The 144,179-nt window shown below is 44.8% G+C and overlaps 2 protein-coding genes across 3 annotated transcripts; one reads left to right on the forward strand and one right to left on the reverse strand.

The window, feature by feature from the left end:
* Positions 1-41,483: 41,483 nt before the first annotated feature.
* On the forward strand, positions 41,484-69,303 carry aldh3b1 (aldehyde dehydrogenase 3 family, member B1). 2 transcript variants are annotated; one of them, XM_084329582.1, is made up of 11 exons: positions 41,484-41,627; positions 43,134-43,194; positions 48,235-48,485; positions 53,363-53,473; positions 54,996-55,116; positions 57,984-58,069; positions 61,262-61,343; positions 62,983-63,375; positions 65,255-65,421; positions 66,055-66,154; positions 68,161-69,303. In XM_084329582.1, the coding sequence occupies exons 3-11, from the start codon at positions 48,324-48,326 to the stop codon at positions 68,358-68,360; spliced, it is 1,422 nt and encodes a 473-aa protein (XP_084185708.1). In that variant the 5' UTR covers positions 41,484-41,627; positions 43,134-43,194; positions 48,235-48,323; the 3' UTR covers positions 68,361-69,303. The 2 variants fall into 2 exon arrangements, with proteins under 2 accessions (XP_084185708.1, XP_084185707.1); XM_084329581.1 differs by lacking the exons at positions 41,484-41,627; positions 43,134-43,194 and adding an exon at positions 46,976-47,051.
* Positions 69,304-77,187: 7,884 nt separating this feature from the next.
* Positions 77,188-118,706, reverse strand: clpp (caseinolytic mitochondrial matrix peptidase proteolytic subunit). The gene is made up of 7 exons (XM_084329586.1): positions 118,654-118,706; positions 100,309-100,410; positions 97,949-98,020; positions 95,176-95,272; positions 82,883-83,070; positions 81,140-81,245; positions 77,188-79,072 (listed from the first exon to the last, which is right to left on the reverse strand). Exons 1-7 carry the CDS (start codon positions 118,663-118,665, stop codon positions 78,846-78,848), a joined length of 804 nt encoding a protein of 267 aa, XP_084185712.1. The 5' UTR covers positions 118,666-118,706; the 3' UTR covers positions 77,188-78,845.
* Positions 118,707-144,179: the final 25,473 nt, after the last annotated feature.

Raw genomic sequence — 144,179 nt, forward strand, 5'->3', positions numbered from 1 at the left:
CTACCTTGCCTATATTATTACCTACTATGCTAATAGGCACCCTTAGCTGCCAGAGTTGTACCCTTCCTGCTGACTTGTTGTACATAACTTGTAAGTTGCTTTTGTTAAAAGCATCAGCTAAATTACTAAATGTAAAAAGTGTTTCTGCAGAGCAATGAGGATGGAAACAGCTAGTAAAGGATCATCAATCTCAATGAAAGCCAGGCACTGCATCACAGTGGTGGTGACTGATACACATCCTGGAGACACAGCAGACGACATACGACAAAGTGTATGTGTACATGTAACACCATCCTTTCTGCAACACCTACACCAACATGTAACACCATCCTTTCTGCACCACCTACACCAACATGTAACACCATCCTCTCTGCACCACTCCCGCACGCGGAACTGTGGCGTGCACGGCTCACGGAATTCAGATCAAACAGGAGTCAAATAGGCGTTACAGATCAAATGTGAGGTCCAGCGATCGCATGCTTTACAATCCCGCCCCAAATTGAAACCGCTTAGGTGTAAAAAGGAATGTTTATGATCGAGCTGCCATTTTGTACACACGCATGTTTTTCACACACACATACGAGTCAAGGAGGGCGCTGGGACCACCCATCGGGAATGAGCGTATTGTGATTGGTGAGTCATTCTTTTCTGTGTTGATTGTGGGTGCAATTCTGAATGGCTTGTTTCAATAGGGACGGTTCTTGTCACAGCCAAACTGCAAAAACTGCAAAAAACAAAGTACATTCTTCACATTTTCTGTGAAAGTGAGACAACCCCTCATTGTGCAAATACAATGCAAAACACAGGAAAGGGCCATTTTGACATTAGGGGACCTTTAACACTTGCCCTCCCCTCCTTGTGTATATTTGGTAGGAGTGGCAACCTTTGACTGCCATTGTCTGACACCCACCCTTTCTTTTGCCTCAGTGTATTATCTGTAAAGCGGGAGCATGCGCAGTCGTTTAGGATTATTTCTGATGGTACAGGATGCCCTACAGAGCTGGCTGTGAGCAAATTTTACATTTTACTTAGTAAAGCAGCTTCTCTACAAATACAAGAGAGACCGTTACCCGGCTGGTCACTTTCAAGTGACAGAAGTATACCGTATTGGTCCGAATATAAGACAACCCACATTATAAGATAGCTTTTTCAAGACTCATGTTTGGAAAAATACTTTTTTGAAGAGCAAATCTTGTTTGGTCTGAGTGCTCAGTTACTTAATGCACCCACGCGGAGAAAGCTGGAGTTGAAGCAGGCCCAGGATGCAGGTGGAGTTGAAGCAGGCCCAGGATGCAGGTGGAGTTGAAGCAGGCCCAGGATGCAGGTGGAGTTGGAGAGAGAGAGAGAGAGAGGATGTTTTGCTGCCATCTTCCCTTCTTCAACCAGTACCTCAGAGAGAGAGCAGTCCAGGATGTCCTGTTCAACCCAGCACCTCCATCAAGGATCAGGGTTTGGGGGGGGGGGGTGCTATCTGCAGGCTATACTGGGCAGACGCATCATGTATTAGAAGGCAGTTTCTCATTTAATGCAAAATGAGAATGTTCCCAGTCTAATCATCAGTGAATGTGTTTTTCAGATGTGCTCACCTATAATGTGTTACTGCAAACAGCAATAATGTGATTATATAATATTTCTATTTGGATCATGGTACCACCATTTATAGACAGAAACATATCTAAATAATATAAATATAGTTTCTGTAGATTCTGCACAACATCAAGAATGAATATAGAAATTGATAGTGCAGTGGTGAGTAATGAATAAATACACATGAGACAACTAGACTGGCTGAAGAACTTTTAGAAAGGCTACTTGGAGCTTAAATAACCATGTACATCACAAAAAAGAGAACAGTGGAGCTTAAATAACCATATACATGACAAAAAAAAGAACAATGGAGATTAAATAACCATGTACATGACAAAAAAGAGAACAATGTAGCTTAAATAACCATGTACATGAGTTCTTGCGAGTGTTCTGCTCTATGGCAGGGGTTCCCAAACTTTTCAGGCCGGGGCCCAGAAAATAAGGCGTCAGAGAGCCGCGGCCCAATGCACATTGTCTGGCCGTTTTTTTTTTTTTTTTTTGCCAGGCGACCGATTTTTTAAAGGATAACTCCACTATTTTGGGAAATTAGCTTATTTAACATCTTCCCTGGAGTTAGACAAGAAGATGCATACCTTTTTTGTCTCTGTGCGTGCATTTTAGCTTTGGGAATAGATGCTCCGTTAGCATAGCTTAGCTTCATCACTGGAAGTGAGGCAGGACAGTAGCCTTACAGTGCCTTACAGTGTATTGCAAGGTCTGACATTGACCAAACTTGATATGCATGACCTTGGTGGGCTCTAGGTCAACTCCTGAAAAGGGGGTCAATGTCAGACCTTGCAATCAAAAGTTAGGGGCGCACTGAAATTATGGCAAGGGTTATTAGCCCCCTAACTTTTGATTGCAAAGTCTGACATTGACCCCCTTTTCAGGAGTTGACCTAGAGCCCACCAAGGTCATGCATATCAAGTTTGGTCAATGTCAGACCTTGCAATACACTGTAAGGCACTGTAAGGCTACTGTCCTGCCTCACTTCCAGTGATGAAGCTAAGCTATGCTAACGGAGCATCTATTCCCAAAGCTAAAATGCACGCACAGAGACAAAAAAGGTATGCATCTTCTTGTCTAACTCCAGGGAAGATGTTAAATAAGCTAATTTCCCAAAATAGTGGAGTTATCCTTTAAGCCAAATATCACTTCAATCCTATTAAGTTAGTTCAAGTTAGTTATTCATTTATATGTGCTATTTATGAGAGGGCTAACTTGTTGCAAAATAATAATGATAATAATAATAGCCTCATTAAAATACTATTGTTGCTTCGGTTGTTTTCAGTGTTGTATGTGCATAATCTGTTATTTAGTTTGAAATGTTCGTTGAAATAAGTAGATTTTTCGTTTTTGTTTATTTATTAAGTTAATATAAAACCATATAGTCACATTTTAGAATACAATAGAATATAATTTTAGAATACAACTAGAAACACTGTCCTGGCCTGCTTCTAAGTTCAGTGGCCTGACAAAAAAAATTTAAATAAAAAAATACTTTTTTTTTTTTTTTTTTAATCATCTCGCGGCCCATCCGTGGCTGCTCGCGGCCCACCTTTGGGTCGCGACCCCGACTTTGGGAACCACTGCTCTATGGGATATTACCTCGTTACTTATTGTAACCTTGAAAACTTTCGCTACATGCACCTTACACTTGTCCGGCCACACCCCTTTCCGCCTATGCATATAAGCGAGGGGTGTGACCGTACTTCCGCCTTCCCGAGTCTTGACCTTCATTCGGAAGACAATCGGGTCCTCAGTGAGTGAGAGCAGAACGCTCGCAAGAACTCATGTAACTAGGGTTATAGGATAACCTTCGTTACATTTCGTTCCTTGCTTACGTTCTGCTCTATGGGACACAGGACCGGAGCCCGACAAATGCACCCGCTGAGGTCCCCTTACAACCATCAGAACATCGGGGAGGGTCCGGGCCCCCCCACTCTTCCTAGTGAGGGGTGGGGGGGGCGACAGGATACCGAATGTGCGAAAAAGGGGACAACACCCGAAAAACGCACAAGGTGAGTAGACCGCGGGACAGACCCGCGACCAACCCACCACGCGCTACCAGGGAAACGTACACGAAGCATAAGCTTGTGTTACCGCTCCCACACCTCGTTGGGTCAGGGTTATTAAACCCTGACGCTGCCCGTGAGGAACCCCGACCCCGCGGAGGAGGTCCCAGCCCCATGGACCACTCAAAGGCAGGGCCGCCGCCGAGTCCAGGAACCAGGACCTGACAGAAGGGACCTGGTGAGGTCAACGAGGCAGTGGCATCGAGACCTCTCCAGGTGTTTACTCGTGACACCACCCTTTACACCGCCAGCACATCGGACAGGACACAACAGGTGAAGGCCCTTCTCCACCTGGCACGCTCTGTGAGGAGGCTCTCTCTCCGGGGAGGAGGCTCTGAAAACTCTCTGAGGAGGAGGCTCTGAAAAACTCCCTGAGGGGGAGGCCCCGAAAAACTCCCTGAGGAGGCTCTGAAACTCCCTGAGGAGGAGGCTCCGAAGCTCTCTGAGGAGGCTCTCCCCCATAATCCTGTGGAGTCAGCTAGCATACCGGGGAGACAACCACTACAAAAGAGGAGGTTGATCCCTTAACCCAGGCCGACAGGTAACAAGAACAAAGCTCGACCTGTGCCCGGAGGACTGTGAACTACACAGGAGCGCCTAGAGGGGCTGACTGTAAAAACAGTACCCCGACGGCCCACCCGCCTACCGGGGGGGGGTTGGGGAGGGTGTTCGGCATGCCGTGCACAATGTCACAATCTCGTGGGGTAATAATCTCGCGGGGTCGGGGCCAGTAAACCGACCCTGCCACGAACCCTGACCCCGCCAGCAATCTCGCAGGGTCGGGGTTCAGAGAAAGAGTTTGACACAATTGGCAGATGTCATAAAACATGCAGGGCATACTCTCGTGGGGCCGAACCCGGACTCTGCCAGAGAGTTGACTCCGGGGAGACAACCACCCCAAAAACAGAAAGGTTATATATATAACGCATTAAGGTGTTTCAGGTCTAAAATGGGTTAACCCAGGCCGACAGGTAACAAGAGCAAGGCTCGACCTGCACCTGGAGGACCGGGAACTACACAGGAGCGCTTAGAGGGGCTGACTGATAATAAACAGCACCCCGATGCCCCCCCCCCCCCCCCCGCTAGGCTCGTAAAACCCGAGAACGGTGGCGAGCGAATTCTTTAATTTTTTTTAAAGTGGTGTATACAGACACTACGCCACCCGACCGCCCGTTTGGCGGGCGAATTCTAATAAGAAAGAGCCCCCAACTCATCGTCTCTCCCCCCTATTTGGGTAAACCGGGGAAGACCGGTCCTCGCAAGGACACTGACACAGGGTTTATATACAGAGCCTGGGAAAAAACCGTCCGTCACAAATTCCGCTCTCACGAGAGAGGAAGACGCCAGGTTCATCCCGTAGAGACCTCTCATTCGACTGCCATGCAGACCCCAACTCACGGGCATACCTCTCGGGCCAATAAGAAAACTCGAGCCCAGTGATGTCGTTATGGCAGGGGATGGAGGGAAGGGGGCCCACAGACGGTGTAGGCTCAGTCCCACGCCCATCACCTCCTGCCACGGGACACGCCCCATCATATGGGGGTCCCCGGGGCTCTAACACACTCTGAGGAGGAGTCTCTCTCACTGAGGGGGAGACTCTGAAACTCTCTGAGGAGTCTCCCTGCGCTCATAATGCCACAATAATAATTGACAAATGTCATAACCTCCCAGAGGAGGGATCTGACATAACTGACACAAGCAGTGCTAGCCCTGCGATGCCCACAAAAGGAAAAAACAGGGATCGAAATTAACTTTTTGACTCACCGGCCAGTGGCGGGTAGATGGGAAGAATCTACCCGCCAAGCAGATTTCTTACCTGCCAACTTTTTTTTGATTACATTTTTTTTTTTATTATTTTATATAAATTTTTCTTTTTTTTTAATAAAATATATATATTATATAATCATACTTGTAGTTGTATTATCTGCGAGACATCGCCACCTCGCTGTCTGCAAACAGCTCCACTGTCTGTGTGTATACTCTAGTGGCCTCCAGCTCCAGCAAGGATTCTCCGGCGCTACAGCTGGACCCTAAACTCTTACATTCAGCATGAAAGGATTCTCCTACCCTGCACCTGGACCCTAGTCAGCAGCGCTGCAGCCCTCATGCGATGTAACTGGACACTTGCAGTTGTTTATGTCGGGAGCTATCAGAAGCTAGCCAGCTGGATAACGTTACACAATGCCTCATGTATTAAACTAAAAGTGAATAGTTGACTGGGTCATTTTGTAACAGTAGCTAACATCAGCTCACGGAGGTCTCTCTGACTAGAGTAGACTAACATCAGTCACGGTGACTGTGTGTTTACATGCAGCATACAGAAACAGGTAGGGGAGGTTTAGGAGCAGCAATGCGCTCAGACAGCGAGTGAGAACTCCGCTCAGAATTGGATCATGATTTTCGGTTTTCACTTGACCATTTGATTGGCTGCCACACGGCGGTCAGTCCTCTAAGTGGGAGGCGCCAAACGAAAAAACTGCCCGCAAATGGCGGGCGGCGCTCTCTAGTTTCGGTCCCTGAAAAAACATACGCCCCACGGCTTCATTTCACAAGATAGACAATTGCCTACTTGACATGAACAGTTACAGAATAACCCTCGTTATATACCGTTTCAGGTGCACGTTCAAACATATTTGAGTGACATCGCTGCATGTTTGTTTTAACCAAAAAACGACCCGGGTAGTGACATGTCGGGCTGCCTACGCTTCCCCACAGGAATAGTAACGCAGCCCAACGCCAGAGGGGGAACAGAGCTCTTAATTTCGCATCGCGTACGAGCAGGAAATGCCAATGCCTGCTCGACGCTACAGATGCCGAGGGCGCCAGCCCCAACCGGACAGAGTGGAATCCCACATACGTGCGTCACCACGCTGATCGTACAGGGGAACCCTAGTGATGGGAGCGCTCGTTTTACGCTACCTGCTCACCACACACACCGTCAGAATTTCACCAATGGATATAACACACCCAACGGAATGGTTTATATCCCCCCGCCATATTTTACCTTACCACATAGAGTGAAGACATATACGAGGCGAAAAGAGGAGCCATGTGCTGATTGCTTTGAAAAGCCAACACAAAATAGCAAGTCACCAATCGTGAATTCAGGGTCTACGCTTGTTCAGGCACAGACAAAATACATAGTGAAAAGATCACATGTTTGTTCCAACAAAACTCGCACTCACAGAGGGACTTTTATTTCAAACGTAGCATTTTTGGGGGGGGGGGGGGGGTAGGTGAAAAACAGGAGAGCGGGGAAGATGTGTAGAGGGAGGGGAGACACAGTCAAGGTCTAATCCCTCGCCCGCCACCTCCATTGCCTGCTTGACGCTGATGGGAGCGCTTGTTTTACGCCACCTCCTCGTCACACGCACAGTCAGAACTTCACCAAATTGATATAACATATCCAAGGAGTGGTTTATATCCCCCCCCCAACCAACCTCACGTAAAGTGAAGAGACATACGAGGTGAACAGGAGAGTGTCTCCAGCCGTGTGTTGGCCATATGCACGTGTCATCGCTTAGAAAAACCACAGCACGAAGCTAGCTACCAACCGTGAGCCCTAGGTCCATGTTTGTCTAAAAACTTGACCACACAAGCACCAGCGGCTCCATTCACAAGCAAGAATTGCCCCGTAACACTCATACTCTACGTTCGAGGCATACACAAACACGTTCAGTGAAATGTTTACATGCTGCTTCAATAAAAACCCGCCCCTCCTAAGACGGTCTTTTTATCGAAGGAAACGTAGTTGTTTTAGGGGGGGAATATGGGGGTTTAGGTTAGAGGAAGAGAGAGGTGAAGGAAAAAGGGGGGGATACAGCCTCTCAGGCCTAGCCCCGCTCCCCTTACCTGCTGCTGGGCGTGGCGCATTCTCCTCGAGGTGCGCTCCAACTGCCGCCTCTCTCTCCGTGTTTACGTCTCGCGTCTCTCGCCATTTGGGGTCGGGGCTCTAATTGAACCCTGACTTCGCCAGCGAGGCATCAAAGATGAAACCGCCGCCCCCTCCATGCAACACTCTGGGATGTGATGGTAGGAGGCGCAAGGCCCTCTCTGGCACCAGCATTTCCGCAGAACCGAAGGGGCTTGAACCCCGCGTCCGGGTACTCTTCCTCCTTCTACCGACCACCCGCCCTGCTCGCTCACCAGGAGCAAGCAGGCGGAGAGCTTGTGCCGCAATCGTCTGCCATCAGAGAGACCGCGCCCGTGTCGGGGGTCCGTTTGATGGAGACGCCGGAGCTACCTCGATGGCCTTCAGGCGGCACTACACTCTGCGCTGTTTGCCACCGGGGGTTGGGAGGAGGGAGCGCTGATGGAGCCCTAAGAAGGGCTTCTCGAGTCTTGGTGGTGATGCCATCTCGAAGAAACAGCAACAAGAAAACTATAAGCTAAATTTCCACTGTCTAAAGTGCGCTTGTAGCAAAACCTTCCTAATGAAAATATGAGGGAAGGCGGAAGTATGGTCACACCCCTCGTTTATATGCATAGGCGGAAAGGGGCGTGGCTGGACAAGTGTAAGGTGCATGTAGCAAACGTTTTCAAGGTTACAATAAGTAACGAGGTAATATCCCATAGAGCAGAACGTAAGCAAGGAACGAAATGTAACTATGTAGCTTAAATAACCATGTTCAATCAATAGAAAATGCACACATGAGCAGTGGGTCACAGGATGAACATGTATTACATGCAGTGCAAATATGGACCCACTGGCACAATTATTTGAAAAGTTAGCACAATGGGAGGCATTAGAACAAATTAAATAACCTATTGTGACTATCAATTATTGTGTAAACAAATGATTGACTTTATATGCATTGATAGAAGATGGGCTCTGGTCTCATTAATTTATATTGGTTTTTCAATGAGTTTCGATTGCACTGCAGCAAAGGGCAATAGAGGGGCCTCAGTGGCTTCCTAGGGTATTTTATAGGAAGAGGGATATGAGCCGCGAAAATAAATAGGAAGTGATCTTGGTTTGACCCTAAGCATGGCAAATCTGTTGCTCAATCAAATAAGCCTCCTCTACTTTTACTGGTATAAGCAATTTTATTTTACTCTACCATTCATTTGAGTCCCAGGCCTGCTTATTTTCCCAGAGCTGGTGGTGACGGACGTAGCCAGGGAGCTCCACGCCTCGGTTCCTCTCCATCTCTGGCTTCACTGCCAAACTCCAGTCCACCCCCACCGAGTACAGCACTCAGGTGTCTGAGTGGCTTTGCATTGTGCGATAGGTGGACAGTTTTTGATGGCTTCAAACATGGCGTCAGCACACCAACATTATGGGACGGACCATTCTCCGGAATCAGGTAAGAAGATAGATACCAAGATTCAAGAGGTTTATTCATCACATACATACACAAGACATATAGTGAAATGAAGGTGGTCATGCCATGCATCTATAACTCAGGAAATATTCCAAATGATTTCCTAAAATCAATGTTCATTCTGATCCCAAAGACCGGAAGAGCCACAGAATGCAACAATTACAGGACTCAGGATTAATTTGATATCTCATCATCAAAAGTACTCCTGAAAATCATCAAGAACAGAATATAACCCATAATTGAACATCAGCTCTCGGATAGCCAAATGGGTTTTCGCAAAGGAAACGGAACAAGAGATGCAATCTGCCAACTCAGAATCATTGGTGAAAAATCGATAGACCAACAGAAGAAGCTGTATATTTGCTTCATCGATTTCACGAAGGCCTTCGACAGAGTTGAACATAAAACATTGATGAGAACAATGGAAGAATTCAAAATACCAGTTTCTGACCGAAGAATAATTGCCAACTTATACTGGAGGCAGAAGGCTAATGTTAGAATAGGAAAGGAGAAATCAAGAGACTTCCCGGTGGAGAAGGGTGTAAGACAAGGATGCATCTTGTCCCCTGTACTCTTTAATATGTACAGTGAATCACTGATGAAAAAAGGTCTGAGAGGAGGGAAAGGAGTAAACATCACCAATATAAGATACGCTGATGACACTGCTATAGTCTGTAACTGTCAAGAAGATCTACAGGACATGATGAATAAGCTGAATGTCGAATACAAAAACTATGGAATGTTGCTAAACACAAAGAAAACTAACGTAATGATCATTGAAAAAACACCAGGAACTGTTTGTAAAATACAGGTGGATGGAGAAAAACTTGAACAAGTGAAGGAGTACATGTACCTTGGAAGATGGATCAGTGAAGGTGGAAGAGCTAATATGGACATTAAGAGAAGAACCGGAATTGCAAAGGGCGCATTCTGGAACCATAAGGAATTATTGAGATGAAACATAAGTTGGAAAACGAAGACCTGGGCCCTCATTCATCAACGTGACGTAGAAAATGTTCTATTTCCACACGTAAGCACAGAATTTAGAATGTGTGTACGCACAGAAATATTGGGATTTATCAACCGTGCGTACGTACACAGGTCCTATGCTCCTCCGTGTTGATAAATACCTCTTTGTTCTACCGTCAATGCTCGTGCATGATTATCCATATATGGTAATGAAACACCCCCCTTGGGATGTGAAATAATGGACTGACCCGAGCGGAACTCTGAGAAACTCCACGGGAGATTGTTCACTGAGGCGCTGCCGAACCAAGAAGACACAACGCGTGTTATGGGATAAATAAAAGGCGGACTTGTACACGGTGATGTCAGATATCAACGGCTCCCTAAGACCATTGCTGCAATTCTGCCTGGACAGCTCAAAACACTAATAAAGACCATGCTGGAATATGACTGCCTTTTCCCGTTTTGTTTGATTAATACCCAGGGATTAAAGTTCTCCTCAATTTTATTCCAAATCGCGACGGATTTTCCGTCAATTTTCTACCTGCTGCATATGATTTCTAGAGGCATACAATCTATTTTGATGTCAGTATTGGGTAGCATATAAACAATAATACGAGAGCATATACAAGAACAATGAATCTCACTGCCATGTATGATGTAGCCTATACGCCATGTGTAGCCTGCCTATATGTGATCAATACAAACTTGAACTTGAATTCCATCATGTCTGTGTGCGGGTCACTGCGGGAACTCACAAGGCTGTTGTCACAATGTAAATAAGAATGTGCACTGAAAAGTTACAGTATGTAGTTGGTTGATTATTTGTATGACAGTCAGTAAACCCTTGCAAAAAGTATCCGTTTTATTTAATGAATTGAAAACATGCAGCATGCCTTTCCTCCCGGCATGCAGCAACAACATGTATCAGGCAAATGCGCATCGCAACATTGACTGAGTGGAATCCCTTTCTATTCACATAACTGCATTTGTGATGGAGCTTTGACAGCTACAGTAACAGTCTATTGCTCGATCCATCTCCAATATCACGATGGACCGTGCCGGTGGCAAAGACCCGAGGGTGGAGAGGACTTGAATGAATTCCATCATCATATTTATATGTTGTGTCTGTCCACTATGTTTGTTACTTTGTTATTCCCCCCCCCCCCTATCTATGTAAAGCGACCTTGGGTCTCTTGAAAGGCGCTATATAAAATGAAGCTATTATTATTATTATTATTATTATTATTATTGTTATTATTATTATTATTATCACATCTGTGCGGGAGCTCACAAATAGACTGTTAGTCTCAGTGAAGTTTCAACGGAGGTCATCTATTCTAACCAACAAATTGAAGTAGAAAGCATTTCGTGACCAATCTTATTTGGAAACATGACACACAAAATAATTCGCTTTTTATTTGAAACAATATTTAATCGCGTTTGGAGGTTGGTGTTCTGCGTCTGCCCCCCCGTGCCAAACAAGCAGGCCAACCTCTTGTTCGCGTGTGAGCCCGTTATAATTACACTACTGTCGCTATTTTACAATGAACTATAATGAATTACGGGTCATACAGAAGTTGAACACGCCAGTGTTGAAACTAATGCACGGAAGCTTATTTCCGCGTTGAAACTAATGCATGAATTGAGCAGCGCATATGCCGTAGTAACGATATTCTACCACTGGGCGTCAGCTAAGCATGCTCAGAGCTGTGCGTACACATAAGCACGAAGTCAAGTTCAAGTTGAAATTGATGAATCCCACACTTTGCCCAGAAATGGTCGTACGCACAGGTTAAGCACATATCTGTGCGTAAGTCACGTTGATGAATGAGGGCCCAGGATTTTGGAAACGTATGTTATGTCAGTCTTTTCATACGGAGCAGAAGCATGGACGCTGAATGAAGAGGCAAAGAGGATGATAGACTCTTTTGAAATGTGGATGCTGAGTGTTACAAAGGATCAGATTAAACCGAATATATATATTTATTGATTGATATATATTGCATAGTATTTGTATATCGTTTGATATCCCTTGTATATTCCTTGTACATATACACGGAATATCCCTTTAGCCTAGTACAGACCATAATATTTCATTCTCCTATTGGACAGCGGTCCACAGGCGCCAGGGCCATGCCTCCAGAGTCAGGTTCGAGGCCACCGTCAAGACATGTCTGTACATGCCCGGCCTTGCCCAGGGATACGAGACAGAAATGAGGTTGGCACTAGATTGTTCGCCGTGCATATAAATATGGCGCAGGTGAATACAGAAGTAGAGTTACCCAATAAGTTGAAGCCTCACCCACGATACTCCGTGCGGTGAAGTATGGCCTGTTTGGCCCCAAATAGAGCATTGAGACCGCGTGCGAATTAATAACTGAATTGTCAGAGTTTGGCGCTATACCGTCGAGTGCGACATATTTCTATTAAGTCAGTAATAGTCTATTTGTGTATAGTGTATCGTGCGGCTAAAGTTCTACAGTGACCAGCATCACCAACGCTTCCTCGTATCAGCTAGAGTGCTTATCCAGGCTGGGCTGCTTTCATGGCGCTTTCACCCGAGGAGACCTAGACGAGAACCGTGTGGACATGTACACTGGATTAATCTACCCGACGACTACATAGCCCTTTGCGGCTGGATTATATTTGTTTTGGTCCTGTGATTTATGGAGCGGAGAATCGCCGACGCCTACACGTGTGGGATTTACCCTGTGAATGATCTGTCAGGACACAGCCATGAGCGGTCGCAAATTCCTGAGCTCCCGGAGCCCTCGTCAATACAGCAAACAAAAGAGATTTTGCGCACATTTTCTCCTCGTTATGTTTTGGATAACGGATTCGTACCTCTACTCAACGATGAAGCATAACCAGACAGAAGAGGAGAGAAGAGCAAAAATAGAAAAGGAGGTACACAGCGACTTTTATTTCCAAAACGGCACGGAGCACAAGCACCTGGCCGTGGGGACAGCGACCGTTCACGCAACATTAACGGCCAATCCTGAAAGAAAGAACAGACCCCCGAATGGCAGAATGGACCGAAAGACCTTTTTGTCCCTTATCCTGCTACTCTCGGGAGACATTCATCTAAACCCAGGCCCGGTCTTGACCAGAACTCAGGCGAGAAGACTTGGTCTGGCAGCGCAAGAAGCGAGGGAGGTTACCATCGCGACCAATATCAACAACTCAACCTGTGGCTACATCCACTGCGCGGACGGCAACTCTTCCCAAATGACGCCGCAGCAGACGAGCACACGTGAGGCAGAGACGAGAGGAGGTGAACCGAGGGTCGAAACCATGACGACCATCCCGACGCGGGATTTAAACATCTCGACGCCCGATAGCCGGCTAGCCAGCGGAGCTAACGGCGAAAACATCCAGGAACAAAGGACTCTGGACCGAGTCCTTTGTTGTACCAGCACGGCGCGGGTCCCGACCCCCCCCTCCCCCCTTCCCACCCACGTCAACAAAGCCCCCCCAACCGGCAACCCCACGGACAAATCGCCTGATAAACTAGCCAACCTAGCCAGGCTGGCTATGTTTACCAGCCCAGGAGAACAAAAGGTTGCCGCCAGAAAAGACAGGACAAAGGACTCCCCCTCCCCACACACCAACACACAGACCTCACGGAGACAACAACAAAGCCCCCCCCCTCCCTCCCCCACAGCAGCACCAGAAGACCATTACCTGGAACTCGAAGACATCAATAACACAGCTAATAAAAACGGACTACACATCTTTCACCTTAATGTAAACAGCATTAAGCATAAGCTGGACGAATTAAGAAACCTGTTTATGAGCGGTAAGGTAGACATAATATGCTTTACTGAAACTAAACTTGATCCATCTGTAACAGACCCTGAAATAGAAATAGAGAACTATACTATAGTCCGTAATGACAGAAACCAGTATGGAGGTGGTGTTTGTATGTACATACATAAGGACACCAAATTCATTACCCGTACTGACCTTCATCATGAGACAATTGAAACCGTATGGGTGGAAATTTTATTTGAAAGGGCAAAATCTGTTCTAGTCGGCACAATATACAGACCGCCAGATCAAACTGGCTTTTATGATACTCTGGATGTGTGCTTAGCTGGAGCTGAGGATGCGGAAAAAATTCTTATTGGGGATTGGAACACGGATATGCAACAAAAAAATGCACCCGTCTTCAAATCCTTCAATAGGTTTTGTGATCTGCACGGCCTCAGCCAACTAATCACCCAACCCACAAGGATATGTGAATCAACTCAGACTACCATTGACCTCATACTGACCTCTGACAAGTCCAAGATCTCCAGTAAAGGGGTTATAGCATGCGGGTTAAGTGATCATTACATGATATTCTGTACCCGCAAAAAGCTAAAACTAAAGGCTGGCTGTCACAAAACAGTCACATCTAGAGACCTCAAAACCTACTCTAGCGAGGCCTTTAACCTTGAACTGGAGAGTCTGGACTGGTCAGATGAACTCAATGGTACACTGGTTGAAGAAACTTGGCTTGGCTTCAAAACCAAATTTTCATCAATACTAAACAAAATGGCCCCCCTAAGAACCACCAGGGTAAAAAATCGCGCTGAGCCATGGATGCACACTGAAATACTGACCGCTATGAAAGCCAGAGACAAAAAATGCTCTGAGTTTCGTAAAAGTCAGTCAAAGCTTACCAAAAGCACGAGCAGTGAACTCCAAGACCACGTGACTGAACTCAAACTAGAAAGAAACAGACTAAGAAATTACGTAAACTCCATGATCAAAACTGCTAAAAAAAATTTCATCAATGACAAAACCGAGGAAAACAAAAATAAACCACGTGAACTTTGGAAATTACTCAACAATCAACTAGGCTGCAGTAAAAAACTCAAAACCAGGTTCTCAAACATAAACATAAAGACGGACAACACGCTCATCACAGACAAGCTGGATGTAGCCAATTACTTAAACACTTTCTTCACAAACATAGCCACAACACTGGTAAACAAACTACCCTCCCACTCAGGGCAGTATGGGGTAGAACACATAGTAGCATACTACATGAACCTAGGCGTCCACAAAGACGACTTCAAACTGGAAATAGTAACTACAGATGAGGTACTCAAAAAACTGAGCGCCCTCCAACCAAACAAGGCCACTGGCCATGACAACATCCCCTCCAAATTCCTCAGAGACTCAGCAGCAGCCATCACCCCAGTCATCACACACATAATAAACCTCTCCATAAAACAGGGACACGTCCCCAAGGACTTCAAAATTGCGAGAGTAACACCCCTGCACAAAAAGGGCAGCAAATTAGACCCGGGTAACTACCGCCCTGTTTCTATCCTTACATCCATCTCGAAAGTCATGGAAAAAATAGTATACGAACAGATCGAAAAGTACCTCGCGGAAAAAAATCTAATCTACGAATTCCAATCTGGCTTCAGAACATCCCACTCCACTGACACATGCCTTCTCTACTTGAACGACCACATCAAACAAGAGGTGGACGCGGGCAAATACTGCGGCATGGTCATGCTGGACCTACAAAAGGCCTTCGACACTGTCAATCACACCATTCTGATTGACAAGCTAAAAGCAATTGGTTTTGATAGTTTATCAGTGAGCTGGATACAATCCTACCTGGAGGGGAGGGAACAGATGGTGGAAGTAAACGGTACCCTATCCCCCCCCCTCACAGTGAGCTGTGGTGTTCCACAAGGAAGCATACTAGGACCGCTACTATTCCTAATTTATGCAAATGACATGTCGTCAGCTTGTGACTGCAACTTGTTCCTGTTTGCGGACGACTCAGCCCTGCTGGTCTCTGACAAGAACAAGTTACAGGTTGAAAAATCCCTCAGCTCGGAACTAAGCAAAATCTGCATATGGCTCGCCGACAACAAACTATCATTACACATGGGCAAAACAGAGTCCATTCTCTTCGGTTCAAATAACAAACTCAGCAAGACCGACGGCTTCTCGGTTACAGTGGGTGACAATATTATCACAAGGAAAGATGAAATTACCTACCTGGGTTCCATCCTAGAGGCTAATCTTTCCTGTGACAAAATGGCATCCAATGTAATAAAAAAAGTCAACCAACGAACGCGATTCTTGTACCGGATCTCCTCTCTGGTAAACAAGAATACCCTGAAGACTCTAGCAGGAGCACTCATTCAAGGGTACTACGACTATGCTTGCACCTCATGGTACCAAAGCACCTCAAAGGCACTAAAAAACAAATTACAAACATCTCAAAACAAGCTAGTCAGACTACTACTTGACCTGACTCCTAGAACCCATCTCACCCCTGCCCACTTTGACAACCTAGGATGGCTTAGAGTAGACGACAGAGTACAGCAACTTGCAATGGGCCTGGTCTACAAGATACACTACGCGACCAAGGTACCCATGTACATGTCAAAATACTTCCCAAAGGTCAGTGAATACCACGATCACAACACCAGAGGGAGCTCCACAAATCATGTAAAACCCAGATTCGGCTCAAACAAGGGACTAAACACGTTTCGCAATTATGCCACATCAATGTGGAACGCCCTGCCTAAAGCTGTAAAGGAATGTGAATCACTACCCACCTTCAAAAACACTCTCAAAAAACACCTACGTGAGACTGCAATTCGAAACTGGCCCCTACAAATGTCCTAACCTAGTTGTACAGTAAATGACCAAGTAAGGCTTTGTCAATATTCCAATGTACAGTGTAAAATGTGTGTGTGTCCCCTACCCAACCCCCCCCCCCCCCCCCCCCACCTCCAATGTACAGCCCTCACCCAACCCACCCAACCCCACCCCACCAACCTCCTCCAATGTACAGTTTCTACGCCAAATGTATATACACTCCTTTTCTGGACACTTTTGTATCACAAACAGTACTGTATTTGCAAATCTGATATGTCATAAATGTATAGATGTAGCAGTACTGTCTATCTGTATGTCATGTATGTCATATATGTTATGATGAATTGAAAATGGGGGACCCTGATGTAAACAAGACGAAAGTCTTTCTCTGGTCTGCATCCCCTTAACAATTGTATGTATTGAGATGTACTGTACTGTACCCATTCTGCAATCTGTTAATAAACTTTTCAATCAATCAATCAAGGAGCCACGTCGAGTCTGCGCCTCAGAGAGCCTGAGGCCGGCTAGCTTTCTTCACTGTGGAGCTACAGTCTACGGAGAACAGCTGTATTCGTCTGTGGATCAAGAGACTATTGCACCGTCTCCTGTACTTGGAGTCTCCTTAGTCATCGTTGACCAGACTCTCTACTACCGACAGATCCTCTACCCCTGCTGGCTTACAACCGGGGGGACCCTTCCAGTATCTCCCGCTATATATTACTAGTGTACCATATATATAATTCCCTAAGATTCAGGTTGTATAATTACCTCCTGCGTAACCAGAGAATGGACATTCATTATTGATTTGCCTACGCACATTCCTTTGCCTTATAAGCGCATCCAAAGTAAAATAGAGAAGTATATTATGTACCTTTTGCTGCAATAAATACTTAATTACCACTTTGTGTGGAACCGATTCATTGTGGGAAGTGTTCATCATATTTATATATCATGTACTGTGTGGCCAGTAATTAAAGTACATAAAGCGGTAGTGGTTTAATGATACCATACTTATCAATACAGTCAGGGAATTGTACCCCTCAGTTACACTGAGGAAGATGCTGAAGATAACATGGAAGGATAAGATCAAGAATTAGGAGGGCGGCTACGTGGCGTAGTGGGCAAGGCGCACGCCACGAAATCTGGAGACGCTGGGCTTGCCTGTTCGAGCCCAGCGCTCCACATTTGCTTTCAGTTTAGCTGGTCGTCCGTACTAATACACATTGGCCGTATTAGGGGGTGGGAAACTGATGGGTGGGGATCGGGCGTTGTGGACAGCGACTCCTACAGGTCGGTTGGTGCGCCTGCGCAGTAGAATCAGGAAGTGTCGGGGGCAGCGTGAGCCTCCCACGCGTTACTCCTCGCCACTGAGAGATCGAGCTGCGCAGGTGAAAAGATGCGACTGCTGTTACCTCAAGTACCGGAGGGGACTTGTGCTATGTATGACTTAGTCCACATTGCAGCCGGCTTGTGGGAGGCAAGAAACAGCGTTAGTGACAGGGGAGGGTTGAATTGGATGATACGAAATTGGGATGGGAGAAAATATAGAAAATGGGAGAAAAAGTGGATCAAAAAAAAAAGATCAAGAATTAGGAGGTACTGAGAAGAGCGGGTATGCAAGGAGGACAGCTGCTGGAGAGGTTAAAAAATAGAAAGATGGAGTTGTGTGGGCATGTTCTGAGAGGATCCAGCGGGGAGATGTTCAAGAAGGTGGTGATGGGGAAGGTGGATGGAAAGAGAGGGAGTGGAAGACCAAGAAGAGGCTGGGTAGACGACGTCTGTGATTGGAGTGGAGTGAGAGGCGGAGTCACGGAGTTGGAGAGAAGAAGTGGGGACAGAATGGGTTGGAGAGTGATAGGCAACCTTCGGAACGAAGAAGCCACCTGATGATGATGTACAAAAAATACAAATAATAATAATAGATTCCAATTCCCTCTCTGTGCGCTCAGTAGAAAGCTATCCGGCTGCAAGCTATCCTAGCTTAGCACAAATGAATGGATGAATGAATGAAATAAGCGGATACAGACCACTAGCCTCTCCCAGAGTTTTAAGCTAGCTATGCTAGCTGGTCCGTATCCGCTTCCATTAATTTGTGCTAAGCTAGGCTACTGAGCACACAGAGAGGAAATTGGTATCTATCTTCTTGTCTGACTATAGAAGACGTTAGGTGCATTTCCCATAATGTTGCCGTGTTCCTTTAATACAGTCCCCCATTAAATCATTCTAAATCCAACATATCCTACTTTATTTATAACCATACATCTGTGCCTGTTTGTTTCTTCTTTTCCTTTGAGCCCCTGACCCTTCCGGGAGAGATAGGGTGACCAGGTGTCCCCCTTTTGGTTGTACTGTCCCACCATTTGACCAAATGTCCCGCGTCCCTCATATTGAGAGGATGTCCCTCTTTTCGAAGCCAAAAAAAACATGCGTCTAAAAGCCCCTCCCTACAGACAGTAAACGTAGCAACCCGCCTCTTGTCCACACACATTGCTCTGATTGGTTATAGTACTTTAGCGTGCTGCTTGCCTGCTTGTGACGTGACTGAGACTGAGTCGTGACGCTACCTCATATCGCAAATCTGATTGGTCAAAAAAAAAAAAAAAAACATTACAAGCGAACTAGTTCAAGATGGAAAGCAGTAAAAAGAAACGGACCTGCAGTTACAACCAAGACTGGCAAACGACACATGACTGGGTGAGGCAGATGGCAGGCAATCCGCAGCAGGCTTTCTGTGTTTTGTGTCATAGTTCGTTTTCAATTGCGCATGGAGGAGAATACAACTTGAAGCGCCACAGTGGACGTGAGTCTCACTTGAAAGTGGCTCACCAAAAAGAAACATCCAGATCTATGGATACGTTTCTTTTTAAACCAAACAATGATAGCCAGACGGACAAGGTCACTGCAGCTGAGATAACAAGTGTCTATCACACAGTACAATTGATTGATTGATTGAAAACTTTATTAACAGATTGCAGAATGGGTACAATACAGTACAGCTCAATACACACAATTGTTAAGGGGATGCAGACCAGAGAAAGACTTTCGTCTTGTTTCCACCAGGGTCCCCCATTTTCAATTCATCAGGACATATATGACATACATGACATACAGATAGTCAGTACTGCTACATCTATACATTTATGACATACCAGATTTGCAAATACAGTACTGTTTGTGATACAGAAGGAGTCAAGAAAAGGGAGTATATACATTTGACGTAGAAACTGTACATTGGAGGAGGTTGGGTGGGGGGGGTTGGGTACACTGGGATATTGACAACCATACTGGGTAATTTACATTGGAGGTGGTTGGGGGGGGGGGGGGGGGGGGGCACACTGTATAAACAAGCAAAACTGTACATTGAGGGGGGGGAGACTCTGTACAAACAAACAAAATTGTACATTGGACTATTGACAAAACCATACTAGGTAAATGACTGTACATTGGAGGGGGTTGGGTTAGGATATTTACAGGGGCCAGTGTTGAATTGCAGTCTCCCGTAGGTGTCTCTTGAGAGAGGTTTTGAAAGTGGGTAGTGATCCACATTCCTTTACAGCTTTGGGTAGGGCGTTCCACATTGATGTGGCATAATTGCGAAACGTGTTTAGTCCCTTATTTGAGCCGAATCTGGGTTTAACATGATTTGTGGAGCTCCCTCTGGTGTTGTGATCGTGGTATTCACTGACCTTTGGGAAGTATTTTGCCATGTACATGGGTACCTTGGTCGTGTAGTGTATCTTGTAGACCAGGCCCATTGCAAGTTGCTGTACTCTGTCATCTACTCTAAGCCATCCTAGGTTGTCAAAGTGGGCAGGGGTGAGGTGGGTTCTAGGAGTAAGGTCAAGCAGTAGTCTGACCAGTTTGTTTTGAGATGTTTGTAATTTTGTTTTTAGCGCCTTTGAGGTGCTTTGGTACCATGAGGTGCAAGCATAGTCGTAGTACCCCTGAATGAGTGCTCCTGCCAGAGTCTTCAGGGTATTCTTGTTTACCAGAGAGGAGATCCGGTACAAGAATCGAGTTCGTTGGTTGACTTTTTTTATTACATTGGATGCCATTTTGTCACAGGAGAGATTAGCCTCTAGGATGGAACCCAGGTAGGTAATTTCATCTTTCCTTGTGACAATATTGTCACCCACTGTAACTGAGAAGCCGTCGGTCTTGCTGAGTTTGTTATTTGAACCGAAGAGAATGGACTCTGTTTTGCCCATGTGTAATGATAGTTTGTTATCAGCGAGCCATATGCAGATTCTGCCTAGTTCCGAGCTGAGGGTTTTTTCAACCTGTAACTTGTTCTTGTCAGAGACCAGCAGGGCTGAGTCGTCCGCAAACAGGAACAAGTTGCAGTCACAAGCTGACGACATGTCATTTGCATAAATTAGGAACAGTAGCGGTCCTAGTATGCTTCCTTGTGGAACACCACAGCTCACTGTGAGAGGGGGGGATAGGGTACCGTTTACCTCCACCATCTGTTCCCTCCCCTCAAGGTAGGATTGCATCCAGCTCACTGATAGACTATCAAAACCAATTGCTTTTAGCTTGTCAATCAGAATAGAGTGATTGACCGTGTCAAAGGCCTTTTGTAGGTCCAGCATGACCATGCCGCAGTATTTGCCTGCGTCCACCTCTTGTTTGATGTGGTCATTCAAATAGAGAAGGCATGTGTCAGTGGAGTGGGATGTTCTGAAGCCAGATTGGAATTCGTAGATTAGATTTTTTTCCGCTAGGTACTTTTCGACCTGTTCGTAGACTATTTTTTCCATGACTTTCGAGATGGAGGTGAGAATAGAAACAGGGCGGTAGTTGCCTGGGTCTAATTTGCTGCCCTTTTTGTGCAGAGGGGTCACCCTCGCAATTTTGAAGTCCTTGGGGACGTGTCCCTGTTTTATGGAGAGGTTTATTATGTGTGTGATGATTGGGGTGATGGCGGCTGCTGAGTCTCTGAGGAATTTGGAGGGGATGTTGTCATGGCCAGTGGCCTTGTTAGGTTGGAGGGCGCTCAGTTTATTGAGTACCTCATCTGTTGTTACCATTTCCAGCTTGAAGTCGTCCTTGCGGACCCCTAGGTTTTTGTAGTAAGCTACTATGTGTTCTACCCCATAAAGCCCTGAGTGGGAGGGTAGTTTGTTTACCAGTGTTGTGGCTATGTTTGTGAAGAAAATGTTTAAGTAATTGGCTACATCCAGCTTGTCTGTGATGAGCGTGTTGTCCGTTTTTATGTTTATGTTTGAGAATCTGGTTTTAAGTTTTTTACTGCATCCTAGTTGATTATTGAGTAATTTCCAAAGTTCACGTGGTTTGTTTTTGTTTTCCTCAGTTTTGTCATTGATGAAATTCTTTTTTGCAGTTTTGATCATGGAGTTTACGTCGTTTCTTAGTCTGTTTCTTTCTAGTTTGAGTTCAGTCACGTGGGCTTGGAGTTCACTGCTCGTGCTTTTAGTAAGCTTTGACTGATTTTTACGAAACTCAGAGCATTTTTTGTCTCTGGTTTTCATAGCGGCCAGTATTTCGGAGTGCATCCACGGCTCAGCGCGATTTTTTACCCTGGTGGTTCTTAGGGGGGCCATGTCGTTTAGTATTGTTGAGAATTTGGTTTTGAAACCAAGCCATGTTTCTTCAACCAGTGTACCATTGAGTTCATCTGACCAGTCCAGGCTCTCCAGTTCAAGGTTAAAGGCCTCGCTAGAGTAGGTTTTAAGGTCTCTAGATGTGACTGTTTTGTGGCAGCCAGCCTTTTGTTTTAGTTTTTTGCGGGTACAGAATATCATATAATGATCACTTAACCCGCATGCTATAACCCCTTTCTTGGAGATCTTGGACTTGTCGGAGGTCAGAATGAGGTCAATGGTAGTCTGAGTTGATTCACATACACGTGTGGGTTGGGTGATTAGCTGGCTGAGGCCGTGCAGATCACAAAACCTACTGAATGACATACAGGTCAGCCGACTGTGGTAACCTTTAACCTTTGATTTAAATCTATTCGGTGAAGACCATGGCAGTTATTCTAATATAGAAACACAATTTATTTGTATTATTATTTTTGTATTATACTACACTGTTTTCCCTTGTTCTGTGTTAACAGGGAATATCAAACACAAGACATTCCTGTCAAGTGATGACGTTTGAATATTTAAAACAGATGTTAGGTGGTATTTAATTTGTATTTATTTTGATTTAACCTTTAACCTTTGATTTAAATCTATTCAGTGAAGACCATGGCAGTTATTCTAATAACATTTTTACATTATCTATCTGTCCCACTTTGTCCCACCAAAATCGTACTGTTGTCCCACTTTGTCCCACCAAAATCTTACTGTTGTCCCACTTTTGGACTTTTTGCATCTGGTCACCCTAGGGAGAGATCACTCACAGCAGGGAACATGATCTCATAGGATGACCTTGTTTGTACTTATTAGCGTTTTATCTTGTCATGCTATTGAGAGTGGACCTAGACCCATGACAGGAAATTACAGTTGTATATCTATTATTGTGTCTGTGACGGGGTCCTTTTTCTCCCTCGTCCAAACTCACACAAATGATGGCGTAGTCGGAATCAAAGGTGTTGAGGTTGCTTTTATTGCCGGCCATCCACGGTGCAGATGTGACATTTCCAAAACAATGACATAATCAAAATAACAAAAATACTATACTACCTGCAGTCTATCAGATGTGTTCCACAATGGGCGGCTAGGTGGTGCAGTGGGCAAGGCGCTCACCACCAATGCAGGAGACGCTGGGTTCGAGCCCAGCTCTCCGCATTGCTATCAGCTTGGCTGGTCGTTCATACTAATACAATTGGCAGTATTAGGGGTTGGGAAGCTGATGGGTGGGGATCGGACGTTGTGGACAGCGACTCCTACAGGTTGGTTGGTGCGCCTGCGCAGCAGAATCAGGAAGCAACGGGGGCGGCGTGCCCTCCAAACGCAGACCCTCGACGCTGAGAGATCGCGCTGTGCAGGTGAAAAGATGCGACTGCTGCTTCCTCGAGTACCGGAGGGGACACGTGATGTAAGGCTTAGTCCACATTGCAGTCGGCTTGTGGGAGGCATGGCCTAACAATGTTCGAGACAGGGGAGGGTAGAATTGGACGATACGAAATTGGGATGGGAGAAAAATAGAAAATGGGAGAAAAAGTAGATAAAAAAAAATAAAGATGTGTTCCACAATAACGTCATCATCATGACAGACAACACTTACTGTGTGGCGCTTCCCTAGTTACCCATTTTGCAACCGTTATCTGGTGAAGCCCCACACAGAGACAAACAGACTAACAAACACTCACGGCGCTTCCCTCAGTCACCTTCATCGTAACTGATGCAGGGCAAGAACACCAAACCTTGGGCACGCAGCCCTCATGAACACCTGGACTCCTCCCCGTCCACAGGTGCCACACATAATTAATTAACATTACTAAACAGGTGCTACACATCAATTGATTTGCCGTTTCCTACACACATTATATCTAAACAACCTCCAACACAATACCCTCACAACAACCCAATAAATAAATATATATACACAACCCAATAAAAATATATGTATGAATGGATATATGAATGTATGGTAATATGTATGAATGCATGTACGATAAGATTAATGAATATGTATGCATGTTTGATTATACATATGAATGTATATGATGAGTGAATGTATGTATGTATGATAAGATGAATAGGTGTATATGATAATGTCTGAAGGTATATGATAATATGAAATTAATGAAGGGGGAGGGGGGGGGTTGCAGTTCTCAGTCCAATCAGATTTTAGTCCAATGATGAATGTTTGGTGTGTGTATGTGTGCGTGGGTGCTGCTCGGAGTCAGTGACGGAGCCGCTCTGTCACAGTGTCATTTGCAGAATTGTATAACTTCACACATACATGCATTCCTGCTGGATGACAAAATCATCAGGAGGATGATGATGATGATGATGATGGTGGTGGTGGTGGTGGTGGTGGTGGTGGTGATAGTTATGATGATGATGATGATCTGACCGTAACAATTATGCTCAGGTCGTCCAGTTGGAAATACTTGGGTGATCGGAGAGAGTTTTTACATGGCTCAGGAGGTAGAGCTGTTGTCTGGTCATCGGATGGTTCCAGGTTAGATTCCAGCTCCTCCTGGCAGCATGTCGAAGAGTCCTTGAGCAAGACACTTAACCCCTAACTGCTCCCGATGAGTAGGTTGGCACCTTGCATGGTTTCCTCTGCCATCTGTGTGAATGTGAGGCATAAGTTGTAAAGCACTTTGGATAAAAGCTGCTATATACTGTAACTGTAGTCCATTTGACGAATTTGACTATTTGCAGCCATTTGGTTCTTTCAAAATGTAGACCTTCACCCATTACTTCTCCAACGCGTGGTGATGGAGACGGGGAGTGGGTCGGGCAAGGATCCAGGTGGGGGCGCTTGGCACAGGGCAGAGAAACGGGAGGGTGGAGGCGGCTGGGGGGGTGGGGTCAGACAGGCAGACGCTCCCAGGGAGCCCGCTGGGCATGGTGCCCTGCCTCCCCGTCGCCAGCCCCTTGGCACTGGCACGCTGTGTGACTCCCGTCCTGGCAACAGCGTCACAAATTCAGGGCCGGCTGCCACAGGATTCCCAGCCAATCAAGGCGTACGCAGTGCCAGATCACACCAGAGACGGCCAATAGAGAGGCTGGGTGAAGCTCCGTCTCATCCCTCCCAGATGTGAATTCCTTCAAACCCACAAGGTACACAAACGTGCAGCTCCCACTCATAGACACAGTGTGCAGGCACAAGCATGCACGCACACACACGCATACACACACAGACACACATACATACGCACATGCACACACACAAACACACATGCAGGCACACATGCACACACATACACGCAAAGATAGACAGAGTAAGAAGCATTTTGTATAAAAGTATTCTGTACTTCTGTATGACAACTATTAAAGAAACTTGAAACTTGAGAGGGTGAGTGCGAGACGAAGACAAATAGACTCCACACACGCACGCACACACACGCACGCACGCACACACGCACGCACACACACACACACACACACACACACACACACACACACACACACACACACACTATGTCTTCTGTGTCATGTGGCAGTCTCTGTTTGTGTTGTCATGGGGACCTGTCCATTGAATTGTGCCATCTAATATTTCCAGTTGATTTCAGACCTGTGAGCATCTGCATACAGACCAGTGCCCATTGCTACACATGACTAGCCTTTCACATGGGAACTAGCTGGGATAGCTACGGCTAATATTCAACAACGGAGCCATGGCGCTCTCTAGTGGATAATGTTAGTAACACATGGGATGTAAAAGGTTAAAATGTTTTTATTTTTTGTGATTTTGTTTCACAACAACCACGGTGAAAGTAAAACATGAAATGTTATTAGCTTTATTCTACTCCCTGAATGCAAAATAATGAGAGGGTGCATTCGCAACACGATTTATTAAAAGTGAAAAGTTCTGTTTCATTCATTCATTTATTTGCATGATTGCTTATTAATGACATGAACTGGAAAAGCTGCGAGACTACCCTAGTTTGACAAATCAAAAGAAGGCAAACTGCTCACATCAAATACAATACAGCACTGTAAAACTGAGAAAACACAAACAAGCAAGAACAAACAAGAACAATTACAATACAAGCATATGTAGCATCCTGAATATTCTGCTAAGTATTCAGAAGTGCTGACTAACTTGTTACTTCCCCTGTGTGTGTATAAAGTGTGATAAACAGTGTTCCTTTTGATATCTCGCCCGGACTACTAATGATGCAAGGTGCTCCTCTTTCTCTGGCTTCGATATGGATCACTAACATGACATTGAAGCATCTTTCTCCCTTTCTGGAGTGGTCCTATATAGTGGGATCAGTTGCGGTTGCCAGCAGGGGGCAGTGGTGGCAGTGGTGGCAGGTGGAGCGGAGGAGAGAGAAGCAATGAGCAAGAGATGATTACCTGGAGGGTGGAACACAAGGAAGTTCTCTTTGACAGTGAACTCGGACATGAGCGGTCGCAACGGGCGTGTGCTCTGGAAGAGCCCCGTTGGAAGAGCCCCGTTGGAGAGTGACGGGTGATAGAGAGTACTTGCTAGATAACGTGTTATCCTAGAAGTACAAGCGATAGTGAAGTGTGTGAGTAAGCGATACGGAAAGAAGAACCAACGTTCATAGATAACGTGTTATAGTAGCAGTGTGTGCGGTGTATTAGCATGCTGCTAACGGCTATAGTGACTCAAGTATACTACCAGGCGAGCGTCGCTGAAGACCGGTGGTGCATACAGCCACGTTGCGTTAGTAGTACAGACGATAGCAGGAGGGTTCACTAAGACCCACAGTTTAGCTGTATTTAAGGTAGCCAAACAGTTTAGAGCGCGCCAGCCCAGTCAACAGCCCGCAGTGGACGTCTCATCGACGCCGCAGAGGACACCTCTCCCCACCAGCAGAGGTCGCCACAACACAGCACGCTCCTCCAGTTTCACCACTGCCCATGCTGTCTACCCCAGCCAGCTGGCTGTGCTCGCGGGATCGCCCGACGCCATCTTGTCACCCGGACGAGAGGTGATGAGAGTGGGTCCGCCATCTTGGCTAAGTACAACGGTACCTCGTGTGCCCACAACAGTATCCTTTCGAGCGAATGCTAACGACCAGTGTCTAGGGGTACCCCAAACATTATAAGCCGGCTTTAGTGTAGGTTTTATTTGGTAACGTGGGCCCACATGTAAATGATTTCTTTTGTATTTGTGCATCACTGTGACGTTCTTGAATTCCCATTTAACTACTTACCATGTTCTTCCCCTAATCCAAGCGGGGTTTACTATTAATGTATTGAGCACGAGGTGCCTATGTTGGGAATAGTGTTCCCCTATAATACAAGTGAGAGCACCCGGTGCCGTATATGAATACATGCCATATGAACCACATAAAGTACAACTTGTAACTGATAATTGACCAGGCTTATATAAAGTAGAAGTAAATGTGAGCACGGTGTGAGCGTCTATTTCTGATCATATGCTAACCCTGTTGACCGGGTAAATACTTGTGACTGTGGTATATTTATTTAACCCTTCCACCCCATTCGCAGCATATTCATTGAGGGTCTATACAGGTGGTCAAGGAAGGGTACTGCTTAAAGGGAAGCCCAATATAACTATTGAACTGACAGTCACCGGGTGTGGGAGGGCTAACAGAGGTACTGGGGGAAGTGAGAGTGTGTGGGGAGCTACTGCTGACCGCCTTGGAAGGCGAGGAAGACCAGAGTACCACCCCCCAGGTTAGTAAACCCTGGGCCCCATCCGCTCCTGCTGCCCGCCCTCCAGAACGACGTTCCGGGCCCAAAGACGGGGGTGCAGATAGATTAAACTCTACTGTATCCTGCTACCAGGTGGCTGTGTATAACTACTCCCATAAGCAGGGATAATCCACACTTCTACATTTGGCGTCACGAACAGGATCAACATCCTACTCCACTTCCTTGACACAGACCAGGAGAGAGCAGAAGGAGGGGGCTGAGACCATGGAGGAATTGACCGCACAGGTGAAGGCCCTGGCAGACAAAGCCCACTGGCAAGCAGGCCTCCTGGACCGACAGGCGCTGGCCCTGGAAAAGACCCAAGCCACCCTCAACAGGGAGGGCCGTGAATCCCGTCCGCCCCCCTCGCAGACCGTGTATGTCCAGCGGGACCGAAAATGCAGCGAGTTTGGAGGCCCATTTCCGGATCAGCAGAGTGCCCGGCGACGAACAGGCGGAGTTCGTACAGCAGCACTTAAAGGGCGAGGCTAGGTGGACGGTGCGCTTCGTCCTGGAAGGAACCGCCCCAGAGCCAGACGCCCTGTTTCGCTTGCTGCAGGAGATGTACGGAGACAAGACCCCAGTCAGTGTCCGCCTGGGAGAGTTCCGGCAATCAGACGGTGAGACCGTGCGGGAGTTCGCATACGACCTACAGGAGCGGATGCGGCGCATTCAGGGCAGAGACCCCGGACAGGTCACCGATCCTGCAGCCCGGCTGCAGGAGCCGTTCGTGCTCGGCCTGAGGGACGAGATGCTGAGACGGGAGATGAGAAAGCATGTGAGAGATGACGGGGGACGGACGTTTATCGACCTGATGATGGAGGCGATAAACAGTCACGGCCCCCATACCGTACTCGCCAGTCGTCACAGGATGGATGGTGACCCAGAAGAGGAACCGCGGGTACGACTGGGCGGAGTTGCGGCGGCTTCAGGCGGACGGCCCCGAGCTGGAACCAGTGTGGCGGGCAGTGACCCGGGGGATCCAGCCCTCTAAGACCCTGTTCGATCGGCAACGGGAGCGGAGAGAGGAAAGCAGAGAGCTCGGAGGTGGCAGCGAGGCCGCCGAAACGCATCAACCACGGCAGACCGCTGAAGACGCGGAGAGCCCGTCCAGCCCGGCCGCCGAAGTGTTCGCGGCGGACAAGAAGGTCATCGCAACCAAAATCTTGGGGACAGTCAGATGGTTCAACGTCAGAAACAGATATGGTTTCATCCACAGGAATGACAAGAAGGAGGACGTGTTTGTACACCAGACGGCCATCAGGAAGGATGACCCAAGGAGATACCTTCGCAGCGTGGGGTATGGAGAAACTGTGGAGTTTGATGTGGTTGAAGGGGAGAAGGGAGCGGAGGCGGCCAACGTCACCGACCCAGCAGGCGTTCCCGTCCCGGGGAGCAAGAACGCCGCCGACCGGAACCGCTACAGGTGCTATCCCCGCAGGAGGGGCCCACCCCGCGATGGAGAATACCCTGAGGACTACCAGAGAGGTCCAGATCAGGGCGGCAAACCAAGGAGAGAGCCTGACAGGAGAGAGCCTGACAGGAGAGGGCCTGAAAAGAGAGAGCCCAAAAGGAGAGAGCCTGAGAAGAGAGAGCCTGACAGGAGAGAGCCTGACCGGAGAGGGCATGAAAAGAGAGAGCCCGAAAGGAGAGGGCCTAAAAGGAGAGAGCCCGAAAGGAGAGGGCCTGAAAAGAGAGAGCCCGAAAGGAGAGGGCCTGAAAAGAGAGAGCCCGAAAGGAGAGAGCCTGAGAAGAGAGAGCCTGACAGGAGAGAGCTTGACAGCAGAGAGCGAGACAGGAGACGCGACAGGTCCCGGAGTGGAGACCGAGACCGCGGGAAAGACAAACCCAGGAGACAGAACTATTACAGAGGCTTCCGACCAAGGGGTTCCCCCCGTCCCAGACTGGTGCGAGACAGGGAGGAAAACAAGGGGAACAGGTCGGAAGGAGGTCAAGGAGGCGAGGACGGCCCGGACCAGGGTCCTCGTCGGCGCCGCTACCGCCGCAACTTCAACTACCGCCGCAGACGCCCACCGGCCGGCGGCAAGCCGGGCCCAGAGGGCGGCGATGGAAACGTCAAGGGGACGTCAGTGTTGAAAGAGGGGGCCCCGAAAGGACCGTGCATAGAGATCGGAGCCAGAATCGCTCGTTCCCGGCCTCCAACCCGGAAGAGCGGACGAGGGCTCCCCAGAGGATCCCGATGTGATCGCGGAGCTCATCCGAATCAGACGTGGGGGGTGCCTTCGTTTACCCTCGAGAACCGCACCCTAGGGTGTGTAACCCACCCAGGGCCCGCGGGTCGTCGCTGAAGCAGCGCCGAACGAGGGAGGAGAGGTAGAGTTGGTCCCCTCAGGAGAGGACAGCGAGGACGGCGAAGACAGGGGCGAGGAGGGCGCCGCTGGCGGCCCATCAGAGGAACAATGTGTACAATTAATGAAACAATGTGTGAAACTGTTGGTCTAAGGACCGTTTTCATGTGATTAAACTGGTTTCATTGAAGTAACTTGCAGAGGACTTGGCAAGTTTAAAGTGGGGGGAAATGTAGCATCCTGAATATTCTGCTAAGTATTCAGAAGTGCTGACTAACTTGTTACTTCCCCTGTGTGTGTATAAAGTGTGATAAACAGTGTTCCTTTTGATATCTCGCCCGGACTACTAATGATGCGAGGTGCTCCTCTTTCTCTGGCTTCGATATGGATCACTAACATGACATTGAAGCATCTTTCTCCCTTTCTGGAGTGGTCCTATAGTGGGATCAGTTGCGGTTGCCAGCAGGGGGCAGTGGTGGCAGTGGTGGCAGGTGGAGCGGAGGAGAGAGAAGCAACGAGCAAGAGATGATTACCTGGAGGGCGGAACACAAGGAAGTTCTCTTTGACAGTGAACTCGGACATGAGCGGTCGCAACGGGCGTGTGCTCTGGAAGAGCCCCGTTGGAAGAGTCCCGTTGAAGAGCCCCGTTGGAGAGCGACGGGTGATAGAGAGTACTTGCTAGATATCGTGTTATCCTAGAAGTACAAGCGATAGTGAAGTGTGTGAGTAAGCGATACGGAAAGAAGAACCAACGTCCATAGATAACGTGTTATAGTAGCAGTGTGTGCGGTGTATTAGCATGCTGCTAACGGCTATAGTGACTCAAGTATACTACCAGGCGAGCGTCGCTGAAGACCGGTGGTGCATACAGCCACGTTGCGTTAGTAGTACAGACGATAGCAGGAGGGTTCACTAAGACCCACAGTTTAGCTGTGTTTAAGGTAGCCAAACAGTTTAGAGCGCGCCAGCCCAGTCAACAGCCCGCAGTGGACGTCTCATCGACGCCGCAGAGGACACCTCTCCCCACCAGCAGAGGTCGCCACAACACAGCACGCTCCTCCAGTTTCACCACTGCCCATGCTGTCTACCCCAGCCCGCTGGCTGTGCTCGCGGGATCGCCCGACGCCATCTTGTCACCCGGACGAGAGGTGATGAGAGCAGGGATAGAAATATAAGTATGTTAAAACGTAATGAGAATGCATGAACTTAACTAAAGCTACATGGCCTCAAAAACGCTGTCTATGTTCAGCTCACACTCTGGTCCATTGGTGTCAGGGGGCTTCATCATTTTGTCTGTAAAGGTTGGGGGAAACACAAGGAAAAACGTTTGTGTAAAATGTACAAACGGGAAATGACAGATATCACACTACAGAATGTTTTTATTATTTGTATCGGATAATCCAATATGAAGCATAACTGCTATGAAACAAAAGAAAAAAGAAACAAAAACACGTAAAGGGGCACTTCACTAAAAAACAATGCTGATTTATTTTGCACATAATCTCACACACATCCAGAAACTCTGAATGAATGAATGAATGAATGAATGAATGAATTAATTAATTAATTCATTCATTAATGAATTAATGAATTAATTAATTCATTCATTCATTCATTCATTCATTCATTCATTCATTAATTCATTAATTCATTAATTAATTAAAACTTTATTTAACAGATTGCAGAATGGGTACAATACAGTACGGCTCAATACACACAATTGTTAAGGGATTGCAGACCAGAGAAAGACGTTTGTCTTGTTTACATCAGGGTCCCCTTGATGTACCGTTTTGCACACATTCATTTAGTTTCACAGTTATTTAGAGTAGATGAGGTTGAATATATATAATATAATAATAATATGGCCACCGGTGATGTCATCGGGGACCTTGAATCCATGTGCTGTGTTAAAGATTCAGAGATACAAGTACAATGGAATTCTTACTCTCTGTTTGCTCCACAGCATAAAGGAATAAAAAGCAACAATTAACAGAATAAAAGAGCAAGTATTCATACACAATAAACTGTCAGCGGTATGTGCAATAACATAAGTACAAATAAGTATAAGCAAATAAAAATAAGTCCACATTAGACAAGTTAGAGATAATTGCACATTATATTGATGCACAAGGGTGCGGTAAAGTGGCTAAGCATTGTAGCAGCATTTGAGCGGATTAACTGTTCATCCTGTGGGTAGAAACTGTTCTTGTACCGGTTTGTGTTTGTTCGTATGCTGCGGTACCGGCGACTGGATCACAGGGGGGGGGGAACAGCTGGTGTCACGGGTGGTTGTGGTCCTGGATGATGGACCTCTAACCTCAATATTAGTTACCAATGATCTCTGCCCTTAATTACCAAAATAACATTGGTTCTTCAATATTATTTGGTCATTTCACCACCCAGTCAAAGTACAGTGGATGCAAACAGTGATGCTTTGTCTCTAACATGATGTGGTCACCCTTCTCGTCCAGGTGGCCTATGTGTAGCACCCTGAAAATATGGCTATTATTCAGAAGTGCTGACTTGCCTTTTTATCTCCCCTGGTGCACCAAGGCATACTAACTAGTTTCCATTAATATTCCCTCGAACAATGACGCGGGCGCCTCCTTCTTCTACCGGCTGGAATATGGATTATAAACAGTATCACTGAATCATATTCTACCATCCAGTTTTCCCTGTGTGACTAGTTGGCGGTACCAGCAGGGGGCGGTGGCAGGCAGAGAGTGTACGAGAGAGAGACGGGAAAGGAAGCAAGCCAATGGAGAAGGAAGGTCCAGCAGAGGTCGCCATCACCCAGCACACGCTCTCAGCCAGCTACTGCCCTCTGCTCCAGCCCCGCTTGCTAGCGCCCGCGACGAGAGCGTTCGACGCCATCTTGCTACCTTGGTTGAGTACAATAGGGCGTCAATGCTCCGGATCTATTACACAGTACACAGTGTGGTGCGGCCTACGGGCGAAGCTAATGGTTGCTAACTACAGTTCATAGGGGAACCCCATCAACATTACATGCCGGCATTAGCATAGGACTTTTGTTCTGGTACAGTGGGCCCACAATTTTGATTTCCTTTGAGTGTGATAACGTGTTGGTTCTTTAATAATAATTCCCATTTAAGTAACCCTTTCCCTGTGGGGAGGTTACAGACCTGGTGCATCATAAGTAAAGCCTTGGAGAGGTATTAGTCTTGCCATATAATTAAAGCCTGATAGAGGTATTACACATGGTACTGACCCAGACGTGGGCGATGAGTCAAACACATTGAAGTATATTATCCCTGATACTAACCCAGAGGTGGGTGTATAATATACGTGTCTATAAGGTATTGAGTTACACACGGAGCCATAGTAGGACTTCAGTCCATTCGACCACTCCTATTAAATCATTGTAACTGAACAGTACAATTAATATAAAGACTTAAATGGGGTTCTGTGTGCGTGTCCATTCCTGTGCCCAGTATTAACTCTTTTGGTGTGGGTAACGTATTTATGATTAACCCCTTCCTACCCAACTCTTCCCTTTTCATTATAAGGTTTCTAGTGGTCATCAAGGGAGGGTACTGCTTGCGGGAGGAACGAATCTATTTAGGCATATCAGTCACTAGGTGTGGGAGGGTTAACGGAGGTAATCAGGGAAGTGAGAGCGAGTTGGGGAGTACTGCTGACCGCCCCGGAGAGGCGAGGAAGACCAGAGTACCAAACCAGGTTGGTAAATCCCGGGCCCCATTCACTCCCACTACCGGGCCCCAGGTTGACGCTCCAGGCCCAAAGACGAGGGTGCAGTCAGACGGAGCTCTACTGTGTCCAGCTACCTTGTGACTGCCAGCACCTGTTCCCACCAAGCAGGGATAATCCACCCTGCTACATTTGCAAAAAAGTCTAACATGGGAACTAGATTATGAAATTAAATGGGGACCGTCCCTTAGTATCGCAATCAGCAGAGACACTAAAACTGTCCTCTGAAACAGCCAGGGCATGACCCCCCCCCCCCCCCCCCCGTCCAGGGACAGAACTATTACCCCCGACCCCCAGGAACAGAACTACATTATTTTCAACTAGCCGCTATGCTTTGAATTATTATTATTTTGTGATCCAGTGTTTTTGATTAGCAGTTACATATGTTCATTGTTTTTGATTAGCAGTTATGTTCATTGTTTTTGATTAGCAGTTACATATGTTCATTGTTTTTGATTAGCAGTTATATATGTTCATTGTTTTTGATTAGCAGTTACATAATGTTCATTGTTTTTGATTAGCAGTTGTTCATTCATCACAGGGGCGACAGTGGCCCAGGAGGTAGAGCAGTCGTCTGGTAATCCAGAGGTTCCCGGTTCGATTCCCACTCGTCCCGGGCAGCGTGTCGAAGTGTCCTTGAGCAAGACACTTAACCCCTAACTGCTTCCGATGAGCAGGTTGGCACCTTGCATGGTTGCCTCTGTCATCGGTGTGTGAATGAATGGGTAAAAATGTGAGGAACAAATTGTAAAGCGCTTTGGATAAAAGCGCTATATAAATGCAGCCATTAACCATTAATTGTTTTTGATTAGCAGTTATATGTACATTGTTTTTGATTAACAGTTATATATAATTCTCAAGTTGAAATAATAATAATAATGGATTCAATTTGTACCGCACTTTATATTCGTGAGAATCTCAGAGTGCATAAAATAAAGATTGAATGAATGAATGAAAATTTGTATGCAAATATACATTTTACATTTACATTTAGTCATTTAGCTGACGCTTTTATCCAAAGCGACTTACAAGTTCTGTACGACAAGCCATCAGGAAGGGCACAACTCTATCAGCTGAGCAACAATGTTCATCAAAGTGTTGAGTGCTACAGTGTAGGTTAGTTTATTAGGACAAGTGCATGACAGTACGGTTAGTTAGGGTTAGATTTTTTTTTTTTTTTTGTTTGTTTTTTAATTCAGATAATGGTTGAAGAAGTGCGTCTTTAGTCGACGGCGAAAGATTGGACGTGATTCGGCTGTCCTAACTGGGGTGGGTAGTTCAGTGGGTAGTTCATATGCCAGATTATAGCCAGAAGCTTCCACCTGTAGTCCTTTAGCAAGTTGATGTTAACAAAGCAGACAAAATTACAAATGTACAAAAACGTCATAATTACAAGAACACACAATAGTACATGTACAAGTTACTAAACTGTGAGAGAGGTATATGCATGTTCACAAATACTGATTGAACTGTCCTCTGCAAGATCCTCATTTTGTTTGTTTTGGCGACATCTATAGGTGATAAGTGATCATTGGTTGCTGTTGCATTTTTGCACTGTATTTACATGCTTTCCATCTTGAAAATGCATGCTAACTATTGAGTTAGTGAAATCATTCCAACTAAACTGCTGTTGCTGCTGGTGACATAAAACGTACCACTTCCGGTGTGGCTAATCATTTTCCCAGCAATGTCCTACCAGACACCAGTATTTTTATTTATTTTTTGCCTTTATTTAACCAGGTTTGTCCCAATTGAGATCCAGGATCTCTTTTACAAGAGAGACCAATTGACTTAAGTGACTTTAATCAGCCATTTGGATACTTAAAGGTAGAAAAAGGTGTGCTGCGACCTCCAAAAGTTAAAGGATAACTCCACTATTTTGGGAAATTAGCTTATTTAACATCTTCCCTGGAGTTAGACAAGAAGATGCATACCTTTTTTGTCTCTGTGCGTGCATTTTAGCTTTGGGAATAGATGCTCTGTTAGCATAGCTTAGCTTCATCACTGGAAGTGAGGCAGGACAGTAGCCTTACAGTGCCTTACAGTGTATTGCAAGGTCTGACATTGACCAAACTTGATATGCATGACCTTGGTGGGCTCTAGGTCAACTCCTGAAAAGGGGGTCAATGTCAGACTTTGCAATCAAAAGTTAGGGGGCTAATAACCCTTGCCATAATTTCAGTGCGCCCCTAACTTTTGATTGCAAGGTCTGACATTGACCCCCTTTTCAGGAGTTGACCTAGAGCCCACCAAGGTCATGCATATCAAGTTTGGTCAATGTCAGACCTTGCAATACACTGTAAGGCACTGTAAGGCTACTGTCCTGCCTCACTTCCAGTGATGAAGCTAAGCTATGCTAACGGAGCATCTATTCCCAAAGCTAAAATGCACGCACAGAGACAAAAAAGGTATGCATCTTCTTGTCTAACTCCAGGGAAGATGTTAAATAAGCTAATTTCCCAAAATAGTGGAGTTATCCTTTAACTTCCAACAGCAAGATAAGTTGTGAGTATCTTGTTTGCTTCCAGTGTAAATAGTTTTGTGTGCTACATTCAGTTTGCATAGTATATAGTTATTGTAGTTTTGCTAGCGTGATCAAATGAAGACAGTAAAATAAAAGTGAATAGTCCCGCACACCATCTTCATTTACATTAAGTTTTAATAAACACAACGTTTCGGTTATCTGTACACTATTAAAGGCAAGTGACACTGCTTTTAGATCTGGTGACACGCAGGCCTACTGTTCAGCCAGGGCTAACCAGAGCTAATCAAGCAGCCTAGCCTAAGGACAGCCACAAGCGAAGGGTTGAAGAGCGATTCAACAACTCCGACCCCTGACATATGTGTCAGGGTCAGGGTATCCAGGCCATCACAGACTATAAACTCACCAACAACTCTCCCCCAACCACTGACGAGCTCAATAACTTTTATGCCGTTGTCCCAGCATGCTTTAAAACCAGTCCGTGCCGAAACACTCCTCTGCCTCGAGCCTTAATGACATTCCACTCACCCCCATTATCATGAAGTGCTTCGAGAGACTGGTTCTGGGTCACCTCAAATCTGGCCTTTCAGCCTCACTGGACAGTCACCAATTTGCCTACCGTGAGAACAGGTGCACAGAGGACGTATGTCCTCAGCACTACATTCCACCCTCTCCCACCTGGATGAGAGCAATAGCCATGTGAGAATGCTGTTCATCGACTTCAGCTCAGCATTCAACACCATCATCCCCTCCAAACTTCCACTAAAACCAATGACCTCAACATCAACCCCTCTGTCTACAACTGGATACTGTCAGGGCACAGTTCTCATGGGTCCCTTTTAACTCCAATTAAAGGCACCTGGATGGTTAATGTCCATATTGTTGCTGTCTCCTACCCTTCTAACCTCTCTCTCAGGGCCAACCTCCCTCCCTCAGGGCGAGATTCCCTCACTCCCTCTCTTGGGCGAGGCTTCCTGTTCTAGGCCTCTGCTATTGGGGCCTAGAAATAAAAAATAAAATACAATAATAAGAGAATAAAACAGAGGGAATAGAAATAATAATAAATAATAAAGACACCAAGACTTGGTCTGTAAAGCCTTTCACATTTCCTGCTCACGGTCCCAAAACGTCCCGCCTGTCTGTGGGAAAACAGTAATTGACTAGTACGGATGTACAGCCTCGGATATATAAAATAAAAGAGAATAAAAACATAAAAAGGGAATAAAAACATAGAGAAATAGTGCAATATAAAATAGTGCAATGTCAATCACAGAGAAATAGTGCAGTATAATAGTATAAAGTCAGTCAAATGCTTTGGTAAAGAGATGCTTTTTAAAAATGTCTAATGTATTAGCTTCCCTAATATTGTTGGGTAACGTGTTCCACAGTTTTGGGGCGTATAGTTTACAAAGGCTGCATCAACGATCTTCTTATTTAAATAGTTTTATAGATTTTTTAAGGTTAAACAACATTACATACATACATACATACATACATACATACATACATACATACATACATACATACATACATACATACATACATACATACATACATACATACATACATACATACATGACTACATATTACCACAAAATACATCAACAATACCTCAAATAAAAAAATATATAAAATAAATACAGTAAACCAAAACAAAAAAGAGAAGAAAAAAATATTTTTAAATTGCATCATTCTTATACAGGTTGTCACTTGCCATACAGAAATTGCCTATCTAATAAATCACAGTCCTATGCCTAAACATCCCCATCCGGCAATTAGATTAAAATAATCTAAAAATGGCTGCCAAACCTTGAAATATATCTGGGTAGAGCCCCTGGTGGAATATTTAAGTCTCTCAACTTTTAGGTGTGCCATCACATCTTCAACCCAGCGTCGATGTGATGGAGGAATGGCTGAATTCCAGTTAAGCAAAATAAGGCGTCTATAGAGGAGAAGGCCACAGCATGCGGGCGCATCACAGCCGTGGCAATATTCATGACATACCACGGCTTCTCGTGTATTATTGCTTAAATAATCAAGCAGTATCATATGGAGTGACATTGCAGAAATAGTTGTGCTTGCTGTGTCTTCCAATGGCCAAATACAACCTTAAAGGTCCCCTCCAGATTTTTTTTAAACCCCTAAGAAGTGTTTTATATTGAATAGCATGACTGTAACTGAGGGGTACAATTCCCTGACTGTATTGATAAGTATGGTATCATTAAACCACTACCGCTTTATGTACTTTAATTACTGGCCATACAGTACACGATATCTAAGTATGATGAACACTTTCCCACATATGAAATCAGGTCCACACAAAGGTAATAGTCAAATATTTAATATATAGCAAAAGGTACATATAATAATTACTTATTACATTTATGATTTGAATTGAATGCTCTTGTAAGGCAAATGAGTACTCGTATGCAAATCAACACTGAATGTCCAATCTCTGGTTACACAGGAAGCAAGTATACAACCTGGCTCTTAGGGGATTATAGCGATGGTCACTTAATGATTATAGCTGGATAATATACTGAAGGGGTCCCGCCAGTTGTAAGCCAGTAGGGGGGGTAGGAGAGCCGTCGGCTGTATCCCGTCTGGTCAACGATTTCCAGGGAGAATTCAGGTACAGAAAACAGTGCCCGTGGAACCTTGATCCACAGATGAATACACTTGGGCTCTCTTGTAGACGATAGCTGTAGCTGTCGCTGTCGGTCCACAACGAAGAAGAAGCGAGGCGACCTCAGTCTGGTCTGAGCGCCGTCTCACCTTGGCTCCTCTCGGGGTAAATCCAACACTCACCGGTGTTGGCGATTATCCGCTCCACAAATCAAAGCACCAAAGCAAATAGATATTCCATGCCGTATAGGGCTCAGCAGTCGTCGGGGTAGGTAATCCAATGTGCAGGTCCACTCGTCCTCGCCCAGAACTCCTCGGATAAAAGCACCACGCGTGGTCTGCCCAGCCTGGTTAAGACTCTAGATAACGCGAGGAAACGATGGGGGTGCTGCTCACTTTAGAACTCTAACCGAACGATGCACCATACATAATAGACTATTATTACTTAATAGAAATACGGTGCCAAACTCTGGCAATTCAGCTATTAATTCGCACGAGGTCTCACTGCTTATTCTAAGGCCAAACAGGCCGTACTACACTGCACGCGGTATCGTGGGGTGAGGCTTCACGTCTTGTTACTTAGTTGGGTAGAAGGGTAAAGGACTAAGAGGAATTCTACATTTCTTGCGCCATATTTATATGCACAGTGGACAAGTAGTGCCGCTCTGCTTTCGGTAGCCGTATTCCTGCGCGGAGCTGAGGCTAGTAAAGGCATGTCTCGTCGGTACCTTTGAACTTGAACGCCAGGGGCTTGTCCCTGGCGCCTGGTCCTTTTGTCCAATAAGAGAATGAACTATTATGGGCTGTAGTAGAATAAAGGGATATTCAGTGTATATGTACAAGGAATATACAAGGGATATCAAACGATATACAAATACTATTAAATATATATCCATAAATAAATATATATATTCGGTTTAATCTGATCCTTCACAACAATGACATTATGATTTGTTCCACCAAATGGTTAAATAAACTGATGAAAATGGTTTAGCAGGGACACACACAACTATTGATTGATTGATTGAAAACTTTATTAACAGATTGCAGAATGGGTACCGTACAGTACAGTACAGCTCAATACACACAATTGTTAAGGGGATGCAGACCAGAGAAAGACTTTCGTCTTGTTTACATCAGGGTAGGCTTGGGCGGTATGACTTTTTTCATACCGTTATACCTTGATTACCTAATACCCCGGTATACGGTATATGACGGTATGACTTTCATTATCATCGGGGGGGGGGGGGGGCAACCCGTGTTACCAAGTAAACAAATCACGGAGATGGCCAGTTCGCCCTCAGCCTAGTGCTAACGTTAAGCTCTCAGAATGGTAGCAGTTCGCCCGCAGCTCTAGTGCCAACGTTAAGCTCTCAGAATGGTAGCAGCTCGCCCGCAGCTCTAGTGCTAACGTTAAGCTCTCAGAATGGTAGCAGCTCGCCCGCAGCTCTAGTGCTAACGTTAAGCTCTCAGAATGGTAGCAGCTCGCCCGCAGCTCTAGTGCTAACGTTAAGCTCTCAGAATGGTAGCAGCTCGCCCGCAGCTCTAGTGCTAACGTTAAGCTCTCAGAATGGTAGCAGCTCACCCACAGCATCTAGTGCTAACGTTAAGCTCTCAGAACGGTAGCAGCTCGCCCGCAGCATCCTACACACAACAACACACTCTCGTTACCACAACGCTTTACGGTATTTTCACAGCACTGTCGCAACATTACCGTAAAGCGTGAACACTGTTGTGATCGTACACAACACTACAGTTAGCTCTCAGAATAGCCAGTTAGCCTGCAGCACCAGCAACGGTAAGCGTGTCTCATTTAATTTCACCCACTGAAGCGGGGTTCCCCTCCTCCTCCTCCTGTGTGTAGAAGACAACCAGCTCTGCATGGCTCGCTCCATTAGTGAGGACTGGTCTCGCCCTCTGCTGGCGCGTGTGTGCACTACAACAAAACTCCGTTTAGACGGTATTGATTTTCGGTATCTCTAAATACCCCAGTATACCGTAATACCGTCATACCGCCCAAGCCTACATCAGAGTCCCCCATTTTCAATTCATCATAACATATATGAATATGACATACATGACATACAGATAGACCCTACTGCTACATCTATACATTTATGACATACCAGATAGACCCTATGCTACATCTATACATTTATGACATACCAGATTTGCAAATACAGTACTGTTTGTGATACAAAAAGAGTCTAAAAAAAAATAGAGATATAGATTTGACGTAGAAACTGTACATTGGAGGAGGTTGGGTAGGTGGGGTGGGGGTGGGTGTGAGAGACAACTATGTCTCTGAGTCTCACAACACAGGGGCTCGCTAGTCGCTAATCCTTAAATTATTAATTAAGTTAATTAAGTTATAATCGAATGCAACATATGTCTGGTCAGTCGTCAGAGTGTACTCAGTGCTTTCTCTATTGACACATTCCAAGGCAAGTTTTTCACGTTCAACTTCAGCATAAAGAAGACCCACGCGTCCCCTCCCCAGCAGAGCACCCGGGCGTAACATAGTGATTAGGGAAACTACAAAAGCACCCGGGGGGGAAACACTCCCACCCCACCGACTTCCCAAACCAATCCAGTCTTCGGCGCCCGCTGCCAAAGAGGGGAACAAACAGGTGAGTACTTGTTTAAACCTATTACTTAGTAGACCTACCTCAACTCGTATAGCACTACTCAATTAAATAAACCAGCGCAATGTTTGTCTCTGAGAAAATACCTGTCAATAAATGTTTGAATCTTAAAGACCGGAGCGCTTATTGTTTCAGACGTTAACCACTGTTCTCAAGAAGGCGGCTGTAACAATTTGACATATTGATCACAACAATTGTGCAGGTTCCTTTCGTAAGGACCCGTGTTCACGTGGACGTCGTTTAGAAAACGCGTTCGTCGTCACACTTGGACGTCTGTTTTATAGGGTATAATAATATTTAAGGCATCGTTTACATTTTGAGTTGTAGGTTTGAATGTACATATAGTTAGCGTCATTCAATTTGGCGATATTTCCTGTCGCGATGTTTGCAAACTGTTGTCTATAAACAGAATTTCAGTAAAGCCTAACATATTATGTGTATCTGTTATTTTCAATTGTGTACGCTGTAGCCTGAATTGGTCCATAATCGCTGTGGGCATCACGTGCCAGCCCAGACCGCGGTATTATTTATGGATTAACATCGGAGGTTTGCATGCCAACACCCAGTAAACACACGTGATAATTCAACTTCTACCTACTTTTATTTAAGCATTTCCACTTGAAAGAACATTGTACCTTTATTCTACTTAATTTCAAAGCATACTGTACTTTCAACACTTGTCTGAACCCTGCAGTTACTTACTTTGAAGATGAAGGTTTTGCAAACAAAATAAACTATCTGTTTAGAGGGACACTCGGTATTGTCTATCATCTGTATGTCGTGTATGTCATATGTTATGATTAATTGAAAATGTGGGACCCTGATGTAAACAAGACTAAAGTCTTTCTCTGGTCTGCATCCCCTTAACAATTGTATGTATTGAACTGTACTGTACCCATTCTGCAATCTGTTAAAGTTTTCAATCAATTGTGTTACAAAATAAAATAAAAACGAATTCAGACGTAAGTGGCAGTGTTGTATGCAATTATGAATGCATGTCGATCATTATTTATTTCCTCATGAAGACTTATGTAGGTTAAAATCTTAAAGGGGCACTTCACCAAAAAACAATGCTGATTTATTTTTCACATAATTGCATGCACATCCCAAAACCGTATTGTGCACATTCATTAGACAATTATTGAGAGTAAATTAGTTTGAATATGGCCACCAGTGATGTCATTGGGGACATTTAATCCTTGTGGTGTTAATTACAGCACCATGACATTGTATTATAGGGACTGCCACCTTATTTAATTGAGCTGTAATTAATACAACACAGGGATTCAATGTCCCCCATGACATCACTGGTGGCCATATTCAAACTAATTTGCTCTCAATAACTGTCGAACAAAATTGAATGTGTGCAAAACTGAGTTTTTAGATGTATGTGCAAAACAAATGGTTGCATTTTTTCTTTTGGTGAAGTGGCCCTTTAATTTGAAAACTGTTTCCTTATTCCGGTCAAGTATCAGTGATGTGATTTTGTAGTCCTTTCATAGTGACGTCTTCGGTGGACCATTTGGCAGCTGATCCTTCACATCTCCTCCAGGTAAGACTTGTACTGGTAAAACTGGTGACATTTTTATTTGACTGTCTTAAGGTATAGTTACGATACAGTAAATATATTGCTTCAACTTAGTTAGCATAACTGTTTGCCATTGATCTAACAAACTAACTACGTTAGCTGGTCAGTGGCCATGTTTGTGTTTTGTATATACATTTTTAATTGTATTTATTTATCTGTGCAGCTGTGGTGGAAGACAGTGTATGATGGGGGGGGGGGGTGGAGGAGAAATTGGATTCCATGTTTGGAGTCTCCTGGACTAGAGCAGGGGTGGGGGTAGTTTATTGGGTGGAGGGTTATTCTGTGTTGAGGTGCAGGTGTGAGTCTGATGGGGGAATATGATCACCCTCTAGGGGCATATAGACCTAGAATCTAGATAGTTTTAAGACTCACCTGGTTCTGGACTTATTTTCACTATGGTCTTTTACACAAGAGTTTCTCAAGGTAGCAGGTTTATATGGTTCCACTTATTCTTTATTTATAATTTTTTTTGGCATTTTATTGGTTTATTTCGGATGGGCCCAGCAGAGAGGAAAGTTGGAAGGCGATATGAGGGGAAGACATGCAGCAAAGGTCTCCGGGTCCGGGAGTCGAACACGGGACGGCTGCGTTACAGTTGCGTTGTGCGCCACCGGTTCCACTTATTCAATTGCTCTGACATTTGACAGGAGCATAATTAAATGAGATCTGCATTTTTACATTTGCGGAAAAGGGGGGGAGGGGCATGGGTGGAAGATTGCAACTGATTCAAAACTACATCTGTCCAGGAAAGGGTTAATTGCATTTGAAGACCAGGTCTCGAGAGAACACTGCAGAGCTGATAGGATGACATTACGAAAATAGTGCCAAAATAAGACCTAATACACTATTGGAAATTATATACTCATGATTACCTGACTTGTTTGTTTGTAAATGTCATAGTTTGGGAATTATATACTCGTGATTACCTGACTTGTTTGTTTTTAAATGCCATAGTTTTTATGTTAAAGGCGCACTATGCAGTTTTGGAGGAGGGGATTCTGCAAAAGACATTACTGTAATTCTTAGAATTATTCTATCTTATGTTACCCTAAATTAAACCAAAACATTTTAGGCACTGAACTAAACATAAGCCTAAGTATGTTTAACAAAATTGCAGCCCCATACCTTTTGTAAATGACAGCGAGCAGTGTTCAAGGGATCCAATTTTCCTCTGAGGACAGAATAGTTTATTCAGTTATGAAAATATAACCGTAGAGATTATTCACTTTGACTCTCACAAAACTACATAGTGCACCTTTAATGTTTTATTGATGACTAAAATTAAAACAAAAATTGCTGTGATAACAGACAAATGTAAAGGGATGCCAACGTCGGAGCAATTGTGCTCTAGTGATTGGTCGAAGATTGGCGAGGCTCATCTTTTCTTATGGGTACTGTAGAAGTTTCCATGGAAACAATGGGCCATTTCAATGGGCCATTGTGTGAGGAAATGGGCTCAAAGGAATTTCGCCTCGCTCCTTTCTTCTGCCTGCTAATACCACAAACGATAATGGTACCAGCTAGGCTAGCAGGCTAGCGATGGCTCTAGAACGCCACTGTTGGTTGTAGTTGTTAGCCAAACGTTGGCTGCTCAGTGGTTGTGTTTAGCTAGTTTCACTAACCGCTAATCATTAGTAGTGTACATTACATTAGTTGATCACATTAGCGGCTTAATGTTGTTCACTTTAATTTGTAGTCTTACAGTTGGCCAGACTACACTACCAAGCCCAGTCTTGTGTCTTGTGTTTCTAGTGTCTCAGACACCTCGTCTGGTTTGCATACCAAGGTAATTAGAAAGACTGAAAGCTTGGCTATGTTGTGTATTGTAGTGATTTGTGGATAATGTTGTGGCTGTGCCTGATGTAGCCAATTCGGACGCAAGAGGTTCCCCCTTCAAATTAGATTAATTGAAAGACATGAAGCTGATTTTAGATTAGAATGTCAAGCCATCCAATTTTATGTGGACATAACCACAGCAAGTGAAGGACCACAAACTACATTAAAGGAGCACATCACCCAAAAATTACAATTTGTATATCAATTACTCGCCCTGCGATGCCTTGCATTTATGGAAGAAAAAAAATCCCTCCCAAGGTGAATGTAGAATCCAAAAAAACGTAGCTGTACTTGATAAATATGAAGTTACTGGAGATCGGGTTTAATGGCAACTATATGAAACATCAGTTGACAAACTCAAACGCATCTTTCAGTATAATCCAAGTGTCCTTTATCCAGTCATATGCTCAATACAAACTCATTCATTTTCGCTAAAAACTTGCCAATGAAAACATTTCTGGTTAAACAGTCCCACCAGCTTCAGTATACCTGAGCAAGCGCATTGCATTTGTACAATTGTAATCCGGCCTATACAAATGATGATAATCAAGTGCTCATTTACATATATTGTTTTTAGTGGGCAATGCATCAAGGACTGAACACTCCTCGGCATCTAAAATATAAGAACATAGAATGAGTACTTCATTTTTAGATTTAAATATCAAATATTCGTCTATTTGAGTAGAATTTTTAATGGAGGACCCTTTTTTACTTTGTGCATTAACAGAGTAACACGAGATGTTAAATAATAGAGTACATTACTTGCCCACCGTCATTGCTTTTTATCTAACATTTTTATAAAAATAAACTCATTTTGTTCATTTTTGCATATCAGTTAATCAAATAGAAGAGAAAAAACTCGTTGTAAAATACTAAGATCTGCAATGCCCTCAAGTATCGTTATTTAAAATAAGAAATTTATACATTTTGCTGCAATAAAAATGATTGCAGTGAGGTGAACAGACTGACATTACCTTATTCGAAAAATACAGTTGACAAAGGTTTCCGTTGGGAACATAATTTGCAGTTGGAAAAAGGTAATTTATTGCGATATTATAGTAACGTGATAATATTGTATCGTGGGGCTTTTGGTGACTCCCCACCCCTATGCACACTCGAACCCAAGTCTGCGCACACGGCAGAATCGCAGCACAGTAGCGGGAGCAGATTTCACTTCACGTGACGAGAGGGAGAAGACTAAAGACGATGCGACGGGTTACACAGTATTTCGGATTTAAACCCAGTGCTAATGGGGGAACCTGCAAACGATAACCAGGCCAATCTGTAAACTCTGTGTAGATTAGAAGTGTGTGTGTGTGAGAGCGGTTAGGTGGCCGAGCGGAGATTGCGTTCGTCACCAGCCCCGGAGCTGTGAGCTGGATTCGCCTGTTCGAATCCAGCTCACAGCTCCGGGGTTGTCACCAGCTTGGCTGGCCGTCTGCACTAATACAATTGGCTGTATTAGAGGGTGGGAGAAGCTGGCGGGGTGGGTCCGGGTCATTGTAAACAGCGACTCCTACAGTTCGGTCGGGGCGCCTGCTAAGCGCCGATAGGACGTGAGGGGGATAGTGTGGTCCTCCCACACGCTACGCCCTCTCGATGAGAATCCGCGCTGCCAGGTGAAAAGAATTGGCTGGACGTGTGTCGGAGGAAGCACGTGGTAGCCTCCACTCTCCCAGATGATCTGACTGTGGGGGGTAAAGCGCAGCGACCAGGAAGGGACTGGGAATTGGCATACGACTAACATTGGGATGGGAGAAAAATCGGAGGAAAATGGAGGGGGAAAAAGACCAAAAAAAAAAAAAAAAAATAAGTGTGTGTGTGTAGATTAGAAGTGTGTGTAGATTAGAAGTGTTGCCTCCAGATGCTGCTGCCTTCATCATACGCACACCTTCAAGCGCACCACCAGAGTGAGGCTGCCACAATGGGTCCTGCAGCAACCAAAGCTCCACTGGAGAGGAGAGGCACACGGCCGTCCATATCCGGTGCGTTCTGAGCCATGCACTGAGTTCCAAGACATCCTCCCCCACACGCCAGAGTTGCACGGCGGGCCACTTGTATGCCACTGTCTCTCCCCAACATCTGTCCCCCCCCCCATATGAAGTGAACTAACCGGTGCTACCATTTACTCTTATATCCCCTTAACCCTTTCACTGCCACAAGACAGAAAGTTAACCCTTTACTATCACACAACAGATGGGTCGCCGTTGGTTGTGTGGCAGTGAAAGGGTTAACCTGTGTATTGTCGCAGTGAAAGGGGTTAACCGTTTGGTAGTGTGGCAGTGAAGGGGTTAACATCATGAATATATAATATTATACTATTGTTCCCCCCGCTTTATAGTTGTGGAGCAAATCCCAAAGCGCTACATTGTAAAATAACTTAAAAGCTAGTACATTTTATTAAATTTTAATAATCGATTATGTTCTGGTACTGTATCAATGCTGAATTGTCCACATCGCGATGCATCTTAGAATCGAGAAATGTCCACACCCCTAATGTCAACTCTCATCTGTCCAACAAATGGATACTCCTTGTTGAAATTAATTGGAAACCGAAGTAGGACAGACGCAGCGGATCAATGTAGCCGGCTAGCCGCATATCATTAAAGTGAGTGCTATCTTGTAAAATGTCCGGTGTTACCGGTAACGCCAGTGTTATGAGTTTATTAACAGGTAGGTAAATGTCCTTGGTATACTGAAGGCCCCATTATTTTTGGTCAGGAACATGGACCTAGCTGTTTAAGGTATAGGCTAACACTTGTTTGTCTTTTCCATTTGCCAATATTGACCAATATACCTACATTTGAGAAAGAATGTAGTTTCATTCAAAATGCCGATAACTCAAGACTTAAGTCCAATCATCACAAAATGGATGTCGGGAAGAGGGTAAATGACTAGTTTCTGCAGAAGCTCAAATGGGCCCTTTTCGCAGCAGAGTGGCTATTTTGAAATGTCATTGCAGCATAAACACGGGTGTAATTAATAACATTAATTATGGACTGGTTCCATTTACGAGGGCCATGGCCCTGGTATTTTGCATGCAGTCTCACTGGAATGCCAGTGACTCAACTAAATAGAACGGGACCATAATTACTCTGGTGCAATATGAAGTATGTCCTGTCAAAAACCATCATTATCTCCTTGCGTGCTAAATTATGTGTCGGTCAGTTGGACAGGACAGCCACAGCCAGGTGCTCAACAGGTTGCGGACTGCCTTCCGCTCGGGTGTCACAGTACCGGAACCGTCAGTTGGACAGATGGACAGCCACAGCCAGGTGCTCGACAGGTTGCGGACTGCCTTCCGCTCGGGTGTCACAGTACCGGAACCGTTCCGTCGAGCCCAGCTCCAGAAGCTACTGTCACTTGTCAAAGACAATGAGCAGCTGATTATAGACGCTCTGCAGAAGGACCTGGCAAAGGTAGGAACGCACTGATGCTGTTGTCGCTGCTCATTAGGGCTGGGTTAAAAAACAAATCTATTTCCTGATTCTGAAATCGATCTTCATTTGAATGATCGATTCATAAAATCCCAAGATCGATCTTAAAAAAGATGACCAATTTAGTTGTTATGCCAATTCCCTTCCTGGTTGTTGCGTGCACTGTCGGTCTGGGGAGGTGTAGACAAGGGGTCGGTAATTAAGTTTGGCCTCGGGATAGGCACTTTCCATTGGTTCTCCCAGCCCACGTGACCATTTCTAGCATTTCCATTGGCTATAGTGACTCATAGATAATGATTGTGGAAATACAACAAATCTACGAAACTACTTACTGAGACATCACCCAGACGTGACGTATGCAAAAGCCAATGTTCCAATAAAAAGTACATTCATGTAACTGCTTGAGCGTACATTTTTAAAGGAACAACCAAATTCTTTGGGAAATTAGCTTATTTGCCATCTACCCTGGAGTTGGACAAGTAGATGCATACCCTTTTCTTCTCTGTGCATGCATTAGGCTTAGGGAACAGCCGCACCGTTAGCCTAGCTTAGCGTCATTCACTGGAAGTAGGTGTGCCAGAGTTCCCAACAGTCACGAAATACACTCCAAATACAACTCTAAACTTTCCTGTAAACATGTTGTGACTTTACCACATGGAGAAATACCGTTTTTCAAAAAACAACAGGGCTTATGAGGCGATGAAATCACTGCGCCCGTCCAGGCAGCAGTGGTTCGGCAAAAAATTGTTCGGAGTATAATCTGCTTAGAAAAAAATTTTCTATCATTATTATTTTTCCACGTGGTAAATACACGGGTCACAACATGTTTACAGGAACGTTTTGGAGTTGTATTTGGACTGTATTTCGTGACTGTTGGGAACTAGGCTACACTGGCACACCTACTTCCAGTGAATGACGCTAAGCTAGGCTAACAGTGCTGCTGTTCCCTAAGCCTAATGCATGTACAGAGAAGAAAATGGTATGTATCTGCTTTAATGTAAACATTGATATTTTTAACAATGCAACATGTTGGAGGGTTCCTTGAACCATTTACATTTTATAGCATTTATCGTTTTGGGAAATCTGTGGCGATACCCAGCCCTACTGCTGATGGTGAACTGATGCTGTTGTCACTACGGATGGTGATTCAGAGTACAAAACCTGAAGGGATGGCTTGGATTTTTGGGACATAAAAGTGGTACAGTATGAAATAATTGCTAGCAGTGTAATCTATGCAAAGCTATTGGCCGACTTACACGTTGTTCCAAGTGAGCCGGGCAGGATGGGGTCTATACTTTTACCAACAAACTTCCAGTTCTGCGATCTGATTGGCCACTGATGTTTCTGGTCATGTGACATGTGCGCCAATCGCGTGACGCCTGTTTCTGCGCTTATTTCCGCCTCTTAACAGCCTGCAAACTACCTAACGCCTTGGTTAAGGTTAGAGTTTGGAATCAGGGCTGGTGTTCTATCGCCCTGCTCTAAGACAAACTCTAACCTTAACCAACTTCGAAAGAGTGCCTAAGCTTAACCAGTGATAGAAACAGGCGTCACACGATTGGCGCAGATGTCACATGACCAGAAACGTCAGTGGCCAATCGGATCGTGGAAAAATGCAAGTTAGTTGGTAAAAGTATTGATGCGGTCTGGTCACAAACCATCCACAGCAGAATACATGCGCATTGGTATAAATGCATAGTAAATACATTCTTCTCTCAGACTAATGCAATATCTTTAATACACTGACCACCTTCAAGAAACAACATGGTTGCAAGATGAGGTCTGTGAGGAATATAAAAGGGCTGCTGTATTCTGTTGTGAATGGTTAAAGCTTTTGCATGTTGTGGTGCGTCTTACCCGACCCTGTGTGCCATCTGTCTGGAGTGGCCCAGCTCACTTGGAACTTTGATCCAAATCTAGCGGGAGACTTACTCCATCATCAGCCCTGTCCATCAAACCAATACTCATTGAAAAATAATTCGTAATTCAAAACGGACATAGACGGGACAGCCCTAGCGGATCAGTGTGGCCGGGCGCTACCGCTGAATCACAGATTCAATATGCAGTACATGGTTTCAGCACACATCTCGGCAAGGTTAATTGCATCGTACATGAGGTCACTTGAGCAACAACTATGTAACAACTATGCCCTGTAACAGAATCCACACCGCTAGTGACACCGAGCGGTAGGGATGGGTACCTATTTGAACCGATACGGTACCTTTTTTCGGTACTTTAGTCTAAAAGAAATGTATTTACCTACCTCAGTCGTAAAAAAAATATCAACTTCAAATAACTACTATTTTGACCGTTTTCGGCTTGCCATTGCTCCAACTGCTTTGTTGTTGAATCAAGTCAAATCCTAGGTAAGCATATATTGTGCTTGTGAACGCTGACATGAAAAGAAAAAAGGTACAATTTTTTTTTTTTTACTTTTTCGGTATCTCACTTGAATCGGTAGTACCGACGTGTTTCGGTACCTCAAAAGTACAGAATTCGGTACCCATCCCTACCGAGCGGCTCCCGCCTACCGCCGGTCAATGGTCTCGAACTACACACCCTCAAGACTGCATCTTCTGGCCGCCTCAGACCCACGCCTATCCAAGCTCCGGGGGGGGGGGGGGGGGGGGGGGGGGTCATCAAAGAGAAGCAGTCTATTCACGGTCCTCTCTCCACAATGGTTGAAAAAAAGAAAAAAAACGAAACCCGATCAATCTTTCACCGTCTACTAGAAATGCGCTTCAGTCAATATCTGAAATGAAAAACAAAACACTAACCTTCTTACGGTCTTCTATCATGCACTCTTCCTACTATACTATCATGTCTTTACTACTATGCACTCAACACTGCTGCACTCAAGTTTCAACACTGATGAACATTGTTACTCAGCTGAAAGTACAGAACTTGTAAGTCGCTTTGGATAAAAGCGTCAGCTAAATGACAATGTAAATGTAGTGACTGACTGGGTATTCTGTGGCAAAATAAGGTAAATCCATGATAAATCCTTTTCTGTTCATTTTGTGAATCCATTTCTTACAAATTGACTATGGGCACGGTACGCTTTTAAATAAAATGTCACATTACTGAATAGTGAAGCGACCATTAGTTGAGAATCCATTCAGAGAGATGAAACCTATTTATGTGTCAAACATGCAGACCATGAAGTTGCTTGGCCTACATTACTGAAATGTTGCACATGGCTTTCTTGAGATTGGATCACTACAACCATTTAATAGGAGTTTTGGATAGGACGCCATCTGAGCTCTCCGTTGGGTTCAGCGAACATCTTGATTAGAAGTCACGGGAGGAGAGGGCAAAATGGGCGTAGGATGATAGTGTTGTAGATAAAATAGTTTTTCTACAGGCTGACTAAGTCCAAAAAATTCACAAAGTGTTGGGAGGCTTAAAGTAAACCCTGTAAAATCCAAAGCTCTGCTTTAGCTCAATGAACACAGTCCACTAAGATGATGTGGAATGAATTGATGGAGAATGTAGAAATGTTGAACGTTAATGGAAGGCCAACAAACTTAATATCTCATTGGATATATATATATTCCAAGTACCAGAAAGCAGTAAAAGATTCAAGATCAAAATATATTTTGAATCTCAAATATATATATAAGGCCCTTCCTCCAGTTTAAATTATTCTACTTGTGGTGTTCATGTTATTATTCACCCAATGCTCGTGGGTCTGGTGGACTCTAAAATCTAAGCCATAACGATTCATGTAAATATTAAATACTTAACAGATGTTAACTCTCAATTGCAAGCAATCTAGACTGCATAATATGGTTAATATTCAATGAATATGTTTTCACATTAAATGATTCAAGGCCAATGAGTCTTGGGTAAAAAAAGAAATATATATATAAATTTCTTTTTTTGATCCCCTTTTTCTCCCATTTTTCTATATTTTCTCCCATCCCAATTTCGTATCATCCAATTCAACCCTCCCCTGTCACGAACGCTGTTTCTTGCCTCCCACAAGCCGGCTGCAATGTGGACTAAGTCATACATAGCACAAGTCCCCTCCGGTACTTGAGGTAACAGCAGTCGCATCTTTTCACCTGCGCAGCTCGATCTCTCAGTGGCGAGGAGTAACGCGTGGGAGGCTGCCCCCGACACTTCCTGATTCTACTGCGCAGGCGCACCAACCGACCTGTAGGAGTCGCTGTCCACAACGCCCGATCCCCACCCATCAGTTTCCCACCCCCTAATACGGCCAATGTGTATTGGTATGAACGACCAGCTAAACTGAAAGCAATGTGGAGCGCTGGGCTCGAACAGGCAAGCCCAGCGTCTCAAGTCATTCGTGGCGAGCGCCTTGCCCACTACGCCACGTAGCCGCCCGAAATATATATATAATTATGATTAATTTCTCTTTTGGTAAACATTGCGAAACGGTCCCACAGAGTTGAACGCCACAAGGGTTAAAAGGTGGATTAATGTAAACTCTTGTAGTCTTTATCATCCCATCTGATATTTTATATCGTTCCATCGTCCCACTTGATATTTGAAAAGTATTTTGTCTTTTGGGACAGTTTTTTTTTAATCATTATTTACAAGTTGCTCCTTGTCCCACTGGCTCATTCAGTTCTTGTTTCTAAACGCATCCTAGTCCAAACATAGATAAAACCCAGTTTGAGTCTAGTTCAAGGTTTATTCATCGCATTAAAGTACAGTGACCCTTGCTCCTAGTTATTATTGACCAATTTCCAAACCATCCTCTCAGATGTTCTATAAACGACACTCTCATTTGTGAAGTTATGTTTGTGCATAATGAGTAAACTGTTTGTATTGAGAAATTCATTTCAACACCCAGATTCTATTAATCATTCATTGTTCCATTTACCCATCAGCCCAAGTTTGAGACCATGCTGTCGGAGATTGACATGGTGTTAAATGAGGTGTACAACGCCATTTATAACGTGCGGACCTGGATGCAGCCGGAATACGCAAGCACAAACCTGGTAGGCCAAAGTTGTACATTTTCTTTTTTTGATCCACTTTTTCTCTATTTTCTTTCTATTTTTCTCCCATCCCAATTTCGCCTCGCCAAATCTCCCTTCAATTCTCCCCTCCCCTGTCTCGAACGTTGCTAGACTATGCCTCCCACTGGTCGGCTGCCTGTGAGGACCAAGCCTTGCATCACGTGTCTCCTCCGGTACACGAGGAGGCAGCTGTCATCTTTTCATCTGAACAGCGTGAGCTCTCAGTGGCAAGGAGTAACGCGAGGGAGGCTCACGCTGCCCCCGATGCTTCCTGATTCTGCTGTACAGGCGCACCAACCGACCTGTAGGAGTCGCTGTCCACAACGTCCAATCCCCACCCACCGGCTTTCCCACCCTCTAACACTGCCAATGGTGTTAGTATGACTGGCCAAGCCGGTAGCAACGGCGAGAGCTGGGCTCGATACCAGCATATCCTGCGTTAGTGGCGAGAGCCTTGCCCACTGCGCCACTCAGCCGCCCAAAGTTGTACATTTTCTTTAACTACTTTAATCTCCAACCTTGACCTCTCCCGGGTTTCCTTCTAGGCGATTTGCTCAATGCCAGTGAATAACGATGGATTTGTTGCCAAATGTATCGACTCAAATTGACCGCTTGCAACGTGTTTGACATCATGATCCACCTATCAAATAGTTTTTAGGCTCTACTTTCTCAGGCATCGGATCTCAGAAACCACACTGAGCAAGATGGGTTACCCAACAACGAAGGTTCAGAAAGTGGTATTTGATAGGAGCGGCTGGGTGCCGCAGCGGACGTTGCGCTCGTCACCAACGCAAGAGACACCGGGTTCGAATCCGGCTGTCAGCGTTGCCTCCGGCTTGGGCCGGCCGTCATACTAACTCAATTGGCAGAGTTAGCGGGTAGGAAGTCGAAGGGTGGTAATCTGGACGTTGTAAACAGCGACACCTACAGGTCGGTTGGGGCGCCTGCACAGCAGAGACAGGAAAATGGCGGTGGCAGTGTGAGCCTCCTACACGTTACTCCTCGCCAAATGAGAGTCCGCGCTGGCAGGTGAAAAGATGCGACTGGCTGCCTGCACGTGTATCGGAGGGGACATGTGACTGGCTTCTATCCTCCCTACAACTGGCCAGTGGGGGGCACATGCGAGCAACGTTCAAGACAGAGGGGAGAATTGGCACGGCTAAATTGGGATGGGAGAAAAATGGAAAAAATTGATACAAATAAATAAAAGTGGTATTTGATTGTAATGTTACAGTACTTCACTTGTGTTGCTACTGTACGACGCATGCTGTGCTGAGCACCTGGAGGGTGATTACTATAATTAATAATACAATTACTAAACTTAATTTCTTGTGGTAATAATTAGCCACGGCAGCCTTTTGTCTTGTAATTTGTTGGGGACGTCACGTGGCAACAGAAACTGAACGAGGAGGAAGTTGCAGACATTTCGCAAACTGGTCAGTTGACATGATGGTTGGTATTTCCATCGCAGTTAACGTTTCTCTCACCCACTTAATTTCAGGCCACCAAGCTAGACGACTGTTTCGTGAAGCGCGTCCCATTGGGTGTGGTTCTGATCATCGGTGCCTGGAACTACCCCCTCCAACTCGTCCTCATCCCCCTGGTGGCTGCCATTGCTGCTGGTAATCATTCAGCCTCTATTGTGTTAAGATTAGTCCAACTTAAACAAGTCAATGTAAAGGTAAAGTCTGTAGTGCCATCAAGAGACCTTTAGGCAAAATGGCCTGCTTGGTACTGCGTATTGTTTATATATACACAAGTGCAGTACCAAGGGGGCTCTTTTGCCTAGAGGTTGCCGTTTTACGGCATTGCATATACTACCTTTAGCCACAAATGCAATATTTGCATGCGTGTCTGGGTCGATTGTAAACATTTCGATACTGGCTGGTGAGGTGTCATTGCATCTTTTACACGCTGCACCTACAGTAGCATGTCTAGAAGAAGACACAGTTGCCGCTTCTGAAATCCCTCCGTACCTACACAATCAGAAGCTACTAGCTGTACTACCCACACTCTACGCTTTTAGCAGTAGGTTCACCCAGTAGGTAGAGATCGGTGCCTACTGTGCAGTAGGGAAAGTTGTGTTTTTGTCCCACCCCTTGTTATGGAAAATAGAATCACATTCCATGATGTTGGCATCAACGATGGCAATATGCAGCATCTAATTTGATGGGACGTTAAATAATTTTGATTAACAGACAAAAGTAAATGGTTAATTTACCGCATGGGGGTTTAAATTGGCTGTACTGTAGAGTAAGCCTGTGAAGCCACGCCTTTTTATTGTAATTTTTGGGAGTAAAGTATAACTCTACTTCCTGAAGGTAAGCATACTCTATAAGACCCAGAAGCGATTCTAAAGATTACTGAAGGCGAGGTAGTAGGTACCCAAGAAATGCCTTCTCAAACCATCAAAAATGTAAGAATACTGAAAATACCGTACATTCATCTGATTAGCACTACACCGTAGTACTCATTTATATATTTTATACCCAGTTTAATCACCTGCGTATTGTGTATTACTTTGCACTTTACGGTTACATTTACACTTTGGTTGGATGCCAAACTTCTATTTTCCTTGTACTGTACGTGTCCCGTATAATGAATTAAAAATAATAATCTGATCCCTAGAAAAGTTCCTCTACTATGTCTGAACACATGATTTAAACCGTTTTCTTACCTCAATATGGGGTCACCTACAAAGTGTTGGGGGAACCCTAGCTGGTTTACCCAACCTCTATGTTCAACCACATGGTATGAGATTGTGTGAAAATACCATAGACCAGAAAACTAATGCTCTCCAATTGGGCGCGATGTAATGTAAAGATGTGAAACTACTAGGGCTGTCTTAAATGCTTCGAAGCTTTGAACGTTCGATTCGATGGCACAAGCTTCGAACATTAAAAAAAAAATCGAAGTAAAAAAAAAAAACATAAATAATTTTTTTTTTTTTTCAAACGATTTTTTTTACTTCGATTTGTGTAGGTGTGTGTGTGAACTACCCATCCCAGTTAGGACAGCCGAATCCCGTCCAATCTTTCGCCGTCGACTAAAGACTCACTTCTTCAACCATTATCTGAAATGATAAAAAAAAAAAAAAAAAATCTAACCGTGACTAACCTTACTGTCATGCACTTGTCCTAATAAACTAACCTACACTGTAACACGCAACACTTTGATGAACATTGTTACTCAGCTGATAGAGTTGTACCCTTCTTGCTGTCTTGTCGTACAGAACTTGTAAGTCGCTTTGGATAAAAGCGTCAGCTAAATGACTAAATGTAAGTGTGTGTGTGTGTGTGTGTGTGCGCACACCTTGTAGAATTCCACACATAAGAAAGAAAGATACTGGGATGAATAAACAAAATGGGAAATAAAATGTAGAAATGCATGCAATACATAAATAAATATGAATCTCCATATATGAAATATAACATTTAGATAAGGTGCTACTGACATGTTTTGGTGAGTTCTTAGTTTTTTTGTGGAAGTTGCCCTTCTTAAAAATGCATGAACATTCACTGATAATTGGTCTGTAGTGGAGTCTACAAGGTCTACATTGCCGGACCATGTAGAATCCGGACCTTGTAGACTGACATAATTCTGTGCATAGTTTAGTCTACACAGACCATATTTCAAATAATCAAAATCTTACTTCATTCATCTTAAACATTCTTGATTTGGGGGATTGGTAGTTCCCATGAAATCTGAAGTTGTTCAAACGACAACAGCGATCCACCTTGAATTAAATCACACAGCCGAGTGAAACCTTGTTGGATGCGTCAGTCACGAAAGGGGCTACTTAATTAATTAATCTAACCCACTTTATTTATAGAGCACATTTAAAAACAACAACGTTTACGAAAGTGCTGTACAAGTCTCACAACATAAGATAAAAAAAAAAAAAAATAATATTAAAAAAAAAATATAAAAAAAAATATTTTTTTTATTTTATTTTTTCTAAGCTTCGAATTAAAATCGAAGCTCGGCCCCGAAGCTTCGATTGCCCAAAAAAGCTTCGAAGGTCAGCCCTAGAAACTACTTTGTTGGCTTTGTTACTGTATAACACTACCTTGGTCGCACTGATGGTGCAAAGTTGCAATATTCAGTCACGCCAAAATTAGGATTCCTATAAGTTTCCTAATTTAAGTTACCTGCTGCTCACTTAATTTTTGCATGGCCAGTCACCTGCAAATGCAATGACGTGTCATATTGCGTAGCTCAGTTGGAGGAAAAGCCATATGAAAACAGTGGGATTATAAACATTGCACTTTAGAATATTGCATCAACTGAATATTGCAATCATTACGTCGCCCAATTGACGAGCATTTGTCTTCTAGTCTAGGGTATTTTAGAAAGATAAATTAAATAATGGACAAATGAAAATACGGGCATGATCCAAAGTGAAATATAATGGACAAATTACTATGTGCCATTGACTCTTATTCATCTTTTCATGGATGTCATTGCCAACGTGACTGCCATCACACAGGAAACTGTGCCATCATCAAGCCATCTGAGGTCAGCCCTGCCACGGAGCTTCTACTGGCAGAGCTCGTTCCCAAGTACTTGTCTCAGGTAAGGCCAGGCGTCATTGCACTATCAGCTCTTCACACTAGTCAAGCCAGTCCTGTTAGAGCTGTGAAGGGGAACGATTGGAGCTGCTGCAGCATTTATTTTGTTCCCTTACCGTACAGATAGTGAAGCCATTCGAACAACCATGGTACCCGCCACAAAATAAATCTTTCAAAAAAGCCTAGACCCACATACCTCTTAAGTATAGCTCAGAATTATGGCTTTTCTACAGTCTGGAAGGGCATTTTTCACCCCTCCGTTTACAACGCAAACATTTACATTTGAACTGACCTGACGGCAGGCTGCAGGGATCTCTCCATGGTCCTGATAATATCTGTATACATGTGGACAAGGTGTCTAAATGACCTAGTGCAGAACTGGTACCTCTGAGGTAGATGAGGTGTCTCTCTGACTCTAAATGATCTAGTGCAGAACTGGTGCCTCTGAGGTAGATGAGGTGTCTGAGACTCTAAATGACCTAGTGCAGAACTGGTACCTCTTGAGGTAGATGAGGTGTCTGAGACTCTAAATGACCTAGTGCAGAACTGGTACCTCTTGAGGTAGATGAGGTGTCTGAGACTCTAAATGACCTAGTGCAGAACTGGTACCTCTGAGGTAGATGAGGTGTCTGAGACTCTAAATGACCTAGTGCAGAACTGGTGCCTCCGAGGTAGATGAGGTGCCTCTGAGACTCTAAATGACCTAGTGCAGAACTGGTGCCTCCGAGGTAGATGAGGTGTCTGACTCTAAATGACCTAGTGCAGAGCTGGTGCCTCCGAGGTAGATGAGGTGTCTGTGACTCTAAATGACCTAGTGCAGAACTGGTGCCTCCGAGGTAGATGAGGTGTCTGACTCTAAATGACCTAGTGCAGAACTGGTACCTCTGAGGTAGATGAGGTGTCTGAGACTCTAAATGACCTAGTGCAGAACTGGTGCCTCCGAGGTAGATGAGGTGCCTCTGTGACTCTAAATGACCTAGTGCAGAGCTGGTGCCTCCGAGGTAGATGAGGTGTCTGAGACTCTAAATGACCTAGTGCAGAACTGGTGCCTCCGAGGTAGATGAGGTGACTCTAAATGACCTAGTGCAGAGCTGGTGCCTCCGAGGTAGATGAGGTGTCTGAGACTCTAAATGACCTAGTGCAGAGCTGGTGCCTCCGAGGTAGATGAGGTGACTCTAAATGACCTAGTGCAGAACTGGTACCTCCGAGGTAGATGAGGTGCCTTCACTACATTGTGGAACAGTGGGTTTCTCTCATTCACTTTTAAATCGGCTGGTGTGAATAAATGTAACCATCCTCTGTACTGGTCTGAAATGTTTCTCTTTCAAAAACTAGTAAAAGTCCTCTCGTTGGAGTTGTCCAAAAGTAGCTGTGGCCTTGTCTTCACCGTTTCCACAACTCACTTTTAACGTTTTTTTTAACTTTCACTTTCGTTCTGGGTGCACTGCCTCCGATCAGAATGTTAACTGCGCAACTGATGGATATTTGGCATGAAGTAGGGTTGTGGTGTAGAATTTCCCATGACTAATAAGCTCATAACAACACTGGTGTTACTGGTGACACAAGGTAGAGCGCTTACTTTGACCTTTAATTGGGGATGCTCGATATTGGCTTTTATACCGATATTGTCCAACTCTTAATTTCCGATACCGATATATGCAGGGTCCCCCCCAAAAAACTGAATAATTTCAGGTAATTAACATTACATATGTCTTGTTGTGGAATTAACATAACATTGTGCATACTTTTGACAAAGGTTATAGAAATGTAAAAAAAAACTTTTTTGAATACCGATATTTTCCGATATCACATTTTCGGCCGATAATATCGGACATCCCTACCTTTTATGCAGCTACATTGATCCGCTGTGTCAGTCTACGTCTGTTTTTAATTATTTTTCAATGACTAGCCATTTGTTGGACAGACGGTTGACGTTAGGTTGGAATTTAAAGCAAACCAACCGACAGTAATGACTTCCATCAATTTCAGTTCTGAAAGATATGGCTTGTTTTCGTTGATTATGGCATAAGTACTATATAACTACAGTGCTATAACATCTCTTAATTCTGGCAAAGTGGTGTTTAGTATTTTAGACTATATATTAGACACATTTCACATGAATTATACTGTGGTAGGTGTAAAGATGGTTGACGGCTCAGGCTTATCTACGATGGGTCCGCTCTGGAGAGAGAATATGGGTTACAGGGGGCTGCTATGGTGACTAGATGGTAACCAGGGGCGAAGTCGCAACAATCGCCGTGGAAGGATTGAGACGAGGAGCCTAGTGCAGAGCGAGCCAAGGTCGGCATTCCTTAAGGGATGCCATGCTCATTAGGGAGAAGCCGGTAGAGTTCGAGTGAGTGTCAGATCTGAGCAGCGAGACGGAGCACAAGATGGTTGCCGTCAGCCAAAACAAATTCCTGGATGACTCCAAGGTCGAACTGAGAGCTGCTGGAGTCAAAGGCCCTCTTGGAGATAAGAGTGGCATGCGGCCCCCCCCACCCCCAGCCCCCCCCCCCCTCCTACGTGTATGGCCCAGCGCCTCACGTTGGTGATGGCAGCTAACTCGTATGCGTGCTGGAGGGGGGAGCCAAGGCCGTCTCGTCAACCCCCCCCCCGGGTGCTCCGCGCCAAACATGGCAGCGGTAATACGCATACTGTACGTCTGTCTCAAAGAGTCCTGCATGTATAACAAATGCGCATGTTGGTGAATTTATGACTGTGTGCCATTATTACTATCAATGTAATAATTGTGGAATATTAATGAGCTGTGTGTGCATGAACCAAGCATCCTTTGTGAAGCACTTTGGTTGACGAGCGTCATGTTTAAATGTGCTATATAAATAAATTTGATTGATAGTGTCCCTCAGTCGGAAATCATGTCTTGGTCATTACAATACACACCAATAGCTTTGTCCAATTCTTGAATAAAAATCTGTAGTGCGGGTCCTTGGCTGACTGTCAATATCAACTTATTTGCCCAATTTTATACAAATCTGGTTTTGGACAGACCTTGACAGCACGATACTCTTGACCCAGCCCTAGTATCGGCCTGATCTGATACCACCATGGATGGTTGAGCTTAGTCACCTCTTTATCTTGTGTTGGATCAGTCATGTCGATGCATGTTGTCAAACTGGATCTTAGAGTCAGAAGTGGCAACTCATTGAACCTTTTTGTTCATCTTCTGTTGCAGGACTGCTTTGTAGTTGTTCGTGGAGGACGAGAGGAGACCAAGAAACTCCTGGAGAATAGGTTCGACCACATCTTCTACACAGGTACAGTCACCTAGACAAAGTCTCGAGATGCGATTGCTGCGCAAAATATTTCAAATGCATTTGACTCTTTGATTTTATTAAAGTTGCATGCCTGTATTAATTGGCATAGGAAGTACAGCTGTGAATTTTAATCAACTTGCTTTTCTCCTAGCCACATGTCCCCTTTATGTACTGTACTTTTATGTACCTTATTTGACCATTTACCCTTCATGTACTGTACTTTTATGTACCTTATTTGACCATTTTGAGTACTGAAAATATTGTCAACGCGGGTAAAAAATGTCCACCTTATTTCTACATCAGTTGACAATGCAAGTAAAGAGTAGTCTTTGAATGCTTCGGGGGGGGGGGGGGGGGTACCGCTGCCCCCATTTGTAAAAGCTTTGGGTGTAGGGAAGACGGACTGCCACATCACCTAACTGCCCCCCCCTCTCATAGGCGGCGGGTGAGCTGGACATTAGGGTAGGCTATAGATCGGATGAAACTCGCGCGTAGCGCGCAACATTTTTCTTTTTTGCTTGCACGCAAACGGTGCTGTCCAGGTTCTGATGTCACACCCACATCTAGGCTACTACAGCGAGCCCCACTCATTTCATATAGTGCAAATTAATTGTTCAAATGAAGGCATCCAATATGATTAACCATTGTCTTACCTTAATGCAGCAAAAGTTTCGGATGCGCCTCATTGGGAAAGGCCGTTCACAAGTTGCGGTGCCGACGGCAATGAAGGAAACGTTTTCCATAATTTGGATCTCATCATGCTTTGAAAACAATGTACATAGTAGCTCTAAAAAGTTTCCACGGTTTGATTAACTCTGACTCAGTCTCATCATGCCCTCGTAGAGCAAGCCCTTGGCCTCAGGTGATCCAGTGTTATGCCCAGGCGGCATGTAACTTGGAATGGAGTTCCAGGTCTTGGCAGCTCTCACGGAGAGGGCTGATTTGCTAAATGTACTTGTCCTTAATGGAAATTAGTGTTGGGATGCGAATAGACGCCACCCGGTACAACAGTTCTGAACCCGAACGCGGAACTGCAAGTTTGTTGGTAAAAGACTACACGCGAACCTGGAGGTGAACAATCGGAAAGTGGGGGTGGGGCTAGACCTTGGAGGGTTTTGAAGACCAGACTGGCATTGGTTAGTTTGGTGATGCGGCGTGATTGGTTACTGCCCGCAGTCTGGAATGTTAAACGGCCACCACACCTACTGCCATTGACACCTTGGTTGGCCGACCCTTTGCGTATTGTCACCAACGGGCTGCAGCAGCCCACACGCACACAATATCGTAGCCTAGGCTGCCTATAATAATGCGCAGACTGGGTCGGCATAGCCTCCCCTGGCCTTATATACGCGCCGCCTATGCCCCCTCTTCTTCTCTCTTCCCCGTTAAATATTCCATCCCACTTATTTTTTTTCTAATTAGAGTATATACTCGACCACATCGTGCATAATTGTACAGCCCTGGCCTATTTTATTCTATAATTATGTTATATTGTACTTCTATTTAATTGTTAATATTTTATTTAATTCTACCTATTTTATTTTACCTTAATTGTCTGTCCATTAATGTCACGCCAAACGACTAATCAAATTCCTTGTATGTGTAAACTACTTGGCAATAAAGACCTTTCTGATTCTAGGGTCCCAGTTAGTGGCGCGCTCCATCCTACAAGCGGCCGCAGTGCACCTGACCCCGGTGACCCTCGAGCTGGGCGGCAAGTGTCCGTGCTTCATCTTCGGCGGGGTGGATATCCCTGCCGCCGCGCGCCGTCTGGTCTGGTCCAAGTTCTTCAACGTGGGCCAGAGCTGCGTGGCGCCCGACTACGTGTTGTGCTCGTTGGAAACCCGTGACGCTCTGATGCCAGAGATGCGCAAGGCCCTGGAGGAGTTCTACACCACGGAGCCACGGGCGTCTCCGGACCTGGGCCGCATCGTGTCCGACAGACACTGGACCCGCCTCACGGAGCTGCTGGGGAAGTCCAAGGGCAAAGTGGTGCTGGGAGGGGAGAGCCACAAGGAGGAGAAGTACATGGGTAGGTTAGGAGGAGGAGGGTGGTGATTGCTTGATATTGTGATCACAATTACTAATTACGATTTTAAGGGAGGTTTTCCAGGATCTTTGTGATTCCCGGGTTAGATTCCTGCAGTGTTCACGGGTGGGAAGCCAGTGGGGTATGAGACCTGGTCATTGCAATAGCGACTCCTTCCTAGTGTACGGTACTCCCTGTTCAGCAGGGAGGGCATCTGGGGGAGATGGCATGAACCTCTAGTCTCCACCCTCCCCAGGCCGACGGTAGAGCAGTGCAACAACCATGAGGGAATACACTTTGTATGCCACTCACGGCTTTTCTCGGGTTTACCCCCCCCCCCCCCCCCCCCGACCGTTGAATGCCACGTCACGAGTATTCTGTTTTTTAAAATTTTTAATTTATTAGCGTTCTGAAATCACATTGCATCAAGTGAGCCTACCGTTGGAGATCCAGGCCCCGCCGGCACTCGGATGTGAAAAAAAGCGCCCCTATCGTCTCCCAGATGGTAAATCACCCTTTTGGATTGGACTCAATGAAAGTGAATGGGAGAACGGATTTCTGACTCCACATTTGACTTCTCACTGATGTAACCGGGGTCTACCAGAGTTCATTCTGGAGCCTGGGTGCCACGGCGAATATGTGTTCTACTGTACACACGGTGGATCAATACAATTATCGATTTTTTCGAAAGGCGATCGGAAATTGGAATAAACCATTTGGATACCATCTGACCTCAGGTAAGGAATCTATGTTATCAGTCTTAGGATAATCAGAATCGTTTTCACGAATATATAAGCGTTTCTCCTATATGTGATATAGCTGTTTTGACTGTAAAAGCCATCAGGAAATAAGAGCAGCGATTATCAGCGCGCGGCACGAGCGTGCGTGCGCACACATATACTATCGATCATCTAGCGTTTATTTGAAAACGATTCATAAATAGGCCGACTAATGACAACGTTCTGGAATATTCCAGTAAAAGACGATTATCATAGAATGTGTTTTTTCCACAAACTAGTGATTTTCAAAATGCTATCAAACTGAAATGAAGCGATAAAAATACAATCTGCTTTGACAATGTTGACTGGAAAATGAGTCTTTGATAAGCGACTGGCAGATTAGACACATAGCCACAATTTAAAACATAGATTAGGCGATATTAACGTTAACATTGGAGCGGATTGTGGCATTCAAGGGGGTAAAAAGGAAAACACGGCTGGCAATCAAAGTGTTAATGACAATTGGGCATTTTCACCGTCATGTGAACTGATTTTACCTCTTGAGGCGAACATTGCCACAAACTATTCACACAGTGCACTCAGCAGGGATGCCTGTCATTCCTCCAACCATGTGAATGCCTCTGATTCCCTAGTGTACTTGGTGGTTACAATACTATTAGCCGAGTAGTGCATTGTGAAACTAGAAAAGCTTGATTTAGTGAGTAGAAAATAAAATGCTGTGCTTTTGCAATTGTCATATCGCCAGCCAAAATCTTAATCTCGATTAACAATACAATTAATTGTGCAGCCCTAGACAGAAGTGCTTTCGGTTGTATTTTTTATGACTGTGTTTTGACCCATGGTTGTTTTTCAAGACAAAAGGATAGTGTTGTCAGAGTGACGTATAGAGTGTATTACCTACCCCTCAGTATACATATATTTCATATACGCATATATATACAGCTCTTTAATGGCTCAGATTGAACATTTAATGCGAGAAGTCACAGGCTTTCACTCATGCATTCACCACATTATTTAATTGCAAATCGCAGTCTTTTTTCAGTTATATCATTGCACAGGCTAACATTGCGATTAGATTACTCGTGCAGCACTCAAATATAATAATTATCTTACCGACTCTCACCTCAAACTTGTCTATCCAGCCCCGACGGTGGTGTTCGACGTGGACGAAGACGACGCCCTGATGCAGGAGGAGATATTTGGGCCCATTCTACCCATGCTGACGGTGGAATCTTTGGAGGAAGGCATCGACTTCATGAACCGCAGGGAGAAACCGCTGGCCCTCTATGTCTTCTCAGACGATTCCTCCGTAAGAACCCTCCGTCCACTCCGGTGTCTCAGTTTCATAGCTGGCGGAAGGGGTCCAGTGAGGTTGGGTTCTTGTTGGTTAGAGCCTGTTTTCGGTTAGAGCACTCTCGTAGAAGGTCCGCTGTGTTGTCCTGCCACTTCGATTTTTTTGTGAAGTATCTGCAAACCACACTACGCTCAAGATGTACAGCGCTTGACTGGTGGATCAAATGGTACCAATAGCAAATTATTTCAGCTTGCTAGACAGGGATACCTTACAGCTGTATTTGGAGGGGGGTCTAGTTCACTGGGTAACCACCGAGCAGCTCTGGCAGCCAGAGTTCAGACCAGTCATTTTCAAATCAAATCAATTGTGATTTCCTTGCTGATGACAGAACGTCGATACAATCTTTTCATAACCAACGGTTTTTCAATATTTTGGAATTTGAAAGTGTTGTGATCCCAATCCTGCAAGTGTTGGAGATTGGTCCTGTGAAAACACCTGAATTGAATGTGAAATGGATTTTAAAATTGGCAAAAACGTATTTATGTTTTGGATTGTTCAACACTTTGAGTCAAAGGGGTAATGTGTGGTTGCACGTTACGTTTCCTTGCGTTGTTGTTTTTAAGACTCTTGATTGTTTTTATTTTTAAGGTGGTAACCCAAGTACTAGAAAAGACCAACAGCGGAGGTTTCTGCTCCAATGACGGCATTGTCCACATGACCCTCACCAGCCTCCCCTTCGGAGGAGTAGGTGAGTCTGACCTTAAGTTTGAGTTGCATGTTATCCATCTTTTGTGACTGAATTGACTTCCGTGAATCTGTGGAATATTTGAATTTATTATTTATTTTGCAAAGAAACCAGTCATTTTAATTAATTATGCTCATCTTATCGCATTTAAAGGAATACACCAACATTTATAGGAAATGCGCTTACAGTCTTCTCCGGAGTCGGACAAGAACATGGATACCAAATTTCCTCTGTGCGTAGAAAAGCTATCCAGCTGCAAGCTAGCCTAGCTTAGCACAAATCGGACCAGCTATCCTAGCTGTTGGCCAAAAACGCCTCTCCTGGAGTTTTAAGATGGGCTAGTGGCCCGTATCCGCTTCCATTAATTTGTACATAGCTTTCTACTGAACGCACAGAGGACATTTGGCATCTTTAGGGCTGCAATGATTAGTCGACATAATCGACAACGTCGATCATAAAAACTCGTCGACGCAGACTTTTTGCGTCGTTAATTATTTTTTTAAATTTTGCACTACCTATCTTTGAAAGTGGCTTCTCAGCTCTGATCCAGCTGAAGACAAAGCAGAAGAACAGATTGGAGTTGCTTTGTCTACCATCACCCCAGACTTTGAGACTCTTGTCAGGAGCAAACAACATCCCCAGTTATCCCATTAGTTCCCTGGGATGTTAAGCTAAGAAGTCTGCTAAGAAGGATAATTATTTATTATTATTATTTTATATCATTGTGTTTTTAGCCCTAGTTGCACTTTTGTTGCAACCCCAGTTATCCCATTAGTTCCCCCAAACTTACTGTCGGTCTGTTATGTTAAGCTAAGAAGTCTGCTAAGAGCCCGGAAAAGGAGCAGCGCCCACAGGAAGCAGAGATGGAGGGTGTGACAGAAATAATCGTTAGATTAGTCGACTAATTGACAGATTAGTCGACTACCAAAATAATCGTTAGTTGCAGCCCTAGGCATCTTGGTCTTCTCCGGAGTCGGACAAGAAGATAAGTGCATTTCCCATAATGGTAGCGTGTTTTAAGTGTCAAATCTCTCAAATGGAGACTGTTTTTAGCCTGGCATCGGCCCAACATCTAATGCCTGTATTGGCATCTGTGTCTCTACTTTCCATTGTACCCTTCTTTCTAAGATCAGTTGGAAAGAAAGGTACTCACACCCCCACCACCCTAGCTCCTCTTGATTTGTATGCACCACCCTAGCTCCTCTAGCTTTTCATGCACCACCCTAGCTTTTTATGCACCACCCTAGCTCCTCTAGCTTTTTATGCACCACCCTAGCTCCTCTAGCTTTTCATGCACCACCCTAGCTCCTCTAGCTTTTCATGCACCACCCTAGCTCCTCTAGCTTTTCATGCACCACCCTAGCTCCTCTAGCTTTTCATGCACCACCCTAGCTCCTCTAGCTTTTCATGCACCACCCTAGCTTTCTAGCTTTTCATGCACCACCCTAGCTCCTCTAGCTTTTCATGCACCACCCTAGCTACTCTAGCTTTTCATGCACCACCCTAACTAACCAGATTAGACTAAGGGTCTATCCCCTGACCAGGTGAGATCAGGGTAGGCTGAAAGAAGATTTAAACTTCGACAGACCAGGCCTGCGCCCCTGACAATGGCGGGTAATTTATTCCACAGGTATGGAGCGCGGTAGGCAAAGGCTCTGTGGCCAGCGGATTTCTTTTTTACCCTAGGAAAGGATGGGAGCCCCGCCAATGGAGGCCTTGCATGGAATGTTTGTGTAGTTCTTCCTCCCAACATGGCTGCCTGTAACTACTTTTTTTTAAAGACCAGTCCTAATTCTGTCCAGTGGTAGAGTAGATGATACACTGGAAAAGCATGATACTACTGTTCCACTGACTTGGTTACAGTAATAAGACACCAAATGATTAAATTGTCTTTTTATTTCTCATATGGCAACCTTGTATCTTCCAACATGGGAGGACAAACGGGCATTCTAAACATTCTTACTCGCGTCATGGCCCCGCCCTCCTCCTCCCTTCCTCCCTCCCTCCAGGGGCCAGTGGATTTGGCAGTTACCACGGGCGCTGGGGCTTCGAGACGCTGAGCCACCGGCGTGCCTGCATGCTGCGCGGCTGGGCCCTGGAGAAGATCAACGTGCTGCGCTACCCACCGTACCGGGAGGACAACCTGGCCTGGCTCCGCTGGAGCACCACAGCCAAGCGGAAAGCCTGGAGCAGCTGCTCCCTCATGTGACGGCAGCGACGGAGATGGTGGCCCTCCTGTGTCTTGTATGGGAGGAGTTTGCAGTACGTGTGGGTGTGTGTAATGGATCATGTTGGGGTGAACAAATCTTTTTTTAATGTCAAGATTTTGTGTGGATCATGTTATGGTGAACACCGGGGGTCACTGTGTTCACATCGCCATTATGGACTCCTTGATCGTTTCCCCTAACCTTCTGCTACACTGCTACCTTCCATAGCTTGCTAGCTGATTGTTTACCCCTCTTAGAATCCGTTTTTTTTAAACTAGTGTTTTATACTGAACTATATTTGTATGTGTCACTATTTTCATTGTGACTCTCGCTGACGTGTCACTTTTCGAGAAGGCGGTCTATGCTGCGTGCTTCTCTCCCCACTGGGCTATGCGTAGTGGCGGGATTGGTGGTGGTTCACACCGTCTCTGCATAACTCCTACTCCACTCATGCCAACTCGATGGAGCTCGATGGTGCCTCTGGTGGGATCGGCTTCCACAATATGCAAGTCTTAATTTCACATTCCTCATTGTTCCATATCCGTAAATAACGATAATTCATAATGGCAATCACTATTTGATAGATCTGTACAAATGAGGGGAGATTAGTAAGGATGTTTTTTATTATCTTTTTAAACGGGCCCAAATGAGAGAGCTGTCACCTTATTCCTTCTGCACATAGAGCCCTTCTGTGGTACACATGGGGTTAATAACGGCATTATATAAGGTTAAATGCGGTTTGTAATATTTTCTTAGGAGTGTTTTTGTTTTTCTCTTGAGTTGTTAAATCATTGCAGATAATTTTGTTTTTTTTGTATTCATTGTGGTGAAGACTAATTAAAAATATAATTGTCTGTTTTTAATGTGTTAAATTCCAATAAAGCATTGTATTTAAATGTACATTTGAAATTGTTAAATTCCAATAAAGCATTGTATTTAAATATGTTTGAAATTGTAATGGATTTTCTGTTTATTTCAAAAGTATCCATTTTTACATTATCCTTTGGTTCAGGAGAAATATTTCAATGCTTTTGAGAAATATTATTTCTTTGTTGAGGTTCGTTCTTAAAAGCAATATTTTATTTTGGCTCAACTAGAAAATAAGCCTGGGACACGACCAATATCTGTGCACAACACATAATTTACAAGGAAATTATACACAATGATAGCATTTTAAAGATTACTCTAAAAAATACACCACTACAATGGATTTTAAGAAAGTGCTTTAAGTGCAAACTTTCAGCTTTAATTTGTGGGTATTTACATCCAAATCAGGTGAACGGTGTAGGAATTACAATTTAACTGCAGCGTCCCACTTTTTAAGGGACTAAAAGTAATTGGACAATTGGCTGCTCAGCTGTTCCATGGCCAGGTGTGTTGTTCCATTATTTATAGTCTAGAGTTAATTTCAAGTTTTATTTGTCTCATATAAAGTAAAAGTGCATTACAGTGAAATACTTGGTTCATGTATGAGCCCCTGAGAATGTGCTTCATACAGTCAAAATAATAGTCCAAACGCTATACAAAATATATGCAACAATATTGCATTTGGAAACTTGCTGTCAACTCTCAATATGAGGTCCAAAGAACTCCATCAGCGATCAAGCGTTCAGGAAAAAAAAAAAAAAAACATCATTTGATTTGGCCACACCTTTTTTGTGATTAAATCTTTTTATAAAAAAGTCCTTCACATGAAAGACAAAATGCAATACAGTAATGAGACTTCACAGGACAATAACGGCAATAATAATGACTAATAGAAATGATAAAAAAAACAATATAAAATGATATGCCAGACATTACAAAAGACGTTTCTTCCCCCGATCCACTTCGCCGCTAGAGCATGGCCTTTACTTTGTCAGCTGCTGAGGCCCACAACTCAATGTTGGATTCCCTAACTCCATCCAAGATGTCCATATAAATTACATCCAAGAGTGTCGAACCCCAATTGATTGCTGTAACTCTCACTAGAATGAGTATTTTTTTGTCGTATGGAGGCCGGTAGTAGGGAGATATAATTTAGGATTAGTGTTGTTGCGGAAAGTGGAATTGTGAGGTTATATATGTCAGAAGGTTTAGTGGTTATGCACGGATTTCCAAAAACGAGCCACCGGTGGACATTCCCAGAACATGTGCATATAACTTCCTCAAACTGAACAGTGACAAGACTGAACTTCTCATCATTGGCACCAAAACCACCCTCACCAGATCCGGACCCATCACACTCACCATCAACGACTCTACCATCACCCCCTCCCCCCTAGTCCGCAACCTTGGTGTCCTCCTTGACCCCACCCTCTCATTTGACCCCCACGTCCGCTCAATCGTAAAAATATCCTACTTTCACCTCCGCAACATCGCAAAAATCTGTCACTGCCTCTCCCCCCCCCGCTGCTGAATCCCTCATTCACGCCTTCATCTCCTCCCGCCTGGACTACTGCAACTCCCTCCTCACTGGTATCACCTCCCGCTCCCTCCATAAACTGCAAATGGTCCAAAATTCAGCCGCCCGCCTCCTCACTAACACCCGGTCCCGCGAACACATCACTCCTGTCCTCCACTCCCTCCACTGGCTCCCGATCAAACACCGCATTAACTTTAAAACACTACTCCTCACCTTCAAAGCCCTCCACAGCCTGGCCCCCCCCTACCTGACTGATCTCCTTCTCCCCTACCGCCCCACCCGTTCCCTCCGGTCCTCCTCCACTGCCTCCCTCACTGTCCCGACATCCAAGCTTAAAAACTTCGGAGATCGGGCCTTCTCTCGCACTGCACCCCGACTCTGGAACTCCCTCCCCCAGTCCATCAGAGACTCCCCTACACTCTCCACCTTCAAAGCTTGCCTCAAAACCCACCTGTTCTCCCTTGCCTTCAACCCCCCCCACCCCTAAACCCCCCCCTCCCCTCCAACTTGATTGATGTCTGTCTCCAGTCTTTTTTTTGTGCTGTCAGGCTGTCTCCCCTGTTCCCCCCATGGTCTCATGTTCCTTTTGTTTTTGTTTCTTTGTTGTTTTTGTTTTTGTTTCTTTGCTTTTGTTTCTTTGTTTGTACTCCTGCTCCCGACTACTGTCAGCGACTTCGGGTTATTGAGAAGCGCTATATAAATTAAATGAATTATTATTATATAAGTGCCAGTGGTCCCCAGAGCGCACAGGGTGCACCGAGAGTCAGCCACCAAACCCATAGCACACAGTTTCCTAGGTGTAAGATGCGTCCTATATGAATATAATTCAAATGTATTTGTTGGTGATTAGGGTTACGGGAAGCCAATGTGACATTAATCCAGACATCATCCCAATGAAACTCAGGGTCCAGTTCTGGGATGTCCTCTCGCCGAACTATATCTAATGTGGATTTGAGTAGGACTAGGAGTGTATAGAAATCTGAAACAAAACCCCTTGAGGTTGTTCAGTCTGAGTTTAAAAAAGGTGTGGATGCAGCGGCTGAGCCCACGGAACCCCATGCGCCTTGAGCGCTGCCCTTATCTGTAAATAAAAGTAAAAGGATGCGCCGGCAAGGTCATACAAATCTCTTGGGCCTTGAAACGCACGAAGACCGGTTTCATCATAAACATCCCCCAGAGTGACAAGATGGCATCCAATGTAATCAAAAAAGTCAACCAACAAACAAGATTCTTGTACCGGATCTCCTCTCTGGTAAACAAGAATAACATGGTAAAACGTGGTTGAATGCCGGCACCCACTTCAATGATAACGTTGTGAACGCATAATCTCTGTCTTAAATTATGGCTATGTGTCTAATCTGCCCGTCGTTTATCAATGACTTGTTTGCAGTCAACATTGTCGAAACGGATTGTTTTTTTTAATCGCTTCATTTCCGTTTTATAGCATTTTGAAAAGCCCTCGTTTTCAAGGAAAATATAAAGATTCCGTGATCTGCATTTACTGGAATATTCTGGCATACACAAAAACGTTGTAATTTTTCAGCCTATTTGTGAATCGTTTTCAAATAAACGCTAGATTATCGATAGTATATGTATACTTATGCACGCTATAGAAGCGGGCTGAAATATCGATTCTCTCATTTCCCGATCGCACACACACACACGCATAGGGCAAACGCTGATATCTCTGTGAAAATAGCTCTGATTATCCTAAGACTGGTAAAATAAATTCCTTACCTCAGATCAGATGTTATCCAAAAAGATTATTCCAATTCCTGATCGCCATTCCAAATATCGATCGTGTTTATTGATTCAGCGTTGGGTACTGTAAATACATAATCCACGCGTTTTCCGGGCCGGCGATCACAATGGATTCTTCAGTTGGCTTGACGGAAAAGTAAAATGAGGAAACTGGCCACCCCCCATCAGTCTAAACTAAAGGGGTGCAGTTACACAGGGAGAGACGATAGGGGGCGGTATCTTCCCAATTGAGCTCAGAGAGAGTGCAACACTAACCTGAGGCTCGATTGATGAAATATGAATTCAAATCGCCAATAAAAAAAAATACGACAAACAAACGCTATATAGCGTTGGCGGCACTCAGCGGTCGGCATGAACTAATGACAAAACGCGTTGCTGGCACTCAAAGTGTTAACAGGAGCACTCATTCAAGGATACTACGACTATGCTTGCACCTCATGGTACCAAAGCACCTCAAAGGCACTAAAAACAAGATTACAAACATCACATAGGCCTTTCACACCGTGCCGGAGCTGGTTCCCCAACGTAATCTCGAACCGGCCGGCGCGTTCACACCGGGAATAATTGGTTCGGAACATGACGGAGGCTTTAGTTCGGCCCTCTAAGAAAACACTGAGCACCGATTTTTCATGTTCCGAACCAATTATTCCCAGTGTGAACGTGCCGGCTGGTTCGAGATTACGTTCGGGAACCGGCTCCGGCCGGTGTGAAAGGCCTAACAAAACAAACTGGTCCGACTACTGCTTGACCTTACTCCTAGAACCCACCTCACCCCTGCCCACTTTGACAACCTAGGATGGCTTAGAGTAGACGACAGAGTACAGCAACTTGCAATGGGCCTGTCTACACATACACGACCAAGGTACCCATGTACATGTCGAAATACTTCCCAAAGGTCAGTGAATACCACGACCACAACACCAGAGGGAGTTCCACAAATCATGTTCAACCCAGATTCGGCTCAAACAAGGGACTAAACACGTTTCGCAATTATGCCACATCAATGTGGAACGCCCTACCCACAGCCATAAAAAAAATTTGAATCCTTACCCAGCTTCAAAACCACTCTCAAAGAGCACCTACGGGAGGCTGCAATTCGAAACTGGCCCCCGTAAATGTCCAAACCCCCCTCCCTATGCTTGCACCCCCCCCTCCCTCCACCCACCCCCTCCCAATGTAGTCTCCTCCCCCTCGTATGTATATATTTTCTGTTAGGATCTGTTTAACAGTACTGTATATTTGCATATCGTGTATGTCACAAATGTAACAGTACTATATATCTGTATGTCATAAATGTCATGATATATCTGTATGTTGTGTATGTCATAAATGTCATTATGAATTGAAAATGGGGGACCCTGATGTAAACAAGACGAAAGTCTTTCTCTGGTCTGCATCCCCTTAACAATTGTGTGTATTGAGCCGTACTGTATTGTACCCATTCTACAATCTGTTAATAAAGTTTTCAATCAATCAATCAGTCAATCAATCAGTGTGGACTCCTTTCTCACTGAGGGTTGTTAATTAATGGGTTTATGGCCAACAAGTAATCCATCAGGGGAGTCGATGTGGACGGTTGAGGATTACAAATACCTCAGAGTTCACATCGACAACAAACTGAACGGGTCAAAACATGCAGAGGCACTCTACAAGAAGGGCCAGAGCCGACTCTACTTCCTAAGGCTGAGATCCTTCAACGTCTGTACAAGGATGTTGAGGATGTTCTACGAGTTGGTGGTGGCGGGCGCCTTCTTGTACGCTGTGACCTGCTGGGGCAGCGGACTGAGAGCGGGGAATGCAAACAGGCTGGATAAGCTGGTCAGGAAGGCCAGTAACGTGGTAGGGGTGGAGCTGGACTCTCTAGTGGTGGTGGCGGAGAGGAGGAGCCTTGCTAAGCTCCATGCCATCAGGGAAAACCCCTCCCACCCACTATACACAGACTTGGCTGACAGGAGGAGCATGTTCAGTGCTAGACTAACACTCCCAAAATGTAGCACTGAACGGCACAGGAAGTCCTTCATTCTGACAGCCATCAGACTTTACAATGCATCTCTGTGCCTCACTGCATCACTGAGCACAGGGTGACAGAGTCGAGGTGCCATGGGCACTTGATAGTACAAGACCTCTGTGCATTACGCCATGTTTGAATCACATGGGAGATGATGGGACCAAATTGTAATTGACTTTTTGTAATCGGGGTGAATATATTATATCTTGTAATCTTTGTGGATAGACTGCTGCTTCCTCTAAGGCACACCACGACACAGCAATTTCGGGATCAAACCAGTTTATCAGGGGTCTCAGTGAGAAGGGCCAGAAATATAATTTAAAATCAGGGATTGCTAGACCCCCATCCTGTTTCCTACGTTGAGTGGTGGTTCTTTTGATTTGCGGTCGCTTGTTACCGTAATGCTAAATTGTATGTATGGTTTTTGTGATCGAAAATATTATCATGTTCATAAGTTCTGTTTAAATACATATTTCTCTGTACAAAGCTTTTAGTCAAGTCACCTAGGCGACAGTCTGGCGCATGTTCTTAAAACGGCCAAGGCCCAGAACAGTTTGACTTAGATATGACACGTCCAAGGTTCTTTTAAAATTAATCTTGACTCCAGTCTTGTGTCAGACACGACATAGGCCCTAAACCCATCTTTTGTTTTCATTTTCTTATCTTTGTTCATTTTTGTTTACCTTTCTTGTCATATCTGTTCATCTTTTGACGTCATGTCAACTTTGTACTTAATTGTAAGCCTGACCAGAGCTCTTTCTCACTTTCTGGTCAGAAGCTTGTGTGTACACTTGTCTCTCTGATTATAAACTAAGCATACTCTTTCTGTGGCCACAGAAACAGATAATAAACTATGTTCTATTTTTGATACAAATTGACTCGTCTAAATTTCTACAGTTCAGTCATGGCTGATTACAAATATTCCACAACAATTGTTAAGTTTGTCCAATTACTTTTGGTTCCTTAAAAAAGGGGTGCACACATGTAGAAACTGTTGGAATTCCTACACTGTTCACCTGATTTGAATGTGGATACCCTCAAATTAAAGCTCAAAGTCTGCACTTAAAACACATCTTGATTGTTTAATTGCAAGTCCATTGTGGTGGTGTACAGAGCCATAATTGTGTCAATGTCCAAATATTTATAGACACCAACTGTATAAATGATATGCAATTCAAATCACCAGGTTTGATGCCTGCTGTGGCTCAGATGTTTCCTCAACACCATCAGTGCCGACCTTGTTTACCTTTTTACCCCGTTGAATGCCATCATCCACTTCAATGTTAGCGTTAAAAACGCATAATCTATTTTTTTTTTAATTATGGCTATGTGTCTAATCTCCCCGTCGCTTATCAATGACTTGTTTGCAGTCAACATTGTCGAAACGGATTGTTTTTTTTAATCGGTTCATATCCTTTTTATAGCATTTCGAAAAGCTATCGTTCTCTCGAAAATTGAAATATTCCCCCATAAACGGCATTTATTGGAATATTCTAGAATACACAATTTTTTTGTCATTTTTCGGCCTATTTATGAATAGTTTTCAAATAAACGCTAGATTATCGATAGTATATGTGTACTTATGCACGCTGAAAAATCGATTCTCTTATTTCCTCATCAGCGATCACAGCCACACACAGCACAGGGAAAACGCTTATATCTCCGTGAAAACAGGTCTGATTATCCTAAGACTGCTAAAATACCTGAGATCAGATGTTATCCAAAAAGATTATTCCAATTCCTGATCGCCATTCCAAATATCGATCACGCTTATTGATTAGTGTTGGTACTGTAAATACATAATCGTCGCTGTTCTGAGGGCCGGCGATCACTTGGTCTCTTCAGATGCCTCGACGGAAAAATAAAATGAGCAAACTAACCACTCCCCCTGCATCAATCTGAGCTGATGGGGTGCAGTTACACAGGGAGAGACGATAGGGGGCGGTATATTCCCAATTGAGCTCAGAGAGACTCTGCAGCACTAACCCGAGGCTCGATTGATGAAATATGAATTCAAATCGCCAATAAAAAAAGACAAAAAACTACATTTGTCGTCGTCTGCACTCAATGGGGGGTCTGATAAAACGACAATTGTCGTGGCTGGCACTCAAAGTGTTAACCGGAAGTACCTCCAAAATATCTTGAAATGACCAATACCCTGATCCTTAAACACTTCTCCAATCTATTGTAATACATGGATGGTTCCAAATAGAGTACTCTGGTCTGTATTGAAATATCCCAAGTACCTTGTGTAACTTCTCCCACTCTACTCTGGAATGCTGCAAGATTGGATTATTCACCAATCGACTACCCGCAGTGTGCTCAATTGACCTGCCTCAAACCCAGCCGTCTTTTCTTGATCCTCCAATCACAACTGCTGTACTGTAACCCGAGTAACCTGATCAGTACTACTGTACTGTAACCAGAGTAACCTGATCTCACAGGTATAGCTGCCTTGCAAGGTAACTGAACAAGCTCTAATCATTCTTAACCTTTCTGGCTTCTGTAACGGGATAGTTTCCTATATGGAATATATTTCTGCTGGGGAGACGCTACACCCAGACCCAATTAAACCTCAAATTATATTTGAGATGTAGTTATCACAAAGTCGACTTCAAGAAACAAAATGAAAAACACAAAAGTTACAAGACTGCCTTTTCTTTTTTTATTAATGTCGAACACCCCTTCAGTCACATTATGGATTCTGGGCTCAAAACAGGAGGAGACACGCCATATTCGACCATTCACATGACACGTATAACAGATGCCTTATCTATTTTCATATAACAAATTAACTTGTTTAACTTTATGACGGTTGTCGGTATCACATGGCTTGCTTTTACCCAGACAACTCGTGTTTCAAGGCGTGGTGCCTCGTTGGGGGCATTATGGGAACATAATTCCAACAGATGCATCCTTTACATGGCCAATAACTGGCCCCTACGGATTATGCACACACAATTCTGTGTTTGTGGGAAGCACCAGCGTATATCCATGAGATGGTACCAATGGTGTAGTGCTATATGAGGAGGGGGATGTATATTTTCATGGTCATCGGACAGAAATGTGAGTAATGGCAATAAAGATATGAGTGTGCTCCATGTGGCTGTCTGTGTACCGTAGACTAACTAGAAAGTACAAACCTTTTGGATTTTGGTCAAAATGATTAAAAACACTGTACGTATTCAAGTCTGAACAGACGTCTTGTCTCTGTATGAACTAATGTAAAACTGGTGCATTATTTCCACCAGTCATTATCAGCGAAGTGAATTTTAAAGCTGAAATAATTATTTTCTGACCACTAGAGGGTAGCATGGGGCCACTCTCAACACACCCTTAATTTCTCCCAAAAACGAAAGCACTGTCTTGTCTCGACAAAGTGATAATTTTAAATATTTAGTTTGTTAAACAAGGTAGGTAAATAGATCACCTAAAAATGTAACACTATTCTGGCAGCACAATATTGATGTAATTAAGAGATTCATTGAAAACGTTTTAAATGCATAGGTTTAGAAAATAGGCGAGAGCTAAAGCATGGGCAGAAAATGATTGACAACACCCTCTGATAGCAGGTGGTCATAAGAAGTTTTTAAAATGTGGATAACGGTGTCAGAAAATAGTCAATGCAGCTTTAATATTTAATATAATGATATTCACACCATTTTGAATAATAAGTGCTCTGCTGTTTTATGGCAACCATGGTTTTACCTACCAACGGCGACCGCATTCTACGTCAATATGCAGGGATGTGATCGGGACACAAAGCCAGATGTATTGGGGGAACCGGTAGACAAACACCCAGGAGAATTGAAGAAAAAAAATGGACATATATGGACACGATCAGGATAGAATTAGGCCATATTACTGTACGTTCAAATGCAACGCGAAGCGAGATGTAGAGGTGAAGAGACGCAGCTTCGCTCTAGCGAACGGCATTCGCTCAAGTTGAAAATGTTTTCAACTTGAACGAGAAATTCGTCAGGCGGGACAAAGCGAATACAGGTATATCTTAACAATGAACATGATATGCTACAACTGCTCTGCAGCCTATAAATATTGGAACAGGTTACATTTAGAAATGGTCTCGTCTTTGTAAATGTCGACAATTCCACCGTCGAGACCAAACACTAGCGTGTATACACGCCACTTTTCTGGTTGTCAACGGTCAACGATATTTCTCTTGGCGTTGTATCTGAACGTACAGTTATAACTGGTATGCACCGAGGGGACTCATCTTTCTTGCTCTCAGGACACCTCGAGCATAGAACTCGTAGAGCGCTTCCAAGGAATTCCGATCATTCAGAGGTCAACAGTTCAAGGTTCGGGTTTGTAGGAGGAGGTGGGGTTGGTCCCGGAGGGTCCCTGGTCAGGGCTGGCGGGCTCGGCGGTGGGAGAGGGACCGGCCGTGGCCGGGGGCTCCTTCTGGACCAGCTCAGGCTCGTCTTGGCCTGCCTGGGGCGGGTGCACCAGGACCCGGTCAATGATGCCAAAGTCCTGGGCCTCCATGGGGCTCATGTAGCGATCTCTCTCCATCACACCCTCTAGGAGACATGGAGGTAGAGAGAGGTGAGCACTCTACAATAGGGCTGTCAAGTTGAACGCAAATTAAATTAATTAATAACATTTAATTAATAACATTTCAAAAACATTATTCATATGGAGGTGAACTGAAACTGAACTGAAAGTGCATCGCTGGTTGATTTCGTGATTTTGTGCCTGCAATGCAAGCCAATAGATGGGTGTTAAAGCACAGCCCAGTGCCTAATGATAGTTTCCCATTAGTACTTCCCATAATAGCAAATACAACACACAATGAAATTGTACGCATTTTTCGCCTGCTTCAATGTGCTAATAATATTATGTACATTTTATTGGTAATATGCTAATTTCATTAGAATTTACCTCATTTCAGTCTATTCATATTCAAATTGTATTCTCAGGGACAATCAACAGCCCTATTCTGCAATACCTAGCGTGGCAAATTTTCTTTAGGCACATACGGATACCATCTGTTCTTAAAGATTCAGTACAATGAAGATCTTGTTTTTCAATCTCCAATTGCATTTTTAACAGAAGGTATGTTGATCCAAAATGTTAGAACTGTTGTTATTGTGAAAATGCTGACTAAAGCCCTTTGATCTCTATCCCCCTGGATATCAACAGAATCAAACCATTTGAGATATCCAATCTGCTTCCCTGAAAACAATGCATAATCTACTCGGGTTACCCTGATTGGCCCATCTGTCAGGTGTTAGTAGTTGTAGACAATATCAGCTAGCTAGTAGAATTATGTTTCCATATTTTTATTGAAAAAACGCTCTTCACAAAAGCGTGTTTGAGCTGCCGTGTGTATCTCGGTACGACATGTCTGCAGCACTCTTACATTTTCATCTTGCCAACAAACAAATCCAAAATAGGAGAACATTTGCTAAAATACGCATGGATCTTGCATTGTTCCATTGTTCTAATGTTGCCTTATGCCATATTAATCCCCACCACTAATCAACAATGCATATCTAAGTCTCATCTACTGTATATGTTTCTTTCTACACATTGATGGCAGAGTTGGTGTCAGTCAAACTACTTGCCGTATTTATAATGTAGTAAAACATGCAGTACGCAGTAGATTCACCTTTTTAATTTTAAACACTTGGTGAAACATCTTAGTACACACAACATTTTTGTGGTACACCACTTGCAAATACCTCCATCCCTCATCGGCGACAATTGGTGGAAGGTTTATTATGCTTTTACCCGCCACCGTGATTCAATTCCTGATAACATTTTAGAGTACGAAAATATCGTCTAGATCTGAAGAAACTCCTTAAGGCCTTTAAAAAAAAATTTGTGTTAGTAAATCATGAGATCAAATCTAGTCGCCTTCTTCTAAGAGCCGTTTGTGTATCATGGTCAGGTGGTATTCATGAGTTTTACTTCCTAGCTGGAATGGGCTCCAGATTTTAGCGAACAGAATCTACCGATGGTCTCCAGTGGTTGGCCCGTGTGTTTGGAACAGAACCTACCGATGATCGCCAGTGGTTGGCCTGTGTGTTTGGAACAGAACCTACCGATGGTCTCCAGTGGTTGGCCCGTGTGTTTGGAACAGAACCTACCGATGGTCTCCAGTGGTTGGCCCGTGTGTTTGGAACAGAACCTACCGATGGTCTCCAGTGGTTGGCCTGTGTGTTTGGAACAGAACCTACCGATGATCTCCAGTGGTTGGCCCGTGTGTTTGGAACAGAACCTACCGATGATCTCCAATGGTTGGCCCGTGTGTTTGGAACAGAACCTACCGATGATCTCCAGTGGTTGGCCCGTGTGTTTGGAACAGAACCTACCGATGGTCTCCAGTGGTTGGCCCGTGTGTTTGGAACAGAACCTACCGATGGTCTCCAGTGGTTGGCCCGTGTGTTTGGAACAGAACCTACCGATGGTCTCCAGTGGTTGGCCCGTGTGTTTGGAACAGAACCTACCGATGGTCTCCAGTGGTTGGCCCGTGTGTTTGGAACAGAACCTACCGATGGTCTCCAGTGGTTGGCCCGTGTGTTTGGAACAGAACCTACCGATGATCGCCAGTGGTTGGCCCGTGTGTTTGGAACAGAACCTACCGATGATCGCCAGTGGTTGGCCCGTGTGTTTGGCGTAGATGTAGTTGATCTGCTTCTTCAGCTTGAGGATCTCCTCCGCCTGGATGGCGATGTCCGTGGCCTGGCCCTGCAAACACACGGCACCAGCGGCAAACCGGTTAGAGTTGAACAATATATCGTATTCAATATTGATATTGCGGAAAAAAAAGAAAATCAAGATACAAACATGAAAGTGAGACTTTGCGCTTCACTCAAGCCTCGACACACTAGGCCTATAGAACACAAGGAGAACAGCCCTCACTGGGAGGGTTGGTGTAGCAGTGAAATGTCTTCCCACGATATAGTGTTGTAGAAAGGTTACCGAATGGGTTTTAGACTAAAAAGTAGATCTAAGCAACACCGCAGAAAAGATCATATTGCACGCCATATAGCAATTGCACCATCTACTAGGACGAGGCACCCTGGACACACTCTGCATGTGTGCAGGATATAGTGCCCCGTGGCCCCTTCGCATGCCTCCATACCGGCAGCGTGGCAACATGGGTAGAGCTCCGGACTCATGATCGGTAGGGACACCGTACAGTTGCAAGTGTCGTCCTTCAGATGAGACGTTAACCCGAAACAGTAGGGGGTTCCCCGACGTTCCTGGCCAAATTCCAAATCAGGTCTCTGACATCAAGGCCACCTAATCACCCCCCCGCCCCCTCCCCCTTAATTGGCTGATATCAATCCGTGTCCTGAGCCGTTCAGCCATTGTGTAGTGTGATATGCCCCTAGTGCCATTGTATGGCAGCCATTGAGCCTGCGTAGCCCAAGGTTGGGTGTTACACAGTGGTGGTGAAGGGAGGCAATTTCCACCCTACATTGTGGGGAGCACTTGAGTGTCTAGAAAAGCGCTATATAAATGCAATGATAATAAGATAAGATATTCCTTTATTGATCCCCTTGGGGAAATTCAGGCATCATAGCAGCATGGGGGGGGGGTACAGGTAGTAAAAAGCAGTGTAAACAATATAACAAATCAATATGCTTAACATAACATAATTAACTCTGGACATGTGCATAATAGTCAACAAGGTGTGAGATGGGGGTATGTATGCCCCCTGTTATTTGCCATACAATAAATTACAATATATAATCTAATACAATAATCTAAATCTAATCTAATATATAGTCTGAAAAAAACTAAATGCTAAATATATGCAATTTCTAATCTACTAATCCAATAATCTAAATCTAATCTAATATATAATCTAAAAATGCTAAATATATGATCTGATGAAGTATACAGTATTCACTAGGGATGTCCGATATTATCGGCCTACCAATATTATCGGCCCATATCGGCATTCAAATGTGATATCGGAAAATATCGGTATCGGTTTAAATTTTTTTTTTTTTTTTTTTTTTTACATTTCTATAACCTTTATTTACCCAGGCAAGCAAGTAAGAACAAATTCTGATTTTATTTATTGTCAAAAGTATGCATAATGTTGTGTTAATTCCACAACAAGAGATATGCAATGTTAATTACCTGAAATTATAAAAAAAATTGTGGGGGGGAAACCCTGCATATATCGGTATCGGTTGATATCGGAAATGAAGAGTTGGACAATATCGGTATATCGGTAAAGAAGCCAATATCGAGCATCCCTAGTATTCACATAAGGTGCGGTATGCATAGGTAGTATATTGTCCTTTTAGGTTCCTAGTAGTTGGATGTGTGGCAGCAGTCCCTTCCCACTGTAATTCATTAATTCCTACCCTGGCTCCGCCGGAGGGCTGGTGCAGCATGATCCGAGCGTTGGGCAGTGAGTGCCTCATGCCTGTAGTGCCCGCGGCCAGGAGCAAGCTCCCCATGCTGGCCGCCTGGCCCACGCACCAGGTGGAGATGGGGTTGAGGATGTACTGCATGGTGTCATAGATGGCCAAGCCTGCCGTTACCACGCCACCTGAGGAGACATGAAAAGGGGGGGGTTACAGGTTTTACAACAGCATTGCAGAGAGTAGAGATAGGCATTATGGCAGTGTGTACAACTTCTCGACTAACACTGCGGCCGACAGTGGCTCAGGAGGTAGAGCAGTAGTCCCCGTATCTGGAGGTTCCAAGTTCGATTCCTGCTCCTCCCCTCCGTGTCGAAGTGTCCTTGAGCTTGACACTTAGCCCCTAATTGCTCCTGATGAGCGGGTTGGCACCTTGCATGGTTGCTTCTGCCATCGACGTGTGAATGTGTGAGTGAATGGGTCAAATGTGAGGAACAAATTGTAAAGCGCTTAGTAAGAATTTACAATTTTTCTTTTACCACTGGAAGTAATTATTACTAGAGCATCGAGGCGGGTTGCGAGGAGAGACACCAATTACTGTACAAGTTCTGTACAGCAAGTCAGCAGGAAGGGTACAACTCTGGCAGCTGAGGGTAAGTAACATTGTTTGTCAAACAGCATTGAACTTGAGTTAGCATTATCGTCACGGTGACCAATCGCGGCCACTCTTATTGTCTGGGACCAAATACGGCCACGCCCCACTCCCAGCAAAAAGTGGGAATCTCTAAAATGGGTTTGGGGCGTCGCTGTATACGGAAGTGGCTCTCAAGGTGACGATTAGACAACACTTTTTTGTTGTCAGTAGATGGCAGCATTGGTTTAAAATTAAAGGCTGAAAATGTTGAGAACTACAACACTGCATTTCCCAAGAGCGTTAGCACAGGTCGCAGGTCACTGGGATGAGTCTATATTCTCCGACGTGATCTGAACAGCGTTAAACGATACTGCGACCTCGGTATAGCGACCGAGAATGGCCAACTAATTATCTTAACAAATGTGCGCTGGTAGCGTTACATATGTTGTCTAAAGGGGGACATTATGGTACAATTTAAGATTCTAATGATAATCGGCATATAAAGGACAACATAGAGCATCGTTAATTTGTAAGAAACCTCAATGAAACGGCGCAGGGTGCTATTGTTATGAAAATGTGATAGAATCCTATACAAATGTGGACGCATTTGGCCTACGTTCCGTTAGCATAGTAGGTAGTAATATAGGCAATGTAGATTCCTTAGTAGTAGAGTACATAATAGGTTAGGAGTTTTATTTATTTTATTTTCATATATTGTTTGAAGAGGTGTGCATTTAGTTGGAATAACGGAAAATTGGGCGGGTTTCGGCTGTTCTGGATATTGTGGGAAGTTTGTTCCACCATTGTGGAGCGAGGACCGAGAATAGCCTGCTTCTCTTTGACTCACCGAGTACATTACTTGCCCACTGTCCCCACTTTTTTAGAAATAAAAAACATTTAGTTAACACATTGGGTGCCATGCAGTATGCCCATCTTTACCACTCTCTGCCAGTGCTGTAACCCTATGGAGTGGCTCACCTTTTTTGCAGGGCTATAACTAACTACTAGGTATCGATATTTTCCCCCACCCCCACTGTCTACGTCTGTTTTTAATACATTTTCAATGATGACATATCTATTTGTTGGACAGACAGAGTTGACGTTGGGTTCTAAATAAAAAAGAAACCAACAGACAATAATTCCTTCCGTCACTTTTCTATCAGTTAATTGATGGACGGATCAATGTAGCGCATTGATCACATACTGTGCAAACATACTGTTGCTGGTCTGGACTGGTCCTCTGATAGGCCTTTCACACCGGCCGGGCTCTGTGCTGTAGCCGGTTACCGAACGTAATCTCGCACCGGCCGGCGCATTCACACCTGGATTAATTGGTTCAGAACGTGACAAATCGGTGCTCAGCTGGCACCGGAAAATAGTTGGTTTTTCCTTGCGAACCGTGGGCGTGTCATATTCTAGGCTGTGAAGACGAGCGTAAACGGGGGAAAGTAGAGAGTCGGCATTGCACTCAATGGATCCATTCAACAGGAAGCGATTTGCGACTGCGATCTCAAAACGAGATTAGATTCAAATGTATTGTTATGATACAGCAGAAGTACAATACACCATCCAACCAGAGTGGATAAAGAAATGCTCCAGAAATGAATATGCGTAGGGAAAGGCTTAGCGAGCTAGCACGCACACAAAAACATACACGCACTGTATACGTTTGAAGTGAATCGTTCCAGCAAAGTAGGCTTCTATTATTCAAATAGAACTTGTTTTAACACATTCTGTGCCACGCAGTTTGACCATTTTATACCACTCTCTGCCAGTGCTGTAAGCCTATGGAGTCACTCACCTTCTTTGCAGGGCTATAACTTTTTAAATATTATAGCTATATCGATATTACTATGGCCCATTCAACATCGGGTATCTATCGTTCCGGATGTGGGAACGATATATTTTTCCATTCATAAATTGTCGTGTTAGTACTGTCGAGAATAGAAGTATGTTTTTAGACTGTATAGCAGTAATTCCTAGAACGCGCGCTATAGGCCCTGATGCGTATTATACATTATCAATTGCCGTTTCGTCCCTATACACGCTATATTAAAAATTTCAAATGCATATGATCGCTATACATTATGCTCCATCATGCGTGAAGGAAAGGAGGGGGGGGTCGTTTATGATTCCTTGCTCGTCAGTAACGGCTTTCTTTAGTAAGACACCATACGTTGATCCGACAGATTGCAATGAAATAAATGGACAATCGAGCTGGAAATAACGTTAGATTCCTCTTACCTCTGGCAGATGCGTCTGAAGAATTTTTTTTCCATATATATATATTTTGTGTCTACTTTTTCTCAGATTTTTTCTATTTTTCTCCCATCCCGATTTCGTATTGTCCAATTCTACCCTCCCCTGTCTCGAACGCTGTTAGGCCATGCCTCCCACAGGTCGGCTGCAATGTGGACCAAGCCTTGCATCACGTGTCCCCTCCGGTACACGAGGAGGCAGCCGTCGCATCTTTTTCACCTCTATAGCGTGATCTCTCAGCAACGAGGGTCTGCGTGGGAGGGACACGCCGCCCTCGTTGCTTCCCGATTCTGCTGCGCAGGCGCACCAACCGACCTGTAGGAGTCGCTGTCCACAACGTCCGATCCCCACCGGCCAGCTTCCCACCCCGTAATGCTTAATCATTTTAGGCAACCAGCTTGCGTCTAGCCACGCCCCTGCGGCGACGCGGCAGCGGCAGAGTGGAGCGCGGAGCTCTGCCGCGGCATTATGCAGCCGTAATCCGCCCTCTTTTAACATCGACGGTTAGCTCACCTGGTTCGCCGCCTTGCTGTGGATCCTGCGGTGCGTTGGTGACAAGTTCGAATCCCTTCAATTTTTTATTATTTTTTTTTTAACGTGCATTCTTTCGCCGGTTAAGTTTAGGCATTGTTTCGGAGTTGGTTAAGGTTAGAGTTAAGTTTAGGCATTGTTTCGGAGTTGGTTAAGGTTAGGGTTAAGTTTAGGCGCTGTTTTGGAGTTGGTTAAGGTTAGAGTTTGTCGCAGAGCATGACAATAGAATGCAGCCTATTTCCGCACTGCCGCTGTCTCGCGCTGCCGCGGTCACATGGTGGCCAATCAGAGAAACGCTGAACACAAGTTGGTTGCCTAAAATGTTGACGCCCCCCTAATACTGCCAATTGTATTAGTATGAACGACCAGCCAAGCTGGTAGCAATGCCGAGAGCTGGGCTCGAACCCAGCATCTCCTGCATTAGTGGCGAGCGCTTTGCCCACTGTGCCACTTAGCAGCCTTTTTTTCCAATTATTTGATGTTGATCTGCTAGATCCATTTTCCGTTTGTATGACGCAATAAATGCCGAAAGCATATAGATTCTTGCGTCTCGAAAGCGATCCCATGCACTCAAGGTGTGTATATTGATCCACGTTACAAGATATCTCTGGTGGAGCTTTTTCCCCGATGCAGAGCGCCACTTCCGGTTTAGAGTGGAGTGTAACTCGCCCGAAATCCACCAGGTGGTGGTATTGAGGCGTTGCAATATCAGACAGGGTGCAGCTGGCTCCCGGAGGCTTCCTGGATGAATTATGAATGCCAATAGCGAATAAAATAAATAACGATCATAAAAACAAGTTTACTCGTTGTTGGCACTCAACGCATGGCGGCCAATTGGCAATTAATGTGTTAATTTTCACACATTTGCCACATTCAAATAGAAACCGCTAATTTGTAAAATACTAAACGTGTTATCAAGCATGTAAATCAGACATTATAAACAGCAGCTATTTTTAAGTTCCACTTTCACTTAGTTTTAACTTCACGTGAAGGAGAGAAGGAAGGCTCGAGGGACGACACATTACACAACAATAGCCGAGGATTTGTTAATATTTCGGATTAAAACCTGCAGCAGCGAAAGCTCGACTGGAGGAACTCAAGCCCCTTTCACACCGGCAGGGCTCTGGTTCTAGCTCTAGCTCCGTACTGGAGCCTCTGAACCTTGGTGCTCTCTGGCGAACCAGCCCGCGTTTACACCTATTTAAGCAGAACCAACGTTCCACCGTCTCAGTCATCAACGGGGGGGCGTTACTCAGGCGTAGGTAAACATAATGCGTGGAGAAAGGCTTAGCGAGCCTCAGCGTGCGAGCGCACACACACGCACTGTATACGTTTGAAATTAATCGTTACAGCATAGTAGGCTTCTATTATTCAAATTACTTGTTTTAATGGGTATCATAGTAGTATGTCCTACTGTAGAACATGACATATTAGCATGACATCTGATTTATTAATGCCAATACTCGACGACAAGCGCAATTGGCTCTTGACAAGTGTAAACTATGGATTAGTTAACGTCGGACCGTTTAGCTCAACGGATTAGTGCGGCTGCCTGTGGATCCTATCGTCCCAGGTTAAAATCTCTCGGTTACAATTAAAAAAAAAATTGTAACGTTAATTCATTTATCTACTCTGGTTGGATGGTGTATTGTACTTGTGCTGTATAATGACAATTACATTTGAATTGGATCTTGAGATCGCTACCCGTTATTATACAGGTATATATATATATATATATTTATTTTGTATTGATCTCCCCCCCCCCCCCCCCCCCTTTTTCCGTACTTTTTCTCCCATCCCAATTTAGTCGTTATGCCAATTCCCTTCCTGGTCGTTGCGCTCTTGCCCTCTACTGTCGGTCTGGGGAGGGTGAAGACTACCACATGTCTTCCTCCGATACATGTGGAGTCAACAAACCGCTTCTTTTCACCTGACAGCGAGGACTCTCACTGGGGAGCGTAACGCGTGGGCAGTGTTGGGACTAACGCGTTACAAAGTAACGCGTTACAGTAACGAAGTAACTTTTTGCCGTAACTAGTACTCTAACGCATTACTTTTTAAATTCAGTAACGCTGTTACCATTACTAAATGGTTTGTTAGTTCGTTACTGCGTTCTTTTTATGTAGATTCATAGCGAGCGTCCTCCTGACTCCGTTTGATTTCGCCTGCGTTTGTTTTGTAAGTTTACTATAGAGAGCGTCCATTTCTTTCCGTAGCCGCATTTCTGGTTTCCGCATTTCTGATTGGCCACTGACTGACGTTCTCTGACCAGAGAGCGTCAGTCAGTGGGCCCACTGGCCAATCAGAAATGCGGAAACCAGAAATGCGGCTACGGAAAGAAATAGACGCTCTCTATAGTAAACAAAACAAATCAAACGGAGTCAGGAGGACGCTCGCTATGAATCTACATAAAAAGAATGCAGTAACAAACTAACAAACCATTTAGCAACTACTTGGAGAGATAATTAATATACAACATGGAAACGAGATAAAGAACATGTTTGAGGGGCTGCTGGAGTCAGCTGGACTAACGTTACATCTCGACCACCGCAGGTGAGTGCAATGTGTTCACTGAAACTCAAGTTGATCAACGGATTTTGACTGTACGAAATCTGCCAGGGAATCTCATAATACTAATCAAACAATATAAATATAGTCCTTTCATGCACAATTGATATCCTAACTATTCTAACGTTGTAATGCTTTGATTGATATCTTAAACAACGTTGCAAGATGGTTATAATGAAACGCTCCGGCGACATCAAGGCTGTTCCTTCAACCGGCGCACTTCTTATTATATCGACTCGGGACAACATTTGTTTGTGTCAGATTTGTATTTGTATCTAGACCACATTGCTTAGCAGAGTTCAGTGATGTGAATGGAAACTGTCAAGTTGATCAACCGATTTTGAGCATGGGACTCGGGAGCAATTTTTTTTTATTTTTTTTTTTAATAACTAAATAGTTACTTTTCACAGTAACTCATTACTTTTGGGTGTAAGTAACTAGTAAAGTAACAAAGTTACTTTGAAATTAAGTAACTAGTAAAGTAACTGAGTTACTATTTTTCAGTAACTAGCACAACACTGCGCGTGGGAGGGTCACACTATCTACCCCAGTTCCCTTCCTTGCTGTGCAGGCGCCCCGACCGACCTGTAGGAGTCACTGTTCACAAGGACCAGGACACATACCCCACCGGCTTCCCACCCGCTAACACTGCCAATTGTGTTAGTATGGACGACCGACCAAGCCGGAGGTACCGCCGACAGCCGGATTCGATCTCAGAGTCTCTGTGGTGGTAGGCAGGCGCTTAGTCCGCTGCGCTACCCGGCCGCCTATACAGGTATATATTATATTATACAGCACAATACACCATCCAACCAGAGTGGATAAATGAATTAACTTTAAATAAAATAGAAAAGTTGTGTAACCAAGATATTTGAACCTGGGACCATTGGATCCACAGGCAGCCACAATAACCAGTTGAGCTAACGGTCCGACATTAACTGTGACCGACTAATCCATATTTTACAATTGTCAAGAGCCAATTGCGCTTGTCGTCCAGTATTGGCATTAATAAATCAGATGTCATGCTAATATGTCATGTTCTACAGTAGGACTTACTACTATGATACCCATTAACACATCCTGCACCAAAAACGAGTTTACTCGTTATTGCCCGCCAATCTAATAAGGCCAACAACAAGTTTACTCGTTTTTATGATCGTTATTTCCTTTATTCGCTATTGGCATTCATAATTCATCCAAGAAGGCTCCGGGAGCCAGCTGGACCCTGTCTGATATTGCAACGCCTCAATACCGCCGCCTGGTGGATTTCGGGCGAGTTGCACTCCACTCTAAACCGGATGTGGCACTCTGTGCATCGGGGAAAATCCTCCGGCAGAGCTATCTTGTTATGTTGATCAAGACAAACACTCGAGTGCATGGGATCGCTTTCGAGACGCAAGAATCAATATGCTTTCGGCGTTTATTGCATCATACAAACGGAAAATGGATCTAGCAGATCGAAATCAAATAATTGGAATTGTTTTCCTCCGGACTCATCGGCCACAGGTAAGAGGAATCCAACGTTAATTCCAGCTCGATTGTCCATTTATTTCATTGCAATCCATCCGATCAACGTATGATGTCGTACTAAGGAAAGCCGTTACAAGGAATCATAAACGACCCCCCCCCCCCCTTTCCGTCACGCATGATGGAGCATAATGTATACCGAGCATATGCATTTGAATTTTTTAATATAGGGTGTATAGGAACAAAACGCCAATCGATTATGTATAATATGCGCCTGGGCCTATAACTCGCGTTCTAAGAATTACTGCTATACACTCTAAAAACATACTTATATTCACGACGGTACTAACACGACAATGTATGAATGGAAAAATATAACGTTCCCACATCCGGAACGATAGATACCCGATGTTGAATGGGCCATAGTAATGTCGATATAGCTATAATATTTAAAAAGTTATAGCCCTGCAAAGAAGGTGAGTGACTCCATAGGCTTACAGCACTGGCAGAGAGTGGTATAAGATGGTCAAACTGCGTGGCACAGAATGTGTTAAAACAAGTTATTTGAATAATAGAAGCCTACTTTGCTGGAACGATTCACTTCAAACGTATACAGTGCGTGTATGTTTTGTGTGTGCGCGCTCGCACGCTAGCTCGCTAAGCCTTTCCCTACGCATATTCATTTCTGGAGCATTTCTTTATTCACTCTGGTCGGATCATGATGGTGTATTGTTCTTCTGCTGTATCATAACAATACATTTGAATCTAATCTCGTTTTGAGATCGCAGTCGCAAATCGCTTCCTGTTGAATGGATCGATTGAGTGCAATGCCGACTCTCTACTTTCCCCCATTTACGCTCGTCTTCACAGCCTAGAATATGACACGCCCACTGATGATGTCACGGTTCGCGAGGAAAAACCAACTATTTTCCGGTGCCAGCTGAGCACCGAGTTGTCACGTTCTGAACCAATTAATCCCAGTGTGAAAGGCCTATCAGAGGACCAGTCCAGACCAGCAACAGTATGTTTGCGCAGTATGTGATCAATGCGCTACATTGATCGGTCCGTCAATTAACTGATAGAAAAGTGACGGAAGGAATTATTGTCTGTTGGTTTCTTTTTTATTTAGAACCCAACGTCAACTCAGTCTGTCCAACAAATAGATATGTCATCATTGAAAATGTATTAAAAACAGACAGACGGTGGGGGTGGGGGGAAATATCGATACGTAGTAGTATCGTGATACTTTGCGTGGGGATACTGTATCGATACAGGGACGCCAAGTATCGATATTTAATTATTTATTAAAAGAAATTAAATTTCTTTTTTTTGTATACAGAAGTTGCATTGTTCATTTCAATACCTGTAATAGTACAGTAGTCCACATTCAGTGTGCATTAAGTTAAGTTGGAATATGACTAATACAAACAGTTCAGTTTGTCAGGTACATGCAACACAGATTACAGTGTTTACATCCGTCTGCTTGAGAAAATACCATGTTCTGCAATAAGAATGATTGAAGTGAGATGAACAGACTGAACTTCATTTTATTAGATAAAACATGTTGACAAAGTTTTACTTTGCAGTTGAAAAAAAAGTAATAAATCGCAATATATTGCAATATCGCAATACTCAGCATATCGCAATATTTTTAGTATCGCAATACTATCGTATCATGATAGTATCGTATCGTGAGGCCTCTGGTGATTCCCACCCCTAGTAGACGGACATAGTCGATCAATGTAGCCACGAATGTTCCCTCTAATTTTATTTCGGTCTGAGCAAACACTCAAACCTCCTGAGCAGACATCAGCAACTACTGAGCAACATACGTCACCTGCTGATTAACCGGTATAGTTGATAAGCGGCTGTTTGTAATAAATCTGAGAATCTTAATTTCCCCACAATGTCCAACATAAAAATCTATACATTTTGCTGATACACAGAAATAATACAAAAGGGCATATTATATTCCTTAATCAAATATTTATTTTACCATTGATTGATGATACAGAGCAAAGTCCTTACTTTGGCTGGGTTGGCGCACTTGGCGGCGGCGGTGTGAGTCGTGTCACTAACTTTTGTCTTTTTAGGAGGCCGACTGGTCATTATTTTATTAAGTGAATTATCATGCGACTTCAAAGTGACCATATTGTGATTCTTTTTTTTAAAGAGGACACTGCCTTCAGCCTCAAGATACTTAATGATACTCGAAGTTTACTCAAAGATGCTTTATCATTTTAATATATTTAAAGTATGCCTCCTCTGTATGGATATTCAATTATTGTTTATATTATTTTACATAACAAAATAATATCTCTCTATAACCAAAGTTACTCAACATGCTGTATTATGCCTAAAGTAATCTGACAAATCTCAAGAAAATAACTAAATCAACCTATGACAAAATAAATAATATATATTTTCAAGTCTTACTGGACAAAATAAATAACAAGAAAAATATGAAGTAATGTTCTAAATAATACCTCTGCTGTATTAGAAAATCAAGCTTTAAAAATATATATCCTTGTATCTTTTCAATGTAATGTAAATTATAAAACAGTAACCTCACAAAGATACTAATTTAAAAGTGCACTATGCAGTTTCGGATTTGTTACATTTGCATAACTTGCTAAACTAATTTATTACACACATAATCCTTAGAATGATTGTATCATAAGTTAACTTAAGCATCTTATCAAACCAAAACATCATTTTGAGGCATCAAAATAGTTTAATTATTTTCTTTCTCTCGCTCTCTAGCTGAATATACTTCGGTCAAGTTTGCCATGAAACTCTCGCCTCGCACAGCTTTGTTTGTAATGTTTTTCTGTGTCCATGTGAGCTTTGAGATCGCCAGCACCTTATTAGACACAGAAACATAATATGGTCAAGCTTTGCACGCGTTGCACTCTGCTTCCAATTAGTCTCGACCGGGATGGTAAATTGGGAAATTTCTCTGCAGTTCATCTGTAATGTACATTCGCTTTGGCATTGTGAGCAGAATCAATGTTGGTAGAATCTGTCCGCTTCCTCATCCGTTGTGTGTGAGCGCGCAGTAGCAACGCCCACAAGGCACTGAAAGCGGGGCTTCTCTGGGTAACGTCACACGCAACAGGGTACCATAGTATTCTGTGCAACGCGCCAGTCAATTTAACTACATGCATATTTTACACAAACGTTTCTGTGCGCGACAGATTTCAGATGTGCACGGGGGGCGCTTTGCCATGTGCGCACGCGCACGGGCGCACCTTAGAGGGAACATTGGTAGCCACATAACTTTAAAGATCAAAGTGAGCGCTCTACAGATATTGTGCAGTATTTTATAAAATGTCCGGTGTCACCGGTAATACCGGTGTCATCATGAGTTCATTAGTCATGGGGAAATTGCATATTGCAACCCTACAAGGTATGCAACTGCATATGGGCCATCCTAGGCATCAGCATTTCAATGATGCGAGTTGCAGTTTGGAATGAGTGCTTTTACTTTCCATAAAGAACAGATACGTTATAGTGCAACATCCACACACAAAAAAGATGTCAATAGTGATTAAAAAGAATGATTCAATGTGATCAGAAGTCTTTCCTCTGTTTAATATTTTATTAGATCATAAAGGTGACGTGAGTGGATTCTGGGATCTTTACCTGATAGAGGGACTGTTTTTGGTGTTGTGTGCTTGCATGTGCATGCGTGTGCGCTTGCGTGTGCATGCGTGTGTGTGAGAGAGGATCCGTTTGCGGCCTATCTGGAAAAGTACAGGGCTAATACAATGCTTTTTGTGGGTCTATGAAGAACCATCTCTCACGGTTTCAGTGAGTCAACACCTTGTCAGTTCCTGCCCTCTGGTGCAATCCAGCGTCAACTTCGTCACCTTCCAAGACGCCCGTTGCATTGTTTTTTTCCCTCATTGACTTGACCTTGTTGGTGGGGATGTACAATCTGTCCTGTCCCTACTGTTGGATGTAGCTAATGTCAGATTCTTCTTATTTTAGTTGCGTCCAGTGAAGCGTCCTGCAAACCTGGTGCGCTAGATCGGAACATTGTAGACAAATATCGTCAGATTTTCAGGCCAGGTCACAGGTCACGTGAATCTAGTGTTGCCTGAGGCTACGCGTTAGCCAACACCAGCTAATGAGTTAAAGCTTCTCGGGTCACCTAGAATGGAACAATTTTAAGGTATAATAATCAGGTCTATCCGGTTAATTTAACGACAGCTAACTGCCTGTGCACTCTCTGTAGCCAATTGGCATGTGGGCGTACACACACCTGGGGCCAATTCACTAATCAATGCCAGAGAGCTGTATTTCAGGCCCGACAGACGAGAGGAGGAATGAGAGAGGAGCTCAGACAATGAAAAGGAGCAGGCTTTCCTCTCCAAATCCAAGAGTGCTAAGCAAGGCTGGTTGGCCTGGTTATTTCCCAGATCTCTTTGTGAAGTGCCTAGCACCGACAAGACCTCAGTGAACAGTGTTGCAGTGCGGCCAAAAGGCGGCCCGTTCATGCACGTGTGTGAAGATGTTGCGTGTGATGCCATTTCGAGAATTCAACTGGGTGGCACTAGTGCGAGTGTGGGAGAAATTGCATATGGCGAACTGTAATTAGTTAAAACATTGGATCCGTTTTTTTTCTATGGCATTTTTATTGAGTTTTCTCAGCGAAGATACATGGGCAATGTTCAATTAAAGAAATAATTATACTAGCAAACCCATATCCAGTATAAATTATGATGACCAAAACAAAGTCTAAAACACACACAAAACGAGCCTGGGTCAGTACCCTGTGTTTAACCAGGATCATCATCAGTGTAAACTCTCTGCTTTACTTGTCTCTTACCAGGACTATTGATGTACATATGGATGGGCTTGTTGTTGCTCTCTGACTGCAGGAAGAGAAGCTGAGCGATAACCAGACTGGCCACGGTATCATCAATCTGAAAAGAGACAAGAGAGGGAGAGAGCGAAAGAGAGGATAGGGAGAGTTAGAGACGCAGACGAAGCCGTTTGGAATCTCACTGTTGCGTCAGAATCCAAATTCTGACTCCTTTGGATGCATCTAAGGCCCCATAGTATTTTCCTTCTGGCCTCCTGTCCGCACGAAAACCAAGGAAGCTTTTCGAAAATGATTTGTTTACGGGTGAAAACGGCAACATCATGACCAATGGCCCCCTAATGTTTTGAAAACGAAGCGGTGAGAAATGTGTTTTTATATCCCATCTCATGTGTGGACACAGCCTAAGCAGCCATCTCTGTATGTGCTCTGGCCATATTTGGTTGTTTACAGCAGTGGTTCTCGAACATAATTGGCCAAGGAGCCCCATTTGACAAGATTCTGTCCCAGGGACCTCCCCCATCTGACAAGATAATTGATGTCACATTTAATCCAAAATTCCCCAACTGTCTATACTGTAAATGAAGAGATAACAAGAGGAGAGAGCAGAATATGTTATTCCTATACCCTCTCTCACTGTACTAACTTCTAGTGAGGAATATATTAGCTAAATTAATTAATATATTTGTAAAATGTATTAATATTCCCCACCTCCAGGACCTCTTTGAGAACCAGTGGCTTGCAGCTAATAAAGCCGCCCTTTCTTTCTGCTTCTGCTGTGCGTCCGCTGCCTATGAATGAGAGAAAACGGGTGTTCTGGGGGTGTTTTTCAATGTAGGTGATGTATAGATTGGGGGAGATGACCACAGCTAAAAGGGGCCGGGTCAGAGAGGTCGAAATGAGCAGGAGGTGGTTCAGAGCAAGCAGGAGTCACTGAATAGCAGCACACTGCCAGCGAGAGAATGTTTTGAATTCCGATCCAGAACACATTGATAAGAGCGAGTGTGGGCCCAGAGAGCAGGGCGGAGAGAGGTTCATCTTAATGAAACAGTAATGAAACGTTTTAATGGTGTGAAAGGTTATTAGCAGTTGTCATGAAAGCGCGTCGCATGACAACCAGAAGAGGGGCGGGGCCATCGTTGCTAGGACGAAGATCCTATAAAGCTGACAGTGTTTCCGGGTGTAAGCCAGACCAAGAGCGGCTAAGGGCAGACTACAATCTGACTAGAGACTCTCTCCTCTCATCACGGAGAGGGGGGGGGGGGGGGGGAGGAATGACACATCATCATTAGCTTCGGCTAACGCGAGGAGGGTTTAGGCTAAAGACCAGGCCTGACCACCATTGGACTGAATAGCAGGAGGACGATAGACTGAACACACCGAAAGATCATTAGAATAGACTTTTCAAGGACAATACAATCTGTTAACATCTGAGCTGAGGCTTCTGTTTATATCAATAAACAACGCTTCTCCTTGTAAGGTATTACGCTGTGTCAAAGTGTCGAATTCTTACGAAGGTGGAGAATTATTATGGTTTGCGGATTGCACTAACGGGGAGAGATAAGGATTGTATCAGCCAGTATATGAGACGTCAGGACCATTAAAAGTACACAACGCAGAGGAGTGGATGGAGAGAGGATAACACAAGAAGACGTGATACTGGCCAGATTGATCAGAATCTAACACTATGGACGGCATTATCAACCATATTCCCTTCATCCAGTCAGTGTTGTAGACAGTACTCGAGTCAAGGACTCAGACTCGAGTCCGAGTGCTGGACTGATTTTCAGGACTCGTGACTCGACTTGGACTTGAGCACTGATGACTCGGACTTGGACTCAAGCATTGACTGCATTCAGAATCGGGAAGGTGCAGACGAGGACTCTGACTTGTTAATTGAAGAAAAAAAATATTGTAATAGGCCCTAATCATTTGGCATAATATATTGATGGCTAGTGCATTTGTTTGGCTATTGTGTCACAAAGTAAATAAACTCCCTTTGAAATAGTGACCGCTGTGTAATTTATGTTTAACGTAGACCTTTTTGTATTTGTATGTCAGCTCTTTGACTGCCAGAGTGGAGTGGACTCAATCTTGATGACTTGGACTCGGACTAGTGTAATGGGGACTCGACTCACCCTTGTTTGGTGACTCGAACACTGGGGACTCGAGACTCAACTCCCGACTGGAGATTTAGTGACTCGATTACAACACTGCATCCAGTATCCTTGGTAACATAGTCCATATTCATCCAATTTACAAATCGGTACAATGTTTTGAGCTGTTGCAGCGTCTCTTCAGACTCGTGGAACACATGGTTTTGTGCAAACACATTATCTCTGTGCCACATTTCCAGAGGTACAGAGATGAAGAAGGGGTTTGATAACTGGCAGTACTATGTATGTGCATATGTAGGTGTATATGTATAGAAAATGGCTATACAGTTTTGGCAATTAATAAGGTATTATTAAAAAATGTATTGTTAACTACATTTATTTTTTCAATATAAATCTAGTAATGTATGAATTAGTAAATAAAATATAGTATGTTCTGATGAGTAAATAGGGGTGGGATTAAATAAGTGTATGCTTCTTCCCACTCCTTTTCAAATATTAAATGACAAGAAAATTGTTTGACTTTTTTTGTTCTGTTATTTTTTATATACATTTATTATTTGAACGGCTCAAGGATATATATGTACTTGATGTTTGTTTGTTATGTTGCATATTTGAAATAAACTTCAATCACTCAATTAAAAAAAAAACATGCGACAACTTACGGGGCCCATAACGCAGATGATCCTCTCCCTCAGGAGGCGAGAATAGATGTCATACGCCCGCTCTCCTCTCCCCTGGAGAGAAAATAAAGAGAGAAGGCTGTAAGGATTCTCCAATCATTTTAAGCACGCCGACTGTAGCATCGAGCGCCGTGTCAAGTGAGGACTTAGTTGAATGACTACCGTGAATGAAATGAACGACGGCATTTAGGCTACAACATTTTTTTTACAACAGCTTTTCTAGTACTAGGACACAAAACGATTCAACCTGCCTTCTCCATCACCAATGTGTATCACCCAACCTTGGGGCAAAGCAGAGGCCACAGATGCCATACATAATTACTCTAGTTCTGCACAAGAATTCCATCTTTTGCTGCAATTTACTGGCAAGAATTTTCACAGTGTTTAAATGTAAATGTCTCATCAAGCCAAATAGCAAGGTATTTGTATTCTGTGACTCTTCACGATAAGATGCCCTGGGTTCTTCAGCGACTTCTTCGCAACTGTACTGCTGTGTCACCGTTACAGGTGCATGGGTACTGCTGTGTCACCGTTACAGGTGCATGGGTACTGCTGTGTCACCGTTACAGGTGCATGGGGACTGCTGTGTCACCGTTACAGGTGCATGGGGACTGCTGTGTCACCGTTACAGGTGCATGGGGACTGCTGTGTCACCGTTACAGGTGCATGGGGACTGCTGTGTCACCGTTACAGGTGCATGGGGACTGCTGTGTCACCGTTACAGGTGCATGGGGACTGCTGTGTCACCGTTACAGGTGCATGGGTACTGCTGTGTCACCGTTACAGGTGCATGGGGACTGCTGTGTCACCGTTACAGGTGCATGGGTACTGCTGTGTCACCGTTACAGGTGCATGGGGACTCAGGGCTCTACAGTGCGACCAAATTGCTCGCATATGCCCCTAAAAATATTTGTATGCTAACGGTAAAAATCAATTACGCGCACGCTGTGCGAATACAGATTATAGCCTCTCTCGTCTTTTTTTTCCTCCGCTGCGAGATCGTTAAAAAACTACAAGTCCCACATTGCACTCAAGCCAACGGTCCAATCACAGTAGAGTGAAGTGACTGGTTTCATGGGAAATAAAGCAAATGACCAATCGGAAGCTCTCATTTTTCTTGTTTACTTCCTGAAACTCCGCGATCAGGGCTCTCGTTTTCCGAGACACCAACTTATTATAGTCTCTCTCTTACCAATAGCAATAGATTTTAGAACACCTAGATTTATCGATAGCAATAGTAATATAACGTTAATGCAACAAAACGAATGCCTTGCTTTGTTAATCATAACGTTGATGCAGTAGCGTATGTCGGTGTGTTGGCTGTAACGGACATGACAATAACATAACGTGTACACATTAAAATTGCGATAATCTATTCTAACATTTTCAAATCGATGCAGTTGAATTTCCCCCTTAGGATCGATGCATTGTTACACCCCTACACCAAAGTCACTGGCCCACTGTGTATCTGTGTGTATAATAACTTGGCTAGCGTTATCAACAGCAGAGGTGGGCAATGGGTCCAGCTGCAGCGCCGGAGTGCAAGCGATGTGATGTAATTGGCAGACTCGACTGTCAATCAATGGTCTACCTGACACGCAAACTCAAACAATGTTTCTGTACTGGAGGTGTGATTGATTGATTGATTGAAAACTTTATTAACAGATTGCAGAATGGGTACAATACAGTACAGCTCAATACACACAATTGTTAAGGGGATGCAGACCAGAGAAAGACTTTCGTCTTGTTTACATCAGGGTCCCCCATTTCAATTAATCAGGAAAGTGTACAGTAGGAAAGTGTACAGTATTTCAATAGGCAACCCTGAAAGGATTATTTTTCTAGAAGAGCAACACAGCCAAAACATAAGCATTGTATGCATAAAAGGGGCTAAAGTTAAGTGACTGAACCTTTTGTAGCAGTAGTTTGATTTGATAGTTTATTTGATAGGGACAGCACATGTTAATGAACATCAAGTACAAAATACAAAATGTAAACATGCAGGGTTGTAGCAAGAGCTAATTTACACACATGCACGCACAGTACAAATATACATTTATTTTTGAAAAAAAAAAAAACTGTTACTTGAAATATTTTCACTGTGCTCCTAAATATTTTTGGGTGCTCCTAAATTTCTTTGTGTGCTCCTAAATTTTTTCATTTAGGAGCACCTGTGCCCCTAGTGAAAAAGGTTAGCGTAGAGCCCTGGGACTGCTGTGTCACCGTTACAGGTGCATGGGTACTGCCATGGCCATAGCTACTTGACAACAACCATGAAGACTGAACATTGTTTAGACCATTAATCCAACAGTAAACACAATCAGGTTTCACGCTAAACTCACCGTCTGTTCTACTACAATTGGTACAAGTGGGGCCCTCCAGGGAGAGCTGTGGTGGATGGACCTGCTACACCTCAACGCCGACACTCCGCACTGTAAGACTCTCTATGAGAGAGTGAGAGAGAGGGGTGGGGGGGGAGATGAAGGAGGCACATTATTATACAAGATAGACCCGGCCAGGCACGTTGGAACTTTAAATCGGTAGGGGGTGCGGCCAATGTTCCCTCTAATTTTTTTCGGTCTGAGCAAACACTCAAACCTCCTGAGCAGACATCAGCAACTACTTTATAAAAAAAAAAAAAAAAAAAGGTGTTGCCGAATTTCTATCAGCATGTTGACCTGTCCCACCAGAGGCGAGAACATATTAGACCATGTATACTCGCAATTTAAGAATGGGTACAAGTCACAGGCTCTTAGTCCTTTCGGCAAGTCGGACCACGCCGCCATCTTTCTTTTGCCAAAGTATAAACAGAGTCTCAAGCTAACGCCGGTAGTATCGCGAGAGGTTAAGCGTTGGACTGTGACGTCAGAGGAGACACTACAGGCTGCACTTGAATGCACAGACTGGAATGTATTCCGTGATAACACAGCCAATATTAACGAATACACTGAAACGGTGCTTGACTTTGTCTGTACTCTGGTAGAAGAAACAATCCCCTCTACCACAATTAGAATCTACCCAAATCAAAAGCCCTGGGTAGATAAATCCGTCCGTGAGGCTCTGAAAGTGCGCACCTCAGCCTACAACACCGGGCTGGTGACAGGCAACATGGATGAACACAAGACGGCAAGATACAACGTCAGGAGAGCAGTAATAGAGGCAAAACGGCGTTACAGGGATAAAGTTGAACTTCAGTTTGAACAGGCTGACTCTAGAGCATAGGTGTCAAACTCATGGCCCACGGGCCAAATGCGGCCCGCCACGTCATTTGATGTGGCCCCCCAAGAGCTCTGGTAATACATTTTACATTAATCTTGGGTTAAAAAATAGCGGCGTTAAAATAATTGTGGGTTAATGCGTTAATAAAGCTTTGACAGCCTTAGTTATTACACATTCTTACACATACATGTGTGTTGAACATCTGAGGTATTGATGAAGTAACAAAGGAAAAAAGCCAAAAGCACTTACTCCTCAGACATTCTTTGACAATTTTACAGCCCAAAATACAAAAAAGATCCAGGCGGAATAGGTAACAAAGGGTTGAAGAAATATTGTCTGAACTGTCAGATGCAAGCTGGCTGTGTGACATAACCGAGCATCTCGCTCAATTGAATAAGAAGCTGTAGGGACGCAAACAAGTCCCACCCAAAACTTGACCAATATAGTTGTGAACTGAGACAACCCTTATTTTGTTATTTTTGAGTACAGTTACAGTTGTGTGTTCATGCAGACACATAATAGCAATTTCATTACGAATTGAAAATGGGGGACCCTGATGTAAACAAGTCGAAAGTCTTTCTCTGGTCTGCATCCCCTTAACAATTGTGTGTATTGAGCTGTACTGTACTGTACCCATTCTGCAATCTGTTAATTAAAGTTAATTAAACTATCTTCCATTAGTTGGATGTATGGCCTCTGCAAGGTTGTGTGCAGCCATTTGTTTTTGTAACATCTGCTACATCTGTCCCACGCGTTCTTTGCAGCTCACAGTTGTTAGTTCTGCCCCTCTTGACTGTGACAAAAAGGTTTTGAACAAACTTAATGTCATAGCTTGTATTTGATGATATTCTTCCTTGTTATTTACTTGAATGGTTTGATCATTGATTGATGGAGTAATATGGGGTTCTGATAAACTAAAATTATTTGTTAAAATAACATAAGCTAACATATATTTTTACATCTATGCAAATGCATATGCAATATGTATAACTTGAATAAGTAATAAATACAGAAACAACATGTTTAACAATATGTAAATGAGTAGCTACATTTATTTTACATTACATTAACATTAATACGGTCTTTGGCCCTTTGAGGGCAACCATAATGCTGATGTGGCCCTCTGTGAAAATGAGTTTGACACCCCTGCTCTAGAGGTATGTGGCAGGGCCTCAGAACAATGACAGATTACAAAGGCACCCCCCTCAAACTGAACAGTGACATCTCCTTAGCAAATGATCTCAACACCTTCTATGCGAGGTTTGAGGCTGTGAATAACAACACCAGCCTACAAGCCACGGCAATGGGGGGGGGGGGGGGGGGTCTGCTGATGGAGACTCAGTGTTCAGGGTAACAGAGCATGAGGTGAGGCGGACCTTTAAAAAAGTGAATATCAGGAAGGCAGCAGGACCGGACGGCATCCCCGGCCGCGTCCTAAAAGTCTGTGCCGACCAACTGGCCCCGGTATTCACTGACATCTTTAACCTGTCCTTAGAACAGGCTGTCATCCCCACCTGTCTGAAGAAGTCCACCATCATCCCTGTACCCAAAAAATCTACGCCCGCTTGCCTCAACGACTACCGCCCTGTAGCTCTCACCTCCATAGCCATGAAGTGCTTTGAGAAGCTAGTGAAGGGCTACATCTGTTCCTCCCTCCCCATCAACCTGGACCCCCTGCAATTTGCATACCGCCCTCAGGTCCACGGAGGACGCCATAGCCCATGTGCTGCACACAGCAGCATCACACCTGGACAAGAGGCAGGGGAACTATGTGAGAATGCTGTCATCGACTACAGCTCAGCATTCAATACCATAGTCCCCTCCAAACTCATAGCCAAGCTCAGGGACCTGGGCTTGAACTATGACCTCTGCCAGTGGGTCTTGGACTACCTGACGGGCAGACCCCAGGTGGTAAGAGCAGGCAACTGCACCTCCTCATCCATCACACTCAACATAGGGGCTCCCCAGGGCTGTGTTCTGAGCCCCCTCCTCTACTCCCTGTACACACATGACTGCGTGGCACAGCGGAACAACAACACAATCATCAAATTTGCTGATGACACAGTAGTGGTGGGCCTGATCTCTGCCAACGACGAGAGGGCCTACCTGGAAGAGGTAGAGAATCTGTCACAGTGGTGTCAGGAGAACTGCCTCTCCCTGAACGTCAGCAAAACAAAAGAGATGATTGTGGACTTCAGGAGGTCGGGGGTCAAGGCAGGGCTGTACACTGCGATGATATCATCGCGAATTGCCCCTTTAATTGGCCGTTGCGATTGGTAAATATTATCTGGGGGCGGGCTTGCGAGTAGTGCTTTCAAGCCTTGGATTCGCATTTCACTCCTAAATTATCCAAGGCGTGTGATGACATCACTCACGCGAGCTGAGCAGTGAGCACTCAGCAGGTATGATCAGCGGGAACAATCGACTGAGCACTCACTCTGATAGGGCAAGTGTACCGGTGGAATATGTCCCCGCGTCGGCAAAATGTCAGGCTGAACTCGCGATGCATCTTGTTGTAGCGTCTTTGCATCATCAAAAACCGATGCATTGATATAATTTCCTCTCATCCACTTGTCAGCAGTGCACTGTGACTGCACACACACACAGCAGATACTATTGCTTCGCTACTACATATAAGGCGAGAGCCGCGTCACAGTTATCAACAAACAGTGGAAGTCGAGGAGACATGAATAGAATTGCTCAACATGCTAACGCTAGTAGCCTCTGGCTAACGCCAGTTAGCCGTTCAGCTAACGCTAAACTAGTGTCTTCTAACTAAAGTGACTCTGCAACACCAGTACCATTAGTGAGGAGGGGGGGGTATATTGAAGACGCTTGACAACAGGGGTTCAAAGATAACTTCACATTTATTGGTTATTCATTTCTTAATTATATCGCTTCATGCAATCCATCCAGGCTGGCTGCCTCCGTGTTGTTGACATAATGGAGCTACGGTCGTCGGAAAGTATAGACGACGCATCCTAGTGACCTAGTCTAGTGTGTGACATCATCAACTGTCGACGACAGCTCAGACGGGGACTCTCTCTCTCTCTCTCCTCTCTCCTCTCTCTCTCTCTCTCTCTCTCTCTCTCTCATGGCTTTATTGGCATGACGTACTTCTACATGTTGCCAAAGCAATATTAAACATAAACATGGATTACAAACAGATATAAGTACATACAAAATATCATTGTAAAATATAGTATATACAAAAATGTTCATCATAAAATAGAACATAAAATATTACGGCATATCTCTCTCTCTCTCTCTCGTGTGTTTTTAGCTAAAGTGGATAGAAAAGACAGTTTATGCAAAAGTCTTCTTAGGCACCCAAGAGTTTTTATATAAATTGTCTTACAGTAGATTATTTTATTTTTAATAATAATATAAGCTGCATATAAGGAATACAACCAAATCCTCTGTCATACCATAAAATTGTATTATTTATTATTATTATTATTATTATTTTGCATCGTGTTGAATCGCATCGTATCGCCCCGAATCGCATTATGTTGAATCAAATCGTATCGAATCGTATCGTATCTCAACAGGGGGTGAATCATATCGCATCGCCCGGTGCTTCAAATGTATCGATAATGTATCGTATCGTTGGCACCGTATCGAGATGCACATCGCATCGGCCTCAGTGAGGAGATGCACATCCCTACAGTATAGGGCCCAGCTGCAGCTCCGGAGAATCCTGGCCGTAGCTGGAGGCTACTCAGTCAGTACACACAGACAGTGGAGCTGGTTGCATATAGCGAGCATTTAGACTTGTTGCGTGGTGGCGATGTCTCGCAGATAATACAACTACAAGTATGATTATATAATATATATATTTTATTAAAAAAAAATTATATAAAAAATGTGCCCCTAAAAAATATTTTTTGCCCCTAAATTTCTCATTTAGGGGCAAGTGTGCCCCTAGTGAAAAAGCTTAGCGTACAGCCCTGCAAGGACTACAGCCCCCTCAGCATCGACGGGGCACCGGTTGAGAGAGTGAACAGTTTCAAGTACCTCGGAGCCCACATATCCGAGGACTTGACATGGACCACACACATTGACAGTGTTGTGAAGAAGGCACGACAACGCCTCTACTTCCTCAGGCGCCTAAGGAAGTTCCAAGTCAGTCAGAAGATCCTTAAGAACTTCTACTCATGTACAATAGAGAGCATCCTGACTGGCAACATCACCTCCTGGTTTGGGAATAGCACTGCACAAGACCGTAGCAGACTACAAAGAGTGACACGTTCAGCCGAACGCACAATTGGAGGGGGTAGTGATGCACGATATATCGGCCGCCGATATAATATCGGCCGATATGGCCGTTTTTTTACACATCGGTATCGGTCCGATAAAGATAGGGCCGATATAAAAAAAAAAAGGAAAAAAAAGGAAAAAAAAAAGATTTAATCATTTTTTTTTCTTTTTCATGTTTTGGCCTTAAATAGTTTCAAAATATCTGTCATTTCTGAAAATAAGTTACAAAAGTTAAAAAAAATATGCGTTTTGGAAAATAGCTCTTTATTTGATTATCATAAAAAAGTGTTTTCTATACAGAGATATCGACATCGGTAAATATCGGTATCGGCCAGAACAGCAATTGTTACAAAGGGTCAGATTAAACCGAATATATGTATTTATTGATTGATATATATTGCATAATATTTGTATATCGTTTGATATCCCTTGTGTATTCTTTGTACATATACACGGAATATCCCTTTAACCTAGTACAGACCATAATATTTCGTTCTCTTATTGGATAGCGTTCCACCAGCGCCAGTGCCATACCCCCAGAGTCGAGTTCAAAGCCACCGTCAAGACATGTCTGTACATGCCCGGCTTTGCCCAGGAATACGAGACAGAAATAAGGTTGGCACTAGATTATTCCCCGTACATATAAATATGGCGCAGGTGAATACAGAAGTAGTTAAAGTTCGAGTTCGAGTTACCCAAGTGAAGCCTCACCCATGATACGACGTGCGGTGAAGTAGGGCCCGTTTTGCCCCAAAATAGAGTCTTGTCTTATCCTAATACGTTTGTTCAACGTATCGTTCGCTCCTTACTAGTAAAGCCTTCATCACGAGTCAACGACCAAGTGAAGTAAGCAACCGTGTGTCTAAATAGAGCACTTATAGCTGCGTGCGAATAGGATAGTAAAGTATCAGAGCTTAGTGGAATAACGTCAAGTTCTACTTAGTTAATGTGAAGTACCGCGCACCGGAGTATCTACAACGGTGAATGCAGAGCCCCTTTCCGGCTGGATTATTATTATTGTTGCTTTGGACCAGGCTGTTTGAGCGGAGAAGAATAGTCTACACCCACTACTGTGGGATCTACCCGTGAGGAACATCACTCGAGCCCGTCTCTATTGGAGAGGCTGGCCGGCTTTCACCTGTGCTGCACGCATACTGGGATTACAGCTGCTGCTTTTCGTCTGCTGATCCAGGGAGTAATATACCGCCTCCCATAGCAGGAGCTTATTGAGTCCCTGCTGATCCAGACTTTGCATTCGAACATTTCCTCCCCCTGCTGGCTTACAACCGGTGGGAACCCCCTTCCAGTATCTCCCGCTGCCTCCCCAGAGTACCATAGATATAATGCCTAATATTAGTGATGCACCGATGTGAAAATTGTGGCCGATACCGATAACCGATATTAATATTGCTGTTCTGGCCGATACCGATATTTACCGATGTCGATATCTCTGTATAGAAAACACTTTTTTAACGCATAATTTTTTTACTTTTGTAACTTATTTTCAGAAATGACTGATTTTTGAAACTATTTAAGGCCAAAACATGTAAAAAAAAAAAAAAAGATAAATAAAAAAAAAAAAAAAAAAACATTTTTATTTTTTTTTTTTAATATCGGATATCGGCCCCATCTTGATATCGGACCGATACCGATGTGTAAAAAAACGGCCATATCGGCCGATATTATATCGGCGGCCGATATATCGTGCATCACTACCTAATATTCAGGTTATGTTATTATCTCATGCATAATATGAGAATGGACATTCGTTATTGATTTGCCTACGCACATTCCTTTGCCTTATAAGCGCATTGAAGTAAAGTATATTATGTATTCTTGCTGCTAATAAATATTCGTAAATCCAATATTGTGTGGAAACCGTGTCATTGTGGAGGAGTTCTCATCATATACTCGTGTACTGTATGGCCAGTAGTAATGTACATAAGACGGTAGTGGTTTAATGATACCATACTTATTAATACAGTCAGGGAATTGTACCCCTCAGTTACAGCAATATTAATATCGGTTATCGGTATCGGCCACAATTTTCACATCGGTGCATCACTAGGAGGGGGGCTTCCCACCCTCCAGAACATTTACAACAAGCGGTGCAGGGGTAAGGCTAAGAGAATCATCAAGGACTCCAGCCACCCGAACAACTGCCTCTTTGAACTGCTGCGGTCAGGCAAGCAATACCGGAGTCTTAAGGCGAGCACAGAAAGACTCAGAAGAAGCTTCTATCCCCAGGCCATCAGGCTGCTCAACGAACAATAAACACTATGCAACAACCATCAAATGCACACAGCACACACCCACACGCACACACTCACTTAAACAAACACACTGCAGCACCCACTCTCCACACTTTAGATCACCTAAACACACTTTACACTTTATATTTATTGGTAAAGGATTTGCACTACAACTCGTACACCTTACTGTAAATTGTACCTCATCCCATTTCTGCTCTGCACTATATAGTATTGTATATTAGTACATTGCATAGTATATTGTATATTGTATGGTAACTCAGTTACTTCTATTCTGCATCGAACATTGTACATATGTCTATACTGAACACTGTGACCTTTTTTTTTTTACTTCTATTTTACATGCTATACTATTTTATTTCATACTTATCTTGTCTAGCACAGTCTCTGGAGCGTAACAGTAAGAAGCATTTTGTATAAAAGTATTCTGTACTTCTGTATGACAACTATTAAAGAAACTTGAAACTGAGCAACATACATCACCTGCCGATTAACCGGTTAGTTGATAAGCGGCGGTTTGTAAAAAATCTGAGAATCTTAATTTCCCTCAATGTCCAACATAAAAATATATACATTTAGCTAATACACAGAGAAATAATACAAAAAGGCATATTATATTCCTTAATAATATATTTATTTGACCATTGATTGACGATACAGAGCAAAGTCTTTACTTTGGCGGCGGTGGTGTGAGTCGTGTCACTAACTTTTGTCTTTTTAGGAGGCTGACTAGTCATTATTTTATTAAGTGAATTATAATGCGACTTCAAGGGTGACCATATTGTGTTTTTTTTTTAAAGAGGACACTGCCTTCAGCCTCAAGATACTTAATGATACTCGAAGTTTACTCAAAGATGCTTTATCATTTTAATATATTTAAAGTATGCCTCCTCTGTATGGATATTCAATTATTGTTTATATTATTTTACATAACAAAATAATATCTCTCTATAACCAAAGTTACTCAACATGCTGTATTATGCCTAAAGTAATCTGACAAATCTCAAGAAAATAACTAAATCAACCTATGACAAAATAATTAGGGCTGTCAGTTTATCGCGTTAATTAGATTAATTAATTACACAGCAAATTATCGCGTTATGAAAATTAACTCAAAATTAATTACAAAAAAAAATTTTTTTTTTTTTTTTTTTTTTTTTAAATAACTTTTTTTTTTATCTCATTCATTCCATAAGAACGTAGAATACACATTACAGACTTTTTTTATATGGTCCATTTGCATGTTCTTGGTATCTGATTCTAGGGACATCTATGGATCTCAGGGAATGTATTCCCAGTGTCAGAAATACTGTGTCTGTTACTAGGCTTGAGTAAATTGTAATGAACCAAATGAGAATATCAATTTTTTTTTTATCTTTGACTGTGAATAACACTATGCTCAAATTGACCAGACCTGAAAAATCTAAGCAAATTAATAGATGGAAGATGATTAAACAGAAGGTTTTGTAGATACAGTACTGAATTCTGCCATCCGGACACATGCAATTTGAAATATGATTATAGAATATAGAATATCAGGCATAAAATGGTTATGCGATTAAAATGCGATTAATTAGATTAATTAATTACAAATCCTGTAATTAATTAGATTAATTTTTTTAATCGCCTGACAGCACTAAAAATAATATATATTTTCAAGTCTTACTGGACAAAATAAATAACAAGAAAAATATGAAGTAATGTTCTAAATAATACCTCTTCTGTATTAGAAAATCCAGCTTAAAAAATATATCTTTGTATCTTTTCAATGTAATGTAAATTATAAAACAGTAACCTCACAAAGATACTAATTTAAAAGTGCACTATGCAGTTTCAGATTTGTTGCAATTAGTGTACTAAACTAATTTATTACACACATAATCCTTAGAATGATTGTATCTAGGGATGCCCCGATCGATCGGCCACCGATCGTTATCGGCCGATAATTAGTATAAATATGCGATCGGGGAATTCCGATAATTAGTCATATTCGCCGATCGCGGAAACTGATCAAGTGGATATCTCACTCGCTTGTCTCAGACGCACAGGACCTGCAAACTGCTCCTCCTCCCTAGCCCCGCCTGTACCCGTGTAGAGTTTGTAAACAAAGAGGTGCGGCTCCTCTGCTGAGTCTAGATAGTGCATTCGACCTGAGCTAACGTTAGCTACCTAGCTATCGTTACTGTTTAAACAAAATTACCCAGTCAACTACTCACTTTTAGTAGGCATTGTCTAACGGTATTTAGCCGGCTAGCTACCGATAGCTCCTGATATCAACAAATGCTCCAGCAAGTCTTGTAGTGCATGTTGATACCTCCGTTAGCTCGCGTTAGCTGACGTTAATTCACTGTTCAAAACGAAATGTCCGATTGAACTAAATAGTTGTCTTAACGTCATCTAGCCGGCTAGCAGTAGCTACAGATAGCTCCTGATATCAATGTCTTATAACATTGATTGAATGCGTATTCGAGCTGAGGGCTTGCTGAATGTGAAATGACCAAAGCATAACGTTACCAATAGGGTCCCGCTGCAGCGCCGGAGAATCCTTTTTGGTAGCTGGAGGCTACTAGAGTACACACAGACAGTGGAGCTGTTTGCAGATAGCGAGCATTTTGACTTGTTGCGTGGTGGCGATGTCTCGCAGATAATACAAGCACAAGTCTAATTATATAATATATATATTTTATTAAAAAAAAAATATTGATATAAAACAATTTTTAATTTCTTTTTAATCAAAAACGATCGGTATCGGATCGGTATCGGCCGATATGGCTCACGACGATCGGTGATCGGTGATCGGGGCATCCCTAAGCATCTTATCAAACCAAAACATCATTTTGGGGCATCAAAATAGTTTTCAATTGTTTTCTTTCGCTCTCTGTATAGCTGCATACTCAACTTTGCCATCAAACTCTCGCCTCGCACTGCTTTGTTTGTAATGTTTTTCTGTGTCCATGTGAGCTTTGAGATCGCCACCACTTTTATTAGACACAGAAACATATGGTCAAGCTTTGCACGCGTTGCACTCCGCTTCCAATTAGTCTCGACCGGGACGATAAATTGGGAATTTTCTCTGCAGTTAATCTGTAATGTACATTTTCGCGTTGGCATTGTGAGGAGCCAGCGATGCTGGTCGGATCTGTCCGCTTCCTGCTCTGTTGTGTGTGTCTGTGTGAGCGCACAGTAGCGCTGCCCACAAAGCACTGAAAGCTAGGCTTCTCTTGGTAACGTCACACGCAACAGGTTACCGTAGTATTCGGTGCAACGCGCCAGTCAATTTAACTACATGCATATTTTACACAAACGTTTCTGTGCGTGACAGATTTCAGATGTGCGCGGGAGCGTTTTGCCATGTGCGCGCGCGCACGGGCGCACCTTAGGGGGAACATTGGGTGCAGCCTTTGAGCCGCCGCGGGGGGGTCGCCAGATGATATAAATTTTTTTAATTTATTTAATTTTTTTGCAGTCAGGCCACTGCATTTAGAAGCAGGCCAGGCCAGTGTTTCTAGTTGCACCAGCGCAATAGTTAGATAACCTAGGTGGGGAACAACCAGGAGATCACTGCAACTCACACAAGTTGGAGAACTATCTCTCTCTCTTGCTCTCACACACACACAAAGGGAGCCGCATGTGATTGGTGGAGGCGGGACCCGTACAAAAAACTGCTAATCATTGACACATGCTAGCATGTAATAATCCCCGCCAGAAAAATCTACTTTGCATTTGATATATTGCAAATATATGCCATCACACACACTGGCATTTAAAGGGTTAGAATTATAAAATGAATATGTGGTGTTATGATCAGGGCTGAAGTTGAATAAAATATTGTATTTATTACAAAGAAACTGAAAATCCATAAAAATCTGTGTTGTTGCTAATCATACATATGCTAGCCTGTTTTTTAACAATAATTTGTGATGCCATCACAAACACTGGCATTTAAAGGGTACAAATAAAAAAAATCCTGCACCAGAATGCAGGAAATGAAGTCTTTGTAACAAAAGAAATCCTGGTGGGGGACCCCCAGACCCCCTGCTTAAAAAGTGGCCTGACTGGGGCTATATTTCCTGGCCTGAATGATTTCCCCAGTCCGGCCCTGGTTAAAAGCCTCCAATGCTTATTAGTGTGTGTGCGTTTGAACGTTTGCATGTTTCAACCATACATTTCCATTTATAATAAAAAATAAATAAAAATGTATATTATTTTTTATAAAAAACATTTTTTTACCTCCTATAATAGTGGGGGTCGCGGCTCTCTGACAGTTTTTTTTGGGTCGCGGCCTGAAAAGATTGGGAACCCCTGGTCTAGCCTGTACCCCCTAGACATGTTGCTGGCCCCATCAAAACAGTATCCCATCAGCCTCTCCATGGGCAGGTCGAGGCGTAAAAGTCTTTTATACACAAAAACAGCGTCTCGGCTGTTGTGTCTGGGCCGGGCATTGTAAAAACCCCAAAAGAAGTTCTGAACTTCCAAGTTGTAATCGGCGAACTGTATATTACACGAGAATTGTTCTTTTCCAGTGAGTGACATCAGTGGTTCCGTCAGCGCTCAAGCCAAAGAATGGGCTTTTGGATGCTTTGCCTCTAATTTGTCGCTGAATATCATGGGCAAACAGCTGTAAGATTTTGTTTTGGATGTTGTTGGACATCCAATTGTCTCTCTTTTGGAGCCAATTCTTCAACTCGGAATCAGACTCGGTGCGCACTATTTCCATCATGAGCTGCCATAACACCCCATCCCTATTTGCATCACCCCTCAGTGGAAGCCCCTGGCGCCCGAGGGGGGGTATAGGGGAACAGACTCAGTTAACTCTTCAATACCTGATGCTGTCGTCTCTGTCTCTCTCTGACGTTTATCAGATTTTGTGGGACTGTCACTGGGACCGGCGGGACGTTTAGAAAATAAATCTGATATTTTTCTTTTCTGCGAGTGAGACATTCTGTGCTAGCAAATTCTGACTACTAGCTAAAATCGACTGATGCGCAAGCACTCTATCACAGTAGCTCAGTGGTTCGTGGCGTGTGGGAAGGGCGGGAGACGGGAGGTGAATACAATTAGTTGTTTCACCTGTCATTAAATCAGTCTGTGTCAGTCTGTCATCACTCGAAAATCTACTCTGCTGCAATCTTGTCGGTTTTACACGTATAATTGTGTACGTACAGTAGTGTAATGAATGAATGAATTAACAGATTGGAGAATGGCTACAATACAGTACGGCTCAATACACACAATATTAAAATGGTGAAGTGCTTTGAGCAGGATAAACTTATAATAGTGTTACAGTTACAGTATATAATATACAAATATATAAATACAGTCATAAAAAAAAAAAAAAAAAAATCCCCAATAACTGAGGCCCGCACCCCCCCTTCCAACGTGCCTGGACCCGGCAGAATGATTTAAGTTTCAAGTGGTTTTATTTGTCACATATAAGGTACATGTAGGCCTACATTACAGTGACATGCTTGGTTCTGTATGAGCATCCCGAGAACGTGCTTCATACAGTAAAAGTAAAAGAATAAAGTCCAAACACTATACAAATTATATATAGCTTACAATACACAAACTAAAGTACAAAATATTTAATTTATTTTGTACAAAATAAAGTACAAAATGCAAACAATGAGGTACAAAATGGCACATGATTACTCTTGCCAACAGAATAATACTCCTGTGGGCTTTAACCCAGAACTGGACTGGTCAGATGAGCTCAGTGGTACACTAGTCGAAGAAACATGGCTTGGATTCACAACAATACTTAACATGGCCCCCTAAGAACCACCAGGGTTAAAAATCGCGCTGAGACATGGAGGTACACTGAAATACTGACCGGCATGACTGCCTGCTATGAAAACCAGAGACAAAAAATGCTCTGAACTTCATAAAAGTCAGACAAAGCTTACCAAAAGCTCAAACAGTGAACTCTCTCACGTGGTTGAACTAAAAATTCAAAGAAACAGACTAAGAAATGACGTAAACACCATGATCTAAACCGCAAAAAAGAATTTCATCAATGACAAAACTGAGGAAAACTAAAACAAACCCTGTGAACTTTGGGAATTACTCAACAACCAACTAGGCTGCAGCTAAAAAACTTAAAACCAGATTTTCAAATATAAACAAAGACAGATAACACGCTCATCACAGACAAGCTGGATGTGGCCAATTACTTAAACATTTTCTTCACAAACATAGCCACAACACTGGTAAATAAACTACCCTCCCACTCAGGGCATTTTGGGGTAGAACACATCATAACCTACTACAGTGCTTCTCAAACTTTTTCTGTCAGGCCCCCCTTTGGCGGACCAAAATATTTTGGGCCCCCCCCCCCCCCCCAACAAAATAGTCATGAAATGGGCCATGTTTAAATTGATTGAAATTTATATCGTGACCTTTCAAATTGGCCCTATATTTTGTTTTCAGAGCTGTCATGGATGAAAAGCCAGCTTCACACAGATACTGTATGTGGTGCTGAATGGTATCAACACCTTAACTGCTGCATCATGAGATACTTGGTGGGCCATGAGATGAGATACTTGGTACTCAGCACCACACTCGGAAACTAGCTCTCCAGGTGGTATCAGATGAGATTTCAAAGAGTTCTTCCAAGAGTTTGGATGGAGATGTGTCAGGAAGCTTTGTCCAGAGTAACTTGGTGATCCTTTTCTGTGTTTTATTAAATAATGATTTTCAGATTTTGAGAAATGGTATTTTCATGGAGAACTGTGCAGATAGCACTTTAGTGATCATTTTCTGTAATCCAAATTTTTTTTTTTTTTTTTTTTTAAATAAATCTCAAGGCCCCCTGTCATGCCTCTGCGCCCCCCCTGGGGGGCGCGCCCCCCACTTTGAGAAACACTGGCCTACTACAATAACCTAGGGGTCCGCAAAGACGATTTCAAACTAGAAATGGTAACAACAGCTGAGGACGTACTCAAAAAACTGAGCGCCCTCCAACTTAATAAGGCCACTGGCCATGACAATATCCCCTCCAAATTCCTCGGACTCAGCAGCCGCCGTCATCACACACATAATAAACCTCTCCATAAAACCGGGACACGTACCCAAAGACTTCAAGATTGCGAGAGTAACCCCCCTGCACAAAAAAGGCAGCAAATTGGACCCAGGCAGCCAACTACCGCCATGTTTCTATCCTTACCTCCATCTCGAAAGTCATGGAGAAAATAGTCTACGAACAAGTCGAAAAGTACCTTGCAGAAAAAAATCGAATCTACGAATTCCAATCTGGCTTCAGAACGTCCCACTCCACTGACACATGCCTTCTCTATTTGAACGACCACATCAAACAAGAGGTGGACGCGGGCAAATACTGCGGCATGGTCATGCTGGACCTACAAAAGGCCTTCGACACTGCCAATCACTCCATTCTGATTGACAAGCTAAAAGCAATGGGTTTTGATAGTCTATCAGTGAGCTGGATGCAATCCTACCTGGAGGGGAGAGAACAGATGGTGGAGGTAAACGTTACTCTATCCCCCCCCCTCCCAGTGAGCTGTGGTGTTCCACAAGGAAGCATACTAGGACCGCTACTGTTCCTAATTTATGCAAATCTGTGATCGCAATCATATTTCTCCCACGGAGACTTGAGATCTACTGTTGATCCCCTCTCAACTCTCCAACGGTTCAAGAGCGCCATCTGGTGGCCGATCGGCAGATCGCCCAAAGCGGAAACGGAAACTGGTGCTCATCCAAATTCGGTCCGATCACTCGCTATAGGTCCCGGGACTCGAGCTAGACACAATGGATAGCGATCCGTTACCAATAACTAGATAAACAACATGATTTGGATGGACCCCCTGCAATTTGCATACCGCCCCAACAGGTCCACGGAGGACACCATAGCCCATGTGCTGCACACAGCAGCATCACACCTGGACAAGAGGAAGGGGAACTATGTGAGAATGCTATTCATCGACTACAGCTCGGCATTCAATACCATAGTCCCCTCCAAACTCATAGCCAAGCTCAGGGACCTGGGCTTGAACTATGACCTCTGCCAGTGGGTCTTGGACTTCCTGACGGGCAGACCCCAGGTGGTGAGAGCAGGCAACTGCACCTCCTCATCCATCACCCTCAACATAGGGGCCCCCCAGGGCTGTGTTCTGAGTCCCCTCCTCTACTCCCTGTACACACACGACTGTGTGGCTCAGCGGAGCAGCAACACAATCATCAAATTTGCTGACGACACAGTGGTGGTGGGCCTGATCTCTGCAAACGACGAGAGGGCCTACCTGGAAGAGGTCAAGGTCCTGGCGGGATGGTGCCAGGAAAACAGCCTCTCCCTGAACGTCAGCAAAACAAAGGAGATGATTGTGGACTTCAGGAGGTCGGGGGTCAAGGACTACAGCCCCCTCAGCATCGACGGGGCACCGGTTGAGAGAGTGAACAGCTTTAAGTACCTCGGAGCCTAGGCCTAACAAAAATAATAGTTGGTTTCAGGTTGGTTGTCAGTTTGGCCATGGGTAGGTAGGGAATTTATTATTATTTTTTTTTTTTTTTATTCTTTCCCACGGCGACTATGGATAGGGAATTTCTTTATTTAATTAACCCTTTCACTGCCACACGACAGAAGGTTAGCCCTTTACTATCACACAACCGACGGCGATGCTCCATCATTAGCATCATTAGCTCCGCGGATGCGGAGCTAATGATGCTAATGATGGAGCATCGCCGTCGGTTGTGTGATAGTAAAGGGCTAACCTTCTGTATTGTCACAGTGAAAGGGTTAACCGGCTGTCGTGTGGCAGTGAAAGGGTTAAAATGTTCACAACAACATGGATGCATGTACTCTGCCAGCATGTTTAATATCCATAATACTAAATGTTTGACTAAGATTTCTATGAAACTTTATTCTAAAAAAAAAAAAAAAAAAAAAAAAAAAAAACTGATTTTTTTTTTTTTAATATATAATTTTTTTTTTAAACTCATAAAATATATTGGGTCGCACCTAAATCGGCAGGGTCGGTCGGCAACCTGAAACCAACCATTATTTTTGTTAGGCCCTACATATCCGAGGACTTGACATGGACCACACACATTGACAGTGTTGTGAAGAAGGCACGACAACGCCTCTACTTCCTCAGGCGCCTAAGGAAGTTCCAAGTCAGTCAGAAGATCCTTAAGAACTTCTACTCACGTACAATAGAGAGCATCCTGACTGGCAACATCACCTCCTGGTTTGGGAATAGCACTGCACAAGACCGTAGCAGACTACAAAGAGTGACACGTTCAGCCGAACGCACAATTGGAGGGGGGCTCCCCACCCTCCAGAACATTTACAACAAGCGGTGCAGGGGCAAGGCTAAGAGAATCATTAAGGACTCCAGTCACCCGAACAACTGCCTCTTTGAACTGCTGCGGTCAGGCAAGCGATACAGGAGTCTCAAGGCGAGCACAGAAAGACTCAGAAGAAGCTTCTATCCCCAGGCCATCAGGCTGCTCAACGAACAATGAACACTACACAACAACCATCAAACGCACATAGCACACACATCCACACGCACACACTCACTTTAAACAAACACACTGTAGCACCCACTCCCCACACTTTATATTTATTGATAAAGGATTTGCACTACAACTCGTACACCTTACTGTAAATTGTACCTAAATTGTACCTCATCCCATTTCTGCTTTGCACTATATAGTATTGTATATTAGTACACTGCATAGTATTGTATATTATATGGTAACTCAGTTACATCTATTCTGCATCGAACATTGTACATATGTCTATACTGAACACTGTGACCTCATTTTCTACTTCTAATTTACATGCTATACTATGTTATTTGATACTTATCTTGTCTAGCACAGTCTCTGGAGCGTAACAGTGAGAAGCATTTTGTATAAAAGTATTCTGTACTTCTGTATGACAACTATTAAAGAAACTTGATATATACTATTATACAACCTGGAGATGGATCGCATATTTCAACATCCCATAATAGGAATATTTTTGCTCCACGCTCATCGCCCAACGGCCCGAGGAGACTGGGGTAAGTTTCAGCGTTTTTTATTTACCGTGTTCGATACAAACTGCTCTAATGATCATATCACCCACACTAGATGAATCATCTAACGTTGGCCACGGAATTATAAACGACCCCCCCCCCCCCCATCTGGTCAACATCAGATGATAAGTAGTAACTTCTAGAAGCACGTCCATTTGAAATTTTTTATCTCGCGCCGATCGCTATCAAACTGTATTTGATCATCAATATAATGCATTTAGGGCTATAAATCACGTTCTGCAGAATGCTGCAGAAAACGATAAAACATATTTATACTTTAGACCGTATTTTAGTATGAATATGTGAATGAAAAAGTATAACGTTCCTACATCCTGAACGATAGATAATTGACGTTGAATGGGCCATAGTAATGTCAATTTAGCAATACAATTTAAAAAGTTATAGCCCTGCAAAGAAGGGGAACTTCTCCATAGACAAATAGAGCTGGCAGAGGATGGTATAAGGATGTACATAAGCTTGGCAAAGAAAGTGTTAATTTCTGCATTGTTGCATTTATTTGTAGAGGATCAACAATGTGGATTAACACAGTTTTAGGAATTTGTCGATTCACATTAGTCGACTAAAATTTAGACTAGGACGGCCTAATTATAACGAATGATATTTGCTCATTCATTCGGGGTGTATTTTACTCGTGGGGTCTGTGGACTAGAGAGCTGGCATAACAACACTACAGCAAACACGTTTAGAAGTGGCTGTGAGTGAGTCGGCTAACATTACGTCGCTGTTTCATCATCGCTGTTTCATGTTACAGACAATCCAACAACAGAATCATACAAGTAAACGCACTTTTACATACAAGCAGGTCATTGCCTTTACAGTGTGTGACGCAGTGGTATTGTTTACTCGAGTACTCTCTGCTATAATGATAAATACTTACTCGTATAAGCATGTTTGAAGTCTCTGTAATGTGCAATCCCCTCTGTATGACCCCCCGTTACACCGGAAGCAATTCCACTTTGCCCGTTGAACTCTTCCTGAAGTTGTTGATCACCGCAACACTTCCGGTGTTTTGAGCTCATGTGAGAGAGCGGGGGAGGGGGGAGCGCATGCAAATATTGATTAGAGCCTGATTGATTATGGTAGCTACTGAGCTACCATACAACCACTTACGTCAAAGCTCTCTAATCAACGTTCATTAATTGTATCCCCCCACGCTCTCTCCCCCTCACGAGCTCCATGTAACGCGGAAGTGCAGTGGTCTATGGCGATTTTCCTCGATCACATGACGAGTTTGTTTACAGTAAGGGTGTTGTTGGTGATCATGGACACTGGGTGGCGACGATGCTCCAGCGGGATAACCGCATGGAAAGCGCAAGATAACTAGAGGAAATAGCAAAATACTGTAATTAAAAAAAAAAAAAAACATTCGTGTAAATTCCAAACAAAATTTGCATTACAAAAATAGATATCTAGTTTAAATCATATTTAAATCAAGCTGCATTTGATATACTGTTAGTCCCTAACAATGAACAAATGTGCAAAGGTTATACAATGGGATAAAACATGAATGGGGATATACCCCCCGTGACATTTGCCCCTATAAATAACCACAACCAAAACACATGATGATAAGCTTGTGCTCTCTAATGAAATTCTCGAAGCAGTAGGCATTTGGGTCTGTACGCAACAGATGGTCCTCGTACGTTTTCCATAATTCATATTGTCATGTTTATCTCTCAAATGTTGTAAATCCTAATAGTGTTTGTTTTGGCGTGCTTTAGACTAGGGGACATTGGTCAATGCAGAAGTAGCTGCTTGGTCTGCTGTTCTTGAATCATTAACCAGCAATCTCTATAATAGGCAAATGTGGCGTTACTCTACAGAGCTGTGTTTCTGCCGTGGAGGTTCCAAGTCTGTTTTGGTTGCATACAGTAATAGTGGTACTTCCTCTCACATTTCAAAATAAAAGCGCTGTTCATATTAGTGATCCAGTCATTACAGACCGACTTTCTGTCTCAGATCCCTAGTGGTAATTTTCCTTGTCATAGTTGTGTAACGGATGTTCTGTCCGTGTTCTCCTTTCCTGCGTTGTGTTCTTTGTGTGAGAGGCTTAGGGATGAGTCGGCACACGTGAACACTGTTCAATCATTTATTTGATGGTCTTCAATGGAGGCCACCTGTATGAAATGGGTGGTCGAAATACCACAAAAGGAATAGCGTCAACATGTGTTCACTCGTCAAGTCTCCCACGTTGAATGCTTGTTGCAACTGCATTACATTACACAATAAATCGACATCTTAAGGCACACATACCTGTATGAAATGGGTGGTCGAAATACCACAAAAGGAATAGCGTCAACATGTGTTCACTCGTCAAGTCTGTTGACAAAGAACAACCAATTGACTATATTGCACGGTGAAATACACCGTCTAAAACCTCCAATTGTGCATATAACCTAACCACACCATTCATTACAACACTATTGAGTCATTATCATTTGTTAACATTGAATTATTATACAAAATATATATACAACAGAGTAATACATAAAAGTGCTGCGCGCTACAATAGTCAAACGTACCTCCCACGTTGAATGCTGAACCCCCAAACCGGAAAAGGTTGCTTAACTTGCTTCTATCATCGCGCTAATAATTGACCCGGAAGGCGAAACTCTCGAATGTGAACTTTCTCAAGTTACGTTCAAATAAAAGTGCCTTTGGTATAAAGAAATAATAAATAATAATAACCACTTGGAGACATTTGTAAAAGGATTTGGTGACATTTCAATCCTTAATAAAATAATAAACAATGTCCAATTGACCTGGTTACATTCACCCCTCCTGAAATTTCACCAACATCCTGTGTCAGCAGAGCAAGGGGGACATACAAAGAGAAAACAAATATATAGGTAGTCTATCACTGACCCAAACTGGCACAAGATACAAGGACCCAGTCCCCTAGTCGACTCAAAAGTCACCCCCAAAAGAGGTTCAGAGAATAAAAAAGATTGATCAAGTCTCAGAATTCCCTTAGACCAGCACGACGCCTGATACGCCACACCATTCTTGGCACTTATTAAAGAAATGATAGACACCTAAGAAAAAAAAATTATCTGACCGGGTATCTAGTGCTCCAGGCTCTAGCTCCATCCCTCACACTCGTTCCTGAGCTATCACTCCTGCAACAGGAGGTATCTAGCATCTGAGTGTATAGAGAAAAAAACAGAAATCCCCACTAACACCCACTGGCTCCAAATAAAAATACATACTGGGTCTCTAGTGCTCCAGGCTCCAGCTCCATCCCTCACACTCGTACCTGAGCTATCACTCCTGCAACAGGAGGTATCTAGCATCTGAGTATCGAAAGGAAACAGAATCCCACACTAAGGTAGAAAAAAAACTGGAATACTCAATACTGTAGTAGAAAAAAACTTGGATGAATGAAATAATTATATTGCAATAATGGATTGACCAAACAGATCAATAACATTCACATTATGTACAATGACGATAACTAAATTTCCTACACATTCAATCGTAACATTATTTACATGACTTTTTTCTTTCTTTTTCCACTATTCCAATTGTCCATGTCCATGTCAGCCCAATCAGTGAACTGCACACTAAACCGTTCATCAGCCCACTGGCTTACCTGGGCGCGGTCCATGGAACCACCTGACATTTTTCTCCTTTCTTCAAAAAAAAAAAAAAAAAAGTTTATCACCGGCCACTAGATGGCAGCGTCTCACCACTGATGAATTGATGAGGCTGTGTTGGTTGACTGGAGGCAGCTCCCCGGTGAACGATTTGATAACGTTCTCCTTTCTTTGATCTTTATCCGGGTCCCGGCATCAATGTAACGGATGTTCTGTCCGTGTTCTCCTTTCCTGCGTTGTGTTCTTTGTGTGAGAGGCTTAGGGACGAGTCAGCACACGTGAACACTGTTCAATCATTTATTTGATGGTCTTCAATGGAGGCCACCTGTATGAAATGGGTGGTCGAAATACCACAAAAGGAATAGCGTCAACATGTGTTCACTCGTCAAGTCTCCCACGTTGAATGCTTGTTGCAACTGCATTACATTACACAATAAATCGACATCTTAAGGCACACATACCTGTATGAAATGGGTGGTCGAAATACCACAAAAGGAATAGCGTCAACATGTGTTCACTCGTCAAGTCTGTTGACAAAGAACAACCAATTGACTATATTGCACGGTGAAATACACCGTCTAAAACCTCCAATTGTGCATATAACCTAACCACACCATTCATTACAACACTATTGAGTCATTATCATTTGTTAACATTGAATTCTTATACAAAATATATATACAACAGAGTAATACATAAAAGTGCTGCGCGCTACAATAGTCAAACGTACCTCCCACGTTGAATGCTTGTTGCAACTGAACCCCCAAACCGGAAAAGGTTGCTTCTATCATCGCGCTAATAATTGACCCGGAAGGCGAAACTCTCGAATGTGAACTTTCTCAAGTTACGTTCAAATAAAAGTGCCTTTGGTATAAAGAAATAATAAATAATAATAACCACTTGGAGACATTTGTAAAAGGATTTGGTGACATTTCAATCCTTAATAAAATAATAAACAATGTCCAATTGACCTGGTTACATTTGTATACATTGTTAATTTGTTATACTATCATTAAGGGTAATCATTTCACCCATCCTAAGTCTGGTGTTGACAGGTTAGGTGGCAGAATCACATGTAACACTAAATATGTGGTTTATTTGTTAAAATGTACACAATATAATTTGTATTATGTTGGCAAAACAGAACAAGAGTTAAAAACCAGGATCTGTGAACATAGTTCAATTCGTAATCATGATGATAAATCATCTGTGGCTCTTTAATAGTCATAACCACAGCTTGTGAACTATATGACATGGGTATTGATTGATTGATTGATTGAAACTTTATTAACAGATTGCAGAATGGGTACAATACAGTACGGCTCAATACACACAATTGTTAAGGGGATGCAGACCAGAGAAAGACTTTCGTCTTGTTTACATCAGGGTCCCCCATTTTCAATTCATCATGACATTTATGACATACAAGATATACAAATATACAGTACTGTTTAAGAGACAGAGATTCTAAAAGAGAATATATACATTTGAGGGGGAAGAAACTGTACATTGGAGGGGGTTGGGGGGGGGGGGGGGGGGGGGTTGGACATTTACCAGGGCCAGTTTCGAATTGCAGCCTCCCATAGGTGCTCTTCGAGAGCGGTTTTGAAGGTGGGTAGGGATTCACATTATTTGACGGCTGTGGGTAGGGCATTCCACATTGTTGTGGCATAATTGCAAAACGTATTTAGTCCCTTATTTGAGCCGAATCTGGGTTGGACATGATTTGTGGAACTCCGTCTGGTGTTGTGGTTGTGGAATTCACTGACCTTTGGGAAGTATTTCGACATGTACATGGGTATCTTAGTGGTGTAGTGTATCTTGTAGACCAGGCCCATTGCAAGGCCCATTGCTAAGCCATCCTAGGTTGTCAAAATGGGCAGTGGGTTTTAGGAGTAAGGTCAAGCAGTAGTCTGACCAGTTTGTTTTGTGATGTTTGTAGTCTTGTTTTTACTGCCTTTGAGGTGCTTTGGTACTTGAATGAGTGCTCCTGTTAGAGTCTTCAGGGTATTCTTGTTTACCAGAGAGGAGATCCGGTACAATAATCTTGTTCGTTGGCTGACTTATTTTTATTACATTGGTTGTCATTTTGTCACAGGAATGATTTGCCTCTAGGATGGGACCCAGGTATGTGATTTCATCTTTCCTTGTGACAATATTTGTCACCCACTGTAACAGAGAGGCCGTTGGCCTTGCTGAGTTTGTTATTTGATACACTTTTGGATTTTGGATACACTTCCTTCGTACCTCATTCCCAATGGGATGAATGAGGACATTTAATTTGTTTGTTTTTTATGCAGTGAATATCATTTGTGTTTTTTTTATGTTTGAGAACCTACAGTACATCATCAGACTCTTGTGTGCCTGTTGGGAGGTACTTGTTGCACTGGTTGGGGGTCACCTATAATTAGTCTTGCATAGCCATGCCTCTCTCCACACTATGTTAGCACTGTGTCAGCGCTGGAGAGAGGTCTGGCTGAACCTATTATCATTCCGTTATAGGGGGAAAAATGCTCTGGCTTGTTTGTATTTCTTTAAACCAATCACAATCATCCTGGGCGGTACTAAGCCCAGGATGCAGCGAAGGTGTCCTTGCAAAATAGTGTCGCAGATAGCAGAAGGGGAGGAGAATTCCGACTGAAATAGTCGGCCAATGGCAGTTTATACCCACAGTCTCATGGCATTGATCCAACCTACTTTATTTAATCTCGAAATATCACTGACAGCAGGCTCTCATTTACAATGACGTTGAGAGGAACAATGCATAATACAAAAACAATATAAAAACAGAAAAGTCAATCAATTAAACATTTCAAATCAATCAAAACAATTACAGACTGAGGTGAAATGGTTGGCCAATGGCCATTGTAACTGAGGGGTACAATTCCCTGACTGTATTGAGAGTATGGTATTATTAAACCACTACTTAGTTATGTACTTTAATTACTGGCCATACAGTACATGGATATATCTGGTGAACACCCACACAAGCATACGGCAATGACACATAAAGTTCTAGTTAGAGGTATTTATTATTATTAGAGCAGCAACGGTAGGTTACAGATTGAGAATTATACTTGCGCTTGTAAGGCGAAGAACACTTAAAGTAGGTCAAGAGCGTAAGTCCATGAGAATAGTAAGATGGGTATAACTGACGCCACCTGTAGCATAGTAATTACATAAGGCACACTCGTAGTCAGCTGGAGACACTGGGGGGTTCCCTCCGGTTGTAAGCCGGCAGGGGTAGAGGAATGTTCGGGAGCAAAGTCTGGGTCAACGCGGAATAACGAGGCTCCAGATACAGGAGCCAGTGCAGTACTCCCTTGGTCCGCAGACAAAGCAACAGCTATAATCCGGTATGCCCGACAGCATGGATGAAAGCTAGCCAGCCTCTGGTCCTAGAGGCGGGCTCGAGGGTGCTCCTCACAGGGGTAGATCCCACATGACAGTGGGGTAGACGGTTCTCTGCTCCAGCAGCCACAGTACCAAAGCAATATAATCCAGCCAGAAAAGGCTCTGCATTCGCCGGTGTAGGTTCTCCGGTGTACATATCCAACGGTTCTCGTCTAGGACTCCTCGGGTGGTGGCACGAGTTTAGGCCGCCCAGCCTGGATAAGTGCACTAGCTATAGGTACGACGAACCGGTGGTAATGCTGGTCACGGAAGAACGGTAGCCGCACGATACACTATAAATGATAGACTATTACTTCACATTAGAATAAGTCGAACTCGACGATACGGCGTTAAACTCTGACACTTTAGCTATATATTCGCACGCGGTTCTCAAGGCTCTATTCAGGGGCAAAGAGGCCCACTTCACGGCACGTTGTATCGTGGTGAAGGCTTCAACGTTTAGGATACTCTACTGCTGTATCCACCTGCAACGTATTTATACGTAAGGTGAATAATCTAGTGCCAACCTCAGTTCTGTCTCGTATTACTGCGCAAACCTGGACATGTTGAGACATGCCTTGGCGTTGCCTTTGAACTTGCCATTGGGGGTATGGCCGTTGGCGCCTAGGGGTCGCTGTCCAATAGGAGAACGAATATTATGGTCTGGTTTGTACCTAGGTAAAGGGATATTCCGTGTATATATACAAAGAATATACAAGGGATATCAAACGATATACAAATATTATACAAGGGATCTCAAGCAATAAATATATATATTCGGTTTAATCTGACCCTTTGTAACAGCCGCCTCCTAATTAGTCCGCACCTAATTAGATAAGCAGAGACAGATTAACCGTCTTGTCAACTACTCAATGTCCGTTGTGGGGAGTAGGGCAATTCACAAAGTCAGTGGGTCATGGTCGTCATCAAGGGAGTCAGGGAGCCTTGGCAACTCTATCAGCCTCGCCACGGGTCGGGTGTATGTCCGTCCCTGGACAAGAACTTCTGCCGCTCTGACCTTTCTGTCGGCACCAGTGATCACTTTGCTTACGCGGCCGGCCGGCCACATAGCTCGGGGTAGTGACTGGTCTATGATCATGACGACTGTGCCCTCCGTCAAGTTGTCTCTATCTTTTACCCATTTCTGGCGGGTTTGTAGAGACGGTAGGTAGTGGAGGAGGAAACTGTTCCAAAACTTGTCAGCCAATACTTGACTGTACCTCCACATTCTTCGGCCGTTCGCTTCCTCAGGTCTGTACACCGTCTGTGGGAGCGCGGGGTCCAGCCGCCCCATCAAGAGAGTGTTGGGGGTGACTGGGTCGACATCTGCTACATCACTTGAGACGTAACCGAGGGGCTTTGAGTTCAATACTCCCTCGATTTCTGTGAGGACTGTCGTGAGGACTTCTTCAGCCACGGTCTGGGCCCCAAGCACGGCGTACAGGGCTGTCTTTATTGAACGTACTTCTCGTTCCCAGGTTCCCCCGAAGTGAGGGGCGTTCGGGGGGTTAAACTGGAAGTCAATCTGAGAGGGAGCGAGGTGGGTCTTAAGTTCTGGGCCCATAGCTTGGAAGCTCTCTCTCAGCTCTATTTCTCCGCCTTTGAAGTTTGTCCCGTGATCAGACAATAATATAGACGGTTTTCCTTTCCGCGCTGTGAATCTCCGGAAGGCCATAAGGAATGAGTCCGTACTCATGGTTGGAAGGAGTTCTATGTGTATTGCTCGGGTGGTCATGCATTTGAATACAATGCCCCACCTCTTCTCCGTCCCTCTTCCTTTCTTCACGTACAGCGGGCCGAAGCAGTCCATTCCGGTGGAGTGAAAGGGCTTGTCGCCAAGTCGGAGGCGACAGGGAGGCAGGTCAGCCATCCTGGGTATACTGGGCTGTGCTCGCCACTTGCGACAGTCTAGACAGGTCCACTGGAAGCGTCGTACTGCTTCTCTTCCTTGCAGTATCCAATAGCGACGTCGGATCTCAGCGAAGACTCTCTCTGCCCCAGCGTGGTGCACATCCTCGTCGTATTTCTTTATGATGAGCTCTGTGGCCTTGTGTCGGCTGTTGAGAACTATAGGGAACTTGACGTCGTTCGTTAAGTCCGGGGCCCTTCTCAGACGACCACCCACTCTGATGAGATCATGGGCGTCGCGCTCAGGGGCCAAGTGGAGCAGTCTGCTGTCTGACGGGACTGGCTTTGATCCCTGCAGACAGTCTAGCTCGTCGGGGAACGAGTCTCTTTGGGCTCGCTGTAGCAGAAGGAGTTCTGCTTCTTCGTAATTAGCTGCATTAATGTCAGTAGTGGAGGGAACCTCAGGGTGGTGCCACAGGAATGTCTTTAACTGCGCACTCTCAAGGGTGGGGCAGTCGTCTATGTTAGGGTCGGTGGGGACTGGTGTGTGCGTCAACCCACAGAACATAGATTTCTTCATCTCTGCCTCCTCTTGACTAGCCTCCCGTGGGTGGGGGTTAGGCCACTCTTCTTCCGGGAGCTTGAGGAACTCGGGACCGTCACTGTAGATATTGTGACGTGTGAGGTCATCTAGGGACATCCCCCGTGTGATGACATCTGCTGGGTTCTGTTTTGTGTCCACGTACCTCCAGCATGCTGATTCTGTTAAGTCTTGGATCTCTGTGATTCTGACTCCCACGAAGACCTTGTATCTACACGAATCGGACTGGATCCATGTGAGTACGGTCATGGAGTCTGACCACAGGATTGTTCTTTGCACCGGGATGGTGAGTTCACGTTGGATTAACGTGGCGAGTTGCGCGCCTACTAGGGCTGCGCAGAGCTCTAGACGCGTGAACGATTGTTGCTTGCGGAGGGCTATCCTTGAGCGAGCCAGGATGAAGGCGGTATGTATTTCTCCTCCCTCCTCTCGGGCCCGCAAGTAAGCCACCGAGCCGTAGGCTACTTCTGAGGCGTCGCTGAAGACGTGCAGGTCCATCTGGCACGTCTCCAGCCGCACTGTGGGTGGGAAATAGCTGCGGCGTATGTTCACATTTGGGAGCGAGTTGAGTTCCTTTTCCCACTCTCTCCATGTGGAAGCAAGGTGGTCGGGTATGGGGTTGTCCCAGCCCTGGTCCTTGTCCCACAGCTCTCGCACAATCATTTTTGCCCTGGTGGTGTAAGGTAGGATACATCCCAACGGGTCATATTGTCTGGCGAGTGTTCTGTATACACTCCGTCTGGTGGTCGGTAGTGAAATCGACCTTCCCTGCTCCTTGGTCAGGGGTGTGTGTCTGTAATGGAGCGAGTCTGTTTTGAAGCGCCAGACTAGTCCTAATGTCATTTCTTGGGCTTCACCTGGGATGGTCGCCATCCAGGTCTCGCTGCTTGCTGCCTTGTTCTCTGGGGAGAGGCTGCGAAGTACTTGAGGGTCGCTGCTGGCCCACTGCCGGAGATCAAAGCCGCCTTTGATCAGGGAGGCGCGGAGCTTGAGTAGGAGGGCCTCGGCCTCTTCTGGCGTCGAGACGCTTTGCAGACAGTTGTCCACGTAGAAACTCCTCTCTACACTTTGTCGGACCTCCTCGTCAGCTGCTGGGTCCTCTGCGACATGTTTTTGCAGTGCGAACGTAGCACAGCATGGGCTGCATGTGGTTCCGAAAGGGAGGACCTCCCATTGGTAGATGGATGGTTGCTCATCCCCGATCCTCTCTCTCCATAAGAACCGCAGCAGGGGCTTGTCCTCTTCCACTAGTCGCACCTGCAGGAACATCCCTTTGATGTCGCCGCTGATGGCCACCTTGTCTTGGCGGAAACGTAGCAACACGCCTAGTAGAGAGGGGCCGAGTGTTGGGCCGGGCAAGAGTTCTTTATTCAGATTCTGTAGTCCGATCTGGTAGCTGCAGTTGAACACAATACGATCCTTGCCGTTGTGGTGGACCTTGTGGTGGGGCACGTACCATGATTCGGTCGTCTGATCGGCCTCTTGAATGTCAATTTTCTTTATGTGTCCCGCTGTGATTAGCTTGTCAATCTCAGCGCGGTACACAGTGGCTTGAGTGGGGTCTCTGGCTAGACGCCGCTCGGTGTTCAGTAGATATCGCTCCGTCGCTTCTTTTGAGGCGTGGAAGGTGGGCATACCCTCTCGCCTCAAGAGTGGAGTTGCGTATCTCATCACTCCATTGACCTCTACTCTCTTTGTCCTCTGCTCGAGGAGGGTTATGGCATAAGTGTCTTCCTTTGAACGAACAAGTTTCTTTTCATTCTTAAAGGGCATTGTGTCTAATGTCCATAGCCTCTCGACGTGCTGTAAGAGGGTGGTGTCTTCTTCTGTTATTCTGGAGTGGAGGCAGCGAGTGGCTGCTGGTCGGTTGGGAGACCTGGAGAGGGGGCCTTGTAGTGTCCATCCTAGGCGGGTCTCAACTGCTGCTGGACAGCCTCTGGGCCCGATGTGGACCCGGTCCGTTGGGACGATGAGGTGTGCGTGGTCGGATCCTATGAGCAGGGTCGGGGTGGCGCCGTCAATGAGCGGTATAGGTAGTTGACGCAGGTGCACGTATTTTTCCATCAGCTTGGGGATGGGGTAGGTGTACTGTGACAGGCCTATGTCTTGGCTGGTGAAAGCGTTAGCAATCCTATACTGCCTCTCGGGCTGCCCGATTGCTGCGATAGTGAAGGAGACGTTTTCACCCTTTATGGTCTTCAGGTCTCTTCTTATAGTACGAATTGTCATTGTTTCTTCACTCCCCCGCAGACCCAGCCGGGCTGCAGCGGATGCGAGGAGGAGAGTCTTTTCTGACCCATCGTCAAGGACGGTGTAAGTGTCCATGACCTTGTCCTCGTAGCTTAATATCACTCGGACCACTTTCAAGAGCACTCGGGAGCTCCCGCTGCTGGCGGGGTCGATATACATGACGTTTACTCTCGAGCTACTTGGGGGTGCGAGTTTCTTCCTGTTGCTGTCATGCAAGACATCCAAGTGGGCGCCGTCACACCTGCTGCATTTCTTCTTTAAGCGGCACTCGGCTGCCATATGGCTGCGCGCGCAGCGGAAACAGCGGCGTTGGCTTTGATCCACTGACTCACTTCGTCAGCGGTCATCTTCTTGAAAGTGTCACATTGAGACAGCCAATGTTCTTTCTCGCAGTACTGGCATACAATCTTCCACTTCTCTTTCGTCGAGGGGGTGTTGTGGTTCTTGTGCCGCGGTACTGATTCGGCTTGGTGCATAACGGTCACCAACCGGCGGTTATCATTAGATCTCCGAGGTCCATCTCTTGGGCTTGGTCCACTCCGCACGAACGTATCCAGTCGTAGGCTGCTGACTTCTCTCGCGAGGAAGTCGGCCAGGTCTAGGAGGGATGGCTCGGGACCGTCGGGATCACGGTGGTCTCTCTGCCGCCGAAAGCGCTCTTGGCAGGCTGGCGGGAGCTTCTCTAGTATTCGTTCTACATTAGAGTTAGCATATAGTTCGTGTCTCCCTTTTTCCTTTTGGGACCCCAGCATCCCTACCAGGGATTGTACCTTGATAGAGAGGTCATCCAATGATCTATTGTCTGTGGCTGGGGGGAGACGGTCAATATTCCTTATTTCTTGTATCACGTAGTCCCATATGCGTCCATAACGCTGGTCGAGGGCTACTAGAGCCGCGGAGTATGGGGTGCTTGAGTTGGAATATGCCAGCGCTATATTATGCGCTCTGGGCACCTTGAGATGCTTGAGGAGGATAGCATATTTGTACGACTCATCAGGGAAGTCGGACATCATAGTCTCTAAGCACATCCGTAATTCCGTGTACTGTGCTCTGTCCTCGTGCGTAAAGTCCGGGAACGTCGGTGTGCCAAGGTACGATGCCATGGATGGCTGGCACATCGGTGAGCGTTGGGGGAGAGGCCTCCTGGGCGAGTCTCCCCGTACGTGTTGTCGTGGGCTGGTACTTGGTGGGTACCAAAGGCCGGGTACCCAGGTGCTGTTCCTCGGTGCTGGCTGTGCGTCAAACTCACCCTTGAGTTGAGTCGGGGGTTTGTAGCGCAGTGACTCGGGGGTGAAGTCTGGGCTGTACTGGACCTCCTGGTCCTGTGGAGTACGTTGCTGCTGGTGGGCTTGACCTTCCTCCTCTTCCTCTTCCTCTGCTAGGTCTTCTAGGTCTTGAAGTCTTCTATTCAGTCTCTCGGCGGCATAGGCCGGTTCTTCCCGGTTGCTGGGTCTCGTATGGACCGGTCGGGGAGGGGGTTCGGAGACGTAGATAGGATCCTTCTGTTGGCCGGGTTCCGGGTCACTTGGTCGGGTAGGGGAAGGTGCCCTAGACCCTTGTCGTGATGATGCCCTGGAGCTCCGTGCGGAGAGAGGGGGTGTCGCCCTGGCAATCAATTGTTCCATTATATGCGCCTGTAGCCGGTCGCGCTCTGCTTCGCGCTGGATGTGGGCGATGTCGCGCTCTGCTTCGCGCTGGGCTTGGGCTGCGTCGCGCTGTGCATTGGCGGCGTCGCGCTGTGCATCGGCGGCGGCGCGCTGTGCATCGGCGCGGTCTCTTTCAATGTTCTCTTCCGTCTGGAGGCGTCTGGTCTCCAGTCGTATGCGGTCGTCTTCACTCCTTTGCTGCGCCTGGAAGCGCTCTCGCTGGGTTGCAGAGTGTTCGCGTTCACTAAGGGCTTGCGCTTGGAGTTGCGCGTGAAGGCGCTCTCGTTGGTCTGCAGATTGTTCGCGCTCACTCAGTTGTTGAGCCTGCAGGCGTTCTCTTTCCATGGTAGAGTGTTCGCGCTCACTTAGTTGTTGCGCCCGGAGGCGCTCTTGTTCCATGGAAGAATGTTCTCGCTCACTAAGCGTCTGTGCTTGGAGTCGATCGCGTTCAGTGGAGGCTGCCAGGGTGGCGATGAATGCCTGCGCCAGCATCTGGTCAGCTTTGCTGGGGGAAGACACTGACGGAGGTGATCGGCTTCTGACAGTGCTTGGAGAATTATCCGACGTTTTTCCCAAAATATTTATCATTATTATCCTTCATTATTATTATGAGTAACATTTATTGTATACATTTATTGCATGAGTTAATTATTATCTGGTGCCGCCTAGTGGACGCACTTTGGAGTACGTATTGCGACTCTGAGCAGGTAAGCTGTCTCTGCGCAGGCGCGTCGCGCTATTTAAGTGACAATCTCAGTCTAGACTGTAAGGTGAAAAGCCCTGTGGGCGAACTCTTGACTGGCCAACGGTACGTAGCATTATATGCGCCGTTAATATCCGCATTTCTCTTTAATTCATATATCTAGTTATTAACTAATGCTGTTTGTTTTCCTTTCCTTTGTATAGGTAAATAATCTGACTAACGTCTGACTAACGTCTGACTAACGTCTGATTGTACGTTGCTGACTAAATGCTGACTGAATGTTCTAACTGACTTAATGGAAACGCTGACTACATGCTGACTACACGCTATTAACAATAGACTGGCTAACGTCAGACTGAATGTACATGCAGACCAACTAATGTCTGGCTACACTAACCAGAACTGGTTGCTAAATTGCAACTTAACTATTAATGAACTATCAACAGAGGCGACTTGGTTGAACATTACCGATACCACTTCGACCTCTACTAACATTATCCACTAAAGCTTGGATGTAAGCTACTACCAACTATCAGCTACACGCTAACCCCTTGTTAATTGACCACCTGGTGATTACTGTAACAGAGGGTGAGCTGGATGCTGGACTTCAAGGTCCAAATAAACGAACATTCTTATAAAGTCCGAATTGTTTCTATGGTTTAAGAAAAGTCATTTCGCCCACACCCTTCCAAGGGGGACATCTAGTTGACTCATTGACTGAGACTGCTAGATAATTGGACAATTATTTACCGAACGGGCCCGCGACGAGACGGGACGGACGGAACGCAGAAGGAGGTGCCGCGTGGGATACCCCTCAACGTCAAGGTGGAACCAGGACGGAGTGGATACACGCGACGGGGCACATTGGAGAGGACGCGGTCAGCTCAAGGGAAGTGAAACGTTGATGTTGACTGCTTACTGGGTTGGAATCGCCGTATTCCGCCCACCTGCTGGTTGCTTGAAGTGGTGGGGTCGCCGAACTCCATCCAATGTGAATGCTTAACGCTAGCCATTAGCCAACCAATGCTAATACTGCTAGCCACCAATAATGCTTAACGCTAGCCATTAGCCAACCAATGCTAATACTGCTAGCCACCAATGCTAACGCTGTTAGCCAAAGACTGCTAACACTGCTAGCTGCCAATGCTTAACGCTAGCCATTAGCCAACCAATGCTAATACTGCTAGCCACCAATGCTAACGCTGTTAGCCAAAGACTGCTAACACTGCTAGCTGCCAATGCTTAACGCTAGCCATTAGCCAACCAATGCTAATACTGCTAGCCACCAATGCTAATGCTGTTAGCCAAAGACTGCTAACACTGCTAGCTGCCAATGCTTAACGCTAGCCATTAGCCAACCAATGCTAATACTGCTAGCCACCAATGCTAACGCTGTTAGCCAAGGACTGCTAACACTGCTAGCTGCCAATGCTTAACGCTAGCAATTAGCCAACCAATGCTAATACTGCTAGCCACCAATGCTAACGCTGTTAGCCAAAGACTGCTAACACTGCTAGCTGTCGATGCTTAACGCTAGCCATTAGCCAACCAATGCTAATACTGCTAGCCACCAATGCTAGCTAATGAACATTATCATTGACACCCTATGCCTTGGCTGTGTTGAACTGAGTAGCTACATTGTTGCTCCAAACGCTGTGAACATTATCATTGACACCCATGCCTTGGCTGTGTTGAACCAAGCAACTACATTGTTGCTCCAAACGCTGTGAACATTATCATTGACACCCATGCCTTGGCTGTGTTGAATCAAGCAACTACGTTGTTGCTCCAAACGCTGTGAACATTATCATTGACACCCTATGCCTTGGCTGTGTTGAACCAAGCAACTACATTGTTGCTCCAAACGCTGTGAACATTATCATTGACACCCTATGCCTTGGTGGTGTTGAATCAAGCAACTACGTTGTTGCTCCAAACGCTGTGAACATTATCATTGACACCCTATGCCTTGGCTGTGTTGAACCAAGCAACTACATTGTTGCTCCAAACGCTGTGAACATTATCATTGACACCCTATGCCTTGGCTGTGTTGAACCAAGCAACTACATTGTTGCTCCAAACGCTGTGAACATTATCATTGACACCCTATGCCTTGGTGGTGTTGAACTAAGCAACTACATTGTTGCTCCAAACGCTGTGAACATTATCATTGACACCCATGCCTTGGCTGTGTTGAACCAAGCAACTACATTGTTGCTCCAAACGCTGTGAACATTATCATTGACACCCTATGCCTTGGCTGTGTTGAACCAAGCAACTACATTGTTGCTCCAAACGCTGTGAACATTATCATTGACACCCTATGCCTTGGTGGTGTTGAACTAAGCAACTACATTGTTGCTCCAAACGCTGTGAACATTATCATTGACACCCATGCCTTGGCTGTGTTGAACCAAGCAACTACATTGTTGCTCCAAACGCTGTGAACATTATCATTGACACCCATGCCTTGGCTGTGTTGAACCAAGCAACTACGTTGTTGCTCCAAACGCTGTGAACATTATCACTGACACCCTATGCCTTGGTGGTGTTGAACTAAGCAACTACATTGTTGCTCCAAACGCTGTGAACATTATCATTGACACCCATGCCTTGGCTGTGTTGAATCAAGCAACTACGTTGTTGCTCCAAACGCTGTGAACATTATCATTGACACCCATGCCTTGGATGTGTTGAACTGAGTAACTACATTGTTGCTCCAAACGCTGTGAACATTATCATTGACACCCCTATGCCTTGGATGTGTTGAATGGTGTAAATACGTTGTTGCTCCAGACGCCGTAAACTATACTATGAATGGATTAACCAAGGGCTGAAACGGTGCTCATTTACTTTATCCTACTTGTTCACTCTCATTGTGGCCATTACCAGGTTTCAAGTGAGCGAAGAAGCTGTAGCGGTGCCCACAAACTCTATCCTATTTGCTCACCCTCATTGTGGCCATTACCAGGTTTCAAGTGAGTGAAGAAGCTACGTTGACCCACTATACGGTCCCAGCATTGTCTCCTGCTTAGAGCAGTGTCATTGTAATCACTCTGCTACACGCCAACTGTACGAACTGTGCTTCTGACTGTTAACCTCATTGTTTATTACCGCCTGCGACCAGCGACTCAGCCGCAAGAGGAGCTCCAGTTGGGGCAACGGCTGACTGGGACAAGATGGAAGGTGTGGATGTGGAAGAGCTAAAGAAGAGGCGTACTGCGGCGCAAACTGCTTTCACAAGGAGAGCCAACCAAGTAGCTGACAATGTTGACACTGCATCGCTAGCGGAGCTAGTCAACGACAAGAAAGCTCTGCAGATAGAGTTTGCGAAGCTCGTTGACACGACAGGGGACTATATTGGAGCATTGGAGGAGGCCGACGGAACTGCGCATGCTACCGTGATGGCCGACGCCACAGCAAAGAAAGACGGAAGCAAGCAGAGGAAAATGACACTAGAGAAGAAGATCTTCTCGGAGGTATGGTCCCGCTTCGTTCAACCAAAGTTAGGCCCCCTTGAAGCGGAGTTTAAGGAGGCCTTGGAAGAGGCAAAGAGGCTCAGCACCCAATGGGCACCCCAAGACAAGAGAGCATTCGAGGGGAACAAATTGGAGAGAAGACTCAACGCCTTCGAACAAATGATGAGAGAGTGGAGATACCTTCTCCCGACTCCCAACATATCTGAATTAGAAAAGCAGTACAGGCACTTGGACGAGGAAAGAGCAGCACTGATGGACAAGTGGTCGACCCTTCTAGAGCCTAGGGGAAAGGGTGACACTGGATGTGCTTATGAGGGTGAAGAGGATATAAGGACACACAACATTGAAAGGGGCGGTGAGGTAACCGGCCCACTTGATATTTCAAACGATGTTTCGCAACGTGTCGCGGAGGCCAAACCTTCCCCGTCCACCAACAGCAAAGGTGAAGTCCTTCACATCCACTCGTCATCCCCTCAGCTTGACAGTAGTCAAATAGAGGGCGCTTCCAAAGACTCTCCCTTACCTTTCGGGAGCCACGAGGGGGCCCCGAAAGAAACCCATCTCCAGCTTGGAGCAAAGACCACAAGAAGTGGACCTCATGAGTATACAGACAGGAGTTCGCTCCCACGGGTAAGACAACCCGGCAGCGAACCCTATCTCTACCAGAGCGCTGACCTCGCTATCATGCCTCAGTTACGAGGTGACCACGCCACGCCATCAGGCGATGAGGGCGCGACGCAGGAAGGTCTCGCTCACCACAGAGCCTACCAGGGGGCCCGACCTAAGATAAAGCTTGCCGCCATCAATCTGCCCAGATTCTGTGGCGACAGAAGGACCTATTGGCGCTGGCGGGATAATTGGGAGGACCTCCAGGCTTTGGCCGAACCATCAGGATTGCCTGTATGCAAATTATATCACCTTCTTGACAGCGTAGAAGAGCCACTGAGAAAGAAACTCGGGCTGGATCGCTGCAGAACAGCGGACGACGTTTTCAGGCTCCTGGACAACCGTTTTGGAGACAGGAGCACAACCGCAAGTCTGATCCTCAAAGGTCTGGAAGAAGTGCCCCCAGTACGGAGTAACCAGCCTAGGCCAATGATTGACCTGGTCCAGGCAGTGGAAACCGCACTGTACGACTTAAAGGACCTTGGGATGGAGGACGTGATCAAAAATCACCTAACTGTTGCCGCCATAGAAAGAAAACTGCCTATAGGCATGCGAGAGAAGTGGATCTCCTATGAGCGTGACCCTGCGAATGGCGTCACTCCCGCAAGTTACTTTGACAGACTCTTGTCATTTCTGAAAGGACAAGAAAGGATCCTCGAGAGGCTAGCACAGTTAGAGATCGGAGCCACCCACGCTGGCGAAAGACCAACCCAGCGTGAAAGGCTGAGCGACAGGGGAGGTGATAGACGGTCATTTACAAGAACGACAGCGAGCGAAGTAAGAAGAGAGCCCCAGAGGGACTCGTGCACCATGTGTGGAGAGGAAGCACATGGGAAAAGACTGTACTTCTGCCCGGCCTTCAAGAAGGCTAAACTACTAGAGAAACGAGCCCAGGTGAAGAAAGCTGGAGCTTGCTTCAAATGCCTCGCTTATCACGGGGCCAACGGCCCATGCGAGAAAAGATTCCTCTGTAAGAAAGATGAGTGTGTAAAGGGGGGCGGCCCTGTCAACCATCATTTTCTCCTCTGCTCCAAGACACAGAGCAGGAACGAAACAACCAATGAGCCCGGCGCTCGTAAAGGGCTCCGGGGCCTTACGGCTGAGCAGGAGAAGGTGGTCACAGAGTTAAAATTGTCAACGCTCCAAATGGAAGCATTCAAGAAAGCCTTCACGAACAGAGCGACCTCCCAAGTGTACGCCAGCAAGAGCCTGTTGGACAAGAGTGGCATAAAAGAATACCCAGTCCTCATGATGCTCATGGACGTCACGACAAGAGGAGGAGACTGTGTTGGAGCGCTGATGGACCTCGCCTCCGACACCAACTATATCACACACAGAGCCGCCAAGAGGCTCGGGCTGGCCGGCGAACCTATCACACTGGTCGTGTACGGTGTTGGGAAGATGGCAGTCAGAGTCGATACCAAGAGGTATGTGGTGGCAATAAAAGTATGGACCCCGAAGGGGACCTTGAGAGCCCACGAAATGCTCTGCTACGGCCTTGAGGACATCGCCAAAGTAGATAGAGTGGTGAACTCCGAGAGACTAGAAAAGTTTTTCCCATGTGTCAAGCCAGGAGAATTGACCCGGCCTGATACAATTGATCTGCTCATTAGCACCCGGGAAGGTCGCCTGGCCCCACAAAGAATGGAGAGAGCCGGTGATCTGGTGCTATGGGACGGCCCACTGGGCAAAACTGTGAGCGGTGCGCATCCGGACCTCTTCGAAGAAGTAAAAATGACCACGCGTCATTCATTGACCCACTTCGCACGCTCCATGGGAACAACCATAAAGAGAAAATGCAAAGACCTCACGGTAGACTTAACCAAGAGGAAAAGCATGAAAGAGGCAGTAACTGCCACAAGCAACAAGGAAGTCTTCGACTGGCTGAAATGGGACAGCATCGGAGCAGCCTGTGACCCCATCTGTGGGGGATGTCGCTGTGGCAACTGTCCTCCCGGAGGAAAGGAAATGACACTGGCTGACGAGCGGGAGCTAGAGATCATCAAGGCTGGCTTGACCTTCAAGGAGAAAGACTCGCACTGTGGGGACTCCCACTGGGATGCAAAGTACCCCTGGAAGGAACAACCAGCATCTCTCCCTAACAATCGCCGAGCTGTGGAGTCGACCTTCTTCAGGACAGAGAAACGCCTTGAGAAGGACCTTTCATGGAAAGTAGCCTATACCAGGCAAATCCACGAAATGGTGGAGAGAGGAGCTGCCGTGAAACTAACTAGGTCTATGATGAACCAATGGAAAGGAGCAGTATGGTACGTGAGTCACTTGACCGCACCGAACCCACACTCCGTCACCACTCCAGTACGCATCGTCTGGGACAGTAGCCAAGAATACAGAGGTGTAAGCATGAACAATATCCTACTGAAAGGTCCTGATGTGCTGAACCAAATCCGTGCAGTACTCCTCAGGTTCCGAGAGGGAGAACATGCAGCCATCGGTGACATCAAAAAGATGTATAACTCAGTGTGGCTTGAAGAGGAGGAAGTTCATGTACACCGTTTTCTATGGAGAGACTCACCGCAAGACGAGATAGAGGATTACGCCGTCGTCAGGGTGAACATGGGAGACAAGCCGGCCGGATGCATCGCCCAAGTCGCTATGCGAGAGACCGCATACCTCCCTCGGTTCTCCCACCTGACGGAAGAAAGATCTGTCATCGTGGACAACAGCTACGTGGACGATCTCCTCGTATCACACAATGACTCTCACAGACTGGAAAAGATCCTTAAGGGGGTCGAAGTCATCTTGAAGGCAGGCGGCTTCCACCTCAAACCCTGGGTCTGATCTGGTCACAGTGGGAGGCACGACACCCCGGAGGCCAAGCCAGAGACACTAGTTCTACCGAACCAACTTAAGGAGGAAGATAACAAGGCTTTGGGAGTCGGCTACCTTGTTCAGGAAGATAAGCTCTTCGTAATGGCGTCCATCAACTTTTCCCGGAGAAGGCAAAAGATGAGGATGGAAGCAGATCTAGCCGAAGAAAATATCATAGAGAGGACGCCTAACCCTCTGACACGCCGAGTTCTACTCAGCCAAGTCGCAGGACTGTATGACCCGATTGGTCTCGCAACTCCACTCAAGCAGAAGGGAGTGATCCTAGTGAGAAGAGCATTCCAGGAGGCTGGAAAAATTACCAAGGACACTTGGGACCAGCCACTATCAGAGGAGCTCCGAGAGAAAGCAGTGGAGTTGTTCAAGGAATATGCTCGCCTGAGCCGCGTCACATTCCCAAGAAGTATCACGCCCGCCGGCTGGTTGGGCAAGCCATGGGGGATCACGTTCTCAGACGGGAGCCGTGATTCCTATGGCGCAGTACTGTATCTACGATGGGAGACGTCTGGGGGAGCAGTTGCCCGGCTAGTGGAGTCAAAAGCTAAACTGGCCCCTCTTGATCTTAGAGGTGATCCAGTAAAGGCGGAAATCTGCGGGGCGGTGTTCGCATCCCGTCTAAAGAAGTATGTGCTTAAACATGGAAGAATCAAAATCGAAAGGTGGTTCCACTTCGTCGACAGTCAGACGGTGCTGGGAGCCATCCAAAGAGAAAGCTATGGCTTTCAGACATTTTTCGCGAATCGGGTCGGAGAGATCCAGAAGGCTGGTCCCGTCACTGATTGGTGGTGGGTACCAGGAGAACGCAATATTGCTGACCTGGTCACAAGAGGCCACTGCTCCCCAGAGCTACTCGGAGAGAATTCTGCGTGGCAGTGCGGCCCTGACTTCCTCGCCTACCCCGAAGAGGAATGGCCAATGAAATCAGCCTCAGAAGTTTCTACCGCTGCGAGAGACGCAGTAAGCAGGCTTCAAAGAAAGGCCTTCACAGTTGCTATCACAAGAGCGCAAGCAAAGACAATGCTTCCCCTTGCCAGCTCAGAGGAAGGGAAGAAACCAGCCACAAAAGAAGAATCAGATATCATTATCTCGCCAAACAGAAGCCCTGACAAACTTTGGGGCGGGGCTCTCGTAGGCCAGATAAACCCAAGGAGATACAGTTCTCTCAAGACACTCTGCAACGTCGTCGGCTTCATCCGAAGGGCACTGAAGTTCTGGGCGACAGTAAAAACCCGGAAGGCCCAAACGACGAAAGCTCGTTTGCCAACCCACACATTGTTAAAGTGGGAGGCATTAACTGTAAATGAACTGCAAAGCGCATTCAGAGAACTATGCCTGGCCGCACAGGAAGGCACAGAATTCCCCGTGACCACACTAGACAGACTTGTGGTCCACAAAGAGGAGGACTCCAAACTTTTGCTGTGCCATGGCAGAGTTCAAGCCATGGCCAAAGAATGGCCTGGGGTGCCTTTACTTCCCTACAGGGAATGGGTGAGCATCCTCCTGGCAGAGGAAGCTCACAGGGCAAACCATGAGGGCATTGCAGGAACCCTCTTGCGCATGAGAGATAAAGCCTGGGTTGTGCAGGGGCCAAGAGTAGCCCGAAGCACAATTGACTTGTGTATACACTGCCGAAAGAACAAGGCAAAAATGTGCCGTCAAATCATGAGCGAACTCCCCCCGGAGCGCACAGAACCGGCCGCACCATTCGAGTATACCACGTTGGACCTCTTTGGTCCCTACAGGATCAAAGACTCAGTGAAAAAGAGAACAAGTAAGAAAGCCTGGGGCGTAGTTTTCTGCTGCATGGCATCCAGAGCAATACATGCCGACATAGTGGAAGACCTCTCGACTGAAGTTTTCCTAAAAACATTCCAACGCTTCACTGCATTGAGAGGCCATCCTAAGAAGCTCTGGTCCGATAAAAGGACTAATTTCGTGGGAGCAAAGCCAGCGCTGGAAGAACTTTATAAGTTCCTAGCAAATATCGACAATAACAAAATACAGAAGAAAGCCGCAGAGTCTGGTACAGATTGGACTTGGGTGTTCCACCCCGCTGACTCTCCTCATAGGAATGGTGCGGCTGAAGCAGCTGTGCGAGTATTGAAAAGAGCACTAAGCAGCATAGGCGAAGAAGGGAGCCTCACGGCCCTGGAGTTCCAAACCCTCCTATACCTTGCTGCCAATCTATCAAATGAGAGGCCTATTGGCGCCAATGCCCAGCTTCGGGATGGCACCATTGAGGTCATCACCCCCAACACTCTCCTACTGGGACGTGCAAGGCCCCGTGGAGACCCCGGAGGTTTCGAGTCCGCTAGCTACCCCTTCGTCCGTCTGAGAGCAATCCAGATTGAAGTGGACAGGTTCTGGAAACGATGGAGCCAACTGGCGGGACCAGAACTCTTCGTCCGAAAAAAGTGGCACACTCCCGCTAGGAATGTCACTGAGGGGGACCTGGTCTGGCTTGCGGACCAGAACGCACTCAGAGGCCAGTTTCGACTGGGCCGAGTGATAAAGACTCACCCTGACCCAAAGGGTGTCATCAGGGACGTGGAAGTAAGGACTTGCCATAGCCTTCCCGTTACCACCGGTCATCCCAAGCGTGATCGTCACGCCGGGGTGTGCCCCACCACCGTCCTCCACAGGGACGTCAGGAGGTTGGTGGTACTTCTACCTTTCGAGGAACAATGACCAAAAAAGGGCGTCTAGAGTCGCCTTGTTTCTGGCAAAAAAGGGACGTCGAAAGTCGCTTTGTTTCTGGCACAAAGAAGGACGCCGAAAGTCGCCTGTTTCTGGCGCAAAGGACGTCGAAAGTCGCCTGTTTCTGGCACAAAGAAGGACGCCGAAAGTCGCCTGTTTCTGGCGCAAAGGACGTCGAAAGTCGCCTGTTTCTGGCACAAAGAAGGATGTCGAAAGACGCCTGTTTCTGGCGCAAAGGACGTTGAAAGTCGCCTGTTTCTGGCAGGATTGAGGACGTGAAGAATCACCCGATGCCGATGGTACCTGAGTAGTTTTTGCGGGAGCCACTTGTGCTACCACCGTAAATGCGGCATAGTTTAATTCTTCGTGCCCCTGTGAAGGAATAATAATATAGACCGGGATCACTTATATAGTTTGAATAGTTTTAGGAGCCTGACGTTCAGAAAACTAAGTGGGAGGTGGAGAATTATCCGACGTTTTTCCCAATATATTTATCATTATTATCCTTTATTATTATCATGAGTAACATTTATTGTATACATTTATTGCATGAGTTAATTATTATCTGGTGCCGCCTAGTGGACGCACTTTGGAGTACGTATTGCGACTCTGAGCAGGTAAGCTGTCTCTGCGCAGGCACGTCGCGCTATTTAAGTGACACTCTCAGTCTAGACTGTAAGGTGAAAAGCCCTGTGGGCGAACTCTTGACTGGCCAACGGTACGTAGCATTATATGCGCCGTTAATATCCGCATTTCTCTTTAATTCATATATCTAGTTATTAACTAATGCTGTTTGTTTTCCTTTCCTTTGTATAGGTAAATAATCTGACTAACGTCTGACTAACGTCTGACTAACGTCTGACTAACGTCTGATTGTACGTTGCTGACTAAATGCTGACTGAATGTTCTAACTGACTTAATGGAAACGCTGACTACATGCTGACTACACGCTATTAACAATAGACTGGCTAACGTCAGACTGAATGTACATGCAGACCAACTAATGTCTGGCTACACTAACCAGAACTGGTTGCTAAATTGCAACTTAACTATTAATGAACTATCAACAGAGGCGACTTGGTTGAACATTACCGATACCACTTCGACCTCTACTAACATTATCCACTAAAGCTTGGATGTAAGCTACTACCAACTATCAGCTACCCCCACCCAACAGTGACATCAAAAAAAGTGCGTGTATCATCAGTGACCGAGGTAAAATGCCCACTTGCTAAAACTCCCCCCAAGTTTTGCGAGCCCCCCCATTTCCCGACAATCCAGCACAATTACTGAAGCGATGTCCAGTACGACCACAACGGAAACAACGCTTCTGTTCGATCCGCCTCTGTCTCTCCGTGTCTGACAGGCACAGAGCCCCCAGTTGCATAGGCTCGTCACCCAGGCTCTCGCTTGTGAAATGCATAGCTGGTTCGACACCGGAAGAAGGGCGGAGGAGTACCTGTGACGAAGCCTCCCTCTCACGTTCCCTCTCCCGATGTCGGTTGTCCATCCGTATAGCCAAGTTGATGACGTTATCCAGTTGTTCAGGTAGCTCCCGTGAAGATAGCTCATCCTGCATCCGCTCCTAAAGGAAGTACCTGACCCTGTCCTCCTCGCATTATTACCTCTACTAAATGCCTGCCTCAGCACTGGATGTGTCCCGGCTGCCTTCAAGCATGCTGTCCAGCCCCGGATAAAGAAGCCCAACCTCGATCCCTCTGTCTTTGCCAATTTTAGACCCATCTCACAATTACCATTTTTATCAAAAATCCTGGAGCGCATAGTCTACATACAGCTACAATCATTCCTTGAACACAACAACATCCATGATAAATTCCAATCTGGCTTTAAACCACGACACAGCACTGAAACGGCCCTCCTCCGTGTCTTAAATGACCTGATTTCAGCTGCTGATGCAGGCAACCCATCCCTACTACTACTCCTTGACCTCACAGCCGCCTTTGATACGGTAGATCACCAAATCCTTTTAGCTTGCCTCGAGCATTACGTAGGCCTTAGGGGCCCCGTCTTAGACTGGTTCCGGTCCTACCTAAGCAATAGGACCTTCTCTGTCCAACTTGGTGACTTCACTTCCTCTGTGGCCCCCCTCACCTGCGGGGTGCCCCAAGGCTCGATATTGGGTCCCACCCTCTTCCTCTTATATATACTCCCCCTAGGCCAGATCTTGGCAAAACATAACATCTCATTCCATTGCTTCGCTGATGACGTGCAGGTCTACCTCCCCTTAAAACCCACCCAAGGGAAAACATCAATAAAACCACTACTTGACTGCCTGGCAGAAATCAAGTGCTGGATGTCTGAAAACTCCCTGACATTAAACGAAGGGAAAACCGAGGTCATTGTTTTTAATAGTGCCCCCCCGGCCCCCCTCATTGATGCACTTGGTCCCCTGGGTCCAAACCTCTCCACCTCTGTCAAGAACCTCGGGGTCATCTTCGACAGCAATTTTAAATTCGATAAACAGGTCAGCGCCGTAGTCAAAAACAGTTTTTACCACCTCAGACTCCTGGCGAAGACAAAGGCATACCTCTCCCAAAGTAACCTAGAGACGGTGATACTGTTATGGTTTGTAACCGACCCCAATCGCACAACACAAGACAGGTATGAGAGTAAGCCAAGAACTGGGCATTTATTGAATACAACAGAAAAGCGGCAC

The sequence above is a fragment of the Notolepis coatsorum genome, assembly GCF_963971535.1.
Source record: "Notolepis coatsorum genome assembly, chromosome: 14".
Classification (NCBI taxonomy): Eukaryota; Metazoa; Chordata; class Actinopteri; order Aulopiformes; family Paralepididae; genus Notolepis; species Notolepis coatsorum.

Excerpts from the sequence above, each read along its gene's own strand:
- aldh3b1 (XM_084329581.1), top strand. The coding sequence starts at position 46,991 with ATGGGTCCTGCAGCAACCAAAGCTCCACTGGAGAGGAGAGGCACACGG. Across the intron at positions 53,474-54,995 it reads AATACGCAAGCACAAACCTG|GCCACCAAGCTAGACGACTG; the intron begins GTAGGCCAAAGT and ends ACTTAATTTCAG. Across the intron at positions 61,344-62,982 it reads CGACCACATCTTCTACACAG|GGTCCCAGTTAGTGGCGCGC; the intron begins GTACAGTCACCT and ends TTCTGATTCTAG.
- clpp (XM_084329586.1), bottom strand. Across the intron at positions 98,021-100,308 it reads CAATTGTAGTAGAACAGACG|GGGAGAGGAGAGCGGGCGTA; the intron begins GTGAGTTTAGCG and ends TTTTCTCTCCAG. Across the intron at positions 95,273-97,948 it reads TCATCTGCGTTATGGGCCCC|ATTGATGATACCGTGGCCAG; the intron begins GTAAGTTGTCGC and ends GTCTCTTTTCAG.